This window comes from Dermacentor variabilis, chromosome 4 (assembly GCF_050947875.1).
Source record: "Dermacentor variabilis isolate Ectoservices chromosome 4, ASM5094787v1, whole genome shotgun sequence".
Classification (NCBI taxonomy): domain Eukaryota; kingdom Metazoa; phylum Arthropoda; class Arachnida; order Ixodida; family Ixodidae; genus Dermacentor; species Dermacentor variabilis.
The window spans coordinates 184,922,443-185,048,921 of NC_134571.1; the positions used below are offsets into that span (position 1 = coordinate 184,922,443).

The 126,479-nt window shown below is 47.3% G+C and overlaps 1 protein-coding gene across 1 annotated transcript; it reads left to right on the forward strand.

Moving 5' to 3' along the window:
* Window positions 1–30,580: 30,580 nt before the first annotated feature.
* On the forward strand, window positions 30,581–112,482 carry LOC142578096 (uncharacterized). The gene is made up of 10 exons (XM_075687513.1): window positions 30,581–30,671; window positions 34,307–34,353; window positions 46,033–46,071; window positions 75,339–75,377; window positions 77,274–77,370; window positions 78,680–78,822; window positions 97,156–97,203; window positions 101,335–101,370; window positions 108,591–108,756; window positions 112,360–112,482. Exons 1-10 carry the CDS (start codon window positions 30,590–30,592, stop codon window positions 112,374–112,376), a joined length of 714 nt encoding a protein of 237 aa, XP_075543628.1. The 5' UTR covers window positions 30,581–30,589; the 3' UTR covers window positions 112,377–112,482.
* The last annotated feature ends 13,997 nt before the right edge of the window (window positions 112,483–126,479 follow it).

The window sequence follows — 126,479 nt, forward strand, 5'->3', positions numbered from 1 at the left end:
GGGCTTCTACCTGAGAAGACCAAGAAGACTGTGGTCAAGGCAACCACAATGGCAGCCCCAGTGTCACCCATCGTATTTCAAAGCCCAGAGAGCCCCCTACCTTCCGTGGAGATACGTCGGAGGATACGGAAACCTGGCTCGAAACCTTCGAAGGGATCTCGACCTTCAACAACTGGACCTCTGAGAATAAGCTACGACATGTGTATTTCTCATTGGAAGATGCCGCGAGGACTTGGTTCGAGAACCGGCAGTCCACCCTTACAACCTGGGACCTGTTCCGCAGTAACTTCCTGAGGACTTTCACGAGGGTTGTCTGTAAAGAAAGGGCCGAAGTTCTGCTAGAAACCCGATGCCAGCTACCCAATGAGACCATCGCCATCTTCACGGAAGAGATGACCTGTCTTTTCCGGCACGCTGACCCGGAAATGTCGGAAGAGAAAAAAGTGCGTTTCTTGATGCCAGGCGTAAAGCAAGAACTTTTCGCCGGACTGACCCGAAACCCGCCTAAGACCGTAGCCGAGTTCTTGACAGAGGCAACGATGATTGAGAAAAGTTTAGAAATGCGCACTAGGCAATATAACCGCCAAGTGCTCACGCCTCAGTGCGCCATCCAAGCACTGGGCTCCGGTGATCTCTAAGAGACCATCAGGGCCATTGTGAGCGAAGAACTGCGCAAGGCCTTGCCTTCATCGCAGCCTCAAGTGGCCTCGATCGCTGACATCGTTAAATATGAGGTTCAACGATCGCTTGGAGTTCCTAAGGTGCAACCTCAATTACCGCAGCCCCAGCCAGAAGCGATGACATACGCCGCCGCCGCTGCCAGCGCGCCCACCCGTCGCCCAGCGCACCTACGCGAGGAAGACGGACATTTGGTGCGCCCCCGACCACCGCCCGCTCTGCTACCACTGCGGCGAAGCCGGCCATGTGTACCTTCGATGCCCATACCGCGACCTGGGTTTGCGAGGCTTCGCCGTCAACGCAGCGCGCCCGAGGGAAGGTGAACGCCCTCGTGACATCGCCGACTACCTCGCCGCTACTCAGTGGAGCCCTCGACGACCGTCCCGTTCGCCGTCACCAGGCCGCTACCTGTCGCCGCAGCACCGACCATACACTGGCCCAGACCGGGGCCGGTCAGCGAGCCCATATCCGGAAAACTAAAAGCAGCAACCGATGGAGGTGCGGTTGCTGTTCGTCGAACTGACGAAGATCCTCCGCCGCCGACGAAGACTACGAAGAAACGATCTCGACGACATAAGGACGACCGTCCCGACGAACTCTGGAAGCAACGAATACGCAGACGAAAGATCACCTGAGGACGCCACGTACCAGCCACAGGTCAACGCGACGCAGCCGTGATCCGACGCCAAGACCTGACTGTAACGCAAGACAAAGAACCATCGACCCCGACGTGCTTCTCGTTGGCCACGCAGTCACTCCCTAAGTAGACACAGGAGCCGATTACTCCGTCATGAGTGGACCCATCGCCGCCCAGTTGAAAACGTTAAGACTGCATGGGAAGGCCCGTCGATTCGGACCGCTGGAGAACACCTCATAACGCAGACCGGAATCTGCACTGCAAGAAATACCATTCATGACCGGACTTACCCTACCACCTTCCTTATCCTCCAACAGTGTTCACGAGGCGTCATTCTCGGCATGAACTTTCTGAACCAACACGGCGCAATCATGGACCTCAAGTTGAAGTCAGTAACGCTGTCGGAAGATCAAGCTATACCGCCGGAAGGCCCTCGTAGTCACCACGCCTTGAGTGTGCTCGAAGATCAAGTGAGCATCCCGCCTCGCTCCAGCATTATTTCGATCGACACCGAAACACCCGCTCACGTAGATGGCGTCCTCGAAGGCGATCAGCTTCTACTGCTCGACCGTGAAATTTGCGTCTCAAGAGGGATCACTCGACTGCGCGGAGGAAACACGAAAGTGTCGCTGACAAACTTCAGCCAGGAGTTCAAGCACATCAACAAGGGCACAACGATCGCATACATCGAGAAAATTCTGGAGGCCAGCAATGCGTTTGTCCTCTCGGATTCTGCCGCATCTACCCCGACGACCGTAGTTCCCGAGCCAGACTTCGACATAAATCCAAGTCTCCCCGTGATTAAGCAGCAACAGCTCAGAAGTCTTCTTCGACAATACAAAGACTGCTTTTCGACGTCAGCAAAAATTCGACAAACACCGGTCGCAAAGCATCGCATAATAACCGTCGTAACCGTAATAATCGTCGACCGAACAATATCACGAAGAAGGACGTATACCCCCTCCCACAGATAGACGACGCATTGGATCGTCTCTGCAACGCTAAATATTTCTCGTCGATGGACCTCAAGTCTGGCTACTGGCAAATAGAAGTCGATGACAGGGATCGCGAAAAGACCGCCTTCATCACGCCAGACGGCCTCTAGGAGTTCAAGGTTTTGCCATTTGGACTGTGCTCGGCGCCTGCAACGTTCCAGCGCGTTATGGGCACGGTTTTAGCGGGATTGAAGTGGCAGACCTGTCTTGTTTACTTGGATGACGTCGTCGTCTTCGCCGGATTTCGACGATCACCTTAGGTGGCTTGCGGCAGCACTAGAGGCCATCAAGTCATCAGGGCGTACTCTGAAGCAGGAAATGTGCCGCTTTACTTACGTTGAGTTTCTGTTTCTAGGGCACGTCATCAGCAAACCTTGAGTCCGCCCTGTAAACAGTGGAGCAGCAGGAAACGAAAGAGTGCTTTATTGCGAGAAGCATGTATGTTTACACACAAGAAGACCAGGCTTGGGCATGCGTATCAAGGTATTCTTGATGACGTAGCCACTGGTCACATTTTCCTTCCTTTGAGGAAAAAAAAACGAGATTGTACGAAAAATTGCACAACCAATACAATTTGCACAGCTTCCACTGAACTGTCTATGTGTGGCGTTCTGGGAGAGGATACCGTTGTTACTCTCTACGCTGTCGTGTGCTTCTACGGAGCGCCTCTTGAGGTGCTTGCTGCTCGGTGTTGCTCGGTTGAGGGGAGGACTGAGGGGTCGCTATCGTACACTCGTTCTGCTGGCGGAAAGCTTGTCCTTCTGTTGATCTCAAGTGCTCCCTTGTGCGTCGTAGATGCTGCCCATTCTCTGTCTCAACGACATAAGAGCGTGGTGTACTTGCCGGGCCTATGACAACTGCTTGTACCCATTTCTTGTATGCCGTACCATAAACAGTCACCGTTGAGCCCCTGTGAATATCCGGTAGACTTAGCGTTGTTCTGTTGTAGAATACGCGTTGCTTGCGCCTTATTTCGTCGAGTCGCTTTCGGGTAATTTCGGTTGGCACGGTTTGTGGTTCAAGGTGGTAGTCAAGTACTGGCAGTTTAGTCATCGTCTGACGTCCCATGAGTCGTTGTGCGGGCGACTTCAGGCGGTCGTCCCTTGGCATGTTCCTCCATCCTAGCAAGACACTGTAGAACTCCAGCGTTCCATACCGGCACTTCCTGAGCAGTTTTTTTGCTTCTTGGACGGCCCTTTCAGCCATGCTGTTACCGCGAGGGTAATGCGGACTGGAAGTCTCGTGGACGACGCCGAACTGTGTGGAAAAAAACGCGGAAGCACGCACTATTGAACGGGGGGCCATTATCACTGCATATTTTTGCTGGGATGCCATGAGTGACGTAAATCTGCATGCACACGTTTGCCACTGCTTCTGCTGTTGTTCGACGCATCTGCTTGATCTCGAAAAATAAAGAATAGAAGTCTACCATAACAAGGTACTAATCGTTCTCGTGGTAGAAAAGGTCGACTCCGACTATTTGCCACGGCAGAGTAGGTATGTCGTGGCTAGGCATGGGTAACGTGGCGTTCCTGCTCTTGTGCCTTTGACAAAGTAGGCACGTCTTCGCGAGAGCTGCAATGTCCGCCGACATGCCAGGCCAGTACATTACGTCTTTGCTCTTGCCTTCACTTTTTCTTCACCCCCGTGTGCCGCGTGGAGTAGACGAAGTACCTCTTGTCGTTTTGTGGGGGGAATGATGAGTTTGTTGCTTCTTAGGAGGAGACCGTCTTCGACATGTAGTTCATCGCGGTAATTCCAGTACGCGCGTACGGCCTCGGTTACCTGTTGCTTGCTCCCGGGCCATTCGTTGCTTGCGTAGCTACACAATTCAGTCATTGTTGCATCTATCAGTAGATCTTCACGGATTCCCTGCAGTTGCCGATCAGAGACTGTAAGCGAAGAAAGAGCATGTACTTGAATATCCATCGATTCTTCCTTCAGCTCCGTGTTGTTCGGAAAGCGTAACAGCGCATCCGCTAAGAACAGTTCTTTTCCTGGCTTGTAGGTCACTTTTATAGGGAACCTCTGAAGAGTGAGTCTCATACGCTGAAAGCGTAACGGGCACTCACACAGCTGTTTCGTAAATATTGACTCTAGGGGGCGATGATCAGATTCGATGATGACCTCTGGCTGCCCTAACAAGTAGTCGTCAAACCTTGCGCACCCGTCAACAATGGCTAGCATTTCTTTCTCGATTTGCGCATACTTCTTTTGCGCTTCGGTAAGCGATCGTGATGAGTAGGCGATTGGGTGTCCGTTTTGCAAAAGAACTGCCCCCCATTTCTGGCTTGCATCTACTACGGTATTCCTTTCTCGAAATAGGCGAGGACAGGTGCCTTAGTTAGACAGGCACGAATGCCTCGGAAGCTTTCTTCAGTCTCTTCTGTCCAGAGCCATGCCGTGTTCTTTTTCAATTGTTCTAGGAGGGGCGCGGACAGGGAAGACATGTTGGGGATGAAGCGCGCCACGAAGTTAATCATACCCAAAAAATTTGCAATTCTTTACAATTTTTCGGTGGCGGTACTTGCATAATGTCTTCCACTCTCCCGCGATCCAGGCAAAGTCCTTCTTGTGTGAGGATATGTCCCATGTAGCGAACTTGCGGCTGCAAAAAGTGGCACTTTCGTTATTTGGCTTTAGATTTTGCTCCCTGCAGTGCACAAGTAAAGCTTCTAGGTTATTGTCATGCTCTTCTCGAGACTTTCCCCAGACTAGAATGTCATCCATTACAACGGCGACGCCACTTGAGCCTTCTACTACTTGGTGCATTGCCCGTTGAAAAACTTCCGGGGCAGAGGCAATCCCAAAGGGCATGCGCAGAAATTTGTAGCGGCCGTAGGGAGTGCTCATAGTGCATATTAATGAACTTTCTTCGTGTAGCCTAATTTGCCAAAACCCTGATGGCGCATCTGAAGTTGAAAAGTGCTTTGCCCCATGCAGGCGCGGAACAACATCTTCTAATGTTGGCATATGATAGTGCTCTCTCAGTAAGGCCTTGTTCAAATCCGAAGGATCTAAACAAATGCGTACTTTGTCGTTTCTAACCACTACGACCATGTGACTTGACCAGACAGTAGGTTCAGTTACCTTTGCAATGACGAGGTCGAGCTCCATTTTGTCGAGTTCCTGTTTCACGCTTTCTTGAAGAGCAACCGCCACCCTTCGGGCTGGCTTGACGCTGCCTCGTGCTCCTGGCTTGAGCTGAATGTGGTACGTAACACCCGTCAGTTCTCCGAGGCCTTGGAATACATCACCAAATCGGCGCTTGAGTCCTGCATTGGCCGCGCGTCGACTGGGCGTACGCGGATTATCAGTCCCAAGCGTTCTGCAATATCGCCGCTGATTGTTACTGGAACGGTCTGGGGTACGATAAAAATTCCGCTAGACAACTGTGAGCCTTGTAAGATGTAATCAAGGTGATTTTCTGAAAAGCTGTTTGCTTGTGGCCGAAGAAGGCCCGCAAAGTGGTCGAGCATGGCTGTGCCGACTGTGTAGAGAGTTTTTGGAGCATCGTCTCAGGCATGATGCAGCAGTTGGCTCCCGTGTCGATTCTGCAGTCAACCACCACTCCTGCGATAATAATTTCTGCCGACCAACGGTCCTCACTGGCGATAGCATATGCTTCTAGCGTGTGCAGGAAGTATTCTTCAGTTACTAAAACAACCTGTTTGACTTCGCGTGCCGCTGACCTTGATCTTTGTTGTGTCCGACGGCACATTTGAGCGAAATGATTGCTTCTACCGCAGTTGTTGCAGCGTTTGCCCTGAGCCGCACATTTTCAATTTTTGTGCCTTTCAAGATCACAGCTGGAGCAAGGCGCTGCATTCGCTTTTATTGCGGCGACTGTCGCGTCGGCCGTTCTGGCTCTGATTTCTCGAAGTTGTACTCGTGCTTGTTCTCGTACGCGTCACCTTCCTACTGCTTTTGAAAATGAGGGGTTTTCCGAGAGGAGCCTCTGCTGGAAGTCTTTATCTCGGATGCCGAGAATTATTCTGCTTCGTATCATCCGTTCCTCGAGCTCAGCGAATTCGCACCTGCTCGCGAGAATTCATAAAAGTCATAAAAGGACTCTTCCTCTTATTGGTCCCTGGAGCCAAACTGGAATTCGTCAAAGGGACAGTAAAGTGAAAAATGATTTATTTTGCACCAGTAAATTGCCGTTATACAACACCAAAAACACCACTCTTACAACGATAAGACGTTTGGTAAGCCAGAAAAAGCGCAAGAACGAAATACGGGTGGCGACGCCTACTTAAGTTCCCGCACCTGGGGGCTGTGACGTCTTGGATTTTGATGGCCTCTTCTAGGGCCTACTATATATAGCGGTACAGATTGACTACATGGTGTTCTAAAAGAACCAAATATTAAACGTGGCAAGTTCCGCGAACCTTTATTCAACCAACGCGGCCCAAATGCGAAAACATACTTTCGAATCCCTGACGTCACGCTGACGTATCGGCGCTGGGGTTTCGGTGCGAAATTCAAATACTGATACCTGGACCTTCATTTTCGCATCTAATAATCAAACTATTTTTTGAAATGACTGCCTGCAGCGTTCTCAAACAATGCTTCATTAGTATAAAATGATTTATTGTTTCGCGTTAGTGTCCCTTTAAAGGTTAGGTTCTCGGATTGCTTGTAATGGGCCTCGAACTTTGCTAAAAGGATTTTGAGGTCTTTCTTCTCGTCTTCGCTGTCGAACTTAAAAGTATAGTACGTTCGTCTCGCGTCTTCGCCTATCGTCATCAAAAAAGTTGCGGCTTGAACTTCCTTAGGCAGCTGGGTCAGTCCTGTCGCCATAGCAAAAAGGTCACTTTTCCATACGGTCCAGTTATAAACGTGTCTCCAGTCGTATCGAGTGGCTTTGGTGGCTGCAGCAGTGTCGACGCCATTCTCGCAATGGGCGTTTGTGGTCGGTCCGTGGATTAATTCATTGCCGACTGGTGGCGGTAGCAAAACAAACCGCCGTCCCCGTTTCTGACACCATGTAAACAGCCGATCAGCAGGAAACGAAAGAGTGCTTTATTGCGAGAAGGATGTGTGTTTATACACAGGCAGACCAGGCTTGCGCATGCGCATCAAAATATTCTTGATGACGTAACCACTGGTCACACGCCCGGACCCGCAGAAGACAGCTGCCATCGCAAAGTTCCCGCAGCCCATCGACAAGGAGGCAGTGCGTAGATTCCTTGGCGTGTGTGCCTACTATAGGCGCTTTGTCAGCGACTTTTCACGCATCGCGGAGCCGCTAACACGTCTAACCAAATGTGATGTCGAGTTCAAGTGGGAAACGCCGCCGGCCGACGCATTTCAAGAACTCAAACGACACATACTTGCACGGTAGTTGCACACTTCGACGAGGACGCCGACACCGAAATCGACACTGACGCCAGTAGCCTAGGCCTCAGTGCCGACCTAGTCCAGAGGAAAGACGGACTTGAGCGGGTGATATCTTATGCTAGCCGGTGGCTATCAAAAGCGGACGGCAATTATTCTACGACTGAAAAGGAATGCCTCGCCATCATTTGGGCTACAGCAAAATTCCGCCATTGCCTATATGGAAGGCCATTCAAAGTCGCCAGCGACCATCACGCGTTGTGTTGGCTAGCAACTTAAAGGACCCTTCAGGACGGCTGGCGAGCTGGAGCCTCAGACTGCAAGAATATGACGTCACGGTAATCTACAAGTTCGGACGGAAACACTCTGACGCTGTCAGGAGTGACAAGCGCCAACAAAGATAGGAAGACGAGGAAGAAGGAGTGGAGCGAGCGCGTGGAGCCGCCATCTTGGAGAAGAGGCGCGCGCAGGGAAGGACGTGGTGGCCGGGCGCAGCGTTCCAGGAGAAGACGGCCGGAGATCGCCTCTCTGGGTTCTGCCCCAGTTACTAGGCGACGCATCGACGTCCCGCCCGAGTACCAGTCTCGGCGAGCAGATGACCGTCGTCCCCGGAATTACTGCTGGCCCGGACCTACCTGCCAGGACACGTCAGCGTTTACGCCGCTGAACGTAGACGCGCGGAGGCTGGCTACAGCCAGTCACCATCCCGTCCGGAGAACTAAGCTGGGCCGGCACGCACCGGGAGCGCCAGCCGGCACGAGCCCCGCTCTGCCGCAGTGCGACAGCTCCATAGCGACCGTGCCTTCGTCACGTCGGCCGGGGCATCGGTGACGCCGGACACCAGCAAAGACTGAAGACGACCAGATTACAACGACGGACCACAGACCGGGGGGACGCCGATACCCGCGTCGAACAGAACCGGTACTGTAAGCGCCCCTACTATAGCGTATAGATGATCGCCGCACGGACGTTAGTAAACGCGGATGTGCGTGCGTGAAGCTTAGCAAGGGAGGACGCATTATGTGTGCAGTAAGTGTCGAAAGTTACCGTGTGTTCCTGTAGTTAAAAGTCCAAATGAATGAATGTTGTGTGTGCTGCACCTTGTGTTCATGTGTTCCTTCCGCCCGCTCAAGCAAGCGTACCAGGCGTTAACTTATGCGTGACAACATTGGCGAGCCTGCCAGGATCCCTTTAACTTCGTCACGTGCCTCGGCTTGTCTTGAGCAGCGGAATGGACCTTGAACGTTTGATGACGGCTGGGAATGCCGCGGGCATGTCGGCCGAAGCCAGAATAGCACTGTATCACGAGGAACAGAAGTGATTAAGAGAAGAACGCGCAGAGGCGCGAGAGGCTGCGAAGGAAGAGGAGGAGAGAGCGAAAGCTGCGGACGAGCGTGCATATAGGAACTTGATGTTGGAAAAAGAGCTTACGGAAAAGAAATTGCAGCTGCGCATGAGTAACAGTGGAGAAGAGGCAGAAAACAGGAGCTCAGACGTGGTTCCTCAGAGAATAGCGACAGTGTGTCCCCAAAAGTTAATCGCCCCCTTTGACGAAAGGCGAGATGACTTAGATGCCTATATACAGCGTTTCGAGCGAATAGCAACTGGACAAGGCTGGCAGAGGAGTGACTGGGCGACGGGATTGAGTATGTGTCTCGTGGGGGAAGCGTTGGCCGTGTACAGTCGGATGGCAGCGACTGACGCACTAGATTACGACAAGTTGAAGAAGGCTCTCTTACAACGCTTCAGACTAACGGCCGAAGGTTTCAGGGATAAATTCCGAAACTCTAAGCCACACAAAAATGAGACGGGCCAGGAATTCGCCGCTCGAATCTCCAACTACTTTGATCGTTGGTTAGAGATGGCTAACATAGAGAATTCATTTGAAGACTTGAGGGACATGATTGCAGAACAGTTCCTAGCATCATGTCATCAGGGCGTGGCAATATTCCTGAAAGAGCGCAACTTGAGGACGGTGGCTGAACTATCTGAACACGCCGACGGGTATTTAGAAGCAAAAGGCCAAAAGAACTTGGGAAAGGGGAAGGAAGGTAGGAAGTTACCAGATGAGAGGGAAAATACTCGGAGCACAATGAAATGTTTTATGTGTGACAGGATAGGGCATCGGGCTGTGAATTGTCCCTTGAGTCGTACTCGCAGTTCGACGTTGAAGTGTGAGGGGTGCGGACGGCATGGACATACAATACGAACCTACCGAGCTAGGTCAGAAAATAAGACTGCCTGCATTGTTGCGAGCGAAAATCCCATTGGTGTTGACAGTACGCAAATGGAACAGAAGGAGACCAGCGACACGACAAGCGCTGTCACGACGGCTCCGAGGTTAGAAGACCCGGAAACCTCGATGCCAGTAGTAGTGGGAATGCTGGAGGGACGGAAAGTGTCTGTACTCAGAGACACTGGGTCCAACATTGTTCTGGTAAGGCAATCCATGGTGTCGGACAGAGATATCACGGGTACAGAAACGTCAGTTCGTTTGGCGGATGGTACAGTACGGCGAATGCCTATGGCTCGTGTGTTGCTTTTGACGCCTTATTATTGCGGTTGGATTGAAGCCCGATGCATCAAAGAACCACTTTACGACGTCATTCTTGGGAATGTGCCAGGAGTCAGAAGAGTGGATGATCCAGATCCCCTCTGGAGTTTTCCCAATATCCAAATTACAAGTAGGACGGAGCATGAATCCACCGAAGCCGGTGGCAGAGACAACGAAAGAAGTTCGGATCCGTATAACGAAGAAGCTAGCGTATTGTGAGTAGAGAAAAGCACAAGGTACCAGGATAGGAAAGATGTCCGTATAAAGAATACTTCAGGCACCGCCATCGATATAACCGCGACGGAAATGAAAGAAAGGCAAGAAGCGGACAGTACTCTGCGACGTTATTTTGAAATGCTAGGGAAATGGATTCAGAATAAGAAGAGCCGGGTCGTACATAAGTTTGAGAAGGTTGGAGAATTACTGTACCGAATAGCCAGAACCCATGATGGAAGAGAAACACGACAGCTAGTAGTGCGAGTGAGTTTACGAAGAGCAGTCCTCGAGTTTGCGCACGACATTATAATGGCTGGGCATCAAGGAGTAAGAAAGACGACCAGCCGAGTATCAGAAGAATTCTTTTGGCCGTGTATGCAAAGTGACATTAAACGGTTTGTGCGATCTTGCGACATATGCCAGAGAACCACACCAAAAGGATTGGTATGGAAGGTACCTCTAGGGACTATGCCTATTATTGAGCAACCTTTCCAGAGGGTCACAGTGGGCATTGTAGGCCCTATTAACCCAGCATCAAATAAAGGAAACAAGTATATCCTCACGATGGTGGATGTTTCCACGAGATATCCTGACGCTGTCCCATTAAAAAGGGTGGACACGGTAACAATTGCTGAGGCATAGGTAGAAATGTTTACTAGGTATGGAGTCCCGAAGGAAATACTGACGGATAGAGGAACCTATTTCACATCAGAATTGATGACAGAGATTTGCAGACTGTTGTCTCTACGACACCTCTTGACGACGCCATATCACCCCATGTGTAACGGGCTGGTAGAAAAGTTCAATGGCACGCTCAAGAGCATGTTACGCAAGGTGTGTCAAGAGAAACCCAAGGAATGGGATCGCTATCTACCTGCACTCTTGTTTGCATATAGAGAAGTGCCGCAGGCAGGCACTGGATTTTCGCCATTCGAGTTAATCTATGGCAGAGCGGTGAGGGGACCATTAATGGTTTTGCGGGAAATGTGGTCGAACACGAAATTGAAAGAAGAGCAAAAGTCCTCGTATGTCTATCTATTGGAACTGAGAGATAGGCTAGAAGAAACCTGTCGCATCGCCCGAGAGAGTCTTACCGAAGCCCAGGCATCGTACAAGAAATATTATAAGAAAAGCCGGAAACGAGTTCTTCAGGTTGGGGACATGGCACTGGTGCTACTTCCGAATGACACCAACAAGCTCACCATGAGTTGGAAAGGACCATTCAATGTGAGCAAGAGAGTAAGCGACGTAGACTACGAATTAGAAATCGGAGAAAGAATAAAAGTATTTCACGTCAACATGCTGAAAAGATACGAGTTGAGACAACCAGAAAATGTAGAGGAAGGTGCAGGAATGGTCATCACAGAATCGGACGCTGAAACTCCATACGAAGCAGAAATCCCAACGTACAGCAGCAAGAAAACAATGGGTCGAGAGAAGGTGGTGATAAACCCTACCTTAAGCGAGGTGGAAAGAGAAGAAGTGCAGACAGTGCTAAAAGAGTTCGATGAGATATTCTCGGATCTCCCGGGCAAGACGACAGTGCTCAAGTGCAGCATTCGATTAACAACTGACAAGCCAGTCAACGTAAAACAGTATCCCCTCCCATTAGCGGTGCAAGAGGACATAGATAACGAAATTGGGCAGATGTTAGAATTTGGAGTGATCGAGCGTTCCACCTCTGCGTACAATTCGCCTCTGGTGGTGGTAAAGAAGCCCGACGGGTCTAACAGAGTCTGTGTCGGTTTTCGGCGCCTAAGTAAGGTGTTGGTGGATGATTCAGAACCAATACCACGAGTGGATGCGGTCTTTGCGAAGGTTGCCGAGAAAAATGTTTTTTCTAAGCTGGACCTAACTAAAGGGTATTGGCAGATACCCCTTGACGAGGAATCGAAAGAAAAAACAGCCTTCTCATGTGCGCGGGGGTTATTTCAATTAAGGTTTATGCCATTTGGACTCAAGACTGCTGCACAGACGTTTACTAAACTTATGCGAATAGTACTTCAGGGACTGCACAATGTGGAACACTATATAGATGACATCTTAGTAGCGACAGATACTTGGAAGGAACACTTGGAAAAGTTGCAGGAAGTGTTCGCTAGGCTTCGCGCGGCGGCGATCACAGTTAAACCAAAAAATGTCAAATTGGGTTCCATGCAATTACATTCCTTGGTCACACGTTGGGCATGGGCCACGTCGCGACCCATACAGACACCTTAGAGAAGACCCAGAGTGCTCCTAAACCAGTGAATAAGAAACAGCTGAGATCCTTCTTAGGCCTTACAGGCTACTATAGAGAGTTTATCCCTCAGTACGCAGAGATAGTGAGTACCCTTACCGATCTCACGAAAAAGAATGCTCCGAATATATTACCCTGGTCAGAATGTCATCAACACGCATTTGAACGATTATAGAAATGTATGGCGGAACCTCCGGTTCTGAGGGCACCGGATCTCAAGAAAAAGTTCGGTCTGCGAACAGATGCATTGGAAAGGTGTGTAGGGGCTGTGCTGTTGCAGGAGGCTGATGGTGTATTGCACCCTGTCCTTTATGCAAGGCGAAAGTTGAATGACCGGGAAAGAAACTACGCTACAGTAGAAAAGGAATGTTACGCTTTGGTGTGGGCTGTCAAACGATTTCATATTTATCTATATGGGACTCAGTTCGTTGTGCAAACTGATCATCAGCCACTAGAGTATCTAAACCGGGTAAAGCACAACAACGCCAAAGTCATGCGCTGGAGCCTAGTGTTACAAGAGTATGACTTCTCGGTGCAGTATATTAAGGGGCGAGACAACGTGGGTGCGGATTTTATGAGTAGAGTGAATCTTTTAGGATGCCAAAAGGTGCCGCTACCAAAGTAGAACAGTGCTGTGTGAATGGTGGCACCGTTGACATTGACGTGTTGTTAAGACTCGGCAGAAACTTACGTGATGTGCGTGTGCGTGAAGTGAAGTGCGGTGGAGTGCAGTGAGGTGTGAAGGAAGAAACGGCGAAGTGAAGTTCTATGTGCTCTAGTGCAGTGAAGTGCAGTGATGTGTGAACGAAGAAGCGGCGAAGTGAAGTTATATGTAGTGTGGTGAAGTGAGGTGCAGTGTCCGTGTAAACCCAAGAGGTGACAAAGGGTGAGTGAAGTTTTCGTGGAGCGAAAACTCGGAAAACAGGGGGGCCATTGTCAGGACTGACAAGCGCGAACAAAGAAGGAAGTCGAGGAAGAAGGAGTGGAGCGAGCGCGTGGAGCCGCCATCTTGGAGAAGAGGCGCGCGCAGGGAAGGACGTGGTGGCTGGGCGCAGCGTTCCAGGAGAAGACGGCTGGAGATCGCCTCTCTGGGTCCTGCCCCAGTTCCTAGGCGACGCATCGACGTCCCGCCCGAGTACCAGTCTCGGCGAGCAGATGACCGACGTCCCCGGAACTACCGCTGGCCCGGACCTACCTGCCAGCACACGTCAGCGTTTACGCCGCTGAACGTAGACGCGCGGAGGCTGGCTACAGCCAGTCACCATCCCGTCCGGAGAACTAAGCTGGGCCGGCACGCACCGGGAGCGCCAGCCGGCACGAGCCCCGCTCTGCCGGAGCGCGACAGCTCCTCAGCGACCGTGCCTTCGTCACGTCGGCCGGGGCATCGGTGACGCCGGACACCAGCAAAGACTGAAGACGACCAGATTACAACGACGGACCACAGACCGGGGGGACGCCGATACCCGCGTCGACCGCCTATCACATGCTCCCATCGATCCCCCACCGCAAGACGACGAGGACGGCGACGCCTTTGTCGGAATAATAAGCGTGGAAAACTTCACTAAACTACAACGAGCAGATCTGGAGCTAAAAGGCCTCGTCATGTATTTGGAAGGGAATACCGACGTTGTCCCTAGGGCATTTAAGCGCGGATTGTCTTCGTTCACGCTACAAAATAACCTGCACGTAAAGAAGAGAGAGAGAGAGAGAGAGAAAGGCAAAGGAAAGACAGGGTGGTTAACCAGAGATTAGCTCCGGTTGGCTACCCTGTACTGGGGGAGGGCAAGGGGATGCGATAGGTGAGAGAGAGAGAAGGATTAAAAAAAAAGAAAAAAGAAAGAAAAGAAATGCTACACACACACGCACGCACACACAAACTGTTTCTGCGGGCACTGTCACGCAGCCCGCAAAGGCGTTCCTAGTGCTATGCAGCATTATTTCCGGATGTTATGCAACATCCGGAAATAAGTGGATCGTCGTGGCGACGGACTATCTCACCCGCTTCGCTGAAACTGAAGCTCTACCAAAAGGCAGCGCAGCCGAAGGGGCGAAATTTTTTGTCGAGAACATCCTGCTGCGACATGGTGCCCCAGAAGTCCTCATCGCCGACAGAGGAACGGCCTTTACAGCAGAGCTCACTCAAGCCATTCTGCAATACAGCCATACAAACCACAGGAGGACAACTGCCTACCAACCGCAGACGAATGGTCTCACGGAGCGCCTGAACAAGACCCTCGCCGACATGCTAGCAAGGTACGTCGACGTCGAGCACAAGACGTGGGACGCGGTCCTGCCGTAAGTAACCTTTGCTTACAACACGGCGGTGCAAGAAACAACACAGATCACGCGGTTTAAGCTGGTTTATGGCAGGAACCCGACGACGACGCTTGATGCCATGCTGCCGCACGTCACTGACGAAGAAAATGTTGACGTCGCTGGCTATCTCCAGCGCGCCGAAGAAGCCCGACAGCTCGCCCGCCTACGGATCAAGAACTAGCAGCGTACCGACAACCGATACTACAACCTCCGACGACGCTTCGTCGAGTACCAGCCCGGCGACTGTGTTTGGGTTTGGACCCCGATACGCCGACGAGGACTCAGTGAGAAACTACTCCGACGCTATTTCGGACCCTACAAGGTCATCCGACGTATTGGCTCACTGGACTATGCGGTCGCGCCAGACGGCATTTCGGATTCACAGCGGCGCCGCGCACGATCTGAAGTGGTCCACGTGGTGCGCCTTAAACCCTTTTACGGACGCTGACGAACTTACTTATTTTGTTGTTTTTCTTTGCTACGGGTGCTTTTCTTTATTACTTTCGTTTTTATGCAGCATCGGGTTGATGCTTTTTAAGGGGGGTATTGACACGTGTACTTGTTTGTCTTTATTGGGCGACATGTTTCACCGCCTAAGAGATGTTATCGCACAGCGTAGGACGCGCCTGCATGTACCGGAAGTTTCTGGAATGTTATCGGTGCTTGCATCGATCCGCTGTCTGTGACCGAACCTTGTGTAATCTGATTGCACGTGTGCGCGACGCGAATAATGTCGAACTTTGGGGAAGGCACGCGGGTCCCAGCGGTTACTCTGGAACATTCGACGACTGATTTATAAAAGCCGACCGCTTGACCCGCTGATCAGATTTTGACGATCGCCGAATGTGTTCGCCGTTGTCGCCGTTCCTTAAGTGTAGCCTGTTTTTGTGGGCACAGGGTCGCCCAATAAAAGTTAGTTTCGTCTTTCACAGTATTGCTACTGTGTTCTTTATACGTCACTCCACGTGACAATAGCAGCCCAGGGTTTCTCGTGGCTCTCTAGACGTGCGGTGACCTATGGTGACCCAGATATTGTTACGGCGTCGATTGGGCCGTGTAATTTGAGAAACGTTTCCGCTACCATCGTGAGCGTTGGCACGGAAATATATAGTTCTGTCATAGTGCCACCGCGGTTTTCGGTTTTAGAGCAATGCATGCGCCGTGCCATTGCTCGACCCACTTTAGGTACAAAGCGCACTTCTAGTAAGCGCTTCGTATTGCTTCATTTTGTTTCACCGTGGTTTAAAGTGCGCTACCATATTCCATTATTCTACCAAAATTGAAGTTGTCCTACTCCAAACACCTTCAAAATGAAATTTTATCTGCTCCAAATTGCTCCAAAATGCAATTTTGTCTGCTCCAAGCTGCTCCAAAGCGCAGTTTTATTTGCTACAAAAATTGCTCTAAGATGACTTTGGGCAGTGCCACCTCTGAATTATCAGAGTCGTTAATTCTCAGGTTTGGCCATGTTCCGGTTAGAACTAATAAGTTCCAATCAGTTATCTGAATTAGGTTGCTCAGTGCATCATGTTTAGATAAAGTGCTTTGGAAGTTGGTGTAACAAAAACGAAAGATTGAAGTGGCGTTTAAGATCCGAACTAGAGGCTAGGAAGGAGAAGATCCTAGTTTCGGTGTTTCGATAAACAGTTGGTAGCGAGCGTTGTGCGTGTGTGGCGAGTGGTGCGTTTGAGTGTATACGTGTGTGGGTGGGTGTGCGTAATAAGTACTGCAACATTGCGCCTAATTACTTAAATATGAGGAGTTACCAATTAGCCTAACAGCAAGTTCTACTAAGCTAAATTGGTAGTGACACGCCAGCACTCAGACGTTTTGTGTGCATTCTTGTTGGCCTGTTTCTTTCTTTGAAATGCTGCAGCGTGGTACACGGATGACGTACTCATCTTCGCCCCCACTGCGACCTAGAAGCGCCTGTACCTGTGGTGCGGCCTCATCGACTGCAAGCTTGTCGGCGCTGTGCATTCGTGAAATATTCACGCTAGGCATAGCTTCGAAACGAAGCGCTTACTCGTGTTTCTCTTTTCGCTGGTGCTCTACGCAGCTGTAAACGCTGCAGCGAATTATCCACGGTGTTTGCTCGGTGATAGGCACAAATATGAGATTATGCAAGCGCCGCAAAACTGTGTCCGCCTGACCCCCGTGGGCAGGCCTGCTCCCAACTTCATTGCTCGGTCAGCTCGGAAGGAGTCGAACCTAACTCTTACAGAAATAAGCGCACTTGTTTCATGTACTTCCATATTGGGATTAAGTCTTTATAATGGCGCAACAAAGCACATGGATTGTACCAGGAAGCGCCAGTTAAAAGGAGTAATATATGAACACGAGCGTGTTTGACAGAACGATTTCGCGTTACTAGCACCCTGAAATAAAAATGCCCCTCTTGAAAGTCATCTTCTTGGTCCTTTGAAACTGTAGAGGGCGACTGCTGCCTGCAATATTTTGTACATACGAGCTTTTTTTGTGTAAGTGTTTACAAAGGATCTTACGGTTCCTTGCGAGTATTTTGCGACGCAGCGCAACATCTTTCCACCCCTTTATTTTTAATGCTCTGCATAGGCATGAAACTGCCAAAGCGTACATTTTATCGATAAGATGACTTATAGTTGGCATAATTTTATCTGTTATCATCGTGGCTTACCATGCGGTATTTTAAATCAAGCTAACCAAACTTGATACAAAGGTGTTTCCAGTACTTGTGGGGTTTTTAGAAATTTGCAGGAAGTAATGTGCTTTGTACCTCTTGTAAACCATGTAATAGAAAGGGGATGCATCCTCTCTATATTATCGGAACCGAAGCGTGATGGCACAGGGATGCTTGCATGCTCGATGACTGCATTACATAAAGCAATGCACATGGCAATGAAAGCTTTGTAATTACTTCTAGTAAAGTTAATTGATGAAATCGTTGACTGCGAGGTATCACCGCTGTTAACCTGTCGATTTTTTTATTCTGGAATGTGAATGTTATTATCATTGTCAGTGGAGTAAATTATTTCAATCATCACAGTTTTACTTGAAATGTTTTCTGCATGGAAATCACCCTTAGTAAACTGTGAAATGAATGTACCCCTGTTGCAGATACATCGTTCCCCGGCAGCAGAGGCCAATGCTTCCTTCATTTATGTCTGCAATGTTCCAAGCGGATGTGTAGAGCAGCCAGAAACACTTTGGCTGTATTGAGCAATGAACTGAAACATTGATTTAGATAAGTTACTACTTCGACTGCTTTTCTCGATTAGCTGTCTCTTCTCGCCCAAAAGTCTTTATATTTTAGCTTTTACCTTTTGACAAGCGGCTTCTGCTACACTAATCTACGGATATATCATAGCGTCGGTGGTGTAATCAATCAAATTTTTAGTATTCATAGTGGTTAGGACAACTTTTAAACAGTACGGGAGTTCGCAGAATACTACATAATCCTCTCGCACATTCGTCTATCCCTCTCAACAAAATTAACAATCAGCTCAGGACAAGTCACAAGTGACTGGGGATGCTTTGTATTGATGAATAAGTAGCATGACCCAGAAAAGTGTGTTTAATGTCCATGACAGTGCATTTATTCTACGATGCTATTTAACGAAACGTTCAAACGATCATAAATAGGAGCCCTTCCACCTTCTGCCAATCAGATTGTGTGCTCTTTTATTTTTAACAAAAGTGCACACGTTTGTCATTTTTGTGCGCAGAAAGTCTGCAGCAGGTGGACGCCAAATGAAAATTTCGACAAGGCGGCAAGGGGCCTGACAACTGAAATGTGGGACCACCTGGATACATTTATTGTCAAAGTATTGCCTCCTTTGTGCTTCATCCAGTTGAAGTATGGTGTCATAAGATAAGTATCTATTCCATGCGGTTTTCATCTGCGAGTAAGCGGATAACCGATGGAAACGTAAAATTGCTTTCAAAAATGGCTTGCAGGATCACCTCACCACGGCGGTGACAAAAGCAGGCGTTTGCAGATGGTTTTCAGGAGCCCGAACTTTCTAATTCAAAATGCGACCCAGCAGGCATCCTCCACCTCAAGCATGGTAACCACAGCTAATTTGTCCACACTCCCTAACTGCTATCTTCATGGATAGGAAGCTAGCGACTGCAAATATTGAAAGTTTCTTGGAAGACATGGGCACGATATAAACGTCTACTTCTGCAACGTTTCAATGGGGATTAATGCAGCACTTTATCTCTGTAAAATGCATACACAATATGCAAGGAAAGCATGGAAAAAGTGAGTAGATGTAAAAAAAGAAGTCCGGCAGGTGTTGCCCTCTTGCAGCGCAAGGAGGGAAAAGCCTGCTGCCCATTTCGTAATGCATGCAGTTATACAATCGGGGTTGTCGTCGCTCGGCTTCTTCCGCTAGTCGTACCGTTCGTTGTTCCGCTTTCCTCTTTCGCAGTTCCGGATCCGGCTGTTTTTGACATCGTGCAGACGCCGCGGCACGCGCTTCGTCCGCAGGGGCGCACTTGCGCAGCCGTCCTCGTGAGCCGCAAGGGGGTGCACGCTCTTCCGTCGCTAGACGCCGACAACCGCCGCCGCTCCCACTGTGACGTCGATGCGCAGAGCACTCGCGCCCGCTTTTCTGCGCAAGAGCACCTGGCGCGACAGCATTTACTGAAATAAAATTCTTCAATAAAACTTGGTGCTGGGCTAGTTGGTGATGGATTCTTTAAAACTGACGGCAGCGCTAAAAGGGACGGACACACGGTGAAAAGACGACACGACAATGTTTTGCAAGCTTGTCGGCGCTGTGCATTCATGCGTCAGCGATGTTTCGATAAATTTATACTCGGCTGAGCGCGCACTTCTGGAGAGATGTGTAAAACCATAACATATGGCTTTTCGTTCGTTGCTGTCTTTTATTGGTCATTTCTTTCACTTCTTGCTGCTTGGCTTTATCATTTCACTTCTCGTGACTGTTTGCGATATTGCGACATCGTGATTTGTAAAAGAATGCTGGCGCAGTTTGGTTGTGCGCATGCGTTGTGCTTGTCTTAAACTTGCAACCTTTTCGAAAATAAACCAGTTGTCAGTTCGTCGTGTCGTCTTTCCACCGTGTGTTTGTCCCTTTTAGCGCAACCGTCAGTTTTAAAGAAAGCATTTACAAAGCTTACAATTTGGCAAACACGACTACTTACGTGTGGGAACGTGAAAACATTATGCCGTTTGTAGACCTCGGAATGTCATCAACTCACTCATTTTATGCGCTCATGACGAGCGCCACCTCCTCCGCACCGTCGCGTGTGCCGCCCAATGGCGCACGCAGAAGGCCGCATCTTTAGTCGGCGAGATGGCTGTGACGCAGCATTTGCAAGAAAGCACACACTAGGCGCACCTTTAGTAAGCCAGAATAAGGGAGAAGCCAATGCTTCGAGGAACCGTGCTCTCTTGCGCACCGCAGGCCCGGGCTCGATGCACACCCCAGGCCGAAAAGTACAAAAATTTTTTTTCAAAGCCACTAATTTGCTTTGTTTTCAGGAACTTCCCTGAAATATGTGACGTCAATGCGAGCATTTATTCACGCGTTTTTGGTACTCCTTGCGTCGTCGGCCATTTTTCGTCACGGCACAGTTTCGCCAAGGTCAACCACCAGCACCGACACCTAAGGCCTTCGCCTTAAAATATTTTTAAAGGATCTTTTGTTTGCTTATCACATTAGGTAATGTGCATGTCATTTGAAAGATTAAACCTCGACTGCATGCATTTTCCATGCAAACAATAAATACTCTCGGTCAATGGTACAGCCATCAAAAGCGCTTTGTGCATATTGACAGGGGAACGGGTTTGTCTTTCTTCAGTGACCGCTTTTCACCAGCAAACAAATGCTAAACGTTATCGCTCGGCGAAGGATGCGCCTGAATGTATTGGAAGTTTCGCGAATGTTATCGATGGTTCTATTTGCTGTCTGTTGTCACCGAACCTTGTGTACTGCGATTATATGCTCTACGAGAATTGTGTAGTACTTTTTTGGAAGGCACGCAAGCAACAGTGATTACGCTGGAAACATCGACAATTCATGTGTAAAAGCCTTCGCGATTGACCAGCTGATTCTATTTTGACGAACGCTGACTGTACTGGCCGCCTTCGGAGTACTTTGAGTCCCACTTGCTTTGTTGGACAAGAAGTCGAGCCCCACACACACACACACACACACACACACACACACACACACACACACACACACACACACACACACACACACACACACACGCGCGCACACGCACATGCACACACACACGCACACGCACACGCACACACGCACACGCACACGCACACGCACACGCACACGCACACGCACACGCACACACACACACACACACACACACACACACACACACACACACACGCACACACACGCGCGCACACGCACACGCACACACACACGCACACGCACACGCACACACGCACACGCACACGCACACGCACACGCACACGCACACGCACACACACACACACACACACACACACACACACACACACACACACACACACACACACACACACACACACACAGGTTCGCCCGTTGAAGATTTAGCTTGGTGCTCCACATGTTTTCATACTGTGTACCTCACCTTCGGTACCACGTGACAACATTATGGTATCTATAATATATATGACGCCACAGAAAAAACAGCTACCCACGATAATATTAGAGATTGCCTATACTGGCTGAACGAAGCTGAAACGAATTTAAAACAACGTCGGCTCCTCCAACCGTTGTCGGTCTTGACTGATGTGCCACTGGGTGGTCAGTTCTGCGAGGTGAGAAATTTGAGATATGTTGAGAAATTGCTTTGATAAATTTGGGAAGTCTGGAAAAAGTTATTCTAAGGCCAATGTGCGTGCCAATTGCCAAAATTGCTAAGAGTTCATCCTCGAGCTGGTGCACTGTCTGGATTTGCAGATATCTGTCCACAACTTTGTGACGAAATGCGTTATCGTCTCGATCATTATATGTTCCTTAATACCTTCCGTCAAACAAGGCGCATAAAATATTTCAGTGTGCATTCCCGATCTGCAGTCACCAGTACCTATCACCAGCAGTTTCGTTCTGCACTAGCTAACGTTGCATAATGAAGTAATACTACTTAAGTGTTCGTATAGATATATTTCTCTTTTTATTACTGTAGTTAGCCAACGGTGTGTGTGTTAATAAAATAATATAACCGATCACCTCCATGATGCGTTTGGAATCTGTGGCAAATCTGTTTTTGGAATCCGTTTGAATGTGTTTGGGAAATTGGAATCCGTTGTTTGCCAAATTACAATTTCAAGACAGAGAGTCTTGAAAAATGAATGAAACCAATTTTGCACTTGAAAATGTGCATTCAATATAGGGTAGTCCTTGACCATAAGGCCAGTGACGGCCGGCCACCGGTGACCAGGGTAGAACCCATCGAAAGTGAGAGCAAGAGACCTCGTGTTGACGAAACACACAGTCAGCAGAACGACAATACTTCAAACTATGACTTAAGCTATTACGAAGCCATTGAGTGTGATGAAGCATCTTCCACAGTCGTGACCTACAAATAGAAAAGAAATGAAGGAATACCGGTAATATTCTGACCGTAGAAGAACGACACGATTTTTGTCAAGTGAATCCAAATCGTGTTGCCTCAGAAGTAGTCTCGGTGGCAAAGGAAAAAAGAAGTACAGACATTCCGATCAAACAGCGACGGCAGTTTTTTAGTAATTTATACCTGAGCGGCATCTGCGAAAAACCTGTTTTTACTGCATGAAATAGCATGACTAAGATTTAAACCCTACATACTGGCTTCCTGCGCTCGAAAGGACGGAAAGATTCGCCAATAGGGGTAATATCAGCCCGCCGCCAGACAAGATACTACCGTCTGGAGGATGGTACAGTTAAATCCCGCTCTCTGTGCAGTTTAATCCTTCAGAGAGGACAAACCAATGCCTCGGAGAATTCACTTGGACTTCACCAACCACGCGGTGAAAGAACACCTAGGTCCGGTCTTGAGGTGTTACAACTGTCAGAGATTTGGACACCTGAAAAAAAAAACAATAAAGACTCGTGGGTGACGTCGATATAACATCTGCTCCGAGAACCATGAGCACCATGAATGCAAGTCTGTACGGCAGCCCAAACGTGCAAATTGTGCGGGTAACCATATGGCTTCCGTTTCAGGATGCCCGCACATGATACGTGGACGTGAATTAATTTTTTGGAAGCAACCACGATACAAGGACCCCCTTCTGAATCTTGATGCAGTTAGCCCAGTGAAATATAGTCAGTTTAGAATAACTGAACAAAAATGAAAAGAAGCATCGTAATCGTCAGCATTAAAGCAACAAGTTGTGCAAGGGTGCCAGAGACCGCGGAGTCATCATTCAGCTACGGCCGCTGAAGGCCACGCATCAGAATAATACCGGTGACCTAGCCTAGGACAACCTCTGCAATCCTCTCAAAACAGCGCTCGGAGATCACGGCAGACGGTGGCTGAAACATCGGAATTGCTGATAACTCCGGGCCGTTAGTGTTGGGCAGATGATTCTACCCATCCTGTTTGCTGCAGTTCGAGCAATTGTCACAGCTCTACCTCAGGCGAACAAGCTTCCAGAGGTAGAGGCACTTTGTCTATGGAGCCATTAATGAGGCAGCTGTGCACATCAGTGCTAGCGGATAGTAATACTGAATAGCCGTTACGAAAATGTAATATTTCAGTGGAGCCATAATAGCCTTCGATCTAAATTTGCTGATCTTCGGAAGGTACCTGCACAATAAAACTTCCCTGTGCTATGCATACAAAAGGCACGAGTACGTGATGACTTTCATATTTCTAATTACATTATATGTATATCGTCTTGTGCAGCTCGCAGAAGTAGAACAATGCTCTGCGCTGGAACATATTTAGCCTCTCAGCTTATCCACTCAAGCACGATAAAAAAGTACTGCGAAACGAAGATACATGGATATAACAAACTGGTAGCTCTTTCACTAACAGTTGTCCAGTCGAGTGCATTGTGAAGTTGATATGCAGAAACTGACATCAGTGATACAAGAAACAATGAAAATGTGTGCGAAACAAGTGCCCCCTCCTGATGAGTACGCACATCTGTTGATGGAGAATATGAACGTTTGAAAGCTGTGAGAAGAGCAGAAAGAGCTTATCGCCCCAGTTGAAATATAGAAGCGTATAGAAATTGGCAGCAAATCCACTCAGTCATGTGGAGACGACTTCAAAAATATGGGATAAAAGGTGGCGTCAACTTTGCTAGACGTTGGCCCCCTGACGTAAGTTCATTGACTATGAATGACCATTTGTGCATTAAGCGGCCATGTCGTTAGTACACAACCATTTCGTGCTCTCGCAATAGCCAAGGATACTTCAGAATTAGTGACTGCCGAGAGATTCTGCAAAGTTATAAGTAGAACAAGCGTATTTATTACTTGTGCTGAGTTTCAATATTCAGTTGAAATTGCAGAAGAAATAGTTCTTATGTGTTTTCCATCGCAGCATGTACAATTAGACTACGAGTTTTCTATGATTGAACTAAAATGTGCGCTTGCGTCTTGTAAGACAAAGGCTCGTGCTGGTCCAGATTTCATTACATACAGCTGTTGCAACATATGGGACCTAGTGGTAGATTCGCACATTTGGAGTTACTCAATGACGTATGGAAAAAGGAGTGTGTCCCTGACCCTTGGAAATCAGCACGTGTGATATATTTATTGAAGCCTGGTAACACTCGTATTTCCCTTGAGTCTTTTCGTCCTGTGAGTATGACGAGCTGTTTATGCAAGGTCGAACTTCCTGAATGGCAGATCAATATTTATTCAAACAAGCGAAAACAAGTTCCCCTCATGATCTTATTCAAGGAGTTCCGCAAGGCAGGGAAAAACGAAAGACGAAGTGATCTGAGCAAGCGTAGCTTCTTGGGGCCTTACTCCGGTAGTTGTGTCATAGTGGAGACCTAATTGTGCTTCTTGGACGAGAAGCCGTCCGAGGCAATGAAAGACGGCATGCCATCACATTCATCGAGCACGCCGCTTGGCACTGCGTCCCACGTGGACGTGATGATGTCTGGTTCCTGTTTCTGCAGCAGCGAGCGAATGGATTCCGACAACGACTACACCATCGTGCAGGGCAAGCAACTGAAGAGAAAATACCGCAAGACGACCAAAGACATGAGTGAGCAGGGTCCAACAGACCGCCTATTCCAACTTACAGGATTGCCTTTGGGCCTCTAGATGTCCCTAAGAATTTAATTTATGTACACATAAAGATTCTTAACACCTACCTTGGTAATGTGGTTCCGAAAGGAATGAACCAAGTGCGTTTCAACACCAAGGAAAACGTTGTCACAGCGAAAGTAACGCCGCAGGTCGCCCTCAAAAAATGGAAAACCGTGCGCATACTAGGACACAAAGAAGTCCGGTCGTTCGTCGTGCACGGTGATCGCACTAAGGCAGGTATTATTTCCGATGTCGCGATTGACATCAGCGACGAAGAGCTACAAAGGCTTCTGTCTCCAACGGTGAAGGTCATCGATTTTAACCGCTTCGATCGCTCGACGAGCGTAAAGCTTCTTTTCGAGGGAGGCCCGCTACTTGATCATGTCAAGGTGTGACACGTGAGACACCCGGTGCGTCCATTTGTGTGCCGACTACTGCAATGTCACAAGCGCCTAAAGCTAGACTATGTCAGCGCTGTCTCTACAGGCCAGATGGCATGCCTCCGCTGTGCCGGCAGCCATGACGTATCTTCGTGCACTATAAAAGAAATGAAGTGCTCGAACTGCGGTGGACCCCACGAGGGCCAATTCCAAGGATTGTCCTAAGCAGAAAAAGGAGACCAAAATACTAAACCAAATGAGCAAGACAAGTACGTCCCACAAGGGGCGGCAGCGTCAGTGCAGCACCGGAGGAGACGAACGCGTCGTTAGCGTGGCCAAGCTGTAGGTCCAAACAAGAGATCCCGGTCTCCAATCGCGCAGGTCCAGCGGAAGGTAGTTGAATCAGCATAGATAGGTCTGTCCAAGCCATTGCTTCAAGCCAGCCATGCAAGTCTGGAATCGAATGTACGGCCACGCTTGCCGCCGCGTACGCGGGCCTGAGACTGTTAGCGCGAGCAAGGACTGCGCAGTCAGATGTCACCATCTGACTCGGTCATCAAAGCAATGCGGTGACAGATAATCGACGCCCTGCAGCTGCTACTGTCTGGTTGAAATACGCCAGTAGCGCTAACAGCGGCAAAAATCATTAATGTATAGACAGCCTCTTAGCTACGCTGCACTAACTTCTACCTCTGCCCACGAAGAGGACTGTGCTGTGCTCTGAAGTGTACACATACGAGTTGCATAAACAGCATACTGTGCAGCCCTCATCATATTCACTATACCACCGCCCTCCTTCCTCTTCACATCCTATCTCTGTAATTGCCCCAAACCCCTTCCCTAGCGTGGAGTAGCAGGCTACAGGCACTCAGGCCGACCTCTCCACCTTTCTGCCATTAAATATTATCTCTATATCTCCCACAAGGTAGTGCCTTCAGCCCGTTTATCTTTATTTGTGTGATGCGGATTTACAACGGAGAACGACAGAAAGCTGAGCTAGTTGGTAAGGATTCATTATGCAAATAGAACTTGCACTTCTATTTGCACTTCTATTTACAACGGAGACTTCTATCTTCAATACATTACTCTATATAAGCGAATGGTGTTTGTATTCGGACTTCTGGTTCGTGTGCTAGCCTTGTTCAGTCAGCCTTGCAGGAATGCCTAAACACTGTGCACAAATTCTTGAAGGAAAGAGGATTGTAATTGGGTACAGTAAGATTTCTCCAGGTTTCTGCCCCGTACTCATATACGGGGCAGAAACCTGTAGGATTACGAAAAGGGTTCTACTTAAATTGAGGACGACGCAACGAGCTATGGAAAGAAGAATGATGGGTGTAACGTTAAGGGATGAGAAAAGGGCAGATTGGGTAAGGGAACAAACGCGAGTTAATGAGATCTTAGTTGAAATCAAGAAAAAGGAATGGGGCGGGGCATGGGCAGCACATGTAATGAGGAGGGAAGATAATCGATGGTCATTAAGGGTTACGGGCTGGATTCCAAGGGAAGGGAAGCGTAGCAGGGGGCGGCAGAAAGTTAGGTGGGCCGATGAGATTAAGAAGTTTGCAGGGACGACATGGCCACAATTTGTACATGACCAGGGTAGTTGGAGAAGTATGGGAGAGGCCTTTACCCTGCAGTGGGCTTAACTAGGCTGATGATGGCAGTAAGATGGCTATGCTGCCTTTGGCCAAAGTATATCTAAAGGAGTCTAAGCTGTGCCTTGAGGGACAATCTTTAGACGTAGTAAAGTAACACAACTTTCTGGGAGTTATACCAGACAGACAACTTTCTTGGAATCCTCACATTGAAACATTCGGAGAACAAATAAACTCAACGATAAATGTTCCTCGCTGCGTAGCGGGCACTGCATGGGTAGGGTCAGTTTGATCACTTGTAAAAGTAAATAATGCACTTATAAGGCAAAATGCAGCGCATTCTTCACCTACCCTGCATGAAATCTCTCCTTCAACTGAAGAGCGACTTCAACGATTAATAGCTAGGAGCCTTAGAGTACGCATAGGCCTTCCTAGCGCAACCGCAAGCTCTTTAGTAATTGCGGAGGCACGTCACTGTCCATTTCCTATTATGAGGATGGTTGAAACATGTCGCTACTTCTTTCGCGTTTCAGTGAAGCAGAAAAAGCATCCACTTGTAACTGCCCTTATTGAAAGACACATGGCGAGCATCAATATGGTGATTTAGGAGCAAAAAGGCTTCCACCACGTCACGAATTTCGCAGCTCGGGTATCTCATACCTTGCATGGCATCTCGTCGTCCCGAAAACTGAACTTCCGGTTGAAGGAATTATTTGCAAACGAGACATGTTTATGTTAGCAGCACAACAACGAGCGTTATACAAAATATGCTTTTGAAACCCTGAATATATTCGAGCGCATACGGATGGTTCTTGTCAAACAAATTCTTCTACAGCTGTCTTTGCCATTCTAGAATGGAACCGAACATTGACGTATAAACTGTCTTGCACGACATCAACTACAGCAAAGCTTTTTTCAATATTATCTTTCTCACGATACATAAGTGCAACGCAAAAAGGGAAACACTGAGTCATCCTTTGTGACTCGCAGACAGCTTTGTCTTCACATTATAGTGGCATCAGTAAATCGAAAAAAAAAAACGTGGCGTTAGTTTACGAAGCACTAAAGGAAATCACAAATGCAAGTGAACAGAATAGCACAATAATGTTCCAACGGGCACATGACCACTGCAATATCCCTGGGAATGTTGCAGCAGACAAGGCAGCTGGACAAACGCATGTTAATAATGCCACATATGGTTTCTCTCAAACACAAGGCGAATGGCGGCACATACTAAGACAAATCTGAGCCCATGGTTGCGAAGCGACATGGTTTGATTAGAACTCGAAATCTTCAGATTTATTTCACATTGACCTTTCGCATGAATTTAAAATACCGTCCACATTGGATACAAACGGGGCCATTGAAACGCTCTTTCTTCGTCTGCGGCTCAGTACCGCATACACAGAACACTTTCTACAAAAAAATTCAAGAGTTGCACTTGTGGCCACGTGGATGAAGATATAAACATCTTCTGTTAGAATGTCCCCGACATGACACATACAGACAACGTTTAGCACATAATTTAGTGGCATTACACCGCAGGCCCTTCAGCCTCAAGAAGAGCGCAGGTCCTTGGTCAAGATATCCATTGCAAAGACAAGCGTTACTCGCCCTCCAAAGATTTCTATAGGCGAACAATAATCTCGTCAGCTATTGAGTAGAGCCTTGGCCAACTCAACTTTGGCCAATTCAGTGCCAGGATTCATGTATCCTCTTCATTTGAATATAAACTGTGCTTTCTATCATGGTTTTAGTGTAGCTATGCGACCATACCTTGCGTTTACTTTAGTACACCTATGTGACTGGACTATGTGTTGCTGTGTTGCTGAGTTGACTTTCAGTTTGTATGGCACTAGTGCACTTATGTGACTGGACTTTGTGTTATTGTGATTTGGAGTTCACTTTTAGTTGTAATGCATATAAATTAGTTCTCTTTTTTTCAGAGCTCCATGTGAAAAGGAGTAGCCGGTGCCAATTAATGGCGACAACATCTCTCCAGTACCATTTATTAAAAAAGGAGTTCTAGCATAAAAAATGAAACGAGGGTTTTCTATGTAAATTGTAATCTTAACTAATTAATTGATTGCTCCTCGAGGCTTTATTAGCTTCGAGTCGCACACTTTATAATGTATTTCGATGCAGAATGATTAGTGCGCGCGCAAAAAAATAAAAATAAGAGAACGCCTACTTATCTTTGGGTTGAGTTTTCAAGTATATCAACGTAGATCCAAAAAAAGATACATAAATGAAGCGAAATGCGCTTTCAGGACGAGCTCAAGAAGTTAAAGCTGTCAGGGGGATTCTTATCAGAATTACATAAAACAAATTCACATTGAGCACAGCAACTAGTGCATTGTTCTTAAGAATGACCTAAATTTCTCTCATATGCTCGCTATATATGTAGCGCTAGATGACAGGTATGCACTTGTACAAAAAAACACAGTAAAATGCCGAGGCCGGTGAAGCATCGAAAACTATAGCATCGAAGACCAAGGATTTTTATAGGAGTCCGATTTGCGCAAGTGCAAAAGAAAGAAAGAAAGGAACGAAGAACGAAAGGAAGGAAAGAAGAAATAAAAGGAAGCCTGGAAAAACCAGCTGCGCGGTTCTCTCACCTTTTTGACAGTACCATTGCAAACAATATTTTGCGGAAGTTTCTGACTTTCCCAAAAGTAGTCGAAAAACGAACACTTGGAGAAAAAATAGAACATTAAGGGCGGAAAGGGGCTGGAATGCTGTCCTTCTGTTCGTCTGTGCTATTCTTCTGTAGGCACACAAACGTATTTTGGGGAATACACTGCTTTGGAAGCCAGTACTGAAGAGGTGACCGCTGTTTGGAGAGGTCGGAAAATGTTCTCTTTGATGTCACATTTCACAGAACAGGCTGCCCAGAAGAGATTAGTTGTTAGCAGAGGATATCGTAGTAATCGGTGTGGTCAGTTTGTAGTGCACTGCGTTGGAGAAACGGCAGCAGGTGCATTAAGGTCTCCTTGAGTGCTTCGGCCTTGTTTTGTTAGCTTCACAGCGCTATAGATGTGCTAGAATTGATTGAAGGAACACACGCACGTGCGTACAAATACGAGATGCAGCCCGCGATTCACGTCGGAGAATAAGCTGTCAAATTAAACGAAAACAGGGCAGGTTCCGTCCTTTCTCTGCGTCACAGTGAGATAGACAAATTGTGGAAAAGACACATTGACTGAGGCAGCTCGTCACTGACAGCGGCGAGCGACAGCGGTGTCACTGCGCTGTACACGGTGCAGCTGCGGGTGACCAGAGGCCCCGTGGTGCCCCGGATGTGCGCGGGATCGTAAAGAGTGCGCGGATGTCACAATGTCGTGACGCGCATCGCGAGGCATTTCGGGTATAAAGAGACGCTAGGGACAAATAACCGTGCCTTCCTCCGGCGTCCACCGAGCGAGATGTCGACGATGACCTCCACCTGCCTTCTGGCTGGTCTTCTCTGCGCGGCATCAGTGACGTGGGGAGCTGCACCTCCGGCGAGTGAGTGAAAAAAGAAGAATCGAGCGCTTATCTCGGCGTGGAGAAATTGCGCTCTTTAGGTCGCAGACTACTGGTCTCATTGATAGGAATGCAAAAGACGGCCGTTCGGAAGACGCACGGCTGCAAACAAGAAGATTGATGTGTAGAGGCGACTGCGTTACTTTCTTATTTATTGAATAGATTCAGTGCTTCCTTTGTAAATATCTTAATTTATTTATGACAGACACATCGGCCTGGAAAATCTATACCGGGTGCCTTTCTTTAAGCCCATGTAAACTTGTTTAAAAACTGCCTGTACCAGATACCGCAATGCCAATCCTTGAGTTGGATTACCCTAAAGGAGAGGACATCACTTGCGCGAGAACTCAAAATGCACAATGAATATGACGAAAATATTACTAATTAGGTTTCAACTAATTACCTTATGAAAGTATTATTGAAATTTATGAACTTTAGCTCGTCTGTTCGCAAAGCGTATTCACTTATTGAAATGAACTCTCTGGATGAGACCACTTTTGGAGATAATAAATCCCCAACTGTGGAACTAAGCCGACTCACAGTCCAGTTACTTTGGTGCCTAGGTAGAAAAGCTCGTGCAACGACAGTGAATTTTTTTTATCGAAGTTTTGAGGGCTCATAGCTCAAAACCGGTGCCATTATTATAATTCGTTCTAACTTACATATCTTGCCAGCTGATTAGTTACATTCTTTAAATTGCAGTATTTGCATAAGTTATTTAGTTAAATACGCAATGAGTGAATTTTCCTTATTTCTAAATTAGGCATTTTATGACCTCGTGTAAGTAATCTTCGCCTCTTCTTTCAATGCAGTTAAAAGGTTACAATTGTGCATCTGCCACAGGCAATCGTGGAAAACATTTGTATGTTCTAAAAAAAGCACCAGGTGTAACCAAGAGTTATGCAACAGTAGCTTTTTCCTGTGTGATGAAGACTGAAATTCTTCGCTGTCGTCATATGTGCGGCAATATTGATGACACACAATTGTCGTGTTTCGCCGGGAGCGTCCACGTTTCACGACAGCCCCTTGCGTTGCTTTCCCTACGGCGTCCTCCCTACAGGTACAGTTTGTGCCACGAAAGAAAGAAAGACTTCTCAACCACCCGACTGTAGCATGCCGCTACTCAGGGGATCCACACAGGTATCTCGGAAAGAAAGACTCGCAGTTCCAGAAAAAAATTTGTCCTGATTTGATGACTGAAACAGGGCTAACATATTTTCCGCGGTGGCTGCTATGCCATCTGAGATAACCGGGAGGCGAGTCGATCGCTGAGAGAGGTGGAGTTAATCGACAACTCAAAGCTCATGGATGTTGAATATGACAAGTGAATTATGTAGAAAACCGCAAAGTGACGAAAAGTTCATCAGAGCAAAAATTGGTATCTTACAAAACGTAGCGTGCGCCTAGAAAGAAATCTACAGTTGGTTCTTTTCTTGACCGAACGTTCTTCCACCTTGCGGGCTTCTGCAGAACTCATTTGCCCTATTCATTTAGTGGAACGTGGCACTGGCGTGATTTACAGCATCCCTGCGCCACCGTGGCTACTTAGTGCCTCTGGCGCTGCGCTGCTAAGCACGAGGTCGCGGGATCAAATCCCGACCGCGGCTGCCACATGTAGATGCTGACAAAATGTAACAACGCCCGTGTACAGTGCATCGGGTGCGTTTTAAAGAACCCCAGCTGATCAGAATTAATCATTAGTCCCCCACAACTACGTGTCTTATGATCACATCGTACTTTTGGCACGTACAACCTCAAAATCTAATTTAATTTACTGCATCCGTATTGCATGCAGCCGTGCATATGTCAGCCGTGCAGGGCCACTGCCTGAGCGAGAGGCTAATACTTTTTTGACCAAGAATCGCAGAGCACGTTTGCGTTCCCACTGCGATGCTTGCGGCTGCCGTCTCCGATTTCGCGACACTCGTGTTCTGCGCAGTTCTAATGACAGTCCGCAGAGGAGAAATACTGGAGGCAATCGAAATGCGAAAGCTAGGGTGGGAGGAGTCTGTAAGCGCAGCTTCCGTGGTTATGACTGGAAAAGAGTCTTGGGAGGTGGCAGGAACCTTTGAAGTCGATGCATGGCGTAACTGTGATTGGCTGTGTGCCAGATATTCTTGCGAGAATAAAAAAAAAAAATAAAGGCAGCCTTGGGTTAGTTGCAGTCTGCGCGATTATATCATTCACACGTTGTTCCAAGCGTGTTATTTAAAGTAACCTGTAGATATATTTACCGTAGTGACCATTTATTTCGTAGTAACAGAAAAAAAAACATATCCGAGGAACATATATACGTATGCGTGCCATTTGCACGCACGTGTAAGTGTTTGACAACGAAGGTTTGGCGAGCAATTTTCTAGTTTCAAGTTAGCGCTCTTGTCGTTTCGCCTTGGTTTTTGTCCTTTGTATTGCGCTGGTTCATCCTCTCGGCAATGGTGGAACAACCTCCCGCAAATATGCAGTTCACAAGAAACCAGAATGCCGTCGCCACCCTGCCACGAAACAAAGTGTTACTTCACGTAGCCGACCAGTCATACAAGACATGATCGCTTCATGTGGCTGTTTGAGGTCATTATGTCGAATGGCATAAGTTTCTCAAACGCGATCGCAAAGGGAGATCGCTAAAGGCCACGAATGTTCTGTGCAAAATCGCAACCACTTCAAGAGCGTTAAGGCAGACATAATAATAAATTCTCTGCATTTTAGCCAGCCGTACGCTATGCTCCGTGTAGTGGTGATACCGTGATTGCAGGTGCCATTTTTTCGCATGGATGTCTGGACAGGAAAAATGTCTTGTATGATACACTTGGTCAGTTTCCACGACGAAGAGACCGGGAAAAGTTAACTGAATAATGGGTGGAGCAGCGATATACATTGTAGCCAATATTGAAGGAGAGATTAGAACACAACATTCGATATATGCATGTGGCATTAGCGTCCATCTCCCTTTCAGGAGACGATTGTGATTGCAAGTGGCTCACAGGTAAAACAATGAAAATCTTAATTAGCCGAAGTTTTTTTTTTCTTGAGCCACCTGGAGCGTTCCACTTAGTCGTGCTCTCAGGTAATATCCGCCTCGTCAGATACTGCATCTGAACAGGCCCTATTTGCAACAGGTGGTTTGGAAAAAAGCGTTGTTGAAAAAGAAAAGTGTAATTCGCATTGTGGCCGTGCTTGGTGTGCTTCGGTTACCAGTAGCTGCCGTGTAACGTATGGCTTGCACGGCTCCTAGACCCCCGCTGTACGAGTATTTCTAAATAAATAATTAGTTTTCATGATCTCTCGAGCCAGATGGCTATAAAAAGAGGCGGCTACTAAGCAACAGAACAGATCAAGTACAGTGATATGTGATAATAGCATAAAGACCCTCTTTATTGTACAGTGTTGCAAAGGTATACGAAATATTTTGTTATCCGTGCGGATACAGCACTTAGCGAAAGATGGTTCCTTTCCTGGGAAGTACGCAAGACGCAACATTGCAGGTACTAAAAATATATATGCGTAAGGCATAGCTAAATTTCTACCTTATTGGAGGCGAACTTGAAGTGAACTATGCTGTTTGAAATGAACTGTGGCCGCGAACAGTGTTACAGTCGTTCTTTATTATTATTTTTCAGCGGACTGCATTAACGTAGAGATCGGCGATATTCTGGGTATTCGCGAGGTAAGTCGGTTGGCTATTTATGTCGTTGAAGTTGTAACTCGAGTTGCGTAATTCAGATCTTGTGTCAGTATGCAGGGCTCATCGTGCGCGTTGCACTAATCTAAAGAAAACGAATGCAATGAAGTGAGCGGCCTGTACATTTTTCTTACTTTGCCTTTTTCGCACGCTATGACAAGCCTTCTGATCCGTCTCTCGATTCTTATGGCAGGTAGCACGTCAATGACGATAGAAACGCTGGCAGAGAAGTTTGGCGAGATAAGTAAACAGCTTTCCTCTCTCTCTTTCTCTCTCAAGGAAGAGCAGATTCAAGATTATGCTAAATATAAAAAGGAAAGTCAGAAAAAGACATTGCACAGATTCGAATGCTGTATTGTTTGCATGTCCTTATCGTGCTCAGCCGGAAAAGCCTTGGTGACTTAGCGACTTATTGTGCTGTTTACTGTTGTGTCCACTATGAATGGGGCTAAATATGTCGCATTTTCGCTTCAATATAATTTTAGATCGTGTGAGGCGAATATCTTCAAAGTATTCGATAACTATTAAAAAGATTTTCGGGTTTCTAAATGGGAGTATCCGATTCGAGAAACTAATTAAATAACGGCTATTCATTTCCACGACCGATTTGAATAGGACAGTATTCGATTTGTTATGGGAAAGTTGGCAACATGCGCACATCCCTATATTTAAAGGGTCCTTTTTTCCTTACGTCGCTTAGTCACAGACTCTCATGTTTGATGACTGGGGTAGCCCACGTTTCTGTGGCCGATTTTCTCGCGATATGATTATTTAATAGAAAAGTAGCCACAAAACAAGCTTGCACAAAGCGCATGAAAACAGACGCAAAATAAGAGCTCGGTGGCGAAGCCGCTTCAGCTTTATTTTTGTACCGCTATGCATTTCAAAAACTTCTGTTTGAATGTACAGCAAACAATCAATCGATTGTCAATGAGTGTTTGAAACAGAAGAATAATTAGTTCATTACGACACCCGCGCTTTCGTGCAACATTTGTCTCTAAAAGCAATCAAGGCATACATTTAAATTGTGTAAGAGTTTCTTGTCATAGGATAAGGACTTAGTCAGCGGCATATGAGCACATAAACGTTTTATTTATATGGCCAGTAAAAAATAAAGTAATCACATTCTAGTAAAAAATATTTGGCAGGCAACCTGGTGAGTTCCTAATGCTTTTTCAAGAAAGAAGAGACGACTTATGAAAGAACGAAAAAGAAGCGAGAAAGAAAATAAAACGAACGACAATTATTATTATTATTATTATTATTATTATTATTATTATTATTATTATTATTATTATTATTATTATTATTATTATTATTATTATTATTATTACTTGTTTTGAACACATATGTACAATTAACAGGAAAGGGAAAACGAGGAGCAGGCAGGCAACTGCCACCTGAGGGGGCACAACGCCTGCCTAATCTTCAGAAGAGAGGTGACAGCAACACAGAAATGGAAGATAGGAAGGAAGGGAGGAAAGAGGAAAGAAAGAGCAACAGGACAAATCTAAACAATAAAGTAGAACACAGTACAGATCACACACAGTAGGGCCGGTCACTGAAGGTCACGCTACTGCAGAATGTTGAATGAAATAGTTTCGACGCAACAAACGTGAACCTAGGTTAGTTAACTCTAGAAAAGTGGTAAAACGAAACACGCAGTGAAATCTGTAAGGTCGCACCTACTTCAGCAGGGCTGCAGTAAGAGCAAGAAATTGAACGAGAAAAAGAAAGAGCTTCGGTCTTAGTTTCCTGCGCTTAAGAGTTAGTGTTTTTGTCAAAAATACATGCTATATTCTGACAGGAATAAGAGCCTAAATATATACCACGTGACAACATGGACAGGACAACGTTAGAGGTGCTCCATCGCGGCTGAGCGCGACAACTGTGGATAGTGAGAACTGAGACATCCGCCGCGGTGGCTAAGCGGCTATGGTGTTGCGCCGCGAAGCACGAGGTCGCGGGATGGAATCCCGGAATCCATTTCGATGGGGGCTGAATGCAAAAGCGACCGTGCCCCGTGAATTGGGGGCACGTTCAAAATCCCCTGGCGATCAAAATTAATCCGGAGTCTCCCACTACGGTGTGCTTCATAATCAAATCGTGGTTTTGGCACGTGAAACCCCAGAATGCAATGAAAGTCAATTCGAGAACTGAGAAAAGTACTCGTTCAAGGTAAACTGACGGCATAATTTTTATTTACCTATTTATTATGTACCTACCCATGCATGTATTGTCAGTACATGGGTGAGGTTTACAGGGAGAATAATACAGCAAGTAAACATGACACGACATGAGGAGCGTACAGGGATAGTCATTTAGAGCGCACACGGTTGGAACGCACACAAGTGCCCCCGCAGCAGCCTTTCAATCACATCGATCAGCATAGAAACTAAAAAGTAAACAAGATTTGTAGATGGAAATAAAAGATGGAAAGAAACTTTCACTGCTACAGCTTGCTATATGGAATAAAACTCAAGTCATATTATCACGAGATAAGAAGGAAGTAGAAGAAAAGGAAAAACATCGTATAACTACCAACCAACTGAATATATCTTGTGCGTCTCAGATTGTGTCCCAGGAAAGCATGGATAACATTTAAAGTAAAAGAAAAGATCTTTCGGAAGTGGCCTCATCACCGCGTCTGAAGGCAACTATTCCACTGTGGGAAAATGGTCATTTTAATTTTCGCATTTTACTCATTCGAGAATGGATACCCTTCCCTTCCTTCTGAGATCGCCGTCGTCACCGACATTTCTCAGTTCAAAGGTGCCACTGAAGACCATCTTTCAAGTAACGCCAACCCAACTTTACCTTCCGTTTATCTACCTGCCCACCCGCTATGTAATGCCCCGTTTTGAGGCCTTTAAGTGATATGAATATATGAATTTATTTATTTACCTACTTATTTATTTATGTTCTATATTATATTATTTATTTCTGCCTTACGGGGCCTCCAGAAAGTGACTGGCTAAGGTAGGAACTAAGGTCAACTAAGGCAACGTAAAAGAAAGTTATTAGAAAAAGCGGTAGAACTCATCTCTCGATGACTTTCTATGAAAATAGGATTAACAATCGAGGAATGCAGGGACACACTGTAATAATGAAGTCAAGTTTATTGAACACCTTCTTGTTCTGAGACTTCCGTTGGTTTGGCTATGTGTGAATTTGGTATCCTAGTATGTTTATATGGCACTCGGTTGCCTAGGTCACCCGTGAGCGTGACGACAGCTGTATGACGCCGGCGCACAGACGACTATGGAATATCGAAGAAGGAATGATGTCAACGGAACGACAAAAACGGTACGACGAAATGGCATAACGACAATGAAATGACCATTCCTAAATTATGATAATGGTATAACGATGACAGCATGACGACGCCGACATCAGTACAACTGGATTGATGATGATTGTGTGACGACGAAGGCATGACGAGAACCGGATGACGAAGATGCAATGGCGACTATAGCACTACGACTGCGCCATAGCGGCGACGGTATGACAACAGGTGCAGGATAGTGGCTGTCTGACGACGACGCATTCGCGATGATGTCATGACAGTAAGGGCATAATCACGATTGAATGACAACAGCATAATTAGACTAGAATGGCGAACAAGGAATGGCGTCGACGGATCGAAGAGGGCCATATGATGACTACAGAATGACGACAACGTGATGAGGTCATTGAGGAGATGACAATCGTAAAACGACAGCATTACGACGACGTGATTATGGTGTTACGACGACCATGACATCGTTAGAAAATTAAATTATGGAGTTTTACGTGCCAAAACCACTTTCTGATTATGAGGCACGCGGTAGTGGAGGACTCCGGAAATTTATGCCACTTGGGGTTCTTTAACGTGCACCTGAATCTAAGCACCGCGGGTGTTTTCGCATTTCGCCCTCATCGAAATGGGGCCGCCGTGGCCGGGATTCGATCCCGCGAGCTCGTCCTCAGCCGCCCAACACCATAGCCACTGAGCAAGTACAGCGGGTATGACGTCGTCGTCATGGCGATACATGGTGATAGTCGGATGTCAAGCGCAGATATAATTACGACGATGGAATTACGATGACGCATGTATGACAACGACTGTGTGATGATGAGGAGTGTATGACGACAACTTTATAACGAAGCCTATATGACGATAGAATGACGAGAGTCGGACGATGAAGCTGGAAGGACGACGATGCAGCAACCACGAAGGCATGATGACGATGAAATGACAACAGATGCATGACGGCAACTGTCTGACGACGACCCAAAGACCACATTGACGTAACCACGGGAGCGTAATCACGGTTTAATGATGACTGCATAATTGCGATGTAATGAAGGAAGGATAAAGTCGCAGTAATGAGGAAGGTGGTATGACGATGATGGCACGACGATAATGGGATGACGTTACTGAAGTGGTGACGATGGTAAAGCCACAGCGTGACAACGATGGCCCAAGCTGATAGACAACTTGGACAACTGGGTCGGCGTAAAAGGCTAGCTAAAAAGAATTATGGCAGGACTAGTCTTCCGATGACCCGACGATAATGCGAATGTCAGTGGAGCAATGTAACGACCGCCAATATTACAGAAGTGATGTTTATTTAACACGTGTAGTGGCAATAATACGTCTTTTGTTACTTCCATTATTGCTACATATTCCGACATAAACTCAATTTGTTACGGCACTTGCCAAGGTCTCCCACGATCAAGGAGAAATGGCGACCACGATATGACGACGACTGTATGACGCCGACACAGAGACGATATATGACGAAGAGGGATTGATATCGATCGAACAGCAAAGGCGTATAGTTACGATGGCATGAAAAGAATGAGATTCCGATTGTTAAATTGTGACGATGGTGTAACGACGACGACAAGGGTACACTGAGATGAAGACTGTATGATAACAAAGCCGTAACGACGATGGTATGACGACAACTGGACAGAGAAGCGCGAATGATGATGGCATGACCAAGACGACATAATGACAATGATCTGACAACGAAAGCATGATAGCGTCTGTATGACCACAACATGGCGACTATTGCATGACAACGATGGCATAATCGCGATTGAATGACGAACAAGGAATGATGTTGATGTATCGACGAACGTGGTGTGACGACAAGGTCGTGAATGTACTGGGATGAAGATACTGAAGTGATGACGATGGTGAAATGACCTCGTGATGACGATGGCATGACAACTGTATGACTATTGCGGCATGACGAGAGTAAAATATAGAAGGTACGATGATCTTGCAAAGACCGCGATGGCATTCCGACGACAGTATGACAAAGAATGCATGACGACGACTGTATGGCGACGGTACGACGTTAACATGACAATGGCATAAAGACGATGGGATGACGGCGAGTATTGATTAGAAATGCGGGACAATGACTATACCACAAAACCTGCAACATGAAGATGGCACGACGAGATTCGGATGACGAATCCGAGGTGACGTTGATGGCACGACTGCGACGGCATTACGACGAAAGCATGACAACGAAGGTGTCATGCTTTCGTCAGGATTGAATGACGACAGTATGATCACAACACAACGAAGAAAACTGACGTCGACGGGACGACGAAGGCGGTGTGAAGACGACGGTGTGAATACAATGGGATGGCGTTACATGAACGATGACAATGACAAAACGACAGCGTGATGAAGACATGACGACAATGGCGTGGGGACGATAGCATGACGGAAGTTGAGTGAAGAAACTGGAATGATGACGACGCAACAATCATGAGTACATCACCACGCTGAACACATATTTAGTGCTCAAAGCTATTGGATAACTTTGACCAATGGATTGAGTAGAACGCGTGACGGCGACAGCATGAATAGAGTCAGATCACGAAGCTGGAACGACACCGATTGAACGACTACAAGGGCAAATACTGTGGCAGTGTGACAACGTACGCTTGGTGACCATGATGGCGAGATGGCCCATTACTAAGACAATGAAATACAACGTGGATATTTCTGGGGGTGAACTAGCAACTTTATTTAATGATTTATTTCCTTCTAATATCTCATAATTGTCTAGAGGCGACCGCGTGTTCACATGCAGCCGCGCTGCGAGCATATATTGTTTATGACGGCAGTATCGAACTCAGAATTATTACAACCTACACTAGCTTAAATAACAGCACAACATAGATAGGATGAATTTGAAGATAAAACCGATGAAATTAGTCATTGACTTGCTCGCGCATTGCTTGACTCATATAATTATTATTGTTTTACATATGTGGCATCTGCTCGTAAAGTGCGATGCGCAAGAATTACAGCAATTTACAAAAGGGTGATCAGAACGATCCTGCGAACTACCGTCCAATCTGCATTCTACCAGCCTTTTCAAAAGGCTTTCAAGATATAACTTTAAAGCGTTAAATTTATTTACTGATCGATAACAACATACTGTCTGACTCGCAGTACACCTTCACAAAAAATTCTGGCGTTTTGCGTGCCAACACTACGATTTCATAAGAGGCACGCCTTAGTGGGGACTGCATATTAATTTTGTTCACCAGGGGACCTTAACGTGCCCCCAACGCACGAGACACGGGCGTTCTTGCATTTCGCGCCCGTGGAAAGGCGGCCGCCGCGGCCGGGATTTGATCCATCGACCTCAAGGTCAGCTGTGCTACGCCATAGCGTCTAAGCCATCTCGTCAGGCTTCAAAAACTGTAAATCTACAGAGTTCATACTGCTAACACCAAAAGAAATAATAAATGAAAAATCTAGAATTCACAACATCGTCATTCGTATCTTTCTGAATTTCGCAAAAGAAATCGATCATATTAATCACGACAGACTTGTTAAAAATGGCAGCACCGTGGCATTCGAGGCGAAGCTTTGACGTAGTTTGTCATAATTAATGGTCAATCTTCTTCAGGCAAGCCGGTTATGTAGGTAATAATAATAATATTTGGGGTTTTACGTGCCAAAACCACTTTCTGATTATGAGGCATGCCGTAGTGGGGGACTCCGGAAATTTTGACCACCTGGGGTTCTTTAACGTGCACCTAAATCTAAGCACACGGGTGTTTTCGCATTTCGCCCCCATCGAAATGCGGCCGCCGTGGCCGGGATTCGATCCCGCGACCTCGTGCTCAGCAGCCCAACACCATAGCCACTGAGCAACCACGGCGGGTGGTTATGTAGGTGTTCCACAAGGAAGTATTTTGGGTCCTTTTGTGTTTGTTCTTTAAATTAACGATTTTCTTAAGATTCACCATGCGGCGAACATAATATACTCTGACGGTACTACCACGTTTTCTGCCAGCTCGGATGTCGCGTGCCTATCTTTTCGCGAAAATGTAACACTTCGTCGTATTCGCTTGTGGCCCAAAAAATAATCTGTTAAGCCAAACATTACTAAGACTAAGGCCGTTTTGTTTCACTCACGAAACAGATTCAGCGAGCTTCTCCCGACTGGTGCCATACAGCTCACAAATAAAAATTGTAGAAAATTTTAAAACGCTTGGCATAATTTTGTCCAATAATTTATCCTTGGATGCTCACAGGAATTACCTGTCTAAAAAAACTGTTCAATGTAATTCGCTTCCTGCGTCGACATTGTCTCACGTTCCCTTTTTCGGCTAATAATATTTCGTACAATGGTGTATTTTAATCCACGGTAACGTATGGCACACTAAGTCTTAGAACAACAAAACAAATCTGAAGAAAATTCTTTAGCTTCAGAACCATGCCATATGCCTAGCCCTTAAACCTGCTTACTTTAGTCACATAGATGACATGTTCAATAAACTTAAGATTGATAATGTACAATGTATACGCAATTTCAGACTACAACGACACTTACATTGGAAACAAATAAGAAAACTTACCTTCTGAAATCTGTGGCTTGGACGAACGAAAAAATTCCCGTGCGTACCAAACACGCAATTACGAAACGTGTAAAATTGACAAATGCTGTACGAGCTAGAGTAACCAAATGCATCGTACACATTACCGACCTTGCTAAATGAATTTGCCGAAAATGGCATAGACGTTGAATTGACCTCCTCGAATGAGAGACGAAGCATGTATGTGAAACTCTCTATTGTAATTACCTTTTGTTCAATTACTGACTGTGTTTCTCTGTTTCTTTCGTTCCTGACCTAATGGCTTTTTTCGCAATATATTGTACATTTTATGGATTTTCTTTATGCTTATATTCAGCTCTTCTTTCCATACTTTTGTAGTTTCCTGTAGTTTTGTTGCATTTCCCGCATTTTGATTTGCGCCTGTATATGTGCGGAGTTCATACCGCTGTACGCCATGATCTGGTGCGCGGATCAGTCTTCTCAGGGTTTTTGTTCATTCTGCAAGCATCTTGCAGGTGTTTAATAAATCTGAATTGAATTTAAATAAGTAACTATGGTCCGGAAGGATACAGCGCGGCTTTCTATTCTTCTCACAATTTTCCAAGGCACTTCTGGATTTTGTCGCATTCTGGAAAGAAACGATAAAAAAGCTGACAAGATTGCCGATTGGGCTAATTAGAATGTTGCATTCATGGTAACGAAAAATTCAGCGCAAACATAAAGGACAAAGGAAGGAAATGAAGAGTAGTGGCATGCATTTCCTTGCTTCGTCCCTTGTTCCTGCGCTGAAGTTTTCGTGACAAAAAGATAGATTGATTACGCCCGTAAGCTTAAAATTCCGCACGTAAGTAAGCTTTGCAACCTAGGTTGCACGTTTACTTCACTAGTTATCTTTTCAGGTTTTCTCAAGGATTGCTGCAGATGAATTCGTTTTGACAGTTCGTTATAAGCTGTTTTCCGTTGGATCACCGTATGCAGTTCTTGTCTGCATTCTCAAGGCCTGCTCAGATTAGATTTCTTTGCGATTATCGAGGACGAGATTATACGGCTTCGCAAATAAATGATTTTTTTTCTTAAGCAATGCCCAGAGGTCGTCAACACTAGAAATTCTGCGCAAGTTTCAAAGGCTAAAAAAGTATGCATCTAATGCCGTATTTATCTCCAATATATTACCTTTGCTGTAATTATAAGCCTGTCATGTGTCACTGCGGTTAAATTTCGTGTGCGGAACGTTCATTTTCGTAAGAATGGCACTGTGACCACTAAATATCATTTCATTTTTTTGCAAACTGCTGCAACGGGAATAATCCTCCCGTCAACGTCATCGTACACACAAACGCTTCTCAGTGTCGGGAGGCCATCGACTCTCTGCTCTTCCGGTGTTTTAGGTGGTCCGGGCCATTTTTCTTTTGCTGCTCTTGAGCATTTCTAACAAAATTATATGATTAGTATTATTTTTGTCTATTCTTTGACTGGACAATACTCGAAACCCTGTTACTTATCATTGGTTTTGTTCTCTTGTTGCGAGCTTAACTGGTGCATATATTGTCCACCTTTTGTGTGGACAATATATATATATATATATATATATATATATATATATATATATATATATATATATATATGTATATACACACCAGGTGATCTTTTAGACCACACATACTTTTTAAATTTGGCTGTGGCAGCTAGCGTAATTGTAGTCCTTCAGCTGAATTACTTGAACCAGGGGTCAATACTCGCACGACACACGGAAAAGCATAATTGTATAATTAACCTTTTAGCTAATTACTTTAAGGTACATAATGCAATTTAAGAATTGTAGGCTGTGAGCTTACAAAACTCACCTATCTAAAAAAACTAAGGACCGCGCGGGCGTCGAGATATGCGCCGTGAAGCTTGCGGCAGAAATGCAATATTTTTCCACTCAGATTTTAAACAAACCAACGTTTTATGCGTTGAAGCAGAAAATTGCGTGATACGTCTACGTATTTTGTCGCACACTTTGAGAATGAACATGTCGAAATTGCTGTGAGCCTGAAAACTTCTTCCAACTGTATACACCTTGCGAGCTCGCCGGCTACAATTCGTAAATTGCCGTGGCGTAAAGTTTTCAATGAAAAAGGTAATTAGTGCTTTTGTTATTTCTCGTACAAGTAATGTCGGCCCCTGAGTAATCCAGCTCCATGACTAGATTGATGTTATTTGCCGTAGGTGGTTCTTAAAAATTCTGCATGGTGCACACACACAGAAAAAGCGGGTATGCGCAACCGATGTATCGCTTATTTTCACTACACGTTTTGTAATACATTTGCACTTTGTAACACTATGTAGCCACTGCCCATTTCTTATGTTTAGCCCATTATATCGGGCGTTTGAGGTGCCGTGAATAAAGAAACAAATCATTCCCGGACTGACTTTAGGTAAGAACACGAGGTATGGTTTACCTCTCAGAAGAAGGACGAAAATCACATTTTTGCGGGTGGGTTTAAAAGCAGTTTGTGAGAGTCCAAACAAATGCGACAGTTTACGACCGTCCAAACAAACATTTCGCTACGCCTGTTCTGTTTCTTTCGTGTCGCGTTTATCGCTCCTTCTCAGGACACCAGCACTGGCGACTATGGCGTTGCCGTGCTGAGGACGAGGAGCGCGATTCAATACGCGGCTCCGTCGGCCGCATTTTGATACGGGCGGAATGCAAGAACCGTCGTGTAACGGTGCTTCGAGTGCACGTTAAAGCACTCCGCTACTCATGGAGTTCTTCTTAATTTTGACTATATATCAAAGAGTGAATCCGGATCGCCGTATACTCTGTTCACTTCTGTGCCATGAGTGCGCAATTTTAGTAATTTTTTGTTCAATTCGCTCGTACTGAACGGCATTTCACATAATATGACAAGATATATTGAGTGATGGTCCTTGTATTTGAGCATTGTGTTTTGTATTTGGAACTGGTGTTTATGCGGTGCACTGCTCCACACAACGTGACGTGCGGAACTGCGTTTTAGTATAACAAAAATAATTATTGTTATACAGAACAGTGTTGCATTTACGCGTACCTTTATCCGGAACATTGCTCCACTAAACCATGTTTAATATACGCGAAAAAGTGTCCCATATACTCAAACATAATCTTAGGTACAGGTGTATTATACATGTTAAAGATAACAGGGAATGGACGGCGTCTCTGATAACACGGTGCCTAGTTTCGAGGCACTAAACCTCACATGAAAGCAAAATTACTGAGTTTGTATTACATTACGTACTTATTGTTGGTATTGCATCCACTGAGGTGTTGTGCATGTGGGACAAGCAAGGCGGCAGAGAAGACGAAGAAACAAAGTAATCTTGCATGGACCGTCTTGTCTATACGTAAAGCAATGTCAACTAGCCTATCAGTCTACTTTCTGGAAAAGATATTTCACGGTTTGATTTATTAGGCATAAATATGGCAGTCTGTTAAACGATGACAATCAATGCGTATCAATGTCTCTGTCCATCCAGACTGCGATCACGGGGATTCAGGTTCTCTAGCGGCGAGTGTCTTTCGGTGACTGGATGCCGTCTTCTGAATCTCAAGCAGTCTCTCGAAAGATCTCCGGGCGCTGGAGGACGCCTCGCTGTTTTGAAATTAGCGTTAAATTATTCTGAAAGTTAAACAAAGAAGTTACATGTGGTTAAATAGGCCGCAGTTAACGGCAATATCCCCCCTCCCCCCTTAGCGGTGCATGTCTCACTCTCTAGTCAGTGTGTCTACGTATTTATCTTTACTGACGATTACGCATTTTTTCCTGCTTCTTTTAGTGTATCGGCACTTCTTCGAACTTCTGCGGTGGTACCTCCGTGAGTATATTTTATTGTAGCAAATACAGTAAAACTACCCTACGCGCAGTTGTTAAGGCTTTGGGACGTCACTTGCAAGCGGCTACGAGATCAGTGCGCTAAGCATGAGCTCGAAGGCTGTACAGCGAGGCCGACTCTCAAAGCACGGTGAAAAACGAAGTTCTTTGCAGATAAACGCCAATCGGAGCCACAAAAAGCCACAGGCCTGCGCAGCACACGCAGCTAATTGACACAGCGCAAGCTGGAGGAGCCGCTCCACAGGAGCTCCATTTGCGAATACACGCGTGCAGCCTTTCTTTGTGCCCTTTCAAGTTCGTTTATTAGGCCCACTTGGAAGGGGTCCCACTTAATGCTTGCGTACTCGAATGTTGGCCTCATATAGGTAGGGCTTCATATAGGTTAGTTTCACAGATTCAGGTGCAAGCTTCAACTTCCTGCGCAGAAACCAAACGTTTTTTTTCGGCAGTGCTTGAGATATTTGTGACATGCGCTTTCCAGCTTACGTTCTTGGTGAACGTTATCCCTAGGTATTTGAGTGTATCAATTGTACCGAGTATTCGAGAGCTCACAAAGTATTTTCGATCCATGGCATTCTTTATCTTGTTAAATACCTTGAAAACAACTGTCTTTTATGCATTAATTTTTATTTTCCAATTTTCACACCACATGTCAATGGCAGGAAGAACATAACTCAGCAATTTTTGATCTTTGACGTCATTAGTTCCGTAAAGTAGACAGTGTTTTGCGTACAAACGTATGGTGATGGGTTCAGCAACAACGGAACTGATATCGCTAAAGCATGCGAAAAATAATACAGTACCTAAAACAGATCCTTGCGATACGCCTGAGCTCACAGCTAAGGTGGTCGATTTTATGCCATTCACTTCCACATACTGCATTCTACCGGACAGAAATGCGTGAATCTATTCTTCCAAATTGGGATTCATTCCCGTGTGTGCCAATTCACTGATTAACAGAAAGTGAACTATTATTTCAGAGGCTTTAGATAAGTCTAAGCAAATGGCGTCAAGTTGTTTCTTGTTATTGAAAGCTATAGGAAAATCGTTGAAGGTTTCCATTAGCTGCGTGGTGGTAGAAAGGCGTTGCTTAAGCCCGTGTTGGTTTGGAAAAAAGGTTTTGTTATGGTTCAAAATATGTGTATATAGATTACGATATGACATGTTCGACTAGCTTGCAGCAAAGACAGGTCTTTGGGACGATAATTTTCAATTGGCTGCTTGTCACCTGTTTTATATATTCGGATCACTTTTGCCATTGGCCTACCGTCCGGAAGTTGGTTTTGAGCGATTGACGCAGTAAATATTATTTCCAAGTAGTGGGCTACCCATTCCGCATATCTTCGTAAAAATGCGTTCGATATTTTATCCGGGCCCACAGATTTTCTTTTCATCCATCTTTAAAATAAGAGACAGAATTCCTTCGTACGTTACTGTTATTTCAGGCACTGGTGCGCAATGGTACTGACATCGAGGATGGAGCAATGAACCAACTTGATCCGAAGGAGTAAAAACTGACTGAAAATTTGCATCAAAGCATTATGTTATCATCGCGGAATCAGTCCCAAGCGCATTGTTTACAACTACGCTATAAGATTTGCCATCACTTCGCGATAAGTAGCGCCAAAAACGTTGCGGGGACGATTTCTTACAGTTTTTGAGAGTTTCTGCGTGATGCTTATTTTTGGCTTCTGTTAGCATGTTTTGTAGTACCTTGATATTTGATAGCGTGATATGTAGTAGCTGACGTGCTTCATCTTTTTTGTGGCGATTCCTTTTCGTTTTCTGTATTTTGCAACTGATCTTTCGCTTAAGGTGGATGATCTCGCGAGTAATCCATGGGTTCCGTTCGTTTGTCTTTTTCTTTGTAACGCTTACGAAGCTGTCAATGCTATGGAAGAAAATAGCTTTAAATTTAGCCGACATTACCTTTACGTCAGACTCGGCGCTGAAATGATCCAAGTAGTATGAGAGATAATCAATTGTGTTAGTTTCATCGGCTTTCGAGAAATTTGGCTCGTATACGGCATGTTCTTCCGCTTTATTGCGTGCAGTATCGTGCTTTATTTGAACGAATACTAACTTGTGATCGGATACGCCCTTGTCAACTGTCATTTCGTGATTATCGAAACGCCGGTTGAGAAATACTAAATCTAGGATAGATTCCGCTGCGCAGTGGCGTAGCAACAGGGGGGGCCGGGGGGCCGTGGGCCCCGGGTGCACGGGGCCAGTACGGGGGGGGGGGGGGGGTTGTCATATACGTCTGAAGACACCCGAAAATTGACGATATCCTCGCCTCCCTCGACTACACCCGGGGGGGGGGGGGGGGGGGTGACAGAAGAGCTAAGGGCCCCGGGTGCCAGACGACCTAGCTACGCCACTGCCGCTGCGCCTGCCGTGGATGTACTTCCCTGAACTATTTGCCATTAGTTCTGAAAAAAAAAGCTGTATCAATGAGCAAGTCACGCCCTGAGCGCTCTTGCGATCTCATAATGAGAGAACCCCATTCGATATTTGGTAAACTAAAATTTCCTGAAGGAACTATACGAACATTTCGCGGTTTTTGCTCATCTAAGTAACTCTTCATATCCTATAAGTATACCACGGACTGATAAGGTGCTCTGTAAATTGCCCCGAGAAGGACGAAGGCATTGTCACTCCTAAAGTTGCACCACACAGTCTCATGATTTTGGATATCCTGCAAACGTACGCATTGAACATCTTTAGCAGTTATGGCAACACCACCTCCTTGGGATTCGCGGTCATTCCGCATTATCTTATAACTTGGCGATAATAACCCATTGTCTCGTGTGTCAGGATTTAGTCACGTCTCAGTAACTGTAACAGTGTGTGAGCCATAGGTGGCTAGAATGTATTCCAGGTCCCCAATTTTATTTACTAGGCTTCTAGCGTTTAGAATGACAAACCGAAACTCGTCTTTTCTGTTGTGCGTACACTTTCAGTCCTGGCTTCTTCGCGCTGGTGGGTGTGGACTACGCTTAACCTTGACTCGGCGGTTTCTTGAGAACCGCCGAGTCAATGCTACTGCAATAAAATTGCAATGTAAAGCAACTGCATGCAAAGTTTACACGTATCGACGCTGCGCGGCGCATCTCACATACATCGCGTGATAAGTGCTACGATGATGATGCTGTTGCTGATGGTGCTGATAATTAGTTATCGGAATCTTCTCTGAAACGTGCCGGTGTCAAATAGCCACCTAGCCTGCTTTATTAAATAAGGTATGCTATACATGTATTTTGTAACAGCATCTTTGTATATACCTCCTTAATTTCTTCCTTCCTCAAAACTTCCCTGTCTACATCGTAGGGCTACTAGTAACTGCTACATAGCGTGCGGCCTGGTACAATATGCCGTAACTGAAATGCAAAGTGCGCACGTATCGAAGCTACGCGTAATCACGATTGAAGAACGACAGCTTGGCTATGATATAACGACGAAGGCGGTGTAAAAAAGGCGACAATATGACGATGACGCGACTACCACGGCATGACTATAGTCGAATTGCGAAACTAGAACGACGCTTTAGAAGATACGCGACGTCATCGCAAAATGGCGGTGTGGCAACGAATGCGAGATGACTCTGTGATGACGACGGCTTGACAACGACGGCATGACGGCGGTACTAGGAAGGAGATTGCATGACAGCGGTATCTGCGTATCCGAGGCCGACGAATTCATGGCGATGATGGCGTGGCAAAGACTATATCACGATGGAAGGCGACTGCATGACGAAGATGGTTGGAAGACGAGAACATGATGAGATTCGAATGGCAAAGCTAGAATGATGATAGTGCAACGATCACGACAGCGCCATGACCACAAACGCCTGCCGAGTGGTCCAAGCTGGCAGAAAACTTGGGCCACATGGTCAGTATGAAAGGCGTGACGGCGATGGGATGACGAGAGTCAGATGACAAAGATGGAATCACGACGATGCAAAGACCACGGCGGCAATACGACCACAAACACGCACCTGGTCACTCAAGATTGTACAGACCCGCGCTGCTGTGTTGCCGTAAGATGCTGGGTACACATATAGGGCTACATAGATATAGATTATTAGATAGACACATAAATAGATATATAGGTAAGCAGGCTCAAAACGGCTCAAGTAGGCAAAGAATGCTATTGGCATTAATAAGGAGTTGTACTTGTAACCTCTAGGGATTATAAAGCACAGCAGACCCACTGAGCCTTACTTAGCACACGCGCACGTACTGACGCTTTTTGTTTCTCTTTTTTTCCGGATGTGAAATAGAAAAGTGCAACAGTTTTCCTGATGCCGTTGTAATCAACGAACATGCTGCAGAGGTAGTGTGTGCGTTGGGTACGTACTTTAGAAATTATGCATTCTGAGCTTCTCCTTATCAGAGTGGAATACCGTACATACAAGGCGCACAAGACTGCACAGACTAAACCCATCACTTCAACTCACACCTCCAGCCGGTCTGAACGGGCGTAAAGCGTCTCTTCTGTGTCGGTTATGGCTTGGAGTGGCCTTCACGAATGCCTACTCAGCACTAATTGGAATGTCTGATACTCCTGCATGTGATGTTTGCGGATGCGAGGAGAACGTTGACCACTTATTGTGCCATTGTCCTCAATTTCAAGCACAAAGTCAGTATTTGTCCAACACATTGAGGAAATTAGATGATCGTCCTCTGAGTGAACAGACAATATTAGAGCACCGTCCCGACCGATCATCGGCTCAGAAGGCAGTGAAGGCACTTTTGTGTTTTCTCAAAACTTCTGGTTTGCTCGAGCGACTTTAACTGAAGTGCTGTCCGTACACGTACCCACACCTTCTCTCTCCATTCTTTCTCTTCCCCTTCTCCCATCCCCAATGTAGGGTAGCCAACCAGACTATTGACTAGTTAACATCACTGCCTTCCTGTATTCTCCTCTCTCTCTCTCTCTCTCTGTGCGAGCTTTGCTATGAGCTCTTAGTTGATCGTCCATTATGAATTGTTGCTTCGTTTTACTTTGTTCAGTAAATAAATAAATAAATAAATAAATAAATAAATAAATAAATATTTATTTCCAACGACAGTTGGGGGTCCCTTAGGCCAAAAGCGGCAATAACACCAGTTGAAAATGCCTAAAGGCCCACGTACATGACAGCGGTATTAAGATCCATACGATCATAAACAAAGTTAGAATAATCGAGTAATAAATGCAGTTGTGCATATACAACAATAAAACAATAGAAGAAATAAAGTCAATATATAAGTACACTCCAGAATCGTTGTACATTATAGGTGAAATATTTAATGTTCCCGTGAACACATATCAGAAAATGTCCAAAACAATAAACGTGATACAAAGAGTAATGAAACATTCTTGATCATGTTCGGACAGTATAAAAGACATTAGAAAAGAGTTAGAAAAAAGTCACGCATTTCTTTTTCGTAAACGTAGAAAAGTTGGCGTCTTTCGCTTAATATTTATTAAGTAGGGCCGGCAGTGTGAATCTAAGAGGCTGCAAAAAATACGTAGTGTGGGAACGAGGAACAAGCCACTTGTCGGCGCTGCGGGTGCGTGGATCAGTATAATGCATGCTTATATTAGATAAATCTTTAATAAACACTTTGAATCGTTCGTTTGGGAAGAAATAAGCATACATTAAACGAAAATCGAACATGCCTTTCACACTGAATATCTTATAGCGGGTAAACAATGTAACTGTAGAACTATTGCACGGGACCTTCGCAATATGTAAAGTAAAATGTAATAGTTTAGGGTATCGAAGGCCTTGCTATAGCCAATGAACCTTTCCCGCGTAACCTTTTTTTCTTCGATGTTATTAATTATCAATTCTTGTTGAACTAACAGTGCAGTCTGTGTAGATTTACCACGTTGAAAAACGTGCTGATACTCCGAAAGTATATTGCGTTTGCTAAAGAAGCTATTTACGTGGCAGATCTTCTCTAATACCTTAAAGAATACAGGAATTATAGAAATCGGTCGGTAATTATTAGTATCCTTAATATCTCCACTTTTAAATATAACAGAAACTTTTCAGATTTTCATGAGATTTGGGAAACAGGTAGACTGAAAGACTACATTAAGCATGTAAGCTAGGCAAGGAGCAAGCAGGTCAATTACGTGCTTAGTCACTTCTATCTGAAATCCATCGACATCTACAGCTTTACTGTTTTTTAGGGAAAAAATGTGCGTACTATTTCTGCTTCATCTGTAGGTGCGAGAAAAATTGTAAGTAATTTGAGTATGAACAATGCTTCCCAGTGGTTTCACCGCATTAACAAAGTGTTCACGGAAGTGCTCGGCTAAATGCACACCGAAAAGTTTGTTGCCGCTAATGGTTATTTCCGTTAAAGCATTCTGACCCGCTTTGCGGTTCAGCGCCTGATTGACGGTTTTCGAAACTTGGATTGGGTGCCGTCGACAGATATCAGAAAATATGCGGTTATAGTAGGCGGTCTTTGCCGTTTTCAGTGCGGCAGTTAGCTTGTTTCTGTAAGTATTGAAGGCCTCAAATTATTTAATATCGCGTGTGCGCAAAAACTTCTTCAAAAGGTGACTTTTTTCTTGATCATTTTGATGTGCTCGCGCCCTACCCACGATTGGCCATTTTGTATCAGTGAAATTATGTTTATCAAAGTGTATTATATATTAGTGGTGTTTTAAGCATTATCTCCCTTGTAATGACCCTACAATGGTGTTGACAGCATCCAAGGAAAAAATAAATGAATACAGCTTGTCGCGTAGCTCGGGTGTTTCCCCCCCCCCCCCTTCAAACGATAAACACCACAATGCGAATTCATTCTGAGACAGCGAAGATGCCTACCTGACCTTCCTCATTTGCCGGAGCAAAGTGTAGTAATGATATGCACTCAATATATTAAGCAAGGCAAAAAAATAAACTCAGTGATCGCTGCTGCTTTCCTAACGGTTCTTTTTTGTTATTGTTAACATTGAAGTTGAATATTTATTCAGCTTTAGTTCATATACACAAGTGGGTATACTTGTCCTACAGAAAGAGGTCGCCTTTTAGTCCTCTGTCGACAATTATTATTGTACATACCAGCCGCCAACAATTACAACAATCATGTATTTTTTCGCACTCCCTTCTTTAACGCCTTCGGGCAGTGAAGGTAATGAAATAAATGAATAAATAGTGAAACACTGTGCGAGGACCTCTTAAAAGATGTTGCACAGAAAATTGCGGCAGAATTCATCTCACTATGACTGCCGAAGCTAATGGGAATATAATTCGAGCAACGTAGTGACAGACCGTATTCCTGAAGTGACGCCTATTTACCACCTGTAGTGGTGATTCTGAAACTTTTGTTGTTTCCGCTACATGCCACATACTCCGATATCGTGCCACTTTGCTATGGGACTAGCGTGACAACTCGTCTGTTCAGCACGAAAAAAGCCTAAGGAGACTGTTAGCGGCTATATCCCTGGACGTTCAAGGCACTTATGACAACGTAACCCATCGAGCCATCCTGAACGCCATGGGTGATGCAGGCCTAGGTGGCCTTGTTTTTCGATGGATATTCAGCGATTTGAAGGACAGCTCATTGTTTGGGCAAACAGAGGATGGTGCGTCATCACAACATAAAACCTACTATGGTGTACCATTAGGCGGAGTCTTGAGGCCCACTCTATTTACCCTCGTGCTCATCGACATGGTTCATACCTTTCCGCAATCCGTCTATGTGTCGATCTATGCAGACGATATATGCATTTAGTCATCAGGAGTGACGCGTCTACAGGTGCGCGCCCGACTCCAAAATCCGGCCACACTAACATCAGGTTATCTTCGAGCACGAGGTCTGGAGGTGCCTTCCAAGAAGTGCTCTATGGTTGCTTTCATGTGCAAAGCAATGAGACTGTACGTCGTCAGAATTAATGAACAGCTTATTACCTACGAGAAGGCGCACCGCTTTATAGGAGGGATAATAGATGGAGACCTCTCCTGGAGTCCTCGTGTCTCCTACCTAAAAAGGAAACTTGTCATGGTAACCCATATGTCCAGATTTCTTGCAGGAAAGTCATGGGGTGCGTCTGTGGGTGCGATGCTCCAACTCAATAACGCACTGTTCCTGCGTTCCTACGACATACCTTATCTGTACTGGGTGGGACCGGTAAAACCAATCTCCGTGCTCTCCAGTCTGTGCAAGCTCAAGATCTACAAATTTGTCTTGGCCTTCCCAGGTGTGCATCCACGGCAGCAACAATAGCCATCGCACGTGACCACCCCACCAATACGTATATTCATGTCGACTCTTTAAGGATGCACATCAGGTACTTCGCCCGACTTCCATCGCATCATCTCGCCTCTCTACCTGCCGCTTTACCTCGTTCAGCGTTTAGCAGAATAATTATTGCCGCCAACCATAGAACCTTACCGTCAAACTTCACGCCTACAGCAAGACCATCTCCACCGGTTTTGTGCCTGCATCCACTCCAGGCCCTTCTTGCCATTCCTGGCATCAAAAATAAAACGGAGATGTCATATTTCGCTCCCAAACAAACCGTCCGTTAATTCCTACATGACAAACACAGAGAACACATCCACGTTTACTCGGACGGTTCTTTCTCCTCCAAACGTTCAGCTGGAGCAGCGGTAATTCCCGCAAAATCTGGCACTATCAAATTGAAGACTTCTCACATTACATTATTTACTGCTGCAGAACTCGCAGCTATCCGTGCCGTTCTGGAGTTTATTGGTCACAAATCATCACAGTCATGGAGCATGTTTTCTAACTCGAAGGCAGCTCTCCAATGTTTGCTGCCCCCTTTCAAGTACGGACCTAACGTGCAATTAGTCGCAGACACCCGACTACTCCCCCATCACGCAATCAACAAGGGGTACAACATCATCTACTAGCAGATACCGGGTCACTACGGAATTTCGAGAAACCATAGTGCGGATGACGCTGCCCAATCAGCCCACGATGGAGCCCATATTATACCAATACCACAGTCAAGAACTGAGGAAGCCAGAAGTGTTCGCTCCCTCACACGCGAGGTTACGCAGACGATGTGGAGCACCAGTAAATTTACGAACGCACGTCTCCACAGAATGGATCCACGTCTGCAACTCTGTCTTCCACCAGGGTTACCACGGGTGGAAGGAACGCTTCTTTGCCGCCTGTGGCTCGGTGTGGCATTCACGAACGCCTATTCCTTCCGTATTGGAATGGCCGACCGCCATTAAATACTTGCGACGCCTACTTGAGACAGCTGCGGCGGCAATGAGAGGATCGAACACCTCCTCTGTGACTGTCCCCGTTACAATGTATCAAGAAAAGTGCTCGCGACCACGCTTAACAGTTTGACAATCGCCCCTTCACACAAGAAGTTCCAGGACACTGGTCCAGACAGGTTTCAGCGCTCAACGCCTTAAGGGCTCTGCTCAAGTTTTAAAGGGCTTGTGAATTGTGCGACCGTCCTTGAATGTTATAGCGCATAGCGTCGTGTTATTGTGTGAATTCTCAAATTTTTCTTCTTTCTTTTTTATTCCCTTTGGCCCTTTCCCCGGCACAGGGTCGCCAGCCGGTACATACACTGGCTAAGCTCCCTGTCTTTCCTCCCCTTTTGTTTCTCTCTCCCTCTTGGCAAGCTCACCCACGAGCGTGGCGGTACGGCGACTATAAGACGCCAACGCAGTGATAATGGAATAACGAAGAAGGAATGACGTTGAGGGGATGACAATGATGTGGATTCTTGAAATATGACGATGGTTGTACACCGCGCGACGACGACATGAAGACAATGTTAATGGTTTGCCGGATGATATTTCAGAAAATGTCTCTGCAAGAATTTTTTGCAGATGATTGCATTCTTTTTAAGACCATAAACGAAGAGAATTATCATTGCACCTTACAAAATTCACTATTAGCTGATGATGAATAGTGCGTGAAATGGAATGCGCAGCTTAACGTAGATAAAACTATAATCTTCCAAACTTTTCGTGAAGAAACGGGCTTTTCCTTTCTCTTAAAGCCTACTAAATTATTCCATTATGGAGGTCACACATCATAAATACGTAGGGGTTACATTAACAAGGGATTTAACACGGACCGCCCATATTTCAGACATTTGTTCATCATTTTCTAAGCCATACTTTCTGAGACGTAAGCTTAGAGGGGCTCCAAGGAAGCTTAACCTTCTTGCATACGTAACATTTATTACGTAGATAAAAATTAGTGTACGAGTCTGTCTAATGGGACCTTTTCATAAAGGACCCTTACCAGCTTCTGATGGCGCAAAGGAAAGCGATTAGGCTCATTTATAACAAATACAATAGGGTGGATTAACCTACGACAATAATGAAAAGAAATCACATCGCATTAGTTCATGTACACAGGAAGATTTTCCGTTTATTGTTCATGTCTAGCCTTTTCAGAAATAAAATAAATATACCGCATCCCAAAATACTTAAACAGCTGTCGTCTAGACGAACACACCACACAGGAAATCGTTTGCTCGAACCTAGTTTTGCAAGGACTGAAACAATTAAACATAGTGCTTTCCCGCAGACCGTTTCCGACTGGAATGGTTTTCCGGGGCCATTTTCCAGTCCTCTATATTGGTTAAAGCCCTAGGGCAGTATCGTGTAAGTGAATGCATGATTTTATATATATATATATATATATATATATATATATATATATATATATATATATATATATATATATATATATATATATATATAATTCATGACAATCTCTTCACTGCTATTTGATGTGCAACATTGTATTTCCATTGCTTTGTGTAGCCCCTCCTGCATCGCCCAAAATCGTTGGTCTGCAGTATTTTGAAATAAATAGAGAAATGACGACAGCAGGAATACAATAAAATTATTAACAAGAAATGACCTCGATGGATCGATAGAAGTGGTATGACGACTGGCATGACGTTCCTGAAGTGATGACGTTCGTGAAACGACAGCGCAACGAGATGGCGTAATGACAACGTTATGACGATGACTGTGTGACGACAGCGGCTCACGACGGACATGACGAGAATCAGATGCCGAAGTTACAGTAACAACGAGGTAATGACTGCGAGGCATGGCGATGACGTTGTGGCAACAAATGCATGACAACTGTATGACGACGACTTAATCACGACAGTGACTTGACAACTTATGACGACAATGGGATGATGACAAGTGTCTAAGACAATGGCTAATGCTGACGGCATCATGAGCCTCCATAAAGACGTTGGCGTGACAATGATAGCATGACGACAACGTTATGATAAAATTGATGTGACGACTATTAACGCGATAGCGTTAAGGAGCTCGTGTCGCAGAAAAGCCGGTGTCGTCGGCGTTGGCGTCGGCGTCCGCGGCGTTGGCCGTGAGCGATAAATCACGGCAGGCTCTTCATAAATAAAAAGCAACTTCCAAGATGGGCTGGGTGGGAATCGAACCAGGGTCTCCGGAGTGTGAGACGGAGACATTACCACTGAGCCACGAGTTCGATGCTTCAAAGCGGTACAAAAGCGCCTCTAGTGAACGCGGTGTTGCCTTAGAAACGAGCTGTTTCTACGGCTCAGGCGTGCGTCGCTTGCTCAGGCGCACATTTCGTTGTCGCGCCGAACGCTGCGTTGCTCGACGCTCACCGCGTCCGATGCGGGGCGGTGAGCCCCGCATCGGATGCGCTGCGCCGTAGCCCATTGTCTTACACCCCTTGGCGGGTCGACGGGAACGCTGTCGCGTTCCACTCTTGAAGGCGAAGCTTAAGCGTCCTCCAATTTTTGCAGAACCACGACGGCATGATGACATGCAGTCTGACAACGGATGCGTGATAGTGGCTGTCTGGCGATGATGACATGACAACGGCGGTATAATCAGGATTGAATGGTGACAGTATATAGGGCCCTATAGCGTAAAGCTATTCCAATATGTTTTTATTTCAATCTCCTGACGTTAAATTTGCGTAACCGCCGATGCAAGCATCGGGCGGCAACCCGCAGGGTTGCCTCAACAGACCAATCCAACGCTCTCCTCGTTCATAGGAGGTCACTTTTGTTTGCTTGAAAAACGAATAACATTGCTTACACTGAGCGGCTTGTCTTATCTAATTGGCTGACAACTTTACTTCTCTTGTACGAGAAATACAGCGACTGCACACACGTCTACACTGATGGATCAACTATGTAAGGTCGCTCTGATTGTTCGTGTTCCTAAGTGTCACGAATCGGCCACGTGTTTTGTGTATAGAGAGGGTGTTCACTTGCCCCCATGTCAGCCGGGCGACAGTTGCTGTTTTATGTGGGGTCACAGGCACCGCGCGGTGTTGGGTGACGCGTCGCGGCAGGCGCCAGGCGGGCGAGTGCCGATTCCGGGAAGCCGGTATTGTGCGCACGGTGTTGGCAGTCCGCCGACGGTCACACGAGTCCACACAGACCAGCCTTGAAAGGGACCGCTGTACAAGGTATTGTGGGTCTGGCCCCCGAGTGCCTGACTAATTGGAGGCGCCGCCGAGGTTAAGAAGGGCTTACCAACTCTGACCCCGTGCCGCATGCACTGAGCATGGACCTAATCTTCTACGCGTCCGGAACGCAATCGCCAGCCTTGTTGTTGGGTGCGACTGCCTGTGTGGTGTCGAAGGCCAGCTTACAGTGCACGCTGTAGGAATGCGCGGCACACGTGAAGAGTGCATTCGGACGACGGCGTCTTGGAAACAAGCACTCGGAGAACTTTGTCTTGTAGACAATAAGTTTGAAGGACAATGAGGGCCATCAGTCTCCCACGCGGACAAACTTTGGGTACGGCCGCACTACGTGGTGTCGATGCCCCTGCTTCCGAGACATTTGCGGCCCAGAGACGCCCTTGGGATTTGAGGCGGCCTAGCGATAACTTGTTCGCGCCTGGCGTGTTTTGCTGAGCCCGTCACTAACTACAAAGAAATGAGAGGGCATCGGAGTTTTAGGGAAGAAGGAAAAGAGCTTTGTTTTCCAATATGTTTATTTTGAAGAGTAAGCCCATCCCTGTGGGTTGTGGCTTAACAAACGGTTGACTCTGATTGGCAACTGAACCTGTGGGACGGGCCAACGGCCCTACCGCCTTTTTTTCTTTGTGTAATTGGGCTATAAAAATCGGGACGACATGCTGTCCCTCAGACTTGGCTGAAATCAGGATTACTGATAGATCAGTAAGGCTCCGTACCATGTACGTTAGACTTGGCTGAAATCAGGATTGCTGATAGATCAGTGAGCCTCCGTATTATGTACGTTAAAACGAGTCTGGGCTCTAACAGTCATTGAGATAGTCGAAGAGTGAGACTTTGTTTCTCAATTGTTCAAGTTTGTAATGTATTTGTTTTACCTGCCATGTATATAGAAAAGTTTACCTATAAATATTTCTTGTACATCTGATCTCATCGCTTCCTGCCTGCGTTTGATCAACAACTGCCGATCATCGTCCGAGAAGCTTCACAAGTTCCAGCGGTGAAGCGAGGACAGAGAACGAACGAAACTTTACTAACTACATCAATCAGTTCCGGTGGCGCTGTAGTTATACCAACAATGAGAATAACCCAGCGGTTCAAGACTTTCCATGTCACTACGTCTACAGCTGCAGAGCTCGCGGCTCTCCGCGACGCGCTTCGTGTGATAAAGGCTGAAAGTCCTAGAAAATTGGCAGTCTTCTGCGATTCAAGGCCGGCCTTGCAATGTGTGCAGTCATTTCTCCGACACGCAGCTCACGATCAGCTCACGTGCGAAATCGTGGAACTTGTCCATCACTTAAGAGAAAAAGGCCATGATATCTCTTTCCAGTGGATACCAGGTCATTGCGGTATCATAAGAAATGATGACGCCGATAAGGCAGCTCGGACATCAAACCTAGAAGACCGCTGCGCCCCCATTCCTCTCTCAAGGACCGACGCCGCGAGGCAACTTGGCATTTTAGCACGCACGATCTCCTTAGCAGAGTGGAACACCGCACATACAAGGCGCACAAGACTGCACAGACTAAACCCGTCACTTCAACTCAGACCTCCAGCTGGTCTACACCGACGTGAAGCGTCTCTACTGTGTCGGTTATGGCTTGGAGTTGCTTTCACGAATGCCTACTAAGCACTAATTGGAATGGCTGATAGTCCTGCATGTGATGTTTGCGGATGCGAGGATCGAGAACCTTGAACACTTATTGTGCCATTGTCCTAAATTTCAAGCACAAAGACAATCGTTTTTCCAACACATTGAGAAAGTTAGGTGATTGTCCTCTGAGTGAACAGATGTTACTAGAGCACCGTCCCGACCGATCATCGGCTCAGAAGGCAGTGAAGGCACTTTTATGCTTTCTCAGAACTTCTGGTTTGCGCGAGCGTCTTTAACTCAAGTGCTGTCCGTACACGTATCTACACCTTCTCTCTCCCTTCTCTCGCTTCCCCTTCTCCCTTACCCGAGCGTAGGGTAGCCAACCAGTCTACTGACTGGTTAACATCCCTGCCTTCCTAAATAACTCTCTCTCTTTCTCTCTCTCTGACAAGAGGCTAGGAGCACGGCCAAGTGGAAAGGGATTCCGTGGAGCCGAGCCACTGCACTGAAAATCGATAACCGAATGAAGAGGGTGGCGCGGGCGTCTGCGATTTCCGCTTTCCCTTACTTATCTTCCGGTGGCTGGTCGAAAATCGCGGCGACATGTAACGGAAGCCCAAGGATGACGCTAAAACGGATCCTCAGCAAAGAAGAGTTGGCAGAACGAGGCCGTAAACGGGCCGAAAGTGCTCGAAAACGTTATACGGCCACGCAAATGTTTTATTACACGCATATAAACCCACGCTCACCGGTAGGTGCGAGTAGCCAGTGCCTGAGTGATCGGCGGCAGCCATCTTTTATTCCTTTCGGAACGGAGCAGCCTGCGGCTATTCCGAAGAAAATTCAGTATTGTTCGGCATATTAATGCATCTTTAACGCGTACACGTCACTTTTATGTGGTGAGTTTCCGTGGTTTTTTGACGTCGTGTGACAGGTAGGTTAAGTGGGTGCAGCCCGAAGACTTTTGACCAATAGCCGAGGGATAATGGTGAAAAGGCGTCGAATTAGAAATAACTATTTTTCTTTTGTTCGGTCAAATCATGCATAATCAGTGTGTACACGCCGTATCAGATGGGGAGCTACCGCGGTTTTCGTGACGTCGCGTGACCGACAGGTGAAGTGGGGGTGGTCCAAAAAAGTTGCTGACCAATCGCGGCGGGCTGATTGCAAAATTGGAATAGAAAAGTTTGTTATAGCACCCTATGATTACAATAGAACGTCGAAAAAAGTAGGAGTTCCGCCCGGAAGGCCATGAACTGATTGCGATAGCAAATTATACATAGCTATACGAACTAAGGAGAGTAGCTTTATCGGCCATATAAACTGTAAACATTCGCTTACTAACTAAATTAACAAGCGAGGTGTCACCCGCACACAGGTAAACACAAACACATGTCGCTCGACGAGCGCGCAAACCCGCTGTTAAAAAACTGGAGGAATGATGGCAGCAGTAGCGAGCGAATTGACCTTCGTGCATCTCTCGCTTCAACGCGAATGAAAGGTCGAAAGCACAGCGCAAGCGAAGTTACTGACACTATGCGCACTCTGCTAAAATCGCAGATCGCTTTGAAGATGAGGCCCGCGCGGGGAGCACTTTGGTCACATTGCAGATCGCTTCCTGGGTAGAAAGCGAACTGGTTCCTGGATAGAAGGCGCGATATAGGTACATAGACTCAAAACAGCTGAAGGAGGCAAATGATACTATTCCCATTAAGCTTGCGGTTGTTTAGTAAAAAATCGCGCACAAAATTTGTCCATTTGGATTAGATAAATCAAGGCAGCCGTTATAAGGACACTCCAGGCGAATGTCAGCCGTCGCAAGTCCGATAAGTTCCTATTGCACCCCACGCGCCGTATGCTGTAAGTGCTATGGGAAATGTGAGAGGGTGAGCCGAGAAAAATTGTGGCCTGGCGCGCTCAGCCCTACCGCTAGCGCAGCGTTACATACATGCATATATATATATATATATATATATATATATATATATATATATATATATATATATATATATATATATATATATATATATATATATATATATATATATATATATATATATTATGAGGACGGCGGCTGCATGGTTGCGCCACTGTGCCGTCATCATCACCATCTGGGCATGGCGCATGCGCCTGCGCCACGCGCAGCCAGCCTGGGGCCGGACGACGAGGAGCGGCGACCAGGAAACAGTCCAGTTCGTCTGAGGCTTCTGGCAGTAAAGGTCTATTGAATGACTCTTGCATCCTGTCTCGTCCCTGAGAGCCTCAGCTGGCTACTGGCTCTGAAGCCATGGCCCTAAGCCCACATTTAGCGCCCAACGTGGGGCCAGCTGGTGGTTTTCAGAAGATAGGCATCAGGGCTTCTCGTTTGTTAGCTGGGGCTTTTGGTGTTTTGACAGTAGTGGTTGTAGTGTCTTTCGTGGTTGGGTTACTGCTTCTTGTGCGGCGTTCTTTGTGTGCGCATATCTTTTGCGTCTTGCTTGCCTGGTTTGCTTTATCTGTTTTTTCTATGGAGACGTCCTCCTTGGCACGCAAGGCAGTCTCGGGAGACGATGAACAGCAACCCGGAGTCTTGACTGTGGCAGGAGCTGAAGCCAGTGAGCGAAAAGACGCGATGGCCTCGTCGCCGTTGGGTCAGGTCACCGGTCGTGGACACGGCCACCGCCACGCGCACGGGTAACGAGCGCGCTCAGCCCGTGGCACTGACGTAGCTGACGTTGGACGTTCCAATGTTTAGGGGCCACGACGCCGGAAACACCGATTTTGTAGATTATTTGGCCCTTTACAGGACGGTTTCGGGTGTCTCGGAGATTTGCTCGAACGAGTGCTGACTTTTGCACTTCGAGGTACCGCGGCACAGTGGCTGCGCCTGCAGTCTCCGTTCCTATCCTGGGACTAATTCGTCGCGGCGTTCCGATTGGAGTTCCTTCCAGTAGACTACGACTACCGCATCCGGCGAGAGCTGGACGTCTGAATGCAACACCCAGATGAGGGTCTGCGAGAACATGTTGTGGCCATGTAGAAATTCCATTGACGCGCTGATGCCAGCGCCACCGAGTCCGCTAAGGGCTCACGTGTTTTGCGACTGTGCCACTCGCGCTTCAGGCCATGTCTCTTTGGTCATTCACTTTTCTCCCTTGAGGAACTTGCCGGCTTCGCCCAGTACATCACGGAGACGCTCTTTTGGGAGCAACATTATCCTTCGCCACCACCTGTCGACGTTGGCCTCGAGCCTGCCTGTGCATGGAAGGAGATAAATACTGGGCCAGTACCGTCATAGTGTCCCCGGCCATGAAATTCCGTGGCGAGCCCGGGTAGAGAACTCGGTTCTCTTTGCCCCATTAGGGGAAAATCTCCGCGTTGGCGGAGGCCCTGCACGACTAGGAATGCCCATGACGACTTCCCCCGCCAGCACTCCGGTCCACTTCCTTAGACCGGCAGCAAAATACTCTGAACACCGGAGGTCCCTCTCGTGCCACTTAAAGGCCACAGACACCGAGAGACTACAGGAAAAAAGGCATACTAGGCTAGATCATGCTACAGCTGTGGTCAGCATAGAAACTACCATGAGTGTCCAATGACGCTTTCGATTCTGCGTGTTTGCACCCAGGGACACGGCTATGGCCCGCGGTGGTAACGAGCTCCCCGACACTGGTTAAGGCTGAAATTACTGAGGGTGAACAAAGTGACATTTCCGTTTGCCGCATAGAACGCACTAGCTTTGCTAGCTCTTGTCCTCTCCCGTATATCAAGGTACATGTGTAAGGCACGGAGGTATCTGAGCTTCTAGATACTGGTGGCAGCATCTCTTTCATTGGAGATGACATTTTTCACTTGTTCCAGACACGTAAAGTGCAAGTCGTACAATGCAATACGCGCTTGAGAGCTGCTAACGGAGCATTAATGACAGCCCGAGCTGCGGTGCGTCTCAAGCCCTTTCTCATGCCCTAGGCATGTCGACAGTGTTTTATTTATTGCACGGAGTTGGCAGTACCCATTCCGGGACTTTATCGCCCGTCAAAACATAGTGTTGGACTTGGCAAATGGCGGCTTCCGACTAACTTGAACTGGTGATTTGTGTCAGTTTGCTTCGGCTTCTCTGTCTGTGAATAGCACTCATGACTTGGCCACCTTCCTTTTTAACTCTGCTTTGCCGCCTCAGACACTGGAAACTCTCGAGAAATGCACTTTTGAGGACGCGCAGAAGTGACAGCTCGTGCGCACGCTGCAGCCGTTCGCAGCCATGCTCACGGAAAAGCCCGACTGCACTCGTGTACAGCGTCGCCGCATCGGCACAGGAAAGACACAACCTTGGAGCTGCAACCCAAGGCCACTGAGCAAGCACAAGCGGGCGCTCCTGGATGTTGTCCTGCAGGAGATGATTGACAACAGTCTGTTGAGACTGTCCCAGAGCCCTTGAGCTTCTCCTATCGTTCTAACGCCCTAAAAAGATGGAACGGCTCGCTTATGCGTAGACTATTGACGCTTAAACGATGCCACTGTTCGGAATGCTTATTCCATTGACTTTATTGAGTCAATTATATCAAGTCTGCGTCGCATAAAGGTGTTAACTACACTACATTGCTCCTGGGGATTTCTACATATTGAAATGGAACCCGCTGAGATCCCTAAAACAGCATTCACTTGCTATAAAAGCCTCTTCCAGTTTATCCACATGCCATTTGGCCTGAACTCGCCTACCTCTTTCCAGCGCGTAATGGATATTGCTCTCGATGAAGTGCGCTACAAATTCGCTGTGGCATATATGATGATGTTCTCATCGTTTCGCGCGGAACTGAGGCGTGTCATCATCATCATCATCATCATCATCATCATCATCATCATCATCAGCCTGGTTACGCCCAATGCAGGGCAAAGGCCTCTCCCATACTTCTCCAACTACTCCGGTCATGTACTAATTGTGGCCATGTTATCCCTGCAAACTTCTTAATCTCATCCGCCCACCTAACTTTCTGCCGCCCTCTGCTACGCTTCCCTTCCCTTGGAATCCATTCCGTAACTCTTAATGGCCATCGCTTATCTTCCCTCCTCATTACGTGTCCTTTCCATGCCCATTTCTTTTTCTTGATTTCAACTAAGATGTCATTTACCCGCGTTTGTTGCCTCACCCAATCTGCTCTTTTCTGATCCCTTAACGTTACACCTACCATTCTTCTTTGCATAGCTCGTTGCGTCATCATTAATTTAAGTAGAACCCTTTTCGTAAGCCTCCAGGTGTCTGCCCCGTACGTGAGTAATGGTAAGACACAGCTGTTATAAACTTTTCTCTTGAGGGATAATGGCAACCTGCTGTTCTTGATCTGAGAATGCCTGCCAAACGCACCCCAGCCCATTCTTATTCTTCTGATTATTTCAGTCTCATGATCCGGATCTACAGTCACTACCTGTCCTAAGTAGATGTATTCCCTTACTACTTCCAGTGCCTCACTACCTATCATAAACTGCTGTTCTCTTCCGAGACTGTTAAACGTTGCCTTAGTTACTTTAGGCATATATATATATATATATATATATATATATAAATATATATATATATATATATATATATATATATATATATATATATATATATATATATATATATATATAAACGAGAAGAGAGGGGGTTCAGAAGAAGAGGGGTATGTGAGTCGTGGCGCTGGCTAACACTCCCAGGGTTCTACTAGGACACATATAATACCCAAGAAAGTGGATGGGGAAACAGCGCCGCTGTAGCTCAATTGGTAGAGCATCGCACGCGAAATACGAAGGTTGTGGGTTCGGTTGCCACCTGCGGCAGGTTGTTTTTTAAACCACTTTAATTTCCATTAATGTATCGTTTCTTTATTTCATTTATGAAGCAGAAGTAATTTCCCCTATGTTGTCCTTGGTGTCAGTGTTCGTTCGCTTCCTATGATATCACTATATATATACACACACACACCACATGTGTGTGTGTGTGTGGCACTGCAGTGGAGCGTTCCATTATGTGAGCCTCCAAGGCAAGAGCTAAGGCAGCGTGAGCTGTAGACGGGAGAACCAGGCTTACGAAACGCTGAACGTTGAGGTGTGTGTGTGTGTGTGTGTGTGTATGTATATACACACACACACACACACACACACGCACCTCAACGTTCAGCGTTTCGTAAGCCTGGTTCTCCCGTCTACAGCTCACGCTGCCTTAGCTCTTGCCTTGGAGGCTCACATAATGGAACGCTCCACTGCAGTGCCCCGCGCCCGCCCTCTTCGAAGTCAACAAGCGTCTGCAGGCAAAGCGAGTCGCTAGCACGCTTACTGTGTGCGCTCGTCAACGGTACGCTGGTATCAATGCAATGAGATCGGCCATTACGGTTGAGACTGTGTGCGTCGTACCCCTTCGCCGGAAAACTTCACCGCGGGCCACCAAGGGCGGGCCCCCGCGTAAGTCGTCAAGCTCGTCAGGCATGCCAACATTGCAAGTCCAGTTAGGGTAGCCACCGGAAAACGTTGAAGCCCTGGTGAACACCGGTGCAACCACCAAAGTCGCAAACAACGCGTTGTCATCGTGTGTGCACGCTTTTTAAGTTGGCCAGCCATGCGGTCGCAGGAGCTCGCTCCTTTCTGTGCAATGGCACTTCATCATTGCGTAAGCATTTATCTTACTTTCGTGCGGGAGTATGTGCCCTCTCAACATGGATATGTGCGCTAACAACCGTGCTTCTACCGAAGGCTCACAAAAATGATCATCCACCATCGTTTTCTTTCCCTGTGCTGACATCTACGGCACATATACCTTTGCCTTCGGCTGCGTGGGTACCCGGTCGTTGCGACATGGACGCATGTTTAGATGCAGACGTCTTTGTTCACTGCACTATCTGCTCTCAACCTGGCAAATCAAATTGCCGTCCCACGCTCTTTAATGCGTTCCTCCTCTTCTGCATATTATTGTCCTCGTGTTCAACCTATCAGACAGCCCGTTGCGCCTAGACTTTAGAACTGTGTTGGCGTCCGAGGTAACCCTTCAGCCCAGCTCCGTCCTCGCAACAATGAAACGCTGTGCTTCTTCAGAAAGTGGCGATGACTCCTTCTACTGGAATGTGTTCCATTTCGGCCGAAACCTAACGTCATCCGAGATGTCCAATGTACAATCATTTCTGGTGAAATTTCGAACGTGCTTGACGTTATCACCGAGTGAACTTGGCTGTAATATTTTTGTTCGTCACAAAAATCAACACTGGTTCCCATGCACCCGTTCCACCCAACCCGCGTCTTGTTTCTGCTTCCGAATGCGCTGAAATTACGACTCAAGTGGAAGATATGTTATAGGATGGCATCATATTTCGCTCGTTCAGTCCTTGGTCGTCCTCGGTACATATTGTGAGAAAGAAGGATGACAAAACGCGATTTTGCGTAGGCTATCTCCGCCTAAACAGCATTACCGAGCCGAATGTATACCCTCTTCTTCGCTTCAATGATGCCTTAGATCGCCTTCTCACGGGGTCAGATTTTTCACTACAGCCGACCTCCTCTCCGGCTACTGGTAGGTCGGGCTTGAGAACGACTACGAGAAGTCTGCTTTTGTCGCACCGAACGGCCTGTACCGCTTTAAACGCCTTCCTTTTGCGCTCTTTAATGCACCTGCAATGTTCCAGTGCCTAATAGACCGGATACTTGGAAGCTTGAAGGGGTCGGTGACGTTGGTGTATTTGGATGACGTGACCATTTGCGCTCCCACGTTTCCGAAGACCAACGACGTTTGGAGCTCATCTTGCGCGCCTAGATGATGGTGGGCTCCGCATAAAGCCTTCAAAGCGTTTCTTCGGCTATTCAGAAGTTACCTACTTGGTACATGTTTTGAGTGCCCACGGTATGAGACTGACTCTTCAAAGCTAGATAGATAAACGCACTCGTTTCTAAGTACTGAGGTGAAGCAACATTCTCAGGGTGCGCTTCTTTTTATTGTGGTTTTTTACTTGTGCGTCATGGCATACGTCGTGGCGCCTATTTCTATTGTAGTAAAGCCCCTTAAACTTCGTAAAAGTAGTGCCACTCTTTGAAGAATGCCGCCTCCTCCTCCCGCGCTCTGGCCGAGGCGGACGCTGCGTCGCTATTGGCCTAATAGCATCACGTGGGTCCTTGCGCCGTGCATCAGCGCCATTTTTGCTCGAGAAGCGTCTACGGAGGGGCGCGAAGCGTATGTTGGCGCCGTTGCTAGGCTAGAACAGTGTAAACGGCGCCACGGTCGAGGAGGGAGCGTTACAGAGAGGAGAAACGAGGAGGAGGGAAGGTGGAGGAGGAGAGTGTCCCTACTTTACGAAGCTTAAGGGGCTTTAAATGGATGGATGGATGGATGGATGGATGGATGTTAGGAGCGTGCCCTTTGGAACGGGGTGGTGGGTTGCGCCACCAAGCTCTTGCTATTATATTGCCTAATGTCCTACCTAAGTTTAACAATAAAAAATAAAAAATAAACACTATGAACTCCCACATAAAATTTTCTGATCCCCTATTGCTAACTGTGTAGAAATGGTAGAAGGTAGACACGCCACGTGGTGGCGAAAGAAGGAAATTGAACGTATGTCAAGAATTCCAGGGTATGATATATATATATATATACAGGGTGTCCCATGTAACTTTAGCCAAACTTTGAAGATATGTAAATGCCACGTAGCTGGACAGAATCAAGACAATGCGATCTGCTGTCGCTTGGAGATACTCAGATTATGTTTTTGCTTTCCGCCTAATTACATAATTAGTCTCATAATTTTGGCACACTCAACTAGCCGGAAGTTAGCAAAGAACAGCGTTACATTAAGAAAATCTACGCAAAGTAGAATGGTTATGAAGTTTTGGAGCACGCCAACATTGCAAATAATCAAAATTACCGCATACCTCATAGCGCAAGCATGCCGTTTCGGGACGGCATGTCTCAATCAGGCACCATCGCTCTTGACAAGGAACGATGTAATATTCCTCTATTAATTTCTGTAACTCCCCTTTACTAACCATGTGGTGGCCAAGGAATGACCGTAGTTACTATCTGAACCATTGGAAGCAGCGGTTACGACTACACAACAACACGAATGAATGAACCCGTACAATTGCACAATGGACACCTTAAACGTCGCATTTGCTTTACTTTCTTTTTTGTGGCCATCATTGGCTGGCACGGTGGGTGCCACAGCAGTACGCGATTCTGCCTCCCTTCAGCCTGCTTTGCGAACCAATTTCAATTGGCTTTCTACCAGAGCTTTTACTGGTGCAGTACGTTTGCGTAACTTTAACATGTCGCGTATTCTAACAGGCATAGCCATACTTTACTAAGGAAGGGTGAACGCTAAGTTCAACCCTTTCATTTCTTTAGGCACCGTACTTAAACTTCTCTTCTCTTCGTCCTCTGTTCTATAGTGGCAGAAGGGTCTACCACATGCTTGACTTATTTTGTTCCTACAGCCCTGTCCAGAGTGATTTTGACTGGCTTTAGAAGTGAATTTTGTGCACTGTTTATTCAACTACCAAGGTTTCTTTATTCGACATTTATTTTGCTTACCAAACTGCTTGTGAACAATGTGCCAAAAAAGTTCTTTTCAGTCGAAATTGATTCCTGAGGAGTATATACCAGATATGGACTATTTAATGAATAACTTTTTAGTGCACGCCTAACTTTGACCTTACATACCGTACTCTAGAAGCGAGCTATACTCTGGAAAATGCGGAATGTTTGTGAAACACCGCACGTAGTGGCGGCAGAAAGGCAAGACTATTTTCTCTGTCGTTTCATGCATAAAATACTTTTGTGCATGATTTAGGCTAAATGTGAGTCATTCTAGAAAGTTATGATATTAGTGTTTGTGGATTCCCTTTAGTAAAAGACAAGTTTACTTGTCTTAACGATGGCTGAACGGTACAAGCAAGTTGTGACTTTTAACACTGTTGAGTGTCTTCACACTGTCATTCACTATGCATGAATTTTCGTGACATTCGAAGCTGGCTACCAAAGCATTTTATTAATTAAAAAATTCAGGCAGAAACTCCTCTAGGAGTCGTCTAAGTATTTTAAACATTGTGCCACTTCGTCGTCTCTGCGCAGCCCGAGGTCGTTACCAATGTTATGAAACTTGATCCAATTAGTACAAACCTTTATCAGGCTTTCTCGGTCGTTATCGATCTTATCGGAGTAGATTCAAGCCTTATCAACCCTTATCTGCTCTTATCAGCTTCGTCCAACCTGATCCGCCTCTTATCAACTCTTATCGGTACTTATTGACCTTATCAGAATTGCTCCAACCATTATAAGTCCTCATCGCTCCTTAGCGCCTTGTCCAGCCGCGTGGAACCATATCGACAGCGATAATTAAAAACCGCGAAGTATAACTCCTCATCACTCCTTATCATCCCTATCAACTCAATGAATGCTTATGTGTCTGCGTTGCGCAGCGTGAAGCACGTGAGCGCTCACAGGTCGGTGGCATTTCGGTCCCTGAAGGAACGTCCCAACGAAACGCACTACCACGAACGTTTTTCCTTCTGAATTTATTTTGTTTTATGCCGTAAGGTTTTATAGTGATAAGTCTGACGTGACGAACGGATGAAAGGACGGGTTTCCTCGGGACGGGCTTCTGTTGAATGCTTACGCATTTAAATTTCGCTTGGTGGTGATTCGCAAATTTCGCCTGCCGGTGCTGCTCAAAAAATGAGTGAGAGGCTGCAGTGCGAGTACTTGAGTGGCCCACAAGCAACTGCTTGAAAGTAAACAATTTATTTATTTATTTATTTATTTATTTATTTATTTATTTATTTATTTATTTCTGATACCTCAAAGCTCCCGAAGGGGTTTTACATGAGGGGTGGGCGCGCAAAGTTTATTTCACATAAGTTAGTTTACCGATAATGCGTTTAAAATGAAGAGGGTTCTCACGCAGAACAGCTGAAGCGAGAAGGTCATTCCAGTCTCTTGAGGCTCGAACAAAAATCGAAGATAAATCAGTGGTGGTTCGAGATGCAAGAGGATAAACGGCGTTGTTGTGGTTAGTGCTGTTGGATAGGCGGTAAGCTGGCGAAATGTTGGAGGCCCGGGGACATGCATGCAAGAACTTGTGGAATAGCGAGAGACGGACAACTGTTCGGCGCAGTACAAGGTTAGGTAGGTTAGCCTGTGGCTTAAATTCTTTAGTACTGCGAGTGAAGGAACAACAGTTAGCTCGGTAAGGGTCCCATATCACACTTGCGTATTCAAATTGATGTGTCAATAAAGTACAGTAACTAGATATTTGAAAGAGGCGGGAGCAAGTCGTAGGTTACGGCGTAAGTAGCCACGCATGCGGTTAGCCTCTTTAGTTATTTTGTTAATGTGTGCGAACCATTACGTATCGGGGCGAAGGCTGACACCAAGGTATTTGTAAGTGCTAACTGAAGAAATAATGAAAGCATTGATTACATATTCACAGACGGTGTAGGGGGGCCTGCGGTGGAAAGACAAAAGCGATGACCTGTTAATACTCAAGCACATTAACCATTTCTTGCGCCAGTTTTCGATAAGAAAGATATCAGTGTGAAGGGCTAGTACATCGTCATTATTATTATATTTGCCGATAGAGCGCGAAATCATGAGCAAGTAACCGTATGTTAGTTGATATGTTAGTCGATAGGTCATTAAAGAAATGTTAGTCGATAGGTCGTTACTATATACAAGGAAAAGCGGGGTGCCAAGTACTGTTCCCTGTGGAATGCCAAAATCTACGGGGGACAGGGCAGAATAGTGACCATTAGCATAGACAAAATTGTGGCCGGTTAGTTATAAGGCTACGCATCAAATCAAAATCATGGCGGTTCAGATTTCGTATCGATAGTTTTTTTCAAATAATCGGTTGTGACGTACTTTATCGATAGCCTTCTCGAAGTAAAGGAATAACAAATCAACAGAAGTGTTAGTGTCAAGACAAGAACTGATATCGTTAATAAAGAATGGAAGTTGGGCGTCGCAAGATACCGTTTTAGTACCCATGCTGGTTAAGGTGGGAAAAATCTACTGAAAGGCGAAAATTTACAATTTGAGAATAAAGAACATGTTCCATCAGTTTGGAACAAACACTTGTGAGAGATATTGGACAGTAATCTTTATGTAATGATGGGTTGCCGTTTTTCCGGAAGTGGAATGACTTTCCAATCAATGGAACCACGCCAGAGGAGAGGGACTGCTGAAATATGTACGAGAAAATAATGCTTGTAACGTGCTTGGTACTTTTTAATATTATCGAGTTAATGCCATCGAACCCGGCAAATGATGTTAGTTTTACAGAATCGATTATTTAGAAATGGCAGGAATGTCGAACGCAATTTCTGTAATCATTAGGGGATCTGTTAGGGGCAGGAGAAGCAAGGTATCAGATGGTTCGCGGGTAAATACTGAACATAAAGCGGTATTAAGTACACGTACAACGTCCTGCGCAGAAGTTTGACGACTTTTCTTGTCACGCGACGCTAAGGTGTTAGAGGGGTTGGATTTGATAAAATTCCAGATCTTCTTTAGGTTAGTTCGTATCATGTCAGGTAAAGTTGAAGTAAAAAAAATCATTGTTGAATATCAGCACTGAGTGAAAGGAAGAGCTTTTCGGTGTCGCGATAAGTTTCCTGAGCACGTTTTGTGTCCACCAGTTTTGCGTGCAGGAATAGAGGTTTCTCTTTGTTCTTAAGTCGTTTTAATGTTCTGTTAAATTACGGGGAATGAGATCGTTCTGTGATGGTTATGAGGAACTTGGAGTTCGATTAAGTCGTGTAGCTTGTGTTTAAAGAGATACCAGTTAGTTCGAACACTGCGTTAAGAAGAATCAAGCAAGAACCAGTCAGAAAAGGAAGGAAGCTCGTCATTGATAGCTTCGTAATTTTCTTTGTCATAAAGCATTAGTTTTGGATTTTCCTTTTTAGTTTTGGGTAGTATAATATTAAATGAACATGGTCACTTATACCTGTAAGGAATGAAAGAGACAATAAACTATTGTAAGTAGAAGGCCAAGGTTGTTTGACGAATGTTTGGCCACTTTTGTAGGTGCTGAAACAGGTTGTGTTACTCCAAATGTTAGGCACGTGTCAACGAAATAAGCTTCCTCCTCGGACTTAGACAACGTTAACGCCATATCAGCCTAGGAAATATTACGGAAAATTGAAATCCTCAAAAAGATTTATTTAGCTTTAAGGTGAGTCTTAGAAATTGTGTTCAGAACATTGTGAAATTCTGTGACGAAATGCGCGCCTGCGTCGGGAGGCCGGCAGCAAACAACGACGAGCGTGGGAAGCTGACGTAGGCCGCACAACACAAAAAATACCTCAATTGATGACGGAATATTAACAACAGAGCATCGCAAATGCCTGCGGCCAGCTATGAGCACACCCTCACCACGCCTTCCTTCCGAGTTCCGGCGGAATATGCTGAACTCAAGAAAATAGGATGAGAGCTCAGTCTCAGAAACTGCCGAGTTAAGTCACGTTTCGGTAAGCAGAGCAAGTTTACATTCAGTAGATCCAATAATACTTCTAACTTGGTTGCGCTTGGGTATGATGCTCCTGATCTTTTGTATAGATGAGAAAAATAGGGGTAGGGTTTAATTGGACGCTGGCAGGACAACAGGGTGACGGCTCTTGTGGAGACGAAACGACTTTTTGTGAGCATTGGTCGTACACATATGTGACTTTGTCGAAAAGTAATTTGTTGTCACAAAGACCTAATTTTAGTCACGTAGACTAAAATCAAGACGTTTGCCTCGCGCTTTTGCGCATTCGGATACCTTTTCCACAAAAGGCGTGTGTTCGGTGAAAAGCCTTCGCTAACGGGGGTAGTTGAGCCCTTTTAACTTTCCCGCGTTCTATTTTGAAATGTGTAAAACTAACAATTATAGGCCTGCTTACGTTAGGTATGGACAGGCCTAGGCGATGTGCTCTTCCTATTTCTTTCGGTTCACTTGATACGTTCGTGCGTTCATGACAAACGTCAATTACTAATTTTTTGGATTCTGTCCACGACTCATTGACGCAATCCTTTAGGCCGAAGAACACCAGATTTGATCGACGAGCTCAATCTCCCAGATCCTCTATTCTGGGTGTAAGCAAAGAGATTAGCTGAGAATATTGCAAAGCCAGTCTAAGCACGCTTCCTATTTCTCTTTGGAGTGGAATGGGAGTCGAGCAATCGGATTCTATTTTAGCTAGCCTTTCTTGTGATGTTATCTAAGTCTTCATCGTTCTGGCTTAGCTTAGCCAGAACTTAGCTTAGCTTAGTTCTGGCTCTGCCCGACATCGCCTGCGAGAAGCAAGAGATCAAGTAGTACAGATGCACAGTCGCATAATGCAGTAGCACAGCAGCTGGGGCTTGGCAGTACTAGCAATGCCATGTACGAGTACGTGGTGCGTATTCTGACTGGGCCGAGTTGGTTTTGTTTACCTGCAAAAGCAACAGGTGATGCGGTTAAGCGCCGGCCATCGTTCGTGTGCTGTCAATCCCACCGGAGTGCGCGCGATTGACATCTGGCCTTTTATCCAACCATAATGACGTCATGACCGCCTCTGTAACATGCGCCGAGTCCAGCGTTCCGGAGATCAGATAGGGCGAATAGTGTGGGAATGTTGAGCAGCTTTGGCGGTGTGGCAGGCAGTGGTCACCGGGAGCTTCCGAGGTTTCGCGAGCAGCGGTCGGCGGGTCTCTTAGACGAAGTGCTTCTCAGCGAAGGAGCCCCGCGTCGTTGATTCTGAATTTCTGAAGTTTGATTCTGAAGTTTCAAGCGCCAAAACCAAGATCTTATTGTGAGGCACGCTGTAGTGGGGCGCTCCGGATTAATCTTGACCACCTCCATTACTGTCTCTGGGCTTGGAAGCTTGGGCCGGTACTGCGTAACGATTTAGCTTCACCAATTTCATTTCTTTACCATTCCTTGCTTCCGGGCAGCCAACGGCAGTTTTACACCACGAGTGGCAAACACAGGGCGGCCAGTTGTAATCGTCAATTTGAGGGCACAGATCATGAGTGTGCACGCCCATCTTCAAAATTAGTGTCCAGTGAAACAACGCATCAGCGTTTGGCTCACACAAATTGGCTAGAAGAATGCGAATACATGTTTCATTCCAATGCGTACACCTAAATATTCACCAGAGTAATCGTCGCAGCAATAATTTCAATCGTATTGTTTCTTAATTCACACCTAAAGATCACCAACATTTCTCCCTTGATTACAGGCAAATGGACTGGGCCAGGCTGCGATGAAGATAATCGAAGTAAGTTGCGGGCTCGTCTTTTTTAATTATCTTGTTGGTGCTTTATTTTTCGTGTTCCTACAGGTTACTGAATTCAGGGCATGTTTGGAATCGCCCACGATACCAGCTCGGAATGTTTGCTTTATTTCAATGGAAACCTTGCTGAACCAGGATTTTAATGGTTCTTTCCTTCTGACACGTTGCCTTCCGATCGAGACCCTGTAAGAACCTGCTAAGAACTTTACCATTGCTTCGCTTCGGTTAAGGTACCGATTTAATGGCGACTGGCATTACCGTTCGGCATCGATTCGGCTGGCAAAAAGTTAAAAAAGATGTAGTTCCTGTTGCGGTTAGGCAACCTGTTGCTAGCGCGACTAAGAACATTGGTATTCATATGCAGACATTGTCCCTTCTCGTGTTAGAATAACAGTGAAAGCCGCAACGTTCCCTGTCCGTCTTAGACCTATAAATAAATTTAAAATGGCGTCTTCTTTAATATTTTCCAGCACCAAACAATTATTAATTGTTTTCACTTCAAATATATTGAGCCATCTCTTACACGCAAAAAAAAAAAAAAAAGAAGCACTTCAGTGCATTTTCAGAACGTGTCGAGAACTTTTTGGTATAGCTCAAGCAGCGATTCCGGCCATTCAAACATGCGAAACAGAGCAACCACCTGTTTCGCGACACTCTTTCGGCGCCCCCAAAAGACTGCGTTCACACAGTGCAGCGAAGGCTTAGCAGTATTTCCTGGAGGTAAAAGAACCTGCATAAGAACAAACATGGAAACATAGTAAGTAGAACGTTCACACAGGCACCTCTTTGGAAGCACGTCTGAGTGCAGACAGTCTCGTTGATGACTCTGAAGAACTTCCCTTCCGACTTGAATAAGCAACGCACTGAGAACATCAACAAGTGTGACGGCGTGAAACATAGGAAGTCTTTCCGTAAGTGAAAGATGCGACGCATCCCAGTAAAACGCGGCCCGTGTAACTATTAAACACCCTGATAACAAGAATAGGGCACGTCGGTGACTACCCCCGTCTCATTGCTTCCTCCTCGTTCATTTCTTAGCGAGGGTGTCGATTCGTCACGTTTAATGGGTCTCAGTTGACACACTTCGCAACGCCGGCGGTCAAAAGGATGTGTCACACGCACCGCCATGGCCATGTGTAGCGCTTGTTGACATCGAGGGGGTCATAGCATGTGCACATAAATACCTGCCCAAGAATTTTGACGTGAGCACAGCCGTCGCCGTAGCTCAATGATAGATCATCCGACACGTAATGCTGAGGATTCGGGTTTGACTCCCACCGGCAAGTTGTTTTCTTTCATCCAAATTCATTTTTTAAGCTTACCATTTATACATTTCAATGAGAAAAATGACAAATGATTTAGCCCTTGATTTCGTCGTGTTCTTCTATAGGCCAGATCTGGTTGTTACTAGCATAGAAGCTGCTTTTGAGTTGTGCAGTGCTGGCGTAAATTACTGTCGCATAAAGCGTGCTCGAGTGCAGCTGGAATGACAAATGTGGCAAAGTGACCAGTTTCAAAATACCCCCGTTCGCTCCCGGCGTTGCTTCCGTATAAGAACGATGAAATAGCACAGTGATCAACCGATACAGTTCACAATGTTTTATTTAGTTTGTAAAGCCTGCATAATATACGCAGAGAGGGAAAGACTGGAATCAGTGGACTGGCAACTTGACGGCGTCAGGTTGCCAGTCAGATGCCAGATTGCGCCGATCGCCGTAGCCACAATTATGAGTATTCATAATTGTGATTGAATTAGGTGAGCAGGCGAGCTACTTATCACTCTATAAGCACCAACACGTGCTCGCGCATGTTCTTACTGCACTGGATGTGAAGAATAACCGGTGGTATTCACAAACACGTGTCGCCACTTCTGATTCGCAGTGCGCTGTTCAAGGGAGCCTAAAGAACGGCCCTCATGATGTCATCACCAGTGCTCTTCCATCTATTATGCTGCTGTTCCGAGGCAGCGGCGCTCTTGGTAAAGGCAGCTTTTGTGTCTTCCTAATTTAGCCTTACTTGAGCATTGACATGGACGGGGGAAAACAGAAAGAAAATTAAGTTATGGGGTTTTACGTGCCAAAACCACTTTATGGTAATGAGGCACGCCGTAGTGGAGGACTCCGGAAATTTCGACCTCCTGCGGATCTATAACGTGCACCTAAATCTAAGCACACGGGTGTTTTCGGCCCCATCGGAATGCGGCCGCCGTGGCCGGGATTCGATCCCGCGACCTCGTGCTCAGCAGCCCAACACCATAGCCACTGAGCAACCACGGCGGGTAGGGGGAAAACAGAGACGACAGGCAAAGCACAAACAGGGGGGGGGGGGGGGGGGGAAGGGCATGAACTGAAGAAACAACACAAAGCAAGCAGACAAGCATTGCAATTATACGGCGCTTGTGTTGTGTTCCCCTTCCTCATCTATCGCATTTTACTACGCTCTAAGTTTCGATGCGGCATACGCCCATGCTGTGACGCTGGCGACCAGCTATTGTAGAGCTTGCCTGGGTCTATTGTTCACCCTGGCGGTCAAAAACCAGCGTCGCTTTACCGCATCACAGGGTGTCCCAGCTAAATTCAGTCAGAGCTTAAAAATATGTGAATGCCACGTTGCTGGACAGAACCAAAATAATGTTGTTTCGTGTCGCTTGGAGATACTCAAATTATTTTGTTTTTCATTCCGCTAAATTAGATAATTATTCTTAATTAATTAACCAACTTCTCAAATGTAATTAGATGAAAAGTGTCAATGAGAAAAATTTACAGCGACATGAAGAACTACCGGTACAGCTTTCTGTTGTTCAACATCTGCTAGATAAAAGTGGTTTCATGCTCGGAAAAACACTTTTATGTAGCACGTATTGAGCAACCGAAAGCTGTATCGGGAGTTTTTCATATCGCCCTACAATTTTCTCACTGACATTTTTCATCTACTAATATTATTTGAGACTTTGGTTATTTAAAAAAAGGATTGATTATTTAATTAGACGGAATGAAAAAAATGGTTTGGGCATCTACGAGCGACGGCAAACAACATTACCCTGGTTCTGTCCAGCTACGTGGCATTCGCATCTTTTTAAACTCCTGCTAAAGTTAGCTGGGACGTCCTGCATGTTCTCTAATAAGCACGCCTTGTGGCACCACATATTGCATCTGCATTTTTGCTGGCGATATGCGTTACAATGCTGGGGACGCCAGAGTTACTTGATTGCTAGTTATCCACGCTACTTCAGCGTTTAAAGGAGTAACTTTTAAGACATCGCTGGCTGGTATTCTTTTCGGGTGCAGACTCTTCAGCTGCCTCCACGCTTCCACAAATGGGCGACCTAGGCAACATGAACCTTTGCGGTCCCAATGGGTGCGAGGTCGAGAACAATTTCTGTAACGGATCTATCACTATGGGTCTGCCATCCAGTGGTAACCTGGAGAAGGTAGGTAGATCTTCGTGAATCAGTCGCAGCTTTCTCATTTTGTAGCACATACCCGTCACCACTTAACTTTAACCCACGTAGTTTACCGAAATCCACGATGGTACTCCGGTCTTAGCACTCCTTTAAGTCACACATTTCATATCATTGCCTTTACTGAAACTTCTCTCAAACACCTCCAAAGTTTTCAAGTAATCGATTTAAAGTGAAGAATAAACAGCATTCGCTATCACGTCAGGCCCACCGTCCATGGAAGCATGATACCTTGGCGGCAATACAAGTGAGCCGGCACATAATATTTTTTCAATACTTGTCCGAAACATTAGTTCCCGAAATTTATTTTTTCGCGCAAGCTAAAGCCTGCCTAATATAAAAAGTAAATACTGAACCAGGCTTGGTTACCGCAGAAGGAGCTGCCGCAGGGTGTCATATGAACACTGGAAGCGATCGCGAATAGATTTGCAACTATATGACATTGAAATGTGTATTGCGTTTGCATGAAAAGAGTACAACTTCACAGCATGCACCAGAGGGTAAGAAAATGTTCTTTTAGGCTAGTGAGTGTGCGGTAATGAGTCTTTCATTGAACGAGGCTCAAGGACGTAGTTACGCAACACGGACAAGAAGCTCTGGAATAACGAGTCATGAAATGTTTATAAAAGGAATTTGACGCGTCCAAGCGTTGATGAATGAGCGACGGGAACATACATGTTACCTTATGCTGCCTAAAGCAATGTAAATCTAAGCCAATGGCAATACAGTCCATTTGTGAGACCTTCACTCGTTTGTGAACGGTAATGAGCGTTTCGATCATTTAAAGGACGTGAGATCTCGCGAGAAAAGGAGAGCCAAAAGGGTCAAAAGTATTCACGCGTTCAATGTACGCGTCCGTAAACTTATTGCAGTTGGGCGAAGACGCAGAGAACTCAGGATGTGTGCCTTTAGGTTGTCGTTTGTTACGCAGTCTTATAATATATGAATCTAAGCAAATTGACATGCTCACTCATTTGTGTAACCATAATTTATGTTTTATTTGTTTTAAGGCGCGACCTGACATGAACGGAGAGCGCGTGCTGCCTGAAGCCACGCCAGTCCAAGGCAGTGATAATTGCGACCCACTTGCGTGTTACCCATACAGTTTGCTACAGTAATTACTAGAGGAAACTCCGGCGCCGCAATCATTGCGCCAGCATGGCAATGATGGGGAGTACATGGGTTTGTCTGAGCTTCGTGCTTGTGGGTTCAGACGTTCTTGTGGCTTTGTTTATTACGCTTTATATGCCTTCCTTGTGGTAAATTTCAGGACGATCTATACCCGTCGAAGTGAAGCAGACGCTGCAAACACGTACAATCGCTACTCATTGCAACGACAGAGCTTGTCGAGGTGGCCAAATCGAAATGCGCCAAGCGTCTCAAGGCACTGGCTTGCCTGCGATAAAGTCCTAAGGGCGTTTCATATCGCTTGTCGATGCGTGTGTCCGGGGCGAGATGGTTTCAATAGCGGACCTCTGTGCTAGAGGTCCTGCGCTCGAATCCTGCCGTCGGACGATTTTAATGACACTGATGTAATTACAGAGTACATTGTTGAAAATGACGAGTTCACAATGTCATGAAGCCGTTTGAAGCCAGAAGGAGGAGGTTTAGGCAAATCCATGTACTTCCCATAATTCCCATGCTGGCTCAACCGCTCCCATTGCAGCTCCCGTAGACACTAGCGCCAGAGTTCCCTAAAGCAATTATTGTATGAAACTATGGCGTTACCACACACAGGCCATGCCTTTTTCGGTCGATATCGCGAAGCAATCTCAAGAAGAACCACCGAGATAACGGCCGTACTTGGCTGCCTAGGTGAGATGAAGATTAGCGATAGTCTACAGCACCAATGGCTGTCCTTAAAGGGAGCCAAACGGGTTATAAATGGCCATCCGTTCACCCTGAATCTGGCAGGCCGGGGGCTGCCATCTCGGGAGACGACACTTTCCGCGGAAAACAAGGCTTCGTGGACACCGCCAAAAAAGTGCTTCTATGTAAAAAAAAAAGGACTATAGCCAATAAACGCTCATGCTTTCCGTGCTGGCAGCAGCGCCAACTCAGATAAGCTAGCGAGCGGAAAAATCATATTTAGTCGAAAATGTTGGGCGTTCACGATGCCCTCCAGCTACCAGCCAGCGTTCATGTCGAGGAAAGCGATTCCGCGTTTTGCGTATATATAGCACAACCGTGCACGCCGCATTAAGAGGAATCTTTAGTTCGGGGGCTCCTACCTAAATACACGGGAAAGGAGAAATCTTTTTTCTTGGCAACCACTGCCCCAGATGATTTTGATAAGGTTGATTGCATTTAAAGAAAATGTTAAAATCTAGTGACTGTTGGAAGCAATTTCTGATTTAGGTCATCAAAATGTTAATACATATTGCGAAAAAAAGAACGAAAATGTAATGTTGACAACTCTGTAACACAGCAGTGAAAAGTCATATCCAGATTCTGTGAAGTTAATTTAATCGTATATTTGAAGCGGACGAAATTGTTGTGTTACAGATGGTTCTCAATTATGTCACTAATATGTGTGTAGGACGTTCGCGAAACCGTTTTCAACAATGTGACAATTTCACGCAAGATATAAATCGATATATAATATTTGTCCTCTCTAGATGCTATTATAGATGCAGTTTACAAAACTACAAACCTGTTCTTGGTGCAGAGCTACGCATTTGTAAACGTCTTGCTTTTATTTTTTTCAATCTTGCCAATTTTCGAAAATTCCTTAAAAAATTCGGGCCCTAAATCAAGATTGCCCTGCAAGCAGTCACAGGAATTTAACATTTTCTTTCAGATGCAACAAACTTCATTAAAATTGGTCAAGCGATGATGTTAGAAAAGCAGTTCAGTGTTTTAGATGTATATGAATAGGCGGCATCGAAGTTGTGCCCGAGAGAAAGCTTCCACTGAAAGGGGCCCTGAACCATCCTTCGCGCTTTGTGAAATAACATAGTCCGTGGGTAGCCCCCACTGCTGTGAATATCTCCGCCAAGTTTTGCGGTCGTACGCAGTGCGTGGAGCTCGCAAGAGGAGCCCGAAGTCACCTTTCTCTCAAACGCTCTCTTCTCAGCAGGCGCCCGGTCCTCATTCTCTTGTGGACGCTTTATTTCGCAATAAAGCGGGTTCCCATACGCGGCTGCTATTGGTGGCCGCCGTCTGCCACGTCATAGATACCGCAACCGCCGCGGGGTGCCGCCACGACTCCACTGGCTAATCGCACTGCGGCTACATAAGGACAACCATTTGGCTTGCGTTGACTGTGTCGTAGAATCGGAGGTCGTGGCGTTACGTTACTATCAAAAATAAAACGCGGACTGCATGCCACAGTGACATTTAGAAAGCGGAGCGTTGTCGGCACGCCCAACTCAGCCGTAGCCGTAGCAGTGCAAGGCATTGAAGGAACGCGAGCATAGCGGATGTCGTGTTTAATGCCAACAACTCCGCTTCTGCTGAACGCCTTCAAGGGCTTTTTGCGGCAAAGTATTTCTGAAATATCCAATTTCACTTCAAATGCTTTTCTTCACTTCAATAAAAAGTGGTCCACGGCCCCTTTAAGGCCGGTCTGGAGCACGCGTCTGGCGTCTGCGCAAGCGTGCTTCAGAACAGCTGTATAGTCGTATGCTTTCGAACGGCTACCGCGGATCGGGCTACGCTTTTCTTATCAGGTTGAAGCAAACGAACAGTTGAACTTTGTTGGATGTTAAGTCGGGCTAGTTATAGTTAGCTATTGGAGTACGTTTGTAGTGGTCTTAGAGGCATGGATTCTGTGTGTATAAGCAATTTATTCGGCGACAAGTAATGTAGCTTAGATATCATGGCTGATAAACCGTCCCGTATTCCCTTGTATTGACCGTCCGTATTCCCGTATTGACCCTTTTCGCGGAGCAGTTTGTTCTAGAGAAACGAGATGGCGCTTTCGGCGGTGCGCCACACGTCGACTCAGTGACAGCGCACTAATACGAAACCATTGCCCCTTCCACCTTGCTTCTCTGCGACCAGCTGTCGAAAATGCAACTGAGTTTTCGCTTACGCACTGTGCTCCAGTCATGCTGAATTGAATCATGTGGCTTGAAGACGTGTTCTGTAGTTGGCTGCAAAAATAGTGACTGGCATATTAATGAATGGAATGAACCCGCGTAGCCAAGTTCGCGGACCGTTGCTAACTGCCCGTACGTGTTACCGGCACTTCGAGATGTACGGCTTTCTTAGAGGATACAGAAATTCGCTCACCCGTTTGCGTTCTGTCACTAACCTTCAAAGAAAGTTCCTCAGCCCCGGAATGTCGGCGAGAGTGAGTACCGCACGTTCAATGTCAAATGGTGTAGCGCCGCTTCCTGTCACGGTATTTCGCGCACGGTATTTTCGCACTTCTACTCCAACTGACACCAAATCTTACGCCCCCATCTATCGCCAACGTGTCAATAATATATTGAATATATGCGCACCACACATATTGTGCACATATATATCGTACGCACAATAAATGACGGAATGCACCGATAGCGCACGAATGGTCGAAGTTGAATGTTTCGTGATAGTCTACAAGAGTAAACGAGTCCCTAGTGACAATACAACTTTTCTACAAGGTGTTACAACGTTCAAAACGGGCATACGTTTCAAGCCTTAGGCGCAGTAAGTAGAAATCTCTCGGAACTAAGCACACCCGCGAGCGAGTAGGCAGACATAATCAGACAGTGACCACACCAAGGAAATTTACTGAGTCGAAAATGTGACAAGCCGCTGCTTCAAATATTTGAAAAGTAAGTAACGAAGAGCAAAATACACTAATCCTGATTCAGTTCATGAGCAGAAAGTTTGGAGAGCTTTGAATACATATTTATCCTCAGTTTTAAACCAAACACAGCATACGCTACTCGCGCCATTGGGACATAGCTCGCTCAGCTTCCAAAGCGCTTTTGCATGTTCTCTGAAACTGTGGCCAGAGCTTTCGTGTCGTCCACCCAGTCACCGTCTACGATATCTCACGAAACAGAGGTTTACTAAGCCGCGCCAGCGTCATACACACCCATTGTAAACGCGGAGGTGATGGAGTCAGTTGAGGCAAGAAATGAACGCGTCACCACGTGATCAAGCATCGCAGCGCCCATGGTATCTCCGCAAAAAGTTGAGCCCTAGCCGCTAGCCGTCGTGGTTGGAGATTTCAACGCGCCTCATCCGGAGTGGGGCTACATCCGAGCCACTCCAAAGGGAAATAGGCTTTGGCGGGTAGCTCAGGACCTACAATGGACAACCTTGAACAACCCGCTAGATCATACGAGGATAGGCAACAGCGTTAGCACAGACTCCTCTCCGGACCTCACATTTGTTAAAGGTATTAGGGATGCAAAGTGGGTAAACACGGGACAGCCACTGGGCAGTGATCACTATATCCTTTCCACGGTATTTAGTGCTGCTAAGCACAGAGACAGGGTAAAAGGAACTAGAGTGACGGATTGGGACAGATTTCGGAAAGTCAGGAAAGACACAGTGAGCGGGGAAATCGAAGACTTGGGAGCCTGGGTTGAGGCGCTCAAGCATGACGTGAAGGGTACCACAGAAGAGGTTCCAACGGTGGAGGAAGGTTTTACGGCGGACTCTAGACTGGTACACATGTGGGAAGCGCATGCGAGTCTCCTTCGGAGGTGGAAGAAACAAAAGCATAATGGGGTCCTCCGTAGGAAGGTGGCCAAGCTAGAACGAGAAATCGAAACCTACACGTTGGACTTGCAGTGCAAACAATGGGGGCAGATTTGCGACAGGATGAATGGGCAATTCGGATGCAAAAAAACATGGCAGTTGTTGAGGCACCTTTTAGATCCGGCGGCAACCAAATCGGCGCAGAAGGGTCAAATGGCTAGGTTAGTTCATCAGTACAAAGGCACGACTGGGGAGTTCATTCAAGAACTCCGAAGTCGTTACATAAACGGCGAGGCGGGCGGTTTCTTGCCGGATTACTCGGGAGAGGAAAACCTCGAATTAGATGCGGACTTTACGGTGGCGGAGGTGGAGTTTGCAATGGGGCAGCTTCGTACTACGTCGGCAGCGGGTCCGGACGGGGTTACTAATAAAATGCTGAGGAACCTGGATTTCAAGTCAGTGGGGGCGCTCACGGACTTGATGAACAAATATTGGGCGGCCGGGGAGATCCCAGCAGCGTGGAAGCATGCTAGGATTACATTTATTCCTAAACGAGGGAAGAAGATCTGTATTGAGAATCTTCGACCCATCTCGCTGACGTCCTGCTTGGCCAAATTGATGGAGCATGTGGTCCTCAACAGGCTTCAGGGTTATGTGGAGGACAAGGAGTTGCTACCTAAAACGATGATTGGCTTCAGGGCTAATTTATCAACGCAGGACGTCATGATACAGCTCAAAAAGGACGTGGTTGATCCTGGGTACGGCACGGGCACCAAGGCTATCTTGGGGCTCGACCTCACAAAGGCCTTTGACAATGTCACCCATGAGGCAATATTAAGGAACCTATCGGACATAGGACCGGGGGGTAGAACCTTCCGATACATCAGATCATTTCTGGAGGATAGGACTGCGGAGATTGTAGTCGGAGAATTTAAATCGGATCCTTTCCCGTTGGGGGGCAGGGGGACACCACAAGGGTCGGTTTTATCGCCGTTCTTGTTTAATCTCGCCTTGATCAAGATACCGCCCAGGCTGGCAATGATATCGGGACTTAAACATACATTTTATGCGGATGACATTACTCTATGGGTCACAAGGGGAAGCGACGCACAATTGGAGGAAACTTTACAACAGGCAGTGGATATTGTGGAGGAGCTAGCGGCGGAGGCAGGACTCTCGTGCTCTCAGCCCAAGTCCGAGCTTTTTGTGCTTAGGCATAAACCAAGAGGGATACATGCGAGGCACTATGTGCCGCCACCACCGCTGAAGGTGAAAGTGGGGGGTGCACCGGTCGCTGAGGTTCAAACGATCAGGATCCTGGGGCTGTATCTGCAGACTAACAGGAAGAATAGGGAGGCCTTGGAAAGGCTGAAAAATACTGTCAATGCTACCGTGAGACTTATCAGGAGAATCGCCAATCGTAAACAAGGCGTCAAGGAAAACGACTTGTGTAAGCTGGTACAGGCGTTTGTGCTCAGTAGAATAGTGTATGCGACACCTTATATGAAGATGGACGCGGCGGAGAAAGGCAAGGTGGAGGCTATGATTAGACAGGCGTATAAGGCGGCCCTTGGGTTGCCTAACAATATTTCTACCGAAAGGCTGCTGGGATTAGGGGTGCACAACACCTTGGAAGAACTGCGGGAAGCACACTTGGCGATGCAACTCAGTAGACTTTCCAAAACGAAAGTAGGGAGAGATATATTGGAAGGGATCGGCATTGGAGTTGATCCTCCAGCCGGGGACATGAAAATTCAGGTGAAGCGAGAAATGCACAAGGGCTTGTACATGAAACCTTTACCTAAAAATATCCATCCGATTCATCACGAGAACCGTAGGAAGGCAAGAGCCAGAGCTTTCCATGCTAAGTACGGGAAGTACAACGGGGCAGTCTACGTAGACGTCGCCGAGTATAAGAACAAGGACGCATTTGCAGTTGCGGTGGTGGACGGGCGGGGACGCTTAGTCACCTCTGGATCAGTCAAAACCCGCTCCTCAGAAACTGCAGAGGAGGCGGCGATAGCGCTAGCTATAGGTAATACTGAAGCTGACCTGATTTTCAGCGACTCCATCCGAAATTTGGCGAGGGGCAGAATCTCTGTCACAGCGGCAGGATTACTAGATCGGGCCACGGGGCGAGGGACTGCGGAGGTGGAAATTGTCTGGGTACCGGCCCACTCTGGGAACCCTGGGAACGAGGCGGCTCACATGAATGCTCGAGGTTTCGTCAGCCGAGCAGGTGAGCCGGACGTTCCAGGGAGGTCCACGAGAGATGGGCTGGTGTCCTTTCACGACATTACTAACCATTACAAACTTGAGCGGAGAATTTACCCTCCACCGGACAAGCAATTGGTGAAGGCGCAGGAAAGCGTCTGGCGAAGATTACAGACGATATCTTTCTATAACCCATACGTGTTAAACAAAATCTACCCGGACGTTCAGCCGGAATGCAAATGGTGCCAGGAACTGGCCACCTATGACCACATATTATGGAGCTGTAGCATAGCGCCGCCACCGGCGGATATTATGCGTGATCCTTCTCTCGAGCAGTGGGAGGCCGTGTTGGCCAGCTCAGACCCGGTCGTCCAGACCAGGGCCGTGGAGTGGGCCACCCAGGTCGCCGTCAGCCATGAGCTGATGGCCATCTAGCACGGAATCGTCCGCACATGCGTTCTGACGAAAATAAAGTTTTTCCATCCATCCATCCATCTCCGCAAAAAGGGTCAATAGGTGCGAGCTCTGCCAGTATGGATGGGAACGGTGCCTTTGTATAGACGAGCAGGTTTGTTGCTCGTCAGGTATCGTGGGGCATACGAGGCTGGTGCACAAAACGCAACCATACGTATACTTCTACCGGTGGTTGTGAGGGCGGGCTCCTGTGCCACCTGACAGTTGGACTGGCGCAGGCGAGTCAGCGGTCGCTTGTCGCTTGCCTGTGCCTTAAGCCATCGTGGAACTTCTGGCTGTGGCAGTGTTGAATTGGAGCAGTGCGCTAAAGAAGCCGCAGCGTGATTCAAGCGGTGAGTCATTCGATGCTGGTGTACGATTTCATTGATTGTGTCTAGCTGCGCTTCCGCCTAGACAGTCGGGTTAGGGGTGAGTCGAGGAAGGCATGTGATCACCCGCATGGCGTGTCGGAGCGCGGTTTCAAGCCAGCCCCAATCTCTCAACGTCAGACGTTGAAACTCAGCTTGACAGACAAGAAAAAGTTGCAGGATCGAACGCACCAAAACACTGGCCATTTGAGAGCAAGCATCCCCAGTCTTTCGAGAAATGCGGCGGATAGGATGCAGGTTACTAGGCGCCCTGCCGACGTGCGGAGCGAACCCATGCAGCCGCAGAGCCAGATGCGTCCAGTTCGACTCAGAGCACACGGATCGTGGAAACAGCGGTTAGTGCTCGGCCAATTAGGCTCAAACAGATGGGTGTCTACAGAAGGCGATGGCGAGCTCGTCTATGTGGGATGGACATGAATGCAATATTTGGGGCAGAAAGTGTAAGTCCTATGCGGGCGCACCAGCCTGAGGCCTTGTTTGGGGTAGTTTAGATACCATTCTGCTGCCGTTGCAGATCCGCATGCAGTGTCCACACTGTGACGCCGTTCGCGTACAGAAGGAAGAAGGTATCTGGAAACCGGCGAGTTGTCACGCGATGGAAAATAGGGCAATGATATACAGTATCGGAGTCAGCACCGAACCCTGCAGCACATATACCTGACTTCGAAACAGAATGCCCGGTTCTTTTGTTGCTGACTCGGACAAAACAGGAGTGATGGAAGTTGGATCCATTGCATTACGCGAACGATCCACGAGCGGCTAACGTTGTCGTGGGCTTTTGAACATCCGTAATGAGAAGTGTTCGAATGTTGCTTGTTATTCCTCGCATAAGGACCATGGACATCAAATGGTCTAGTCTATCTTCCGTGCCAAAATGCACTCGAAAGCCAATCTGGACCGGATGGTACCGGGCGTGCTTTTCCAACCACCAGGAGCTACGCGATGCCAAGATGGGTTAAAGAAACTTGCAGAACGTATACGTTAGCGCGACAGGCCGAAAATTAGACAGCTTGTCCAAGGGCTTTCCTGGCTTTGGTATGGGCACAAATTCGGCATGCTTCCATGATTGAGGCAGCTCTCCGGTGATTGTAGCGTAGGGCCATCGATGTTCTTGAACACTTCATAAGAGATCGCATCTGAGCCTGGCATCTTGCGTACCTTTGCCTGGTCAGTCAATGGCTGCCTGGAGCCCCGCCATTGTAAACGGCGCTTTCATGGTTTCGATGTTTGACTGGCTGTGAGTAGTGGAAACTTCCGGAGGAAGGCTATACGGACAGCCGAATTGTGGCGGGGCCTGATCGTACGCTGCGAAAAAAGCCCCGGCTACTTCTGGTACGAACTGGCCCGGCGTGCATCCAGAAGAGAAGCATGTTCTGGCTGCTGGGTCCCACGTTAGACCGCCTAATTCCATGCTCACAAACGTTCGCCAGATGGAGGCGGACGAAGAATATGGGCCAAGCAATGCGCACCACTCCATGCACCGTTCCCGGAAGAGTCGCTTATCGCAGCGATGGGCGGACGCAGTGAGTGTTCTCGCACGAAGCTCAGCGGCGACCGGTTCTCGGTTTAAGGCTAGCTCTGCACGACGACGTGCTGCGCACAATTTTATTTATTTATTTATTTACAGATACTGCTGTCTCAATACATGAGACATAGCAGGAGTGGATACACCAGAGATTAGATCAAAACAACATACAATGAATTTGAAGCGTAATTACAAGATGTGGTTAGACAATTCTTTCAAAAACTCTTCATCAGGTTTTTCCCGCAAGGAACCAGCTAGGTTGTTCCAAATTTCAACAGTGCTTGGAAAAAACGAATAGTTAAAACAATTTACAAAAGACTTGAAAGGAACAATATTAAGTGGGTGTGAACGGCGCGTGGCACGCCCAGTGGGATGACTGAAGGAAATCGGGGCATCAATGCAACTTTGGCCGGGTACAGTCTTGTGTAGCAAAGTGATACGTTCAAGTGTGCGTCGATGAGCCAAGGGTTCTATTGATAATGCGCATGCTTGAGATGAGGGAGAAAAGTTGCGGTCGTATCGGCGAAAAATGAACCGTATTGCTTTCTTTTGTATGGCTTCAAGCTTACCAATGTCAAGTGAAGTGTATGGTGCCCATACCACTGACGCGTACTCTAGTAATGGTCTGACGAGGGATTTATAAGCTGTTAATTTGCAGTCCTTAGTTGAGCATTTGAGGGTTCGCTTTAAATATCCCAGTTTCCTAAGTGCCCTAGCGCAAATTGTTTGAATATGAAGATGCCATTTTAAGTTTTGAGGGAACGTAACTCCAAGATATTAGAAGGTATTTACAGAATTTAGGTAGTGCCCATTGCAGCTATAACTGAAATTGAACGGCTGCTTTTTATTAGTGAAAGTCATTTGTACAGTATTTTGGTAATTAATACTCATTTGCCACGCATTGCTCCAATCACAAAAAGACGAAAATACATTGTTAAGAACCTCTTGATCTCGTCAGTTAGTTACTTTGGTATAGAGCACGCAGTCGTCAGCCTACAATCGCAGTTTCACTGGTGTGTCATTAATGACCTGTGTGACATCATTAATATAAATAATGAACAGCAGGGGCCCAAGGAATGAGCCCTGTGGCACTCCGGAAGTGACTGTGGCCGACGATGACTGCGCGTGATTAAAAGTAACATACTAAGACCTTGAATGTAGCCAATCAGCTATCCAGCCGAGTATTTTGTCATCGTTAATAATTTTACTGAGGCTAAGAAGAAGTTGTCTGTGGCACACCATATCAAACGCTTTGCTATAATCTATGAATATGGCATCAACCTGACCTCGGTCATTTAGAGCCGAAGCGATGTCATGAGTGAATTCAATGAGTTGAGTAGTTGTAGAAAAACCAGAGCGGAAACCGTGTTGATTCTGCGACAATATATTATTAGTAGCTAAATACTGAAGGACATGTTTGTGAATTATGTGCTCTAAGAGTTTGCGACAAGTACTAGTTAACGAGATAGGCCTGTAGTTGGAAATTAGTTGCTTATTACCCGATTTGAACACAGGAATCACGTTGGCGATTTTCCAAATGGCCGGTACAGTACATGTCTCTTATGACTTACAAAAAATTATGGTTAGGTAATGAACATTCCATTCTGCATAGCGCTTCAAAAACGTATTCGATATACCATCCGGTCCGGCACCCTTAGTAATGTCGATGTTCAAGAGAAGGTTATAAATACCGGTATAGCTAATTTGAATTCTTGGAAACTGAGCCATTTCCTGGATAATACCAATGTCGGGGGTGGTACCATTGTCATCTCCAAACACAGATTTGAAATAGCCATTAAATGCCTCCGAGATTGTCGAACGGTCCGAACAGGACACATCATTTATTACGAAGGATGACGGGCAGGAGGTAGCAGGGTTGATGGTTTTCCAAAACTTAAGTGGATTATTTTTCATAAAAAAGGATAATGTGGTATTGAAATAGAACTTTCTAGCCTGACTCATTTTGGCTTTTAGTTCAGATTTAAGTAAATTATTTAGGGACTCCCCGTCATTATTTTGTGCATTCCGTCGTTTTCGCAGTCGCTTAATGCGACGTTTGAATTGTATAATTGGTCTGGTATACCACGGGTGTGTAGCATGGCGTTTTATACTCTTTTGAGGAACAAATTGCGCTATACATTCATTAACTATGCTATAAAATTGGTTAGTCAACATATCAACACTGTAGTGTTCACTAAAAGACTGAAAATCATCAAAACATGATGCAAATTTAGCAATAATAGCAGTGTCGTCAGCACGCTCAAAATTCAGGACAGTTTTAAACGTTGGTCGTACTGGCACACAAGCAACATTTAGATGAACAATAACAGCCTTATGGTCGGAAATTCCGTTAACACGGCGCTGATGACCATTCTTTACAAGGTCATCATTGACAAAAACAAGATCTAAGACAGAATCTTCGCGCGTTGTATCGACAACCAGCTGCGATAGATCGAAAGCTACTGACATGTCAATTAACGAATCACAATTTATCCTATCACGGCCAGTTGATGATAACGAATGTCAATCCATAGCGGGTGCGTTAAAGTCACCGATTAGTACCAGTATAGAACAGTTAAGCTTTTGTCCGACAATATAATCACTGATAGCCGAAAAAATGTCAGGGGCGGAATTTGGGGGACGGTAGATAGCACCGATAACAATAGCGAGACCATCAAGTTTTAATTTACACCATATTGATTCAACATTTGGAAGTTGAGGTAGTAAAGAGAATTCAATACCACTTTTAATAAAAAGTGCTACTCCGCCACCACGGCCAGAAGGCCGGCCTTTTCTTAGAACCGTGTAACTAGGAGGCAAGAACTCATGGTCAAGAATGGATTCGTTTAGCCAAGTCTCAGTCACACATATAATTGAGGGAATATGACATTCAATTAGCCAGTTAAAGTTTTCAATTTTATTAATGAGGCTACATGCATTTAAATTCAAAAGCGTGAAGCATTGCTCTCGAAACTGTCAATCATTGTCTAAAGCGGTCAAGCGACGGCTTTCTCTAACGATAGCTTTTTTGCTGTCATCCCGAGAGTACCGAACGTTGTCCACCAACAGATGATCATAGTGCAACCGGGATTTTTGAGAATTTTTCCTCATCTCAACTGAATTCTGCCACAGCTCCCTGCGCACCTGCCTCACGCGAATAGAGAAGTCTTCATTTATAAATATTTTTGTGCCCTTCAACTTTCTTGCGTTTCTTAACATAGCAACCTTAGTTCTAAAATCCAGCAAGTTAATAATTACACGTCTTGGATTAGTGCTCTTTCGCATTCCCACCCTATGACAGCGTTCGATATCGCTGCAGTTAATTTCTAGTTTCGATGTAATCAGTTCAGTTACCGCTTCCAGCAACTCCTCTGAAGATTCGCGGGGAGCTTTCAGCAAGACCGAATATAAGCAAGTTATTTCTGCGGGAGCTGTTTTCTAAATCGTCGTTTTTGCGATCCAATTTATTAACGATCTCTCCAAGGTCAGTTACAACCATTTCAAGCTCAGATACCCGCAATGCAACATCAGCAATTGGTGCAATAGACTGCTCTATACCAGTTAATCGCTCTTCAAAGGATGCAACCCTAGAGGAAAGACCCGCTAGCTCTTGGCTAATTTTTGTTGGTCCTGAGAGTAATTCGAGCAACATTTTTTCAATGTCGGGGCCAGGGTTAGTTTCCACATCACCGCACAATAGCAACAGCATATTTAAGGAATTTATGAGCGAAAGAAACACATTCATGAGGACTGCAGCGGGGTCCGGCAGCAGCAATAGAAAACGATTGTAACTTTTATAGCTCTTGAAATTGTACTTAAGCTTACCTGCAAAGCAGAACATAAGATCTTGAAGCGAGTGCATTCCATGCTGCCGCCGGACCCAGTGAAGAGTAGCCCAAGATGCGATGCTTTTATAGGCTCCAGTGTGTTCGTAGTTATTCTGGTACCGTGCCACGCGCAGTTCGACCACGCATTGACAGTCCAGCAGTTATGGCGGAAATCAGGTTTCTTCGCAGTATCCCTGCAAGCAACTTCGCCGCACGAGGCATTGACAAAGCATCCGCTGACCGGCGAAGAAGGTAGGCTTTCGAGATGGCTTGAATAGGATGGGCCGTCCTGAACGCAGAAGATTCCGGTGCATGCAGCAATCTGCAAAGCAGAACATAAGATTTTGAAGCGAGTGCATTCCATGCTGCCGCCGGACCCACAAACGCAGAAGATGTAACTTCGGTGGTAGTCTGTTCTGCGCCACCCATTCGGACTGCGTGGCGTCATGCACAGCTCTGATTAACAGCTGTAACGGGTAAGACGGTTTACCCGCGATCTAGGCGGTAAATTCCTTGCCGAATAAATCCCAGTCGGTAACTTAGCATCGATGCCGAAGGCGGTGTTGGCTGACAGCGGTCAAAGCGATTGTCAGGAAAAGGTGACCACTACCCCAACAGTTAAGCTCTCGGTTCTAGGAAGTAGTACGCATACCCAGCCACCACGAGATGTCCTGCGCGTACGGTGGGGCACTGGGATGATACCGACGGCAAGTAGAAGTGTCCGGGGTAGTCAAAAGAACCAACTGCGCGTCTGCGAATGTGTCTAACACAAAACTGCCTCTCGCACTAGAGGAAGAGCTGCCCCACGACTGATGAGGCGCATTGAAGCCTCCTCCAACCAGCACTGGGCACCCAGGGTGAGTTCGACGAAGATGGGCTAGCCAACGTAGCCGCAATCGAGGAGCGTTGCCCCTGTACAGACGCGCGTAACATGACATCGCGATCTCGTGGGAGCGCGGGAGGCGAACCAGCACTGCCGCCACTTATTGCCACTCGTTACACGACGACAGCAGGCGGACTTGCGTCGGAGGGTAAGAAGTCACAACATACAGTGCAGCCTTTCCTGGGAGCGTCAGCGCTGTGGTGCAGCGTCGATCCGCAGGGGTGATTCGGGAAGCATACGCATTAAATCCAGGGATGCACGGAAGCGAATTCGTTTCCTGAAGGAGCAGATACCAGGCGGAGGGCTTTCCTATGGCAAGACGATGGCGACACGCTCGTACTTTATTGGCAAATCATGGCAATATGTTGATTTATTGCTACTGGTGCCGCGTTGCTTTCGAATGAGCAGTCATTGTAGAGGTGGTAGATTGGCCCAGCAGTACCTTTGATAGCTCTCACAGTTGCCGCGCCACAAGGTGGATAAGCTCAGCCGGGCTGAGCTTGGTCTGTGTCGGTACACAGGCGGAGGATGGTTCGGGTACAGAGCGCGACACGTCCGTTTCACGCATCGTATTTCGTCAGGCGGTCGAGCAAGAATGACTCTTCGTCGGGCGAGGCGCGTTACTTCCTTTTGCAGCTTTGCTATCTGCTGACCCAGCTACGCCAGATCGCCTGTTGTCGTATCAGTCAATTTAGTCAAAGTCGTAATATGATCAGCGCGCGCTTTGCCCCACTTGACGATGTCGTTGTACCTGTAGCCGTCGGAGTTAGTGGTCTCAGGATAATCTTGGTGTGTCTTCTTCCAGGGGGGGGGGGCGCAATGCGCACTGATTTCTTGTTCGAATGACACTGTCCCTTCTATCCGGTGTCATTGAACGCTAGCTGTGCCTGCCTCTGTGGTGGGCTTTGATAGCGTTATGTTTGACCGGACTGTCTTTGGACATTATAGCGTGATCGTCCGCTCGGCAGAGTCCGCATTTGTACGTAGGTGTCTCGGGCGACTCTATAGAGGCGTCTGCGGGATGTGGACACGAGGGGCTCTCATATGACCGGGATGAAAACAACGATAGCAGTGCACCACCCCCAACTTATACACTGCAGGATGCTATCATAGTACGTGATACGGCTCGGTGGAGTCCGAGGACCTTGGAGAGTGACCAGCTACGTGCGTCCGTGACTCAAGTAAGAGATGTCGCAAGCTTGTATGTGGAACAGTTCAAAGCGTGAGCAAGGCTCTCCCGTGACATCCCCCTCCCCTGATCAACATCAGAAATCACAAACCGACGCAAGTTTGAACCAGAAGTCAAATACGCTTGCACTTGTACGGTAGAATCAGCTGTGAGTGTCAGAGCTTGCAGTTGAGTGAGGCGGCCTACATTTACTAGCGAACGCACCCGGAGGGATATGATGCTGCTAGAACTACGTATCGAGCAGGCCTTGAAACGCAGTGGTTTTGAGGCAAGCATCGAAGGCTGACTGAAGGAGGTGATTTGGTAGTTTTACACGTCGAAGCATTCGCGTGGTTTCACTGCTGCTTTGTACTTGTACTCTGAGCCGGGCGGTACAGAAGCTGCCGAGGAGGGGCATTCTCACTTGCTGGGCGGTGTTTGCGAAGCAAACTATCCAGCTTCATCCATTTGTGAATCAGCCGTCTACTTCGCACGGCCATTCGGACCAAAGGCAGGTGGTAGTGGTTGCGTCATTGGCTCTGCTGCAGGCAGCGATACTGTAATTACATGGGAAGAATGCGGCCGCGAAGCCACCGCCAGATGGAACCGGCGAGCCGCCGGGGCTGTCTTGGCGATCGTGCCGCGCACAACTCTGAAACGAGCGGCACCAACGGTGGTCAGTCCAGGTCGTTGATGATTTCCAGAAGACGGGAGCCGAGGAGCGACCCGCGGCCTCGTCCAAGGCTTCTGGCAGACCGTTCCTTTGCCTGCGGGGCCAAGCAACTAGTAACGTTCCACCTGGGGAGATGCCGTGGTCGTAACGTAGGCGGGGTGGCAACGGCCGGCCGGTGCGGCGATGGCTTGCGAGCCGGTGCTATCAGCCGAGATTCAAGTAGTCATCTAAACACGTGCGCTCATACCGGCAGCTGGTGAGCAAGTACATTCAATGGAGTCGCGAACATATTTAATTAGGTCGTCGTGGGGTGCTATAAAACAAGTCTTTCACGATTTCGGAAAAAACTCGAAGGAATTTTTTTGAGTGAGCTGTTAGGAATTCAATAACTGGATCAGACTTTTTATGAAATATGAATAATCAATAATAATAAGAGCTAAGCTAACGTGCGAGCACCTCGCGAAAGTGCTTGCGGAAATTTAACGGAAAGTCCAGCCTCAAATAAATAGTTGCAAATTAACAGCAGCGCTTACAAAGGAACGGCAGTAGTGCTTCTCTGGATCTATTTCTGGTAATAATTGAAAGAGAAAATGTGGTAATGTTCTTCTTCATTTGTAGAGTTTACTGTGTGTTTGGTGACCTCTCTGTCTTTCTCTCTCTCTTTCTCACTCACTCACTCACTCACTCACTCACTCACACACACGCACACACACACATATGAATAAAAAATATGTAATTAAAAATACCAGATAATAAAGATAATAAAGATAGAAGATAATAAAAAATACCAGGTGTCTAGGTGCCTCAACGGAGTTCATTTTCCTCTAATACTGCGTATACTACACACTTTCTAGAAAGGGAACATGGTTTTCGATATAGATATGTTTAACTTGTCGTTGTTTTCCTTATGGACACGTATTACGCGTCACATCATCATAAACATACACGTTCAGCCTATATTAGCGGAGCAATGACCGAACACGGGACACTAGGTATCAGTACGTTTGTGAACGGGTGACTCTAGAAACAGTTAGTGTTGTCAAAGAATCACTCCATGACAGCGACGAGTGCTAGGCAGCTTGTCCTGGCGTGAGTATTATCTTTATTAATTTGTGCTTACTTGAAATCAGAAAGACGTACTTAGCCCCTCCCCCTTTCTCATCATAATCACTCCTTCAAAGCTACACAGTCGTCCAGAGGCGATAGAGTACAGTAGAATCTTGTGGGGTCTACGTTCTGGTGACTCCGAGATGAGAGACCAGTACGAAAACAGCTGAGACACAGGTTACCATAGAATTTAACCCAATATGTTGTACTGTTGTTATTTCACCGGGCTTCGTAAAATCTTGGATACCACAACAATTGCTGCATTAGTTTTTTTTTTTGTTCTTTGGCTTGACTGACGGTAGCAAATAAGGAGAGGTCATCCTACAACCAGAGATTACGCTGACGTTTGGCGATACAGCCAATTGTCTTTCCTGGAGATACTCTTCATTCACGTTCACCCTTCTATTTCTGGTATTCGCAGTGCTTCGGAAACATAACGATGGGTTGCGAGCCTGGGTCATCAACCACAGTAAGTTCCCTACCAAGCTGCGACAGCGCGGATAACCTACGATGCCCACGCTCACCACCAGCGCACTCATTAAATGCAATTTTCTAGAGCGGACATTTGCTCGTGATGTGTTTTAATTATGCTGTCTTTTTATATTACTCAGCACTGCCCACTAAGTCAATTTACATGACTACGTGTCTAGTCTAGAACGGATATCTGGGATGTAATGTTTCCTTTGGTAATGATGTATTTTGCTCATGTAACGTGCGCCTATATTTTGTTACTGTTAAACTCTACGTGAATCTTTGGTTTACGTTACGGGTTGCCTGATCCACGCGGCTGCTATGCCTTCAAAGTGTTATACGTTCCAGCGATCGAGAGAGAGCTTTTACCGGGGGCTCCTCGGCTGTCGTGTAAATATGGCTTGCGATGGCGAAAGGCAATAACAATGGAGTAACAATACGTCACAAAGACCCCCGCTTACATGGTATACCACAACGCATCAGCTTGGGGTTCCCAGCGCCCACCTGTACCGCGAAAAGCTCCTCCAATTATCGCGTTTAAATAGCTGGGCATTGTAGTACATGTACTAACATCTCAACAGCTGCAACGTCTATTCCGGGCGCGGCAGTCGGTAGAGTGTCTAGATTCTTCGCGAATTTCCTCAGTTCAAATCCACAGCAGTGTATTCCTTCCCCGCCCTATCGACGATGCTGTTGCTTAAGATTTGTTTCAGTGTACGCAGTAATGTTGCGAAGAAAAAGGAAAGTGCGGCAAGCTTAGATACATAGGACGGCATTTTTTTTATTTTTAGCATACTACAAATCCCTACAGAGATTATTGCAGGAAGGGCATGTGCAGGAGCAATACATGCAATAGCGCGTAATCTACTAAGTAATATACCATACATGTTATGTTGCACAGCTACCAACACAAAATGACATATACGACGTAAAAATATACGCAGGACGAATAATGATAGGCTACAAAAACTAAGAAGGCAATTAAAGAAAATCCAATCGTTATTATTAATGAGGCGAAAAACAGAAAATTAATTGCAATGGGAGCAGGTGCGCCTCGTACAAGCGTAAAAAGTTATCTAATGACAAAGTGCTAGTTAATTTTTCAGGCAATTTATTCCATTCTTTAATTGCTAACGGAGAGAATGGATACCTAAACAATCAATGTCAAAGTTATACGCTTTTATTGTTTGCGGATGTTTATGCCGAGGTTATTTCGCTCTCTATATTCATTTCGCTCTTAGCTCAATCAAGCCCCGTTGAATATGGTGCTCGTCTCTGGAGTAATATCCTTCATTACATCCCTAACGGCACATTCACACCGAAAGCGGCGTGTCTAAGCGGCCAAGCGGATTGAGGCGTGAGCGCGTACGCCTGTTCAGACCGGACAAGCTTGCCTGGCGTCCCGCGTCCTACGGAAGGCGGGGCATCTCGCAATTTCTTTAGCAATGTCAGGGACGTGCCGCCATCTCGCGGCACTTTGGGTTTGTACGCGCACTTTCGATATTTTTTTCGTCGTGGCTTGGCGCGCTCCCGTCCGCTATCTACTTCTGCAAAATGATGAGCTCAGACGAAGACGAGATCGTTGGCATTTTACTCGCCCCTTGTGTAGCGCTGTTACAAATATTGAAAAGCGACAACACAAGACAAGGGCAAAAAAAAAAAAAAAGTATAAAGCGACGACACGGCGCCGTGTCGTCGTTTTATACCTTCTTTTGTCCTTGTCTTGTGTTGCGCTGTCACAAACCTTACTATGAATCCCAACCAACTGGCCCAACTTGCCGTGTTTACGCCTTTCAAGAACATAAGCGAAAAGCCCAGAGAAAGACATTCGTTTACATTCGTTCACCAGCGCTTCCTCAGTGCCGGACTCTGATTGGCTGCGGCCAAAGCGGCCAACTTGTCCGCGCGGAAAAAATCGGTCCAGGCGCGATCCGGCCAAGCGGCCGCGTATTTTCCGCAAAGCGGAAAATCCGCCGCCGCTTGGCCGCATCCGCTTGGCCGCTTGCCCGCTCCGCCTTCGGTGTGAACGTGCCATAAGGGTGTTACAATAATTAGTCTGTATCCATGCATAATAATTCGCTTTGTTTTAAAACGTGCTTCCCTTTTATGAATGCATGCTTTATGGTACCCGCAGTTATAACGGTTAGCAGACTAACTGTAGAATGTCGAGGCAATAAATATAGCCACTTTCAGTAATGTGGCTGAAGGTATGCGGGGAAAGCGTATGGTATTTAAAAGCGTTCCTTGCAGGCCAAACTAGACGCCAGAGACCGGGTTGGTAGCCGAACACGCTATGCAAGCTTTGAGTATTGAACTGAAAGGATGGTTGATTGCAGCGCAGCCTGGTGATCCAAGGCTCCCTCCATTTGACAACAGTGCCGTCACTGCCTTTGATGACACAACCACTGTGTCATCTATCTTGTTGCTGTCACTAATGGCCATGCTAAAAGATAGATTCTCCTGGCCTATTGTGAAGGGGGATTCTACCAACTGGGCGAAGTCGTGCGCACAGTGGCAGCGAGTGAAGCTCGTCGGACGCGCAGTAATTATTCACGTCTGTTAATTCGAGCGTCAAGACGGCAGCTTCGCCCACGTCAATCTCGACTTGGTCGGCCCTGCAACATCATCTTGCGGTGCATGCTACCTGCTAATATATACGGGAGGGAACATGCTCACAAACTGGCCAGAAACGTTCTCTGTGCAGGACGCGACAGCGGGGACTGTTGCCGCCACTGTCACCCAGAGGCTGAACCTCGCGTCCCACCGGCCCTGCAGTCGTCACTAGAGGCCGCGCACGACAGCTTGAGTTCACCGTCGTCGCTGCCTTTTGAAATCACCGCTGGCGTCAGAAGCCATTTACACAACCGCCTACAATTTCTCCGCCAACAGCACCGTCGACCGCTTACACCGAAAGAGAAATAGCCGTGCCCACCGTCTATGTGCGACGTGAACGCTAGTCTGGCTGTTTTCCACCTTGTTCCGCTTGACATCAGTTCAGTGCTCAAGGCAGGCATCGCATGTTCAGCTGCTTACCTAATGCATGGCGCCCTTCTTTACTTTACGTTTACTTTACGTTTAAGTGCGACGACACTTGTTGCGTACATCAAACCACTTTTGTAAATGTGGCTATCTGCCTTTGAAGGTGCACCAACGTAATCGGCGTAGTAGCACATCTATTAAAGTAATGCACGCCAACAGTCAGACAACAAAATTGTATGAAAAGACAGATTCAGTGGAATATTAAACGCGAGACCCCAAACACTTTTTTTTTTTCATATCAATCTAGCTTTCTCACCCCGTAGCTGTACCAACGTACAAGAATGAAAAATAACCCACCGTGGTTGCTCAGTGGCTATGGTGTTGGGCTGCTGAGCACGAGGCCGCGGGATCGAATCCCGGCCACGGCGGCCGCATTTCGATGGGGGCGAAAGACACCCGTGTACTAAGATTTAAGTGCATGTTAAAGAACCCCAGTGGGTCGAAATTTCCGGAGTCCTCCACTACGGCGTGCCTCATAACCAGAAAATAGTTTTGGGATGTAAAACCCCATAATTAAAAAAAAAAATTTAAAGAATGGGAAATAAAAGGGTACAAAGAAAACTGAACTTGAGCTTCTTTGTATGCTTATATTTGAGCCTTTTATATAGCTCCTTGCGCGCGCGGATTGGCTAGGTAATTCGATATCCATCTGTCGAGAGCCCTGTTATACTTGTTACCAATGTTCTTTTTCAGCAGCACAGTGTTTAAATTTGTTGGCTAAGTGTTCGTCGTTACAGTTAGGCCTCGCGATTCAGGTGTTACATTTAACATTTCTTAAGTCATGCACCGAAAATAGGCTGGCAAGTATGATGCAGAGCAGGTGAGTTGTCCAGGCGCAGTGCACTGCGGAAAAGGGAAGCATCAAATTCGGGAAACGTTCTCTATATACACGATTTCAAAGAATGACGGCTATTTGTTGGACGGTGCCCCCATATTATTCACAGGCTTTCGGGTATACACGCGAAAGCCTGCGTACGCGACTGATTCACCTCGCTTTCTAAATAAAAATCACTGCATTCTAAGCCCTATCATTTTTGCAATAACTGAGTAATGGGTATTTATATACTTGATTTTTCTCTTCCTCTTTCAGATTGACGTAGTTCAGTCTCTGTTCAAAGCTGTTATCGTAAGTACCACCTTACTGTCATTTCCCTTTGCAAAACATTAGGCAAACATAAAGCCTAACGGCAAACTTAGATTCACGCACTCCTGTAGTTGCTGTTAGCAGATGAAGTCGCGCTATCAGCGTACAGTTAGATGTAAGTGTTGAAATGTGTACATTCGCATGCATAACACCGCCCCTAAAGGACTCGACATAATTGTGGTAGGCGGATACAAACGCTTCTTACAGAGTAAACTGTTAGCCGCCCATCACGATAATGTAGTGCTTAGAAAAATACGAAGAAAATGCTACGTATAACGTGGCCTAGCCGGACAAATCGCCTTTCTATTGACAAATAAAGCACAACAGTGTTGCTGCATGCTTGGAAACTGGCGAAATGAGGCCGCACGTATGCACAGCGCACTCAGAAATGCTTTGCCTTAAAACTGCTTTAACGAAATGGAATCATCCTGCAAGTGAATTCGCATGAATGTCCAATTTTATGTCTTTGCGATTGCTGCAGATCGGCTCTTTCGAAACTTTCAAAGTTTTCCGCAATGACGGTGGAAGTCCGGCCACAACTTGCGCCACGCAGCTGGGGCCCCGCGTAGGCTAGACGCTATACGATATCCCACGTGGGAGATTCGGGAGACGCCGAGCCGCTGAGAAGCCGATGTGATGGACGGTGCCCACAAAATGTCACTGAATTGTCGATTGGAAAGAAAGCGTTGCAGGGCCACAAGTGCGCGGGGGCCGAGCTGCGCTGTGCACGTTCAACCTATCGATATCGCACTATACGTGAACAGCGCAGAGGCGAGAGTTGGCGGCTTGTCATATTTCCTACGGAAGAATGAGTTGCATTCAATACATGTAACAGCACGTAAAACCAAGAGCGCGAAATAACTCTCAAGGGTCATCATCTGCCTAGCACTGCGTGTTAACCTCCTTCTCTGTCTGTAAGTTATTTTCGAGCTCTCGGGTTAAACAGTGCGATGCTATCAAGCCCAAGCATCCATTCTCGACATGTAACAGCTTACGATGGGGTGATGGAAGATAAGGAGCTCTTGCTGGGTGCCGCCTATTGAGTCTCGGTCTGGGTGACAAGGGCAAATGGCTGCGGCTATAGCGGGCGATATTTCCAACACGGGAGGACACGAAGCCCATGGCCTGCTCGTCAAAAGAGCGCCATTCGGCAGTATTTCCCGAACCTGGCATAAAGGTCGAGTGTGGTGTAGTATAGCAGCGATGGCTGGCGTGACCCGATTGGAAACAGGATTACCGCTAGAGAAAGTTGGTAAACTACCCATATTCGCAACTTCTTGGCGGACCATGGCTTGAACTAGTGAGATCGCAATGAAAGAGAAGACAAGAACATTTAGTTAGAGCAAAGAGGTGAGTTTGGCCGGAGGAGCGACTATCTTACCTGCTACTCCACGTTGTGGTAAGTGGGAAAGATTAAAGCAGGAAAGCAGAAGAGGATGAGCAGTGATCATGGAAAAACATTATGTAATAATGATCAGTCCAATCAGTACAACCGGATTAGCGCCCAGTGATCAAGAAAGCATATATTACATAGCATATGCTAGCACTATACAGCGCTACAAAGCACCTACTAGACACGAGGAGTATACACACCATACGCAAAACACTGTACCGTGAAGAACACAGACGCAAAACTGTGAATCACGGCACTTACTCTTTATAGGGTTAACCTGTGCCTACAAGAGTGACACCCGAAGCACAACTATAACGGCGAGCACAGTCGGTGATGGTCTTAATTTGATCTGAGGGTCAAGCTCTCAGACGGTTGACCCGTAGACTCGTGGAAGGTTCCTCGCGTACCTTCCAGAAGGTACAGCACTATTCGCGTCACGCGTACAATGAGGCGCGTTCCGAAAGTAGTTTTAGTCATTTATTTTCACACGGAAACACTACTGCGAAAAAACGATACACCACGTCATCATGAACTATACACATTGTACTATTATTCCACATAGTCGCCACCGACGTTGAGACGTTTGTTGTAGCGTGCAATAAGTTTGAAGAAACCGCTCTGGTAAAACTCGGCACCCTGTGATGCAAGGCCTGAGACACGACCTCTTCACCGTACACGGTCTGTAGGCTTTCATGGATGACGGACACAGTAGCCTCACGTGCCCATTTATAACAGCTCGCAATTCCACCGATGACCACGATGTCCGCACGCGTCTGTCCGCCATTTGTACTCGAATAACGTCGGGCACGCCGGTCTGTTTCTACTGTAGCGCCCGGCGGCCGTTCAGAAGGGGGATGTCAGCCCTGCGACATGCAGCCGTCACGCTTCACGCTACGATTTCTTCACACCTGTCACCAGCCGAAATTTGCCTGTCCACGCCGGAGTGAAGGTCCGTGCAAGGCTACGCTTCTTGTCACTTGTCAGCCGCACAAACTTCCATGACAAGGCAGGGGACCGGAGTCAGCGTGCGTTCCCCCTACTTTCCCTGTTTGTGCCTAGTGATGTCCGTGCGTTTCCGACGCGGCTCACCGAAAAGGGCAACCAGCTCACCGATACCATAGGCTCACCGAAAATGGCATCAGCGCACCGACGCCGGGATTGATTTCCTGCCGCCATCTGTCTCCTGACAGATGGCGGCAGGAAACTATGAACAATGACGACGTAAGCATAAAAAGCAGATCCGGATGGCTGAAGGAGGAGGACGCTCGGTAACAGTGTGACTCAGACATGCTAAGACGCTACCATAGTGTGCTCCAATAGTTGGAGCCGTTTTGTAATCTCAAACATGTACCATTTTGAATATATTCCTTTTTCATTAATCTCTTAAACGTTGCATGGAACCCTTTCTCCCGGCACCTGGCACGGCTCCATCGACGGAAACTTCGTTGGCCACACGGACCCCCGACTTCGCAGCACTACTATCTCTTCTTCGGTGCTTCATTCCTCCTCCGTTGACGCTCCTTCCGTCGTTGAACCAGCAACAGGCGTGGATTCGTGTGACGATAGTTTTCTTTTACCTGGTGCACCACTTTCCCTTTAAAAAAAATGACGAAACTTACTTTCGGTACGCCTCTAGTATCGATTACACAACATTGGGCGAGAACATACAAAACTAATAGAATCGATGATAACCTTCGAGTAAATTGCAAAACAAGCAGGCGAGTCTTGCGCTTAGCGATAACGTTTTGTTAGCGGGTGTAGTGCTGTTTCCGGAAAAATAATAAATAAATACACGTGTCAATGCCTCCTCTTCAAAAGCACCTTCCCGATGCTACTAACGCGAGAGCGAAAAAACTAACGAACACGAAATACAGAAAAAAAAAATCAATGTTGCAGAGTTCGCTATCGCTGATGGAAAGCTCGAAGCCCCGACTACACGTACGCTTGCGGACGCGCGCCAATTGTGGCGCGGCTGTACGCGTCCAAACGCGGCCCGATGTCGGTTGTACAGCTGCTCTCTGTACAGCTGTTTCACGTTGGTGCGCCTGGTCACGCAGCTACGGCGTGGTACATTCAACTCTTAGTAAAGCAGATTTATATCATGCAAGAAAATGCTTAATATTTCCTTTTTGTGCTGATATAACTGTTCAAAATTCATAACAATTACGTTTATAGATATCGAAGCAGTTTGAAACACTGGAAATAAGGAAGTACGAAGTGGCGTGTTCCAGACAAGCTCGAGAACGAGAAGTTCCTGTGTGATGTGTACTCGATTCTTCGCGCTGGTTGTGAACACGTGTGCATCGGTGAAATGGGCAATTTCGGAAAAAGATTAAAACAACACAACTATGATGTCAACAATAAGCACGTTGCAACAAATGCGCTGGCAAAACACGCAGTGTACACGAGCCATGCCACCGACTGGAATAGCGCGAGGATAATCGCAAAACAAAAGAACAAGACGGCAAGGCTTCACCTGGAATCCCTTCATATCGAGACGACGTCACACGCGCTCGATCGCAACTCAGGCAATCTGCCCCGATATACACTCGATGCTTACGTCACACCACAGGGCGCGTATAACCAATTTTCAGGTCATTCTCTTCATTTCGAAGGAGGCTCCAGTACTGGGGTCGAAATAATTTGTTTTCCTTTTTGTTTTCAATGACTGGTCCGCGTTCCATACTTCCCGCCAGCTCTGTACGTGTTTTCCTTTCGCAATATATTAGCCAGCGCTGACAACCTGTCTCGAGCGGCAGTTTGCAAATGGAGCGAAGTGTGGCGCCACCACCTCGCTAATTGGCAGATTGTGAGAGGCAGCGCGTGGGTGACGCATGGGCGCGATTACCTCACAGACGACGCGCGCTACTCGGGCGCCATATCGCGTCAATCGTCGCCGCAGAGCCTGTCTTGTGCGGCACTACGCTTTCCTTCTCACGCTTTCGCCATACCCTCCTCATCCGCTTTCCGCCTCATGTTTTCACTGCACCTTCCTCCTCCGCTTTCTTCTTGCGCTCTACTCGCTATCGCCGTCTTTTATCCTTCGCTGTGCGCGTTCGCTCGGTTACGCCGACGCTCTCCGCAGGAACGGGCGCCCAAAAGATGCACGCGCTCTAAAACACCCCCTGTATATAGGCGATGTATTTACGATACAGGCGGCATTGAACCGCTACAGCAAGCATAGGACAAGCGCACTTACACGAAACATTAAACAGAGTCGTCGTTCAAGCACAGACAACTGTTGTATTTGCAAGTTGTATTCTTGCCGCGACGGAGCGGCCGGGACGCGGCGCCTACGAAGTGAGACCAACGGCCGGGGGCGCGGAGCGTAGCAGCAGGAAGAGGACTTCCTTGTGCGGGGACCGAGTATAGACTGCGTCTATTTGCAGAGATGGGAAAGGGAACACGGTGCAGTACATTTGCAAGGTTCGGCGCGGCGTGGAGTTAGCGGTCAAAAGAATACGAAACGGAAACTGAGGATCTAAGGACTACCACATCATCGCCGTCTGAGAAGCCACAACCAGCCGTGACAATAATATTCATATAGTGAACATCCGTAGTTGAGGCTGCGCATGATAGCTGCGTGACTGTGCTGCCGAATCAAGTGGAAAGCAGGGGCGGAAGCATACATCATCGTCATCATCATCATCATCATCATCGTCGTCGTCGTCGTCGTCATCATCATCATCATCATCATCATCATCATCAGCCTGGTTACGCCCACTGCAGGGCAAAGGCCTCCCCCATACTTCTCTAACTACCCCGGTCATGTACTAATTGTGCCCATGTTCTCCCTGCAACTTCTCCCTGCAAACTTCTGGAAACCCTTCGAGGTTTGCAGGGAAGCTTATAAACAGTTCGAAAAGCGAACGGCTCCATTCACTGCTTGCGTCAGTAAGTGGGCCGCTTCCGAGCAGGAGGTGGAAGAAGGGAAGGACGCGGCCAATATACAAGAGGGTGCCGCCTCTGAAGTGCGCGTCATCATATTGCGCGTTAGTCGCAGAACCGCAGGAGGTTCCTGGCTGTTATTTAAATATAAAATATAAATTAAGTAATACCTTGCAAGTTTCAATGTATAAACGTGTGGTACCGGGTGCTTACGCAATGCTTTAGGTAATATATGAGTGCCATATTTTTTTTTCTTTCTCAGCCGAGAAGCAAGCGTTGTGTCTCAAGCGCCACTTCGTCTGGTACCACGCTAACGCTAGTCATGCACTGCCAGCACTTCCAAAGTAGCGTGTGCAAGAGAATTGCGAATTAAATCCTAGGGCCGCGTTTTCTAACGTCCTATGTCAATTTTTTTTTGTACTCCGTCATCGGATCGGACACGACTCGCACGCCACCGCCCTGCGGTTCTCACTGTGGTCTCCCTCTAGGTGCATTGTGTCATAATAAACATTGAAAAATGAAATGGCACATTACAGAATACTGGTCCTGTATTGCCTGCGTTAAGTAAAATAAAAGAGCGCAGAGTAACGGTGTGCGTTAAACTGTGAAATTGAGAAAGAAAGTGCGGCACTCGCGAACTAGAGCGAGAAAGGGCTGCCAAACCGGAGACATCCGTACACTTCCCGTCATGACTGTGCAGTCTCAGCAGCCGAGCACATCAAGCGCTAAAGCTGGCTGGGTGGAACCCCTCTGCCTGCTGAATGGCAATCTGCATGCTATTGACGCTGGAAGTAGCACCCGAAATTCGAAATCGCCATGCAAACGTCGTCTTGGCTTTGGATTTGGTAGCCGGTATCACAAGAAAGCTGACCTAACTCTTCTTCCAGCCAACGACAGTAATTTTGAGAGCAACTTCGTGAACGGTGTCGGCGACGGAAACTTTGACAATTCCGAAGAATGTTTTTCTCGTGAAAGACTTCGGGAAGTTGCAGGACGGTGGCTAGGAACCGTAGCGTGCAATTCCTTCCTCTCTATGGAATCGCCACTGGCACGCTAGGATCGAATCTCTTCCAGTGCTTAGGACAGCCAACAGAAGGTCTACTTGGAAAGCCGAGAGTGATAGCGCAAACTATTTTCCTCCAGCTCTTCGAAAGCAGACTTTCAGCCACCTCCAGCCGTCGTCGGCACCGGGAGAGCATCGCTACGCAGACGACGACGGCACGTCATAGGCTCCGAGGCAACCAACGCACGCACGCGAAGCTCGCGGGTCTCCGCGGCAGCAAGCCAACAGCCAAGCCACAGGAAGCGAACACAAAGCGAACTGCCTATTCGCCGATTCCGCATTAGCCGACGACAGGTTCGCTTTTAAATTATTGACCGATGCGTGACGTGTTCATAATTTGCGGTGCCGCCCCGTTGTCTGTGACAGCCGGTGGCGCAAGCACAATTCTGACCAGTCACGTGATGCTAAGGGGACCGTTCGCTTTCTGAACCGTTATAAGATTCCGCCCCACAGTTTGCCACACGCCTGCCTGGCCTGCTACCTGTCCGCTTGTTTCATGAGAGATAGCTAACCGTGAGTGACAAGGAAAGCAATAGGAAATGATTAACTTTTGTGTTATATCTATCGTGCACAGTTTATATGAATGAGTTGCGTTGTAAGCACTTTATTTGTTATGTTCTTACTCGGTGTCTTTAGATGCTTACGTAATATTAGTGACGACGTATTGTGTTACAGGGCCCTATGGGGCAGGGGTGCTTTGTTCCTTATCCTAAATGCATCACACGTAACTACAGGTTTAGAAGGCATGTCCTAAAGCAGCTCATTTTTGGGAACGGCTTGTTGCGAAGGGTTAAGTAAATAAATGTAAAAGTCATCGCCACGTACGATTCGCATGCGACTTTCGCCTTTCCTTCACAGTGTATCATCTATGAGCTGCCGGGCAGCCCCATCGCGGTGCTGCACAAAATGGTCGGCTGTGCACTGGTCAATGCTCTGAAGGTCGCCGAGATGACCAACCCTGATCTCCGGATGGTCCACTTTGCGTTTGAATCAGCCGTCAGCTACACGCTTGACCTTCAGAATTGTGAGTGTAACGCACGATTTGTTTGTTTTACTTAGCTAGCCACCGGCTTTGCTGTTGCGCTGCCAAGCACGAGGTCACGCGGTCAAACCCCGGCCACGGCGGCCGCATTTCGATGAGGGCGAAGTACAAAAGCGCCCGTGTACTTAAATTTAGGTGAACGTTAAAGAACCCTAGCTGGTCAAAATTAACCAGGAGTCCTCTAGTACGGCGTTCCTCATAATGATATAATGGTTTGGGCACGTGAAACCCCATAATTTAATTTTTGTTACTGCGCCAAGCTATCGTGAATTTACGACAGGAATATTGCTGTGAGATAACGCTCGAAAAAAGGTGCCGAAATGAAAGTTCGCAAGGTTACGCGAGTTCGAATGAACAATCCCACAGATCTAAAGCGAGCACTACAATACTGCGGCATTGAATTTCCTGTAGAAAAAAGCAGAGGTGTTCTGTTCAATAGTATTTCTCTCAGAAATCACAAAATCTGTATATCAGGCCGTCTTAAAAATAACTAAAAAATGTGTACCCCCCATATATAGTGACACGTCTACTTATATTTATCGGGCGACCACGTTTCGCCGCCTAACAAATCTTATCGCACAGCGCGGGACGCGCCTGCATGTATCCGAAGTTTCTGGAATGTTATCCGTGCTTCTATCCGCTGTCTGTTGCCGCCGAACGTTGTGTTATCTGATTTCATCGCCTGACGCGAATGGTGTAGAACTTTGTGGAAGGCACGCGGGTCCCAACGATTAGTCTGGAACATTCGACGATTGTATAAAAGCCGACGCGCTTGACCCGTTGATGAGATTTTCGACGATCGCCGACCGTGTTCGCCGCTATCGTTGTGCTATAAGTGTAGCCTGTTTTTGTGGGCACAGGTTCGCCCAATAAAAGTTAGCTTTGTCCTTCACAGTATTGCTACTGTGTTCTTCAACGTCACCACCACGTGACATCTGGTGGAGGTGCTTTTTGTTCATCTACCAGACGCCCCCGACAAGCCGTGATCCAAGCCCGGACCGCAAAGAGGACACCAACGCTTCTTCTTTCCAATGCTTCTTTCAATGTTTCTTCTTCCTCGTCTCGTATATCGCGCTCTCTACTTACGAGCCGTAACACCCGGCTAATCGGGACTGTCAAGTGGGGGACGCCCAGGTTCGTGTTTTGGCAATCATAGGGCTGCGTATTACCAACACGCATTTGCAGACATCCAAGTTTACAAGCATCACCAGGGAGTAACTGTCTGTTTTCGCATCTAACTCTTCACTGCTGACGAATGTTGTAGAAGGAAACTGTCAGACTTGAAGGTGGAATGCTCGGTGCAGGCAATGTTATAAATGAACGGGCCATTTCTGCCACAGTAGACGGCAAAAGCAAGGTCGAGTCACTAACTCATCATCGACTGCTGCTCCTAGCAGCAAACTACGATGTGAATACGAGGAAAAGGAAAGGCCACTGAAACAATTCACAAGGCCCATTAAAACTGAAAGTTTATTTCTCCATGGCACACGATAAGTGCCCCTTGGTGAGAAACAAGAAATCGAAGATACAAATCAGCAGACGTACAGAAAATAAGCAAGCCTAACTGTTTTCCTTGTTCTTGCGCTGATCGGTCTACGCGTACAGGAGGATTAGTAGCCCCTAACAACTCGTAAATGTAAGCAACAACATGTTAACCAAGCTTCAGGTACGCGTTACAAGTCCAGAAGACCGAGGAAGAGAAATGCGATATTTCAGTACTGAAAAGAAGAAGAACGGGAGAAAATCGCTCAAGATAAAACCAATTCCAAGAGGTGGTCCGCAGACAACAAAACAGATATTCGCCAAGAAAAATTATTCTATATCACTACTGCTGGACTACTTTTATGAAAGGTGTCATACATACGTCTTTTGAAAATGCACTGTGCGTCAACTATATTTCTTGAGGGAAATGAAAACCACTGTGCAATTAAGCAAACCAAATAGAGAAGACAGGTCTTCTGAAGGGATAATATAGAGTGCTCAGACAGCACTGCATAAAAGCGTAACATTCAAATTTTCCTTCATTAATTTTGCTAAACGCTCTTTGAAAAGTGTGGACTGTAACTCATAATTTATTGTGCGGCAACCTACACAAATTTCTCTTTGCGCTGACTTATGTACGACGGCGGTAAACACAGTGAACAAATTGCATCTTTTATTATACACTATCTACGTGGGAATCCTTTGTTGCTACTTGTTGTTGGCCGCATACCGCCAACATAATTCAGGAGTGTTGCATAAATATTTACTAAGAAATGTTTGTTTAATTTATATGTTGCGTGAAGCGGTTGATCGCGCACTTCTGTCAGGCACTTAGCCCTATTTTTTATGGTACTATACAGGGTATATTAGCAAGGTAATGCTCCGGATAAAAAAGTATTTCGTTGAGTTTTAATGGCAAACAGCAAAAACTACGTTGTTCGAGCTCGATGCGTCAAAGTGCGCATTTCCTGTACAGTAGCGTAATTACTCAATATTATGAAGTAGTTTCCCAAGTTTAAAATACACTAAGAACACTGGGAAATGTTCTACAAAACGTTGGACAGTATTTAACTTCCTATATATTTCGCGTACCAGATCTAGATCATAAAATAGTTGGGATACTTTGGAAAATCTCAGCTAACGCAGAACTTCGCATGCAATGCGCTGTGTGTGTAAAGCTAGGAAGGTTACATACAACTGGTGACTATTGTCACCAGTTTGATGCTGTAGCTCCTTTAATGGTCTATTTTCAAAATTCAGCACGGCAAACTGACGGAGACAGCCACGATGAGGTATCTCCATCGTTGACTTTCTTGCCTTCGTCTGTTAGCCGCACAGAGTTTTTACCCTTTACCGTCTAACTTGGCCGACTCTACTGCTTGCAAGGTTTGCGTACGGGCTAGTTGGTATTCCATGGTATCAAACATCACTTACACCGCATACATAGACGAGAGACAAGAAAGGAAAACGAAGACAAGCGCTGACTTCCAACTGATTTTTATTTTGGGAAAGAAACATATATGTATACTGAGACACGAACACAAAAGCGCCCCCTACAAAGCATCAACCCGACATGATTATGCATTCAAAATTCATGACCTAAGATGGTCTTGAGTCTCAGTATACATATATGTTTCTTTCCTAAAATAAAGATCAGTTGGAAATCAGCGCTTGTCTTCGTCGTCCTTTTTTTGCCCCTCGTCTATGTATGCGCAGTTAGGGACGTTTCTACTGCTTGCCTTGATGTGATTCTGCTCTCTCATATCATTTTTGGATTACTACAGAATTACATATTACTACAGCTTTCCACCTGTGTGGCGTTCCTCGAACCAGGACTTTGTGCAGCAGCCACCTCCATGCACAGAATCTAATATTCAGCCCATGTGGAAAATGTTGGGCAATGTAATGAAAAGGGGCAGTTGTTGTTGCAAGTACTGGTTTTGGTTTATATTAAAGAAATAGGCTGAGAGCGACAGACTCGTCTTTCTGAATATGATTTAAATGTGTAAAGAATTCAACCATACGCCTTTAAGGCAGCAGTTCTGCCACAATTTGGTTCAGCAACAAAAAATATCTCTTTCTTCCCTCTCGTCTCACTTTCAGGTCCCACATTTGGTTAAAGGGCAAAAGGAGCCTTCACAGCACCAGGAAACATCCGTTATGTTTGTGGCTGTGGCCACAACAGTCGAACACACGTTGTTTGGCAGAGGATTGAATAAAATTTGCAAGGCCACCTCGCCTCCGGCAAAATACTTATGAAACGTGCACGAGCACCGTGCGATGGACAGATTGTTTGACGAATTCGCTTGAACACCGCAAGACTACAACTGCACAATTCTCAATTTCTAGACGCAACACCCAATAAGAACCAGAACTAAACACTCATTCCGTCAAACGTATTAGGGCCAATTAGGAAAGAGCTTTGTTTACTGATACGTTCGTTTGTGCCAATGTAAACCAGGCATTACGCAAGGACAAAGAAAGTCTATGTTGTTGAATGTACGAGCAACTGACAGCGAAAGTTAGGCCGTTTTACGCTCGGTGAATGGCCTCACGCAGTGCAAGCTTCACAACGCCCACTGAAAAAGGTGCGCCAATGGTTTGCGTTCCACAGTGGACCTCCAAGTCAGGCTTTGTATTCAACTCCACAGAACTAAGCCTGTTGCTTCTTCCCCTTGAACAGTCTTTGCTGCACGCATTCCTGCGCTTGTATATTATCAGGATTTTTTTTGTCTTGCTACGCTAGGAAAATGCGACAAGCTGGGTGTAGGGTATAGACCAGTAATCATCCTGCAATACACAAAGGAGAAAATATGAGCTGCAGAGGGAATTAACGATAAGTAAAGTAAAATTATTGTGCAAAGGAAAAACCCGCCTTCCAAGAGCAGAAAAATATAATATTAAACTAAGGGCCAAGCAGAAAAAAAAAGTGTATACGCAAGGAGTATCGGTAATCCCCAATGCAAATTGTACAAGTGTCGTGCGCTCTCACTTTGTTTCTGATGCTGGTATAAGGTACCAGCGCCATCTGCTGAGGACGCCTTATTGGCATGCGCTTTGAAAAGAGGCGGAAAAATAGTCACCGAAAGGCACGCTATACGTGTTTTTAATTCTGGCATTTTTGTGCGCATCCCGTTAATTTTTTTCTTGCCTTCGAAACATTTCTATCGTGCACCGCTATATATGCCCGTAACATATTCAGTCGTGTAAATATCCCTGAATTTTTTTTCGACCAATACTGGAAAGTTCTCTTTCTTATCTCGAGTGCTGACCGCTTGATATTGCCGTCCACCTAAAATCTGGATGCGCTTCCGGATGGCGTACGCACCTATGGGTCTAATTGGGTGAATTCCTTCGCATACCCTTAAGGTGCGCTTACTGGTCTCCGGATATTGGCTGCAGCCCACGCATGCCTCATCTTGTTACTTGTATTTGCTCCGGTATGTTTTTGTCTTTAAGGAACCAGCTTGAGCCTCAAATAGCAAGGCACTGCCCTTTGTGTTATCGTACAGATTTTCCCTTATAATTTCTTCCCGTTATTGTAGATCTCCATAGTCAGTTTTGTGTCCATTTTATGCACCCTATTTGTTTTCTGTTCCCTTGATTTTCTTTTTGACGACTGCTGGTTGAATATTTACACTGTCGATGATGGTGCTATGTCTACGGCCACATCCTGCTCCCGGAGTTGACAAAATCACCAATGCCATGATTAGAAACCTGAGCGCGATGCACATCCAGGACTTGACCGAATACCTAAACGGGGAACTCTGGAGCAAGGGCCACGTACCGAACGAGTGGAAACACGCGGAAATCGTGACCATTCCCAAACCCGGCAAGAAGCCCGCGATCGACGCCCTGCGTCCCATCTCGCTGACTTCGTGCCTCGGCAAGCTGTACGAGAGGGTCATCGAAACCCGCCTCCAACATTACATAGAGGACGGTGACCGCTTCCCGCACACCATGCTTGGCTTCAGGCCGGGACTTTCTGCTCAAGATGCGTTCCTAATCCTAAGGGAAGAAGTTCTCAAGGGCATCCCGAAGGGAGGAGAACACCTCCTGCTCGCACTCGACCTAAAAGGGGCCTTCGATAACATCTCCCACGAGGCCATTCTCAAGGGACTGAACGACATCAGCTGCGGGGAGCGCATCTTTAATTACGTTAAATCGTTCCTGACGGGCCGGACGGCAACCATCGGAATAGGCAAGACTCGATCGGATACGATCGACGTGCCGAACAAAGGAACACCGCAAGGGGCGATAATCTCCCCGATTCTATTCAATGTCGCGATGCTAGCGCTGACCAAAGAGCTGCGGAAGGTCCCCGACCTAGGTTACGTCCTGTACGCAGACGACATCACGCTCTGGGCCACCAAGGGCTCCCTAGCGCGAAAGGAGGCGACTCTTCAAGAGGCCGCGACGGCCGTGGAGAGATTTGCGGCAGCGAGCGGGATGCGTTGTGCGCCCGAAAAGTCCGAAGTGATCCGGGTGCACGGAGGAGGAATCTACAAGTCCCCCGGCCCTATCGACCTCTATCTTGAGGGCCAGAAGATAACGGAAGGCAATAAGACTAGGATTCTGGGTTTTTGGATCCAGAGCAACCTGAAAGCCTCCCACACCATCCAAACCCTAAGGTCTGCCACCAACCAGATCTCGCGGATTATAAAACGAATTACAAGAAGCCGCAAGGGCATGCGAGAAGAGGACACGATTCGCCTCGTCCAGGCTCTGGTGATCAGCAGAATAACGTATAGCATGCCGTATCACTATCACTCGCTAAACAAACGCGACCATGAACAAGTCGATGCCATCATCAGAGGCGCGTACAAAACGGCCCTGGGTCTCCCTGTCACCACCTCAAACGAGAAGTTAGCGGCCCTCGGGATCACCAACACCTTCGCTGAGCTGTCGGACGCGGTTATGGCTTCGCAAAAGGCCAGACTACAGAACACGGCGACGGGCAGAGCCATCCTCCACCGGACCGGAACGGCAACGGAGCTCCGTGCCCTCGATGGGCAACGATCACTCCCGCCAGAGGTCAGAGGCAAGATCAAGGCGAACCCGATACCGAAGCACATGAGTCATGAACTCCATGAAGGACGACGCAAGGCTCGCGTCGACAGACAGCGCCGACAATTCAAGGGTGACCCGTACGTAACGTACGTGGACGTGGCGGCGTACCCTGTAGGCGGCCTCTTCGCGGTAGCCGCCGTGAACGGGAGAGACAACTCCTTAACCCTCGCGGCCTCCGTAAGGGCAGAGACCCCAGCTGCGGCTGAGACCATAGCCGCGGTGCTGGTAATAAAGCAAGAAGACAGGGTAGGCAGGGAAGTCCATGTCGTTACCGACTCGCAACAGGCCTGCCGTAACTTTACGAACGGACGAACACCGCTGCTGGCGGCTCAGATTCTAGGCCCGAGGCTGCAAGAATACCATCAAATCACGTGGACGCCGGGTCACGCGGGTCTGGAGGGGAACGAAAGGGCGAACGCCCTAGCTCGAGCGCTAATCAACCGAGCGGGGCAAGACCAATCGTCTCATCAATCCCCACCCTTTACCTTCATGCCCCTGCCATCCAATTACTGCGACCGACTCGAGATCCAGCGACTCAACCGCAGGATTTATCCTCCGCCTCACAAAAAGCTCAGCACTGAAGATGCCGTAGCTCTCCGACTTATACAGACTAACACATTTCCAAACCTACACAGATACAGTAAAATGTTCCCACATACATATCGCGGCATCTGCCCCTGGTGCGGCGACACACGCCCTACACTCTTTCACATCTCGTGGGGGTGCGAGGGCAAACCTCAACACTTAAAGACTCCTAGCACGTCATTTGAGCGGTGGGAGGTACAGCTGACCGGCGATACCCTGGCGGGACAAGAAGCTCTCGTCCAGCAAGTACGTCGAGCAGCCATGGCCAGTGGAGTCCTGGAATGAGGACACCACCCACTCGACCTCAAGAGCAACCACCTCGATGGTCCGAATAAATGTTTTTCTCTCTCTCTCTCTCTTGAATCGGGAGATCAACGGGCAATGCCATATCGGCCCATAAAATAAATGGAAAGAGAAAAACACCAATAGAAAATATTCTGTTGAGCCTGTGTCGGCCCATCCGCTACTGCCATCCTACTTTTCACAAAACGCAGCCACCGTGGCGCTTGCTCACCCCACCGTTGCCCCAGTCGCCTCTTCGTAGCTTCCACTGCATCTGTGCGGGAAGGCTCTCCGGTGCCATGGGGAAGCAAGCGCCACCGCGAGCGCATCACTGCAATCGTCCGCTCCGGGGCTCTGGGTACGAGGTGCAACGCGATGCAAGCCCGCACATTCAACGCTGACGTGCTTGATGGTCTCATCCACGGCCTGGCATCGAGGGAAAGCCGTGCTTAGATCCACGGTAAACGTGGCCCACAACACGTGTGTTTTGAGCATACCAGTACCAGCTTCGCACAGCAAAGTGCTCCCTGTGGAGTCGTAGATGGTCTCCTTGGCGATATTGAGCTTGCCGACACAGTATGCCGCCAGCGCAGTCCTCGCTCGAGTTGCCGTCCTGCACCTCTCGGTCTCTGCCCTCAGCACCTGCTCTCGCACCCTCTGACTTGTGCCGTGCTTGAAGGGTTCAGCGAATCGGACAGCCTCCACGCCATATCGCTCAGCCAGCCACAGGGTTCCGGCCACCAATCTTATTTTCACTGAGCGGAGGGGAATGTATTTGAAGGCATCTGGAGCCTTATCATCCGCTCTTGCATGCCCCTGAGGCGCCTCTCGTACGAAAGCTTGACACCCGCCTCCTTCGCTTCGAAAAACGAGCGCTCGAGGTCTCCTTGCACCACCTAATTTGGTGTGAATCCGTGTAACCTCAGTGCCATACGGCCACTTTCCCTATGGCGGACCTCGAGAGCCTGCCGGGTCGAAGACGAGAGGCGCACAACTGCGTTTCCGAAAGTGAGAGCCGGGACCGCTTCCCTTCTCTGGAGTTCTCAGGTGACCTTATATCGGCTGAAGGCCCACAAAGCCCTCGACACCAGGAAAGCACGGCGCGCCATGGCCCTTACGCGGAACTCCACTTCGTACTGGCGGACATAGTTATCCGTTACCGCCCCTGTCACCCGAGGTACGCGTGACTTTCCAGCAACATAAACATCTGGCTCTGCAGCAGAAGAGGCGAGCCACGCTCCTCCTCCTGGGGTGAGGAACACATGGCCACCGACTTTGTGGCACTGAAGCTGAGCCCCAGCTCAGTGGCCTCCTCCGCACAGATCTCAAGCAGAGTCTGCAACTCGCCATACTACCCGCCAGCACGACAATGTCATCTGCCTAGGAGAGTGCTCGCAGCCATCACACCTTCAGCATGCCCCGCTCCGAGTGGTTAAGATCGAAGCCCGGCCTTTATTCTGATAGACGTGCATTCATCTAAGACACGTACAGCATGAAGACGAGCGGCGACTTTGGACCACCCGCTTTTAGCTTTGAGGTGAGCCTAATTTGATGAACGAGCATGTTGGCCCGCTGAAAAAGCCGCCTGGCTGTCTGTGTAGAGAGAGGCCTTGCAGCATGCAGAGCAGTTCCTTCTGTTGTAATCGCGCCGCTGGCACGAGTTGTTGGGAACTCGGCGCTGACGCCCGTTGTTGCACCTGGGTCGCAAGCCCCAAGGGTAGCGTTGGCCTGGCGGCCTGGGGTACAACTGGAAGCATCCGAAGGTCCCGGCAAAGCATGAGTCGACTGGTAACAACAAAACAACTTGTTTATTCTAACATCGCAAAGAGTTGGCGGTCAGGTTGACCGAAGTAGAGAGACGGGAGTGCACTTTACTCAACAGAAGAAATCGGAGCCTCCTTTGGTGTCCGGGGGCAGCTGCTTTTATACTCTCGCAGTTGAGGGCAAGAAGCAACCCCTCTATAGACGAGCACGTGACTGTGCCGCTCGGGCACAATGGGATAAGGTGGCGCAGCGTCGTGTCGGCGCCACTCGGGCACAATGGGAAGAGAAGGTGGAGCAGCCGTCGTGTCGGCGCCTGTCAGACCCCCTCGCTTCACAGTTGTTGGGAGCTCCTCTCCCCGGCTGCCGCGCTTCGACAAGCGTGGGCACCAATATGCAAATACACTCACACACGCACATGAAGACACGTGGCATTGGAACATGCCTGGACGCGCTTGGCAGGGAGGCGTAGCGGCGGCGCCGAACGGGCCAAAATGTCTGCCGCTTTGAACGAAGCCCCGGCGTCCGTTGCATCCGCGCCGGCTATACCGCGCGTCGTAGGCGAAACGTAACAGACCGCCCCGCCGGGGGAAGGAGATCCCGATGGTCAGGGGACTGCATCCGCTGTCCAGAGGGATGTCGCTCGATGATGCTCATAACCGAAGTCGGGCGTCCCTCGACGTTTCTTGAGCGCAGCGAACAGAGAAGGCCTCGTTCTCTCGTTCAGGTTCGCACGGGACACTGCAAAGTGACTTCGGGAGAGTTCACATTTTTGTTCTCGTTCCCGGCAAGCGTTAGAACTACGCTGAAACTCAACCGCTTAGTCAGCAAGCACGGCACAACCCTCACTAAGCCCTGCCAGGCTCTTTCCCCTTCTATACCACTGCCTAGTTCCTTACAGTAGTCTAGCAGCACTCAAACGCGTCCACAAATTGGAAAATTGCACTAGAAAGCATGTCATCACTTTGAAACACTAAACAAAAGCAATATGTTAAAAATCCTGCCTCAGGAAGAAAAACATCAGTAACAAACAATTTTGAGGCTGATTCCTACGTTAGGGGCTTCGACTTAAGCCATCGGCGTTACCATTGAGACTCCCCTTTTTGTAACGCACCTCAAAGGAATATTGTTGCAAAGCGAGGCTCCAGCGCAGGAGGCGGCCATTTTTGGGAGAGATGGTCTGCAGCCATTGGAGAGGGCAGTGATCCGTCTGAATGATAAACCTCGAGCCGGCTAGATAGCATGACAATTTCTGAACGGCCCACACGAGACACGCACACTCTTTCTCGGTGGCGCTATACGCCTGCTCACGACTGGTCAGCTTACGACTAGCATACAGGACGGGGTGTTCTACTTCTCCATTTTCCCGTTGGCACAGTACAACGCCCATGCTTCGCTCACTAGCATCGCACTGAACAACGGACCCTTTTGTATAGTCTGGCGATCGTAGCACCGGCTGGCTTGTTAGGGCACTCTTTAGGGCGCTAAAAGCTCTTTCCTTTGTCTCGTCCCATACGACTGTTTGGGGCTCTGTTTTTCTTAGAGCATCCGTCAGGGGAGCCGCGATATCAGAGTACCTGGGGATGTACCTCTGATAGTAGCCGGCGACACCTAAGAACGACCGAATATCGGTCTTCGTGCGCGGTTGCGGGAAGTCTCGCACAGCGGCCACCTTTATTTCAGAGGGGCGGCGACGACCCCGACCAATCACGTGACCGAGGTAGACAACCTCGGCCTGTGCTAACTGGCACTTGGGAGCCTTGATTGTCAAGCCCGCTTCGCGCAGGCGGGTTAGCACTGCCCGCAAGTGTGCCATATGCTCAGACCAGGATGCGGAGAATATCGCTACGTCGTCTAGATACGGTAAAGCGAATTCTTGCTGTCCCCGCAACACTTTATCCATGAGGCTTGAAAAACAGTATGGCGCGTTCTTCAAACCAAAACTCAACACTTTAGGACGGAATGTTCCCATTGGTGAAATGAAGGCCGCATACCTACTAGCCTCTTCTGTAAGTGGAACCTGCCAATAACCCCTGACAAGATCTAGGGTGGAAATAAACTGAGCGCTACTAACTTTCTCAAGGCGCTCCTCGATGTTAGGGATCGGATAAATTTGATCCTTAGTGATGGAATTAAGCCTGCGGTAGTCGACGCAAGGACGAGGTTCCTTGCCCGGTACCTCAACTAAAATCAAAGGGGATGTATAATCACTCTCACCTGCCTCAATAACACCGAGCTGTAGCATTTTCTTTACCTCAGCCTCCATAATATCGTTCTGGCGGGGTGACACCCGATACGCCTTGGATCGTACTGGCTCTGGGGAGGTAAGTTCTATGTCATGAGTAAGGACAGAAGTCCTACCAGGCCTCTCAGAGAACAGACCTTGAAACTCTTGTAAGAGCTGGTGTAGTTCGGTTTTCTGCTCAGGCGACAGCGGTGCTTTACTGATAAGGTGACTAATGACTTGACCGGTGTCTTCCCTGTTCGTCACTGAGCCTAGTCCCGGAAGCTCGACCGGAAGCTCTTCAGGAACGTTTACCATCATGCACACCACTGCTTCCCTTTGTCTATAAGGTTTGAGCAGATTACAGTGGTAAACTTGCTGTGCTTTCCGCTTTCCTGGCAGACTCACCACGTAGTTAACGTCCGACAGTTTCTGAACAATTCGTGCTGGGCCCTCCCACTGCACGTCTAGTTTGTTGTTTAGCGATGTGCGCAATATCATGACCTCATCGCCCACCTCAAAAGGACGGGCCCTGGCGGTCCGATCATAATAAACCTTGGCCCTCTGCCGGGCCTTTGCCATTGCTTCACCTGACAACTCCTGTGCCCTTCTTAAGCGTTCGAGGAGCTTAAGCACGTACTCCACCACGACTGGGTCGTCGCCCCTGCCTTCCCATGATTCTCGAAGCATGCGAAGCGGAGACCGAAGCGAGCGACCGTACACCAGCTCAGCTGGCGAAAACCCCGTAGCCGCATGCGGCGCGGTCCGTAATGCAAACATCACCCCAGGCAGACACAGCTCTCAGTCAGTTTGATGTTCAAAACACAATGCTCTCAACACGCGCTTCATGACGGAGTGGCGCTTCTCAACGGAATTCGACTGTGGGTGGTACACTGAGCTGTGTAACAGCTTTACCCCACACCTTTCGAGAAAAGTTGTCGTCAAAGCGCTAGTAAACACTGTGCCCTGATCTGATTGGATTTCCGCAGGAAAACCAACTCGCGCAAATATGGACAGTAGTGCATTGACTATGTCAACTGAGCTGAGTTCTTTAAGCGGCACTGCTTCAGGGAACTTTGTCGCTGGGCAGATCACAGTCAAAATGTGTCTGTACCCCGTGGCTGTTACCGGCAGAGGTCCCACTGTATCAATAACGAGCCGTCTAAAAGGCTCCGTAATGATAGGTACTAATCTCAACGGCGCCCTCGATTTGTCCCCTGGTTTGCCCATCCGCTGACAGGTGTCACATGTCCTCACGAAATGGTCTGCGTCCCGAAAACACCCTGGCGAATAGTACTCCTGCAAGAGACGGTCCTTAGTTTTAACGCGATAGCGTTAAGGAGTTCGTGTCGCAGAAAAGCCGGTGTCGTCGGCGTCGGTGTCGGTGTCGGCGTCGGCGTCCGCGGCGTTGGCCGTGAGCGATAAATCACGGCAGGCACTTCATAAATAAAAAGCAACTTCCAAGATGGGCTGGGTGGGAATCGAACCAGGGTCTCCGGAGTGTGAGACGGAGACGTTACCACTGAGCCACGAGTTCGATGCTTCAAAGCGGTACAAAAGCGCCTCTAGTGAACGCGGTGTTGCCTTAGAAACGAGCTGTTTCTAAGGCTCAGGCGTGCGTCGTTTGCTCAGGCGCTCATTTCGTTGTCGCGCCGAACGCTGCGTTGCTCGACGCTCACCGCGTCCGATGCGGGGCGCGTAGTCGCTGCGCCGTAGCCCAATACCCCTTGGCGGGTCGACGGGAACGCTGTCGCGTTCCACTCTTGAAGGCGAAGCTTAAGCGTCCTCCAATTTTTTTCTTAACTCCTAGGTGTCCGGACCATGAACCCCCGTGCGACAAGCGCAACAGATCCTGACGATAGCACTGAGGCACGATCAGCTGATCGAACTCCACTCCCCTGCGGTCTAGATACTTCCGGTACAGGACCCCACCTCTTTCCACAAAGCGAGCATTTTTCTTGGCGATGCCTTCCTTGACAATGCAGCGTATGTTTTCTAGGCTGCCATCCTTCTTTTGCTCGGCTATCAAAGCCGACCGGCTGACTTTTAGCAACCTATTAAGTCCGTCTGACGTAGGCGCGATGAGCAAATCTGTAGATAGCTCTTCTAACTTTCCCGTGTCGGGCATTTCCTCTCCAGTATCTGGCGCCTTCAACGCTACAGACTCAATTTTATTCAGTTCAGGCGTGCTCTGAATATCAGCTTGCTGCGCCTCTGACCCTTTTTCATTGTTGGGCAACGTCGGCCCCGCAACTACCGCCTTTGCAGCGAGCTCCCGAACCTTCGATCTGGTTAAGGCCTGAACGCTAGCCTCACCAAACAAAAGCCCCTTCTCGCGCAGGAGGTGATCGGACCTGTTCGAAAATAGGTACGGGTACTGGGGGGGCAGCATAGATGACACTGCCGCCTCCGTCTCAAGCGCTCCGAAAGGTCCTTCAATAAGCACTTTTGCTACGGGCAGACACACACTATGAGCTTCCACGGCTTGCTTGATCCATGCGCACTCGCCCGTGAACATATCGGGTTCTACGTAGGAGGGGTGAACTACATCCATCGTAGCTGCGGAATCGCGAAGCACTCGGCACTCTTTCCCGTTCACGAGGAGGTCTCGCATGTAAGGCTCGAGAAGCTTCATGTTCTCGTCAGTGCTGCATATTGACAAAAACACAACTTTTGGTTTTGTTTCCGGACACTGCGCCGAAAAGTGACCCGGCTTCTGGCACGTATAACAAACGCGCGCTTGCCTCGTCTCGAACCGCTTTCTGCGTTCGGCTTCGGCTGCCGCCGTCTCCTTAGGTTCGGTCGCACTGCTTTCACTCGCATCCGCACTATGTGTGTTCCCCTTTGCTCTCCTGGGTGTGAACTTCGGCCTCTTAAACTTCGAGCCAAATTCACCCTTTTGACCGTCCTTAGCTCCGCGAGCCCGACGCGTCACAAATTCCTCGGCTAGCTCAGCGGCTTTAGCCACCGTACAAACGTCTGGCCTATCCAAGACCCAGTACCGCACGTTCTCAGGTAACCGACTATAAGACTGTTCCAGCCCGAAACACTGCAGAACTTTCTCGTGGTCACCAAACGCTTTCTCTTCTTTGAGCCACTCCTGCATGTTTGACATAAGCCTGTACGCAAACTCCGTATATGACTCACTTCTGCCTTTCTCATTTTCCCGAAACTTCCGACGGAACGCCTCCGCTGACAGCCTGTACTTCTTTAGCAGACTCGATTTCACTTTGTCGAAATCCTCTGCCTCCTCTCTATTCAAGCGAGCGACTACGTCGGCCGCCTCGCCGGGTAACAAAGTGAGCAAGCGCTGTGGCCACGTTTCCCGAGAGAACCCCTGCTTCTCGCACGTTCGCTCAAAGCTAACCAGGAACAAACCAATGTCCTCTCCAAGCTTAAACGGCCGCATCAGGTCAGTCATTTTGAGCAATACTCGTTCTCCTGCACCGTGTGCCTGACTTCCATTACGAGCGCGTTCCATCTCTATCTCGAGACGCTTCATTTCCAAAGCGTGTTGACGCTCTTCTTTTTCTTTCTCTTCTTTACGTTCACGCTCTTCTTTCTCTTTCTGTTCTTTAAGTTCGCGCTCCTGTTTCTCTTTTTGCTCTTTAAGTTCGCGCTCCTGTCTTTTTGACCTCTCCTCAATAGCCTCAAGGCATTCCGACAGCTCGTCATCCTCAGCCTCTAACTCAAGAATAGCCTTTAGCAGTTCTGGTTTTCTGAGTTTGTCTGAGACATCCAGACCCAACTCTCTTGCAAGCTCCAGGAATTTCGGTTTGCGCAACGGCTTCAAATCCATGGCTGCTCTGAATGCTGCTTTCTCTACTGCCTATTATTGTCTTGCCGCAAACTATCCGGCAGCAACGACAACCACAATTACCAGCTCTGTTTCTGACACTAACAAAAGCCTGGCAAAGCTCAGAAGAAGAAAGTCCCGCACTCACCAAACCTCGCAGCCAAGAATTCAGCGCAGTCGTTCCGCTGCAGGCAACCAGTCATCACACAGGGCTCGTTGCACTGCTCCCGGATCGTCGTTGAGCTGCTCAGCATACAGTCAACTGCATATCTTCGCTGCTGGCCTCCGTTGTCGCGATCTCACCGCTGGCAGACAGTTGTTGTAATCGCGCCGCTGGCACGAGTTGTTGGGAACTCGGCGCTGACGCCCGTTGTTGCACCTGGGTCGCAAGCCCCAAGGGTAGCGTTGGCCTGGCGGCCTGGGGTACAACTGGAAGCATCCGAAGGTCCCGGCAAAGCATGAGTCGACTGGTAACAACAAAACAACTTGTTTATTCTAACATCGCAAAGAGTTGGCGGTCAGGTTGACCGAAGTAGAGAGACGGGAGTGCACTTTACTCAACAGAAGAAATCGGAGCCTCCTTTGGTGTCCGGGGGCAGCTGCTTTTATACTCTCGCAGTTGAGAGCAAGAAGGAACCCCTCTATAGACGAGCACGTGACTGTGCCGCTCGGGCACAATGGGATAAGGTGGCGCAGCGTCGTGTCGGCGCCACTCGGGCACAATGGGAAGAGAAGGTGGAGCAGCCGTCGTGTCGGCGCCTGTCAGACCCCCTCGCTTCACAGTTGTTGGGAGCTCCTCTCCCCGGCTGCCGCGCTTCGACAAGCGTGGGCACCAATATGCACATACACTCACACACGCACATGAAGACACGTGGCATTGGAACATGCCTGGACGCGCTTGGCAGGGAGGCGTAGCGGCGGCGCCGAACGGGCCAAAATGTCTGCCGCTTTGAACGAAGCCCCGGCGTCCGTTGCATCCGCGCCGGCTATACCGCGCGTCGTAGGCGAAACGTAACACTTCGTATACCGAGCACCCGCAACACCTGCCACAACCTGGCATGCTCAACGCTGTCGTGCGGCTTGGAAATGTCGCGGAAGGCAAACAGAAGAGGGTAATCTTCATTTACCGCAATTTTCACTGCCTGGTTGATAACAAATAGGTTATCCTCCAGGCAGCGGCCTGGCATGAAGCCATTCGCAGGTCCCCTAGAACTAGTTTCACCTTCAGAGAAATCCTCCGCAGAGAGCTGTTACGCTATCCCCCAGAACACAAAACACTGAAGGAAGGAAGGAAGGAAAAAGTGGCGAAGGAAAGGCGGGGAGGTTAACCAGTTTAGCTCAGCCAGTTTGCTACCCTACACATGGAAGCGGAATGGGGGGATGAAAGATGGGGAGGAGAGAGAGAGAGCATATAGCACAGCACACACATCATCAGTTACAGTCCGTCACTCTTGCGTGGTACGTGACATCACTGTCACAGCCGCTTGTCCAAGCCTGTCTTTCAAGAACTGAAGTAGTCCCTTCGTCTCCTTCAGCTACGATGACTTCTGTCAGTGACATGTGAAAATCGTTTGAACTGACAATGGCCTATTGTCAAGGTGCGCTAGAACGGACGCCAGGGACTGTCTCTCAACATTATATTTAGGAAAGTCGCACAGAATCTGCTCTAGCGTCTCCTCGCAAAGACAGGCATTGCAGAGAGCGTTGTCGGGCAGTCCAATGCGAAATGAGTAAGATTTCGTGAATGCCACCCCTAGGCATAAGAGATAAAGCAGAGTGGAATCTCTTCGGCGGAGTCCAGTTGGCACACAGAGATGCATCAAAGAGGGCAGGTGGTATTGACGATTGCTCCGGTTGGTCTAGCTGCTTGGTGTGCACCATAGAGAGGGCGTGATTTCCTGTGCAAGCACTGGAACTCTTCTGGCTGCGTCGGACCGTGAAAGTGGCATAAGCACTGAATAAATCTCAATCCATCACTTGGCGCCAACTTCAAACGCAACTTTCCCGAACCCCATGCTATGCAACCGCATTTACCCCTATGCATACTCCCCTCTGCAAAGCGTGCGAGGCCCGCGCTGACCCCGATCACATTATCTGGCAATGCCCCAAAGCTTCACCTACCAACACCCACCATACTAACACTACACGTATCATAACTATGGCCGAGCAGTGGGATACTTTGCTGCTCCGCTTGGACCCAGAAGAGCACCTGTGGGCCATCCGGATGGCCAAAGACGCCGCCAGAAAGCAAGGACTGGCCTCCGTCTGACGAAAGCGAGGGGGAGGGCGAGGGCTGGCGGTTAGTCTTCCAACCCCCGCCAGCCCTGGACCCCATCAAGGACACAGTAATGTTTTATCTCTCTCAGCCCAGCCTTATAGCCTCGACCTGATCACATGGCCAAACAACCTATTGCGCGCGCAAGTCACGCTAATAAGCCAGTAACTGTCCAGCAGTGTCCTGTCAATCCCCAGCTTTCAGACGAGCCGAACACGCATGAATCTCCA

Excerpts from the sequence above, each read along its gene's own strand:
- LOC142578096 (XM_075687513.1), top strand. The coding sequence starts at position 30,590 with ATGTCGACGATGACCTCCACCTGCCTTCTGGCTGGTCTTCTCTGCGCG. Across the intron at positions 46,072-75,338 it reads ACTTCTGCGGTGGTACCTCC|GCAAATGGACTGGGCCAGGC; the intron begins GTGAGTATATTT and ends CCTTGATTACAG. Across the intron at positions 97,204-101,334 it reads AGCCTGGGTCATCAACCACA|ATTGACGTAGTTCAGTCTCT; the intron begins GTAAGTTCCCTA and ends TTCCTCTTTCAG.